At 35.9% G+C, this 144179-nt stretch overlaps 5 protein-coding genes across 6 annotated transcripts; 3 read left to right on the top strand and 2 right to left on the bottom strand.

The window, feature by feature from the left end:
- The first annotated feature begins 31616 nt into the window (after positions 1–31616).
- vri (nuclear factor interleukin-3-regulated vrille) lies at positions 31617–44254 on the top strand. Its single transcript, XM_073089648.1, has 2 exons — positions 31617–31896; positions 41823–44254. Exon 2 carries the CDS (start codon positions 41868–41870, stop codon positions 42963–42965), a length of 1098 nt encoding a protein of 365 aa, XP_072945749.1. The 5' UTR covers positions 31617–31896; positions 41823–41867; the 3' UTR covers positions 42966–44254.
- Positions 44255–52229: 7975 nt separating this feature from the next.
- LOC140754813 (protein THEM6) lies at positions 52230–58045 on the bottom strand. Of its 2 annotated transcripts, none has more exons than XM_073089927.1 (5): positions 57883–58045; positions 55116–55286; positions 54362–54576; positions 53422–53610; positions 52230–53211 (listed from the first exon to the last, which is right to left on the bottom strand). In XM_073089927.1, exons 2-5 carry the CDS (start codon positions 55279–55281, stop codon positions 53074–53076), a joined length of 708 nt encoding a protein of 235 aa, XP_072946028.1. In that variant the 5' UTR covers positions 55282–55286; positions 57883–58045; the 3' UTR covers positions 52230–53073. The 2 variants fall into 2 exon arrangements, with proteins under 2 accessions (XP_072946028.1, XP_072946027.1); XM_073089926.1 differs by having other exon boundaries at positions 52231–53211; positions 55116–55298.
- Positions 58046–58895: 850 nt separating this feature from the next.
- Positions 58896–61858, top strand: LOC140754679 (uncharacterized). The gene is made up of 2 exons (XM_073089719.1): positions 58896–59228; positions 61249–61858. The coding sequence occupies exons 1-2, from the start codon at positions 59042–59044 to the stop codon at positions 61770–61772; spliced, it is 711 nt and encodes a 236-aa protein (XP_072945820.1). The 5' UTR covers positions 58896–59041; the 3' UTR covers positions 61773–61858.
- Positions 61859–62488: 630 nt separating this feature from the next.
- On the bottom strand, positions 62489–97583 carry LOC140754678 (uncharacterized). Its single transcript, XM_073089718.1, has 17 exons — positions 97445–97583; positions 91851–92015; positions 91036–91291; positions 90449–90619; positions 89542–89681; positions 88710–88835; positions 87795–87983; positions 86616–86714; positions 86111–86296; positions 85228–85478; positions 84413–84579; positions 69291–83977; positions 68935–69102; positions 67215–67316; positions 66649–66775; positions 65535–65788; positions 62489–65197 (listed from the first exon to the last, which is right to left on the bottom strand). Exons 1-17 carry the CDS (start codon positions 97529–97531, stop codon positions 64403–64405), a joined length of 17970 nt encoding a protein of 5989 aa, XP_072945819.1. The 5' UTR covers positions 97532–97583; the 3' UTR covers positions 62489–64402.
- Positions 97584–99457: 1874 nt separating this feature from the next.
- RhoGAPp190 (Rho GTPase-activating protein 190) lies at positions 99458–138993 on the top strand. Its single transcript, XM_073089800.1, has 40 exons — positions 99458–99592; positions 100051–100193; positions 109711–109823; positions 113538–113682; positions 114231–114433; positions 114921–115163; positions 115531–115631; positions 116002–116089; positions 116332–116459; positions 116955–117117; positions 117864–117973; positions 118427–118613; positions 118874–118989; positions 119738–119887; positions 120384–120486; positions 121264–121417; positions 121857–121963; positions 122260–122354; positions 122700–122855; positions 123261–123405; positions 123820–123926; positions 124492–124676; positions 125108–125270; positions 126136–126254; positions 126729–126806; positions 127501–127545; positions 129177–129286; positions 129849–129947; positions 130771–130875; positions 131350–131440; positions 132021–132132; positions 132545–132657; positions 133133–133224; positions 133718–133825; positions 134728–134802; positions 135465–135600; positions 136467–136598; positions 137105–137243; positions 138119–138326; positions 138643–138993. Exons 2-39 carry the CDS (start codon positions 100130–100132, stop codon positions 138315–138317), a joined length of 4779 nt encoding a protein of 1592 aa, XP_072945901.1. The 5' UTR covers positions 99458–99592; positions 100051–100129; the 3' UTR covers positions 138318–138326; positions 138643–138993.
- Positions 138994–144179: the final 5186 nt, after the last annotated feature.

The following is a 144179-nucleotide window of genomic DNA, read 5'->3' as shown; positions in this document are numbered from 1 at the left end:
ACTGCTCGCATCTCTGGGCAGGGGCACCACAATACCAACTTAACCCACTTGACTCCGTACAGAAACGCGCGGTGCGAATCGTCGATGACCCAGTGATCTCTGATCGGTTAGAACCCTTAAGCCTTCGGAGGGACATAGGTTCCCTCTGCGTGTTCTACCGACTTTACAATGGTGAGTGTTCTGAGGAACTGTTTGATCTGGTGCCTACGTCGCCTTTCCTTCATCGCACCACTCGCCGAAGGATGAAGTTCCATCCACATCAACTGGACCCGTGGCGGTCCTCCACGGTTCGGTTTAATAGATCATTTTTGCCGCGTACGTGCAAAATGTGGAATGAACTTCCTCCTGAGGTATTCCCTCAGGACTATGACATGGGGCTCTTCAAGAGGGGTGTAAAAAGAGCTCTCCTTCAAAGCCGGCGATGCATTGGCGACTCCTCTGGTGTTGCAAATGTCCATAGGCGACGGTGACTGCTTTCCATCAGGCAGCCCGTCTGCCTTATCGTTAGGTTACATATAAAAAAAAAAAAAAAAAAAAAAAAAATAATGTGCTATCTGTTATTACATACTACGTGTATGTCATTGATAGTTGTGTATTTTCACCTAACTGCGTACTGCGTTTCGCTGGCAAGGTGTGGATGGCGGCTTACACTTGGGTATAATCTTTTTTTTATTATGTAGGAGTAGCAGACGAGCATGCAGTTCACCTGGTAAGTGGCTACTGCCGCCCATGGACATCTGTAATCAACCCCAGATAGGATTAGATATTCCTATCCGAGGTCGGCCACAGATGCGCCGCTACCCCTGAGGACTAAGCTGGAAGGTTTCGGAAAAGTATGTCTCCCTTACCACACCCTTCAAAACGGAACACAGCAGCGCCTAACACTGCTGTTATTAGGCAGAAATGGTTCTACCACCTTCAAATCCGCGTAAAACTGCTAGTCCGTCTGTAAATAGAAATGAATCGCGTCTTCACTTCGCGAACTTCAGGGCGGACTAGCAGCTTGGCGCGGACTATACTTACTTACTTTCATTAATGCATAATAATGGTAGAATAGTAGAATGTTTTGTGGTTCGATTCCGGAGGCACCACCTCTACACTTCTTTCTGCCTACTAACAGCGGTGTTAAGCACTGCTGTGTTCTGGTTTGAATGGTGTGTTGGAATAAGACAAGATTCCTTCCTGAGTTTATCCACAGATGCGACGCTACCCCTGAGGACTTCGCGGAAGTGTGCGCAAGTGTTCCCGCGTCTTCACCCCACAGTGATGTAGAGGTATACTGTCAGGTTTTTAGTCGGTTGGAGCCCGACATCACCTTCCGTCGGCCCCTATGGCGGAAGGCACTCGTGCCAAGTTTTCCTGACGATAAAAAAACCCCTGAGGGCTAAGTTGGAACGCTTCGGATGAGTATGTCTTCATAAACACGCTCTTCAAAGCAGAACACAGGAACACTTAACATTGTTGTTATTAGGCAAACATAGATATGCCGGTATTGCATCCAGAGTCTAACCACAAATGGTTCTACCAGCTTCAAAAAGAGCCAAGAGCTATACATACTCCCCCGGAATCCATGAGGATTTATCCGTCTTAAAAAACAGGCTATACCAGAAATTCTTTAGATTTTTCATGTTTATTTGTTTTTATGCGAAAATTTTGATATACAATTAATTTTGATATCTATATTGTATTTTTGGAGGTATGTCTCTAATCCACGACAAATAAATTACATCATCGAGGTAGAGCTTATCAAAACCGGTTCCGTCTTAAAAAACAGGCTATACCAGAAATTCTTTAGATTTTTCATGTTTATTTGTTTTTATGCGAAAATTTTGATATACAATTAATTTTTGATATCTATATTGTATTTTTGGAGGTATGTCTCTAATCCACGACAAATAAATTACATCATCGAGGTAGAGCTTATCAAAACCGGTTCCGCGAATGTGTGATAAAGATATTATTTTTAATTATTCGAAGTATTTTTCCTACTTAGTCTTTATACAATAATGTAAAATCGTAGAAAATAGTTTTAGCTTATTTATGATCCTCTTTCGTAAATAGTTATAAAAATTCTGGGTGGTCACGGTCAATGACGATCATTGCCGAATTTTGCATAACTAGATGACTACAAAAATAATTCATAGATTTTTTACGTACCATAATTTTTAGGGTTCCGTACCAAAAGGGTAAAAACGGAACCCTATTACTAAGACTTCGCTGTCTGTCCGTCTGTCCGTCTGTCACAGGGCTCTATCTCTGGAACCGTAATAGATAGACACTTGAAATTATTACAGAGGATGCATAACGGTGGCCGCTATAACAACAAATACTAAAAATAATATAACTTGAATACAAAAAGGGGTCCCCATACAACAATCTGCTATTCGATATTTTTTCAACTAACTTTTGAACCGATATAGGTAGACAGTTCAATTTTTCACAATGTGTGTGCTTCAATGGCTGCTATAATAATAAATACTACAAATTAAAGAAAAATAAAAATGTTGGTTCTACGGAACCCTTCAGGTGCGGGTTTGACTTGCACTTGGCCATTTTTCATTTTTCTTGTGCCATAGACATAAAGTTAAATATACAAACACCCAGACCCAGAAGAGAAATCTAAATTCATCATTAATATATTTGGCCGAGGATCGAACCCGAAACTTACTGCATGTCAAACCTGTATAAATATCATATTAGTCCCGTCATAGAATTACCAGTTTCAAAAATTATTTTTATATATTGTAAGAAGTAGCAAACGAGCATGCAGTCCACCTGATGGTAGGTGCAAATGACTGCCAAGGACATTCAGGTAGGAATTTCTAATCCTATCTGGGGTTCATTACAAATGTCCATGGGCGGCAGTAGCCACTTACCATCAGGTGGACTGCATGCTTGTCTGCTACTTCTATATTATATAAAAAAATGTTCTACGAGAGGTCGGCCACAGATTGCCTCATATTATGTATGTCTGTCAGTATGCACAACCTTACAGCAAATAGAAAGAAATCTGCTTCACGATAGAAATAGGAGAGATAGAACCAAAGATACTCCTAAGCATCTATCTATCGTATCTATAGGAATAGTCGACAATTCCTATGAATAATGGCAGGCAGTGACTTACCCACAAAAAATGTGAACTACATACCTCATAAAGAACCTATATAATAAAAAACTACAAAAATAAATATAAAAAGGTAACGATCACACACACCGTCAAAGCATTTCCGTAATCTACAGAACAAAATGGCGTCATATTTATTTGCACAGACTGTCTTATCACATAGGTATCAGAATTTCAGAATAATATCCTGCTTAGTAAACAAAGAGTTTTCACAATAACACTATTACGAAACATTCTTATCGGTTACACTTTGATAAGCATTTATATCGAATTAGTCATCCCCGTGCCTATTCATACGTTTTTTTGTAAGAAAGTTAGCGAGCATGCAGTCCAGCTGATGGTAAGAGACCACTGCCACCAACCATAGTCACCAACTCCATGCAGGACGGGTTTTGATGTGAAACATCTATAGCCGCACGTAAAACCGATTTCTGGCGTGGCGACGCATGCTGTGGCGTCGCCACGCTATACGATGGTATATATATACAGTCTATATGCAGTAGTGTGTACGGTGTGGCGACGCGTCGCCATGCGCAATCGACTGTGCGATAATTAAGTCACAATTTGAAATAAATTCGTAAATTTTTGTATTTAATGAAAATAAATGTTTATTCAATAAATAGTCATCGTTATCTGGAAAAAAATCGTAATATATTATTTTATCATTATGACATATTTAGTTCCTATCACAATATGTTCTTTTCTGCATATTACTTTTACAAAATAATGTCGATGTTTCACATCTGCCAGGCGTCCCGTGACGGCTCACTTTTTTTTCTTGAAGCCGACCACATATATTGCTACTATATATGTTCTCTATGTTGTATGTCTTCCATACTACAACCAGAATACAGTTTAACGCTGTTATTATATAGCAAAAAGGTGGTGCCTCCAGAGACAAACCTCAAATGGTTAAACCTTCGTCTGACAATAAGTAGTCACTGCTGCATGGACATCTCTAACCAACTCAACATCACCTTATCAATCCCTTCGGTTATTGTCCACGGGGACCAATAAAACAAGTGCCTTAGTATTTCTTGAAGCATTTGTTTTGTCAATCCACATAACACAATATGTCGCTTGGTATCAAACAAAGAACTTTACATTCAGTTTATATTTTTAAACATGTTTAAGATAATGTTTTGGTCACGAGCTCGGCTTAAATATTACATTGCGATCTTAAGGGCGTATTCACACGTACCACAACTACACATCACCAAACTTAAAGCTAAAAAGTGTTTTGGTGGAACGGTGTGGATGCTGGATGACTTAGATGTGAGGCAACCGTCTTAATCCTTCGAAATGGCAACGCATCTACGGTCGGCTTCAGATAGAACCTCTGTTATAAATTAATTTTGGTTAGGCATATCCATAGGCAACAGTAGTCACCTACCACAGGTGGACTGTGTGCTGGTTTGCTAGATATAATTAGATTCCTACCCGAGGCATCGATACTTCTGAGGACTAAGCTGGAATATAAAAAAACAAAATGATTCATTATAAATAGTACGGATTTTTGCAACAATATCGAATTTTATAAGTAAGCTTAAAATAATCAGTATTGCAATATTTTCTGTCTACCTGATAGCGGATCTTAGGGTATTTACCGGTGTTGAAAGAATATCGTGATATAAATAACAAATAATTATGATAAAAATAATCCCTTTACGAATATCTATGGTCTGTCGATATTTTTAATTCAGATATCGGATATTATCTTTTACGATCTTTAAGGCACAATGGTATGTCTGCGGAGGTACCACTGTCAGTCCTATTTTTGCCTGATGACGGCGTACGGCTTATACTGATACTGACGCCTGATACTTTTCCGAGGCGTTCTAACTTAGTCTTCAGGGGTTGAGGCCGACGTCAGGTAGGAATCTAACCTCATCGAGGATGATTACAGGTGTCCATAGGCGGCGATTTGGTGTTTTTGCACCACTTAACTGCACATGTCGGCATTGTTTCACGTAAATTACACCATGACAGCCATAAAATGGGTTCCTTCAATTATAAGGCGGTGAGATATCTATACTAGTCTATGTCGTATTATAAAAAAAATAAAAAATTTACTGCGGTTACACGAATTGAAAAAGAATTTCAATGAAATGAGACTTTTTTAATAATTTATGGCTCTCTAATTCACTAAACTAATATAACGTGTTAATATAAGAATGTTATTATCTAAGTTTAAGATTTTTAAGGTGTGTTTCCTCAATATGTTTTAACTACAATAAAATAGAGGACCATTTAAGTACTCGTATATAGCAGGAAGTATGAATCAAATTGCTTAAATATAACCACATGCACATGATCTCACATTAGGACCAGTTGCAATACCATACAGAGATCAATTAAAACGGAGGCTGTGACGTAATATTTTTAAACAGTAATATCATAGTAATCATAGACTACCTGCGTACGTACATAAAATAATGGGAAAGTACTATTCACAGATAATTAAATAAAATCCAACTAAACAAACCACAGATAAAATAAAAATTGAATGACGTCATAGACTGTATGAATCATACAAAATTTGGAAAAGTATAGATTTTATTGTAATGTACGTATTCGCGAATATTTAAGCCACTACGTAAAATAACACGTAAGAAACGTTTGATTCACGAAATGTCGCTTCCGTTTCTAGATATCTGTGATTCATACTCGACGCCATTTTCGCGCCATTTTTCGCTTAACTCGTTTACTCGTTATGTCATCGCAGATATTGTTGTTAGTATGCCTAAGTTCCACTTAACGAAATAGATGATAACCAAGCAATTATTTATCGTTATTGTTTTAGATTCCACTTGACAGTATTACGTTTGGCGACTATTTTTAACCCATTATTACTTGAATAATATGTAATCCTCTTCATTATTTTATGAATAACCTTTGTTCCCATTTTTTTTAAATCTCGGTATGTAGGCTCCACTCTCATTTCCTATACCGTTAAAGCAAGTGGTAATCCATTTCTGATGCGACACAATGCATGGGAATCGAACCTCAGACCCTAACAGGCGCAGTATCAAACCACCATGCCATATTTATTTATGACACGATCTTAAGTCTTACGGTTGAGAAAAAAACAATAAAAGCATCTGTCATTATCTGTCAAAGGATTTTGATATTCATTTACAGTTGTTTATTTATTTTGGTGTCAAAATACCGGAATCCTTTGGGAAATTCCAGAAATTTACTACGAAGTACCGGAATTATTTGGGAAACTCCAGAAATTTACTACGAAGTACCGGAATTATTTGGGAAACTCCAGAAATTTACTACGAAGTACCGGAATTATTTGGGAAACTCCAGAAATTTACTACGAAGTACCGGAATTATTTGGGAAACTCCAGAAATTTACTACGAAGTACCGGAATTATTTGGGAAACTCCAGAAATTTACTACGAAGTACCGGAATTATTTGGGAAACTCCAGAAATTTACTACACAGTCTGTAAACACGTTATTTCCATATTATTGTATTTTTTGTTTTAATTATGAGGAAATGGGATGCCATTTATATAATATAGATATATAATATAAATATTATAAATAACTAGCTGACCCGGCAAAGGATGTATTGCCATATAAATAAAAAAATGGTACGGTACTTAACTAACATTTTGACACGAGAATTTTATATGATTTGTTACATTTACAATAAACACCACAGATCAAAATACCTAGTTATCAAACAGAGTGAATACAAAATCCAAAAAATATCGAAATACTCAAATGAGTTGCCTCAGTAATATAAATTATTACGTAAAAAAACGTTAAAAAAATATTTATTCAGTTGTTGTATTGCTAATGAAAAATTACGTCAATCTAATTGCCATTGTATTCTTATAGTTATTACGTCAAGTTAATTATTAAAATGACGAATTCTGAAACACATGACCGCATAAAGAATATATTTTTTATAATATAAAAGTAGCAGACGAACATTCAGTCCGCCTGATAGTAAGTAGCTACTGACGCCCATGGACATCTGTAATCAACCCCAGATAGGATTAGATATTCCTACCTAAGGTCGGCCACACATGCGCCGCTACCCCTGAGGACTAAGCTGGAACGCCTCGGAAAAGTATGTCTCCTTTACCACACCCTTCAAACTAGAACAGTGCAGCGCTTAACACTGCTGTTATGAGGCAGAAATAGGTGTGGCGGTGATGACACCGGAGTCGAACCACAAAGGATTCAACCACCTTCAATATCTTGATAAAAGGGAATATTGTGCACTCATCAACGTCATATAAGTAACAATTATTGCCCCACTGCTGGGCAAGAATCTGCTCTTAGAGAGAGAAAAGGATTTAGGCTCTATACCACCATGCTAGCCAAGTGCAGATTTGTTGGATTTCACACACACATTTTACAATTATTTTAATTGGGATTCGAACTTCGGACCCCTGTATTATGAGGGTGAATTTCCAAACAACCGTTTTAGAAAAAAAACTATTACACCTACTTACTTGTCCCTGTAGCACTTTTAAAGTTTAATTGCTATTTTCATTAATAAATCATTATTCTAGTAATTTTCCTTTTCAATTAATTAAGCAGGTGGGCTTTGTTTTAAAAATAATTTATTAAAATTGCAACATCATACATTTACGTCACCTTCATTATGTATGTATGTCGTCAAATATATAAGGCCAATTTGGTCTATAATTTCAATTTTACGGTTTTCCCCCCGGGAAAGATATCCGGAGATATTGCCGCGGTTAATGATTTAAATACGACAGGAAACAGCTCCAAATAGAGTGGATTACCTGGTGACTAATTTGGAAATCATTAACGCACCATATTAAACATAGTTAACACACACTCCTTAGATATACCTTTTATTTGTTTACGAGGGGGAAACCTTCAAAAGGTACCCGACGCCGTGGGAGCGACGCCGGATCATGTGGGAGTTTTACCGCACTAAAACCCCCTCGGTGGCTGTCCTCGGCGTTTGGTGGAGAACTCCGGGATCTCCAACGGAACACAACCGGAGTCCTCCTAACGCGATGCCCTTCTATCAGGCTCTACCCTGGGGGGAGAAATTTACACTCCTCTCACATCCCTAGTGATTACAGCAATATGCGACCACATAAACCGCGGTCCTTCCCGGGGTTGCTTGCTGGACAGTTTGAGCCCCCACTCTCACCACCCGCAACTCCGGAAGCCCATTTTAGTCGCCTCTTACCACAGGCAGGGGATACCGTGGCCCTATTCTGATCCCGGGACTACTGGGACAATATTGAAATCAGAAACACATTCTACCACACTGCTTATGGATTGGATATACGTCGTACACTCGTCTGCCGTCAGGTTGTTCGACTCCTGCGGCACCACCGCCACACCTTCCTTCCTTATAACAACAATGTTATACGCTGCTGTGTTTTTTAAGTGTGGTAAAGGAGAAACGTATATACATGGCTTTCAGAGGCAATTTTCAGAGGCTATGCATCTGTGACTGACGTCAGGTAGGACTAATCTTATCTGGAGTTGATTATAGATGTCCATAGGCAGCAGTTGCCACTTATCACCGAGACTGCATGCTTGTTTGGTACTTCTATGATATAAAAAAGCCAACAATAATTCTTAATGTAAAATCTATAATCCTAGAAACAGTTTTATTTTTATTAAAAAATCAACGGGTTGCACTCCGGCCCTGACGGTATAAGTGAAAACTTTCGAAACCTAACCTGAATAAAAAAATATTATACGAGTAAATAAAAATTGAAACTGACACCCATTGACATATTTTATCTATGCTACCACCGGATGACATCTTGACATTGGCAGTTTACTATGCGGTCTTACGAATTTTCGATCAGGACACGTGATCCTGACGCGAGTCTAACATTTTTTACCCATCACAAAAAGTGCACAATGCTGCTAAAGAAGTTTTCATTCATTCATTTCAACAAGGACTTAGCAACACAAGTAACTATTACATTTTACATAGATTAAACTGTACAAAATATTTACACAACTAAACATTTGAGACAGTTGACGTGTCATTACGTAAGTTTGTGCAAATATGCGAATTTTTCAACGGTGTCGTCATTCTACGTCATTATCACGTGTAGTACTTAGTTACCGTAATTGTATCCTTATACGATATACGAGTATGTATATAGAAAATCTGATTTCGTATGTTTGTGTCTGTAAAAATCGAAAATTAATTGATTGATGGACTAACTTGAATTTTTTTATCACGCTTTTAGTAGCTTGCCCTGTGTGTATGTATGTAACGGAATCTTTGAAATAGATTTTTACCCACTTTGAAGGGTCTGATTCATTAAAAAAAATTAACAATTATCAAGAACCGATGACAATACACGATTTAAATAATTTCATCCCATTCTCCTCATCAGGATCGTCAGGAATCAGGAATAACGATTATCGTAATGCGATTTTAGCGTGGTTTTTAGTTATTAAACTATATTATTACTCTTACAGTTTTTCGCCTTAAACGGTTTTTTTATTATCCGATAGATATACAATTATAAATACAATGGACTTTGAATTTTTGAATTTGAATTTGAATTGAATTGACTTTACAAATACAAGGAATTTTAGATTCTAGAACACAAATTCAAAACTACATTTATGGTTAAAAAAGAGCGCAGCCTAGAGCAGCGCCTAACACTGCTGTTATTAGGTAGAAATTGGTGTGGCGGTGGTGCCGCCGGAGTCGAACCACAAAGGGTTCTACCACCTTTGAACCTCCCGTAAATCAGCCGGAATCCACACTCTTTCACCAAAGCGGTATAGTTTTACCTTAAAAATAGAGGCAGTGGTATCTCTCCGGTCAAACCATACTGGGGTTACCACATTTCATTCAAATTTTACCATAAATTGGAATAACGTACACAAAGGAGTGATAGGGAAATATCATTTGACGTCAGAGATTTTGGCAATACGCGGCGGACCGCGTTCTCATACTTATCGATACGTCACAATCCATCATACCATAAGTGGATAATTTTATGCGCTTATGATGTCAGGTTTCATCTATTTGTAAAAGGAAAAATAGCAATGCTGCGGTCTAGTTTGTACTATTGGAAAATTTCAAACAACAACCAATAAAATTATTATAGGTACTTAATTAACTTTATGTATATTAACTTATATATATTATACTTGATTAAATTATTATACTTAACAATCAATAAAAGTATTATAATACTCAATTATTTTTTTGCATGCCGTCTAACTGATGGTAAGTGGTCAGTGCAGTCTGAAGCACTGTACCCATGGTAGGTACCTCCAACATTTTATTATAATAAACCCAAAACCTGTAACATCTTGGCAAAGTTATTACCTATATCGATCTTTATCGTGTCATTTCGAAAATAAATGCTATTGTCGCTCCAAATTTTTTACTTTACCGATATCGTTAAGTAGAGTCGGTGACGATATATCGTGTCGGAGTTTGAACACCCTTATCATATTAAAAATCGGTACTTATAATTGTGATTTTGATGAGTAGCAGCCTGAGATCGATAAAAAAAAAACAAAATTATAAATATTATGAAATGTTTATTTAACAAAATCATTTATATTAAAATCAATACATAAATAAGTAAAGATTAGTTGGATTTCATACTACTTTTCTATATATTTTTATATTGAAGTTTAGCGTTCTCGTATATTATATTTTTACTTATAAGTTTATTTAATTATTTTCATAGTGTTTTTTTTATGATTAAGTAGATTAATTCTTTTTATTCATTAATGTATATACTGCCGTTCTAATTAATTCAGTAAATAAAAATAGATCAAAAACAGTAAAAAATAATAAAACAATATAAAACATACTCCATAATTTGTAACACACAAAATGGCGGTACATTCATATCAGTTACCAACAGTATTATATTACGCAACGATGTAATTAAGAAGTTTTGTTTTAGCAACACTTGATAAGAAGAGAATGCGATGTGTACGAATTGCAACAATTTTGCAACTGTACGATAAACCTTATCTTTACAAAGTATTTGACCCGTGAAAAAATATCTGGTTACTGATGTGTAACTGTGTAAAAAAAGCAGTGATACTAGTGGTTAAGAAACTCGGCCTCTCGATCGAGGGGTCCGAGGTTCAAATCCCAGGCTCTCTGATTTTTCAAAGTTATGTGCGTATTAGAAAATTAATTATCACTTGCTAAACGGTGAAGGAAAACATCGTGAGGAAACCTGCATACCTAAGAGATTAAAAAAAAAATCTCAAATGTATGTGAAGTCTACCAATACGCACTTGGCCAACGCGGTGGACTATGGCTTAATCCTTCTCATTATGAGAGGAGACCCGTGCAGTGGGGCAGTAATGGGTTGTTGATGATCATGTGTAACTTGCTAGATTGTGAATAACTTGGTTCAATATATTTTTTTTATTTTATTACCCGAGAGCGGAGGGTAATGTTTTCCACGCGTATGTACTCGTATGTCTAATTCTTCGGTACACTGTAAAATCCAAAAGGTTTAGGGGATTTTAACATATCTATGAGGTGTCGTGGGATTCGTCTAAATTGTGTGAGTGACATAGGCTATATTTTAAGTACTGGGATTTTTATTATCCTAATAAGTTCTAATGTTAAAAGAAGCAAACGACCATGCAGTCCGCCTGGTGGTAAGTGGTAACTGCTCCCCTTGGACATCTGAAATCAACCCCAAATATAATTAGACTCTTACCTGCTAACCTGCTATCCCTGAGAACTAAGTTGAAACGCCTTGGATAAGTAAGTCTCCCTTTGCACGCGAAAATCTGTTAAGCTCAAACTCTTAAAACATTATTTTCCGCATCAGTAAAAAGAAACTCAATTTCAATTCAGCCTATTTATAAATACATTATGCAGGGGAATTCCCCAAATATGAACATAAACAAACCATTAAAATTCAATGATTTAATAGGTGATAAGTGTCACGTACGCTGTTTACCATTTTATATCAAGGGCTCATATCTTCATTAACGGGAATCAGTTCACTTTACCACGTCAGACAGAATACCAGGTAAAGATAAAAGATGATGCAATGTTTGTTACAATATATTATTGTTCCGTGTGTCATATTTGTGTAGTCGTAATGTTTGGTATCTTTTAGGACTTTGGCTTTCAGTAATAAATAATACATATTATTTTTTGCTTAAACTATGAAAGACTAGTGGTAAACTCGGCCTTTCGATCAATCGATCTCGATCGATCCGATCTGAGGTTCGAAGTCCAAGCTACCTCTGATTTTTCAAAGTTATGTGCGTATTATAAATAAATTATCACTTGAGTTAGGCTTTCGTGAGGAAACGTGCGTACCTGAGAAATGTTTGAAAAAAAAGTTCTCAAAAGTATATGAAGCCTACCAATGCGCACTTGATCATCGCGGTGGGCATTGGCCTAATCCTTCTCTTTCTGAGAGGACCCCGTGCCCTGCAGTGGGTTGATGGGTTGAATATGACGACGAATTTTTGCCTGCTACAGTTCACAATTCGGCAAGTTAGTTTGCCAAAAAAATCAAATGTGTTTTTTTTTAATTGGTTATGATTCATTTATTAAGATATCTAAGAAACTAGCTTTGTCCACAGTTTGAGATACACAGTTTGTTGCATAAATTTGAAAAATAATGTTTAATGCGGTCAGACGGTCATCATGCGTCATTTTTTGCCTACAGGAAGGTAGATATAGATGAGGTCATCGTACCGCCTTAACAGACGTAAATGACATAACAAAAAATATTTAATTTTTATCCATAGATTATTAAAGGTACTTCGCCGCCTTGAAATTGAATGAAGCCACAAAAGGCTTATTTTAGTAAGTTCTTTTTTTGAATTATTGACAAATAATAACATTTTTAGAGAAAATTTACGAATAAATAACTATACCTGCGTAATTTACGTAATAAATAAATAATTATTTCAAATATTTTAGGGACATTTTAGCACGGAGACGTGGCAAAACTTTTTTACGCAACTATTTCAATTCTCAAAACTGGGTACATTTTCTTGTTAGGAGTGAGTAATCTCTACTAATCTATGTTTTTATCCAATAATTTACGAAAAAACTCGAACCACAAAATTATGTTCCACAACAATTATTTCGTAAACGTAATTATGCTGAAAAATTACCTACAAGGGGAATAACCATCATATCAAAGATAAGCCTTATTTTTGACATCATTATAATCTTAATTTACAATAATAATATATCTTTATATAATCTGACACCGCATCTGTAATGCACGTAGGAAATAGTCTAGACAAGCACAGTTGATTACGATATTCATTCGAGGATATCAGTTAAAAACAATTTTTATAATAAATATTATCCCATTTTGATAAATGAACTGTGCAATTTGGCACGATAAGGGGAAGCACCTTTCAGGCCTACATATGTATGTTATGTCATTCAATATTTCAGACACATTAGCCGTATCTAATCTTTAATCGATTTTTAAGCAGTTAATGCGTAACAGACGTCTAACATGTGTTGAGACTTGAAACCCTTTTCCTGTTACGCTCATTTGTCCACGTGCACATCTCACCTGCACGCGTGAATTAGATCGTGCATTCTCTCTGCGTCACGCGCGAATGTGGCATACATGACAGGAAAAGCATCTTTGATATTATACTATGCGAGTGCCACGCATGGGATGCAGATCTTTATAAAAATCTTTACAGCCTTTTTTCACTCGTATTTATGACCGCGTGCGTCTCACCTGCATTTCCCCGCGCGCTTGTGTCTTATGTGACAAGAAAGCATCTACGGGACGATAGGACGCATGCGAACAAGATAAGCAAGCGGGCACAAACACGCATGATGGGAAATGTTTCTGAATTAATACCTAGACGGACCCAGATGATATTAGATGTCTGTTCTGCTTTCTTTTGTCTTTCTACTTCTACGTATCCGAGGAACCTATAACTGATAATGAAACCTATTTGATGCTACTATTTTTTTATTTATGACGATTATACGAAGGCAAGAAATGTGGCGCGTAAATTTCTCCGATTACGAAGGCAAGAAATATGGCACGTAAATTACTCCGTTTTAGACGTGCCAAAAGAAATTATAATAAATTTCTTAGTTCATAAAATCAGTGGAGGCCTGAGCTTCGATCCTTGGACCGACAATTCGAAGTGCCAAATTTCAAATCACGAGCACAGTGTAACCATACAATTCCACAACCATTAATTTACAATGTACGTATAAATCTATTGTTGCTGTCGGGTCAAGATTTGAATAGACAAAGATGTTTTAGAAATAGCTACTAATTGTGTCAGATGTTTGCGAATACCGCCGTTTGTTTGTTGTGATTAGTTATATCTCCATTTGTTGCTGCCTTAGATTTACAATGTGATTGTTACGTGTCGAATTCCTACGAGTATTTTCCTAGTGGTACAAATTGGACCATAATGTTACTCGTACAATTTTATTATTAAGCTGACAAACAAAAAATAAAGAAAATTAAGAAACAAAAGATGAATCTGACGACCCGCGTGGCGGAGCGGCCACCATACCGGTCTGACGCGCAAAGGGTCCCGGGTTCGATCCCCGGCCAGACAGATATCTAAATGATGAATTTAGATTTCTGTTTCTGGGTCTGGGTGTTTGTGTATTTGTCTATGTGTGTGTCCATGGCAACCACGACACAGGGAATCCTAGTGTGGAAGTGTAGCTGTTAGTGTAGGAAGCGTTTAAGCGTTTATCTGGTTCTGATTTGTCCTGATTTTATTTAAGTTTTCTTTACTGACAATTACATATTAAGCTATAACCGACAAACTCTGTTAACCGGAGATCTAGACCCAGCAATGATCTCTCTGTACTCTCTCTCTCTGTCTCTTCCCTTTCATAAAAAGCGACTAAAAGGAGGGATCCGTGGTTGCGGGCGGCCCAAGCTTTGGGAAGGACGACAGTAAAGACAGTAAAACAACATCTTAAATCCTTGAAAAACCCGAAAGGACCTCTAAATGTTAATTAGCTAAATACAAATTAAAAACACTGATATAAGTTATCTAAGTGGAGCATTGTCAAATGTGTTGACAGAGAATTTTAATTAAACATTATGTATTTTGATAATTGATCGTGATAATAATCGTAAAATCTAAACGGAAATATTGTTTTATACTCGCATGCTCATAGAATAGATATATTATATTTTTAAGGTTCCGTACGTCAAAACGAAAAAAGAAACCTTTTAGGTACGTTATCTACCTTATACGATCATTCATGTGTCTGTCTGTTTGTCTGTCCGTACTATCAAATTCATCATCATCAACCCCTTACTGTCCCACTGCTGGGCACGGGTCTCCTCTCAGAATGAGAAGGATTAGGTCATAGTCCACCGTGCTGGCCAAGTGCGTATTGGTAGACTTCACATACCTTTAAGATGTTTTTTTTTTTTATATAAATCTCTCAGGTATGCAGGTTTCCTCACGATGTTTTCCTTCACCGTTTAAGCAAGTGATAATTAATTTCTAATACGCACATAAATTTGAAAAAATCAGAGGCGCGTGCCTGGGATTTGAACCTCGGACCCCTCGATCGAGAGGCCGCGTTTCTTAACCACTAGGCTATCACTGCTTACTATCAAACTACTCGTAGGCTATCACTGCCTTAATGTTCACTTGTTTACTTCCTCGGTCGATTTATGAACTTTTATATGAACTTTATACAGTAACTGAATTATACTACAAAATGTTAGGAGTTATAAAATCGTACCGTATTTTATAGGTTAAAGGTAGGTAATAAAATTTGGTCCAACAAAAAAGTCAACCAGTATCTATGGTTTGTTTGCTTGAGAATTAGTTTGGAAAATAAATTGGAAATAATCAAAAATTAACGCCGTAACGTAATATATCGTATCGTTATCAATACCCAAAAAATATTTGCAAAACTTGCAATATTTCTTACCCAGCTATATAGTCTCAATTTTTTATTTCTCGGTTTTGGAGAATATCTCTCATATTTTTACCAAACGCATAAAAAACTATAACTTCCAAAAATGTGGCAGCCCTATTTTTTTTTTCATATTTGTATTTCGATATAATGACGTCACACATCATATAGATATCATTGGATTATTTAATTGATAGCGTAACTAAAACTTATAACAACAACAATTTTCAAAATAAGAACAAAAACAGTGTTGAGGTCACATAGGTCACAGTTTTTTCAATAATCTATACTCGTTACAGATAATAAAAGATTAGATTCGTACTATAAATACAATATTTTTAAAACTGTTTACTAGATATTTTGTTATATGATATGTTTTTGATATTCAAAACACTGTTGTTTTCGTGCGATATCTACAAGGAAAAACAAATTACGTTTTAAAAAACAAGAAACCCGATTACGTAAATAAGTGACATATTCTGCGCACAAAAAAGAAATCAGCAATTTTATTTTGACTATCGAATATGACTCATACTATCAAGAAGAATCTAACTACTATTCTGCCTAATAACAGCAATGTTAAGCGCTGCTGTGTCCTAGTTTGAAGGGTGTGGTAAGGGAGACATCCTTTCCCGAGGCGTTCCAGCTTAGTCCTCGGGGATAGCGGCGCGTCTGTGGCCGACGTCAGGTAGGAATCTTATCTTATCTGGGGTTGATGGCAGATGTCCATGGACGGCAGTAGCCACTTACCATCAGGTGGACTGCATGCTCGTCTGATAATATTACTTTAAAATATTATTTCTGAATTCTTTACAAAATAATGTAGGATTTAAATCCAATGTTTAATTATTTTTTTATCATTTAAATATCTAATCATCAGAACCCGGAACCCTAAAGAAATAGAAGATTTTCAAAAGAAAACTAACATGTCTATCTTAATTAAAAAACCTCTATGAATATCAGTGAGCATCCTTATAAAACAGTGCAACCCTTTATAACCCTACAACCCTTAGTGTACTACACGCATTGTTTAGGAGCAAAAGTGTAATTACAGGTACAAGAGGTCCTGTCTAAGCCCTAAGGGTTACAACTTACAACCACAGATAATATACACTCATGAGTCCCTTTTATGATTCCTGTTCCTACCCTTAGGACTAATCCCCCTTCTATCCTCCCTCCCCCTTATAAGTCCAAAATTCTGTTCTTAACATCTCATCCAAATTACTGAAGCAATGTTCACTATGTTTACAAACAGAAGATAAAACATTTAAATTTTTATATTTAAAATACATAAATAAATATCTAATGAATATAACCACTAACGCTTACCGATATGACCATACTGACCACGCCCCAGGTTGCTTAACTTTATAGTTATATTGCTAAAGTTTTAAATCCTATCTTGGTACCTTTGTACCTTGATAGGATCATAGAACCTGAAATCGGTTACAAATAAGTTGCTCCCCTGACGACTTAATTGTATTAAGTATCCCCATACATCTTAAGTACCAAACAAAAACAGTTACGTTCGTCTCTATTTAAGTAAATATAGTTTCGTACTTCCACAACCTCTACAAGGTCGATTACATAACGCCAGTCAATTTAATACAGAATGAATTATGACAAAGGCTCACGTGTGTCTTAATGATTATACTCGTTATCCTCACGTGTACGATACCTCTGATAACTAACCTGTTTTGACGTATTTATTATGACTTTGTTATAAAAACTTTGAATTTTAATTTGTTTTCGCCGGATTGCAGACTTTGTCATAATCAAGTTTATTCAAAGTGGATTCGTGAAAATCGTTTGTCGTTGATTTTACTTGTTTTTGATAGTATGCACATTTAAATCCAATTGATCTTAATTCACATTTAAGTTATAAAGATCGTTAGAAACGTCGCTACGATATTGATTTAACGTATTTTCGACTGTTAACATTGTCAAATTCGAATGCACATGGTTTTTATTCAAATTGTATTTGTTAAATTCGTGTCAAACGTCCATTTGAGCTTCAAAAATACTTGTATGTCGTAAATTTTTAATTTTTCGATTTTAACAATTTGTAGATATTGTCAAATTTACATCAAATTGTATTAAATTTCTTTTGACAGTTTACAGACATTACAAAATTAAAATCCAAATGGTTTTTATTCAAACAGGATTCACGAAGATCATTTTGAATTATCCTTTCGTAACTACAAATAAAGTTGATCGTTAATCTAACTTAATTTCAGCAGTTTACAGACATTGTCAAATAGTATTCGAAGTGGATTCATAAGATTTTTGAACGGCTTCTAATTTCGATTTTCACCGGTCACCAAGCACTAAAGTCGACCGAAGCTTTAGCGACTTCGTCAAAAAGAAGTAATGCAAGTAACTCCAAATTAGGAAAAGTCAGTCATAATTTAGAGTGCTACAAAGCAGTAAAGATTGCTACATTGCTACAATGTGCCACAAAGCAGTAAAGGTTCGTTGTAATTTAACCCAGAATTGCTTTTGCTATTGTTATATATAGTTTAGGTATACCAAATATAAATAATTTCATAATGTCATAAAATTATGCAAGAATTATAACAAAGAAAATTAAATAAAATTTAAACAAATATTACTTGAAATTACGTTTAGCAATTTAAATTACATTTTTCATGAATGTTAAAAGTCCTTAGATTCTGTCCTCTTTTTGGTACCAATACATAGTAACTAAATCCGAAATAACCTTCGATATAGGTCATATGTAAAAAAAGTATTTTCGCGGTCGCATTATCATTCATGGAAATCATTTGTGGAAAATCTAGGAAATCGAATATTATGTTTTATGTATCAACTGGCACGCTTCTGGATTCAAATCTGACCTGTAAGCTTCATAAATAGATATTTATATGTTATCGAGGGAGCAAGCGACCATGTGGCAGCTGCAGCTCATGAACATTAATAATCTATCCCAGATAAGACTAGAGTACTACCTGCAGGCATAGACTGGGTACTAAGAGGGGTCACCTCGTATAGCCAAGCCTCATTTACCTCGCCCTCCAAAGTAGAACACAGCACCACTAACAACAGGAATATGTATAGGGATGGTGTCTACGGAATCGCCACCAAGTATTGCACCACTTTTGCGAAGTACTATACACTGTTACAGATTTCATAAAGTGCAAGAGTCCTACCTGTACCCTTACCATGAGTTTTACGTTTCGACAAATATGACTGTTTTGGTATTTGTTTACGTATTTGCCCATACGATTTCCAATCAGCACCCCTAGCGGATTGTATCAGAACTATAGTGTCAGTAACTTAATATTAAATGTCTAAATTGACAAAATGGCGCTTTATGTTTTGTTTCTCTTTTTTATGAACATGTGCAGTGATAGCCTAGTTGTTAAGAAACGCGGCCTCTCGATCGAGGGGTCCGAGGTTCAAATCCCAGGCACGCACCTCTGATTTTCAAATTTATGTGCGTATTAGAAATTAATTATCACTTGCTTAAACGGTGAAGGAAAACATCGTGAGGAAACCTGCATACCTGAGAGATTTATAAAAAAAAATCTTAAAGGTATGTGAAGTCTACCAATACGCACTTGACCAGCGCGGTGGACTATGGCCTAATCCTTCTCATTCTGAGAGGAGACCCGTGCCCAGCAGTTGGACAATAATGGGTTGATGATGATGATGATGAGTAAATTTCGGATTAGCAGACTCTCAGACAAAATGTTTCTTTCGATGAAAAGTATAAATAAAGTACCTAACTAATTTAATTTAGCTATAATCATTTGCTTAAACGGTGAAGGAAAACATCATGAGGAAACTTGTTTACCTGATAAATCTTAAAAAAAGCTATGTGAAGTCTACCGATTCGCACTTGGCTAGCGCAGTGGACTATGGCCTAATCTTTATCATTCTGAGAGGAGACCCGTGCCCAGCTGGGGGACAATAATGGATTGCTGATCATTCTAAGAAAGATATGAGAAATAAGGCTTTTAAAAGATGTATAAAAAGAGCTCTTCTCCAAAGCTAACTATGCATTTGCGACTTCTCTGGTGTTGCAAATGACCATAGGCGAAGATTCAACCATCAGGTAGGTCATCTGCCTCTTCGCAAGGTGTAACTATCAAAAAAGTCTAAGAATTCATATTTATTACAGTTTTTTTTTTATAAAACACATTATATTTAATTTTATAATTAAATATAAATAATATATTATAATTAGAAATAATAAAAAAAATCAAAATTTTTAATTGAGTAATATTTTTAATAATATATTTTTTCAGTAAGCATATAAGTACAGTATATTCAAAGTAATAAGATATATAGAACCTCACCTACCTTTGGAGGTAATTACCTTTGGACATTAAATGCGTAAATAAAATTGAATAAAATACCAAAAATAATTTTAAATAACTAAAAGTTATCGTCTATAGTAGTCTATACAAAAAGTACAACCATTCTTGAAGTCGTTTAAAATTGAACAGTATCTTTTTATGCCGTATTTTTCTCGAATTATTCCGATGGTTATGTCACTGCTCAAAAACAAATCATAAAATCATAACCTTTATGGAAAGACATAACAACAGCGTCGCTTGTTGCGTAACCAGGAAAAAACCGCGATACATATTAAAATTTGGTCTGACAACTGAAATATGACCAAGGTCCTTTTTCTTACATTATGTTATGTGCGTTACATAAAGGTACCTATAAGTTTTCAACACCTGAACGTCGTTTACAGGACTTGTTCGATCACTAGCGAGTAAACGGTAGCGAGACATTTAGTGCAAAATATACAAATAGGCTAAGATAAAATACAATAAGTTACCTACGATTTTTTTCTCTATAGTTTGTCAAGCGATTTTTTATTTGTTTTATGTTTGATGCTACCAATTGAAGAGTTTTAGTTTTATTTATAAAAAAGTCAATGACAATGTAAAATAAATACCTCTTTCAAATCCTGCAGTGCAGTGGGGATTCTTCTGTTTTTCCAGATGTCCATTGACCATAAAGGAAATAGCTTTATTTCAAGTAGCCCATCGGATAAGTTAATTCATAAAAACATTCAATATTCGTCTTTAATTAATTAACTAAACGCATGCTTTAATATCACAATGGATCCAAAGATATACTAACTTGAAGGTTTTTCAGGAAACCTGAAAACCGGAAACAGGAACTCACACTAGTGTGCATGTATAGTCCAAGTAAAACTGCTAGTCCGCTCTGAATATAGAAATGAATTGCCTCGCCATAGTAAATTATATGACTACACCTGCTCGCAACAACTTCAGAGCAGACTAGCAGTTTGGCGCGGACTATACACCCAACTAAGAACTTTTAGAAGACAATGCACCATACTAAGCAGACCAGTGCCAAAGCAGTGATAGCCTAGTGGTTAAGAAACTTGGCCTCTCGATCGAGGGGTCCGAGATTCAGAACCCAGGCATGCACCTCTGATTTTTCAAAATTATGTTCGTATTAGAAATTAACTATCATTTGCTTAAACGGTGAAGGAAAACAGCATGAGGAAATATGCATATATAAAAAAAATATCAAAGGTATGTGAAATCTACCAATACGCACTTGGCCAGCGCGGTAGACTATGTCCTAATCCTTCTCATTACGATCATTCATTTCATTTTTTTTTTCATCATTCTTTCTCCTTCTTATTATTCATCATTTACCCGTGCCCAGCAGTGGGACGATAATGGGTTCGTGATGATGATGATGAATCAAACCTAGTTCCAACTGTCCCTTGCATCTAAGAAATATATCTTTCCCAATCCTAAGTACATTGTTTTCAGCGAGAAAATCTTTCATCGCTTCTATCGCTCGTTTTCGGTCTAACATGGGGTCAATTTAGGTTATGAAAACAGATAAATCAAAATGTTTTATGCATGGACAAGCAGGCATCATGTAACCGAGTTTTTGCGGATCTTGGATGCAATATATTATTTTTTTGTTCGAAAATAATAACATAACCAAAGTCGGAAGGTGTAAAGGTGAATTCAAACTTGTTTATTTTTGGGAGCGGAAGATCTTGCAGTTCATCTAATGGTAAGTTTTAAATGCTAGGAGACATGAATAGCCTATAAATTGGAATCCTATCTGAGGACAACTACAGATGCATTGTTACCCATTAGTCGTCAGTAGAAACAAGTATTTCCCCCTACTATCTCTTTCCTTACTTTAGAAGTAATTTTCTTTTCTTAATTTAGAATTAGAAAACGAGTATGCCGTTCATCTATCAACCCCAAATGACTTATAATTCCTACCTGAAGTTTTACAATTTCCGTCCATACTTTTAGATTCTTCCTTTTGATATTTAAGAGATTCTTTAATAATAAATAATATATAATAGGAGTAGCAGACGAGCATGCGGTCTCCGTAATGGTAAGTGGCTACTGTCGATCATGGACATCTGTAATCAATCCCAGATAAGATTCCTACTTGGGGTCGGCCCAGATGCGCCGCTAGTTACTACCCCTGAGTAAGCTTGAATACCTCGGGAAAGTAAATGTCCTTACTACACTCTACAAACTACACCCTACAAACCAGAACACAAAAGCGCTTAACACTGCTGTTATTAGACAGAAATAGCTATGAAAAAGCAACCCACGAAATTTACACCATCATACACAGATGTGATTAGACTCCGGCGTAACCACCGCCACATCTCCACGTATTTCTCCACAAAACGCGCTATCATCATTATAAGACTTAGATTTTATCATCACCATCATTTCATCATGACACTACTTAATGATTAATCGCAAAATTTTACGAAAAATTTTCCTTACTTTTAATTTTCCTTTTATATCTTCAACACGTGGACGCGCGAATAACAACAAAATGTTACGTAACCACATAATCTACACTCGCCTTTAGATGGCGACTCGCGTCCCGACCTTGACAGTAAGGTATTCACGTGACATAAACATGTAGGTAAAAATGACCGTGACATTCGACAAGGAAACATGATGGTAAACAATGGTAAACACTTAGAGACTATTCACATTTACAACAACTGCCCTAGCGACAAAGTGTGTGTTTTGTGGGAATTAAAGGTATCTTTGTGTATGTGTTATGTGTTTAGCATTCAAACCTGTGGTTCGACTCCAAAGGCGCAACCCATTACTGCCCCACTGCTGGGCACAGGTCTCCTCTCATAATGAGAAGGATTAGGCCATAGTCCACCGCGCTGGACAAGTGCGTATTGGTAGACTTCACATACCTTTGAGATTTTTTTATATATATAAATAATCTAATCTAATAATAATAAATCTCTCAAGTATGCAGGTTTCCTCACGATGTTTTCCTCCACCGTTTTAGCAAGTGATAATTAATTTATAATACGCACATAACTTCGAAAAATCAGAGGTGCGTGCCTGGGATTTGAACCTCGGATTCCTCGATCGAGAGGCCGAGTTTCTTAATTTCACCGTCACGTATTTCTGCCTAATAACAGCTGCATTAAGTTCTGCTGTGTTCTGGTTTGAATGGTAAGGTAAAGGGCATATGTACAATAGGTGCTTATCTGTAATGAACCCCAGATAAAATAATATAGGAGTAGCAGACGAGCATGCAGTCCACCTGATGGTAAGAGCCTACTGCCGCCCATGAACATCTGTAATCAACCCCAGATAGGATTAGATATTCCTACCTGAGGTCGCCCACAGATGCGCCGCTACCCCTGAGGACTAAGCTAGAACGACTCGGAAAAATCTGTCTCCCGTACCACACCCTTCAAACCGGAACACAGCAGCGCCTAACGCTGCTTAGGTAGAAATAGGTGTGGCGGTGGTGCCGCCGGAGTCCACCCACAAAGGGTTCTACCACCTTCAAAATAAAGTAATATTACCTTAATAAAGTAATATAAAAAATTATATAATATATGTAGGAGTAGCAGACAACGTACATGTGAATAGACAGCTAACTTTTCGTGGTTACGTGGTTTTGTCGAATGGTATTATCTTTTTTGGTAAACAGTTTTGTTTAGAGGTGTGTATATATTCGTATTGTTGCCGTTTATGTAAGATATGTACCAGAATGTACCTATTGGTGGGGTTTGATATTATTCTAATAAGTTATATTATTTTCCTCGTCGTCAACCTATTACTATCCCTCTGCTGGGCACTGGTATCCTCTAGAGAAGTGTTCCGCAAACTTTTTCTGTTCAAGGTACACACACACGTACTAGGAAAACTAATTTTGTTGGAGGAAACAAATAAATAAATTGTTTTTAGGTAATATTAATCATCATTTATTGAAACCAAAATAAATAATAGTTAAAAAAAACTAAAAAATACGCTTTTATAAAAAAATCGACCAAAAAATGAAAAATAAATAATAGTTTAAAAAAACTAAAAAAATACACTTCTTATAGAAAATCCAACTAAAAAATAGAAAATATATATTTTTTTAATTTGAATTAAGAATAGTGTAAATAAGATAAAAATATTTTTTATTGTAAAAAAAGCGTGGGGTGCATGGTGTCAATAGTTATAAATATTTTATTGATAGATATTGAGTAGAAGGATTATCATTTTGATAATATCTTAAAAAGCACCCCGTCAGGTCAGGTCAGGTCAGGTCAGGTCAGGTCAGGTCAGGTCAGGTCAGGTCAGGTTAGGTTAGGTGATCGGCGCGCCTGGTAGATTCCTTTATTGGTCTTAACGCAGACCTTCCGGGTCTCAGGAAAACAAAAATCGCTGATCCTGATTATCCTAGTAAGGATAACGGGTCAGAATGTTTAAAATATTGAATTGTCATCGGTCCTTAATAAGTATGCCAAATTTCGAGTTAATCCGACGTTTTGAAGGGGGTTAAAATCATGTTCAAAGATTCCGTTACATACTAACATACCAACATACCAACATACATACGTCTGAAGCTAATAAAAGCGTATTAAAAACAGATGAACGAAACAAAACGCCTCGCTAGTGCGCTCGCGCTATTTGTATTTTACTTACCTACCCACTAAAATAATTTTATAAGATAACCTTATTTTTCCACGGCACACCAATTAATGATCACGTTAATATTAAAGGTGGTAGAACCCTTTGTGGTTCGACTCCGGCGGCACCACCGCCACACCTATTTCTGCCTAATAACAGCAGTGTTAGGCACTGCTGTGTTCCGTTTTGAAGGGTGTGGTAAGGGAGACATACTTTTCGAGGCGTTCCTAGCTTAGTCCTCAGGGGTAGCGGCGCATCTGTGGCCGACCTCAGGTAGGAATATCTAATCCTATCTGGGGTTGATTACAGATGTCCATGGGCGGCAGTAGCCACTTACCATCAGGTAGACTGCATGCTCGTCTGCTACTCCTATATTATAAAAAAAAAGTTACATCAGTGAGCCGCGGTACACACTGCGGAACACCGCTCTAGAGTAAGGTCCAGGCCGTTTATCCCCCAATTGACGATTGGAAGATTTCACACAAGAGAATCTTATTTTTAGGTGTGGTATTTTAGGCAATTAGGTATTTAAACCTGATCATGTTTTCGTTCAGGGTCTTAGAAAATGATAGAAGGCAGATAAACTGCGGTAAAACCCTCTGTGGTTTAGCATCGGCTGCACCACCGCCAAACCTATTTCTACCTAATAACGGCAGTTTTGGCTTGGAGTGACACATTCTTTTCTGAGGCATTCCAGCTAGTCCTCAGGATAGGCGGAGTATCCGAGACCAACCTCAAATGGGAATCTGGTCTTGTCAGGGGTGGATTACAGATGTCCATGGGCGGCAGTACCTACTTAACATCAAGTGCACTGCATGCTGCTACTTCTTTATCATATAGGTAGGTATAAAAAAATTAAATATGCACATAATTTTGCAAAATTAGAATCGGGGTTTCAAACCTCGGGCCCTCAGATTAAGTTACTCCATATAGGTGAATGTGGTATTACTTGAAAAATATTTATAGGCGCAATCAAAAACGGAACCCTATTACTCAGCCTCCGCTGTCTGTCACAGATCCGTAATGGAAAAACACTTGAAATGTTCACAGAATATGTATAATAATGGCCGCTATAATAATACCAACGAAAATGCAGTCCACCCGATGGGGAGTGGTCACGGACACGTGGCCATGGACATCCATAATTAATAATAATAAACGTTTATTGCCATAATAACACAGTTTACACAAAGAATAAATGTACATTTTACAGTAATATTAATATGACAAAAGGAATTCGGCTCAGCATTGCTGTCTCAGAATCAGAGATTCGAGTAGCGCTGTTTTTCAGCCGCTCCTATAATCCGTGTGGTGTAAGGTGGGATAAGAAGATAGTCAGCCGTGGGGCATCTCCTGGGTTTTAAAATCCAAGCGTGTGTGTGTGTGTGTGTGTGTGTGTGTGTGTGTGTGTGTGTGTGTGTGTGTGTGTGTGAGTGTGTATGTACGTATTTGGAGGTATGTACAATTACCTTATATTATTAGGTATGTACGTATTACTCTCATATACACGAAAAAATACTTAATAAAAATAGTATTAACACTTTTGAAATGTATGGATGGCCATTTATAGTCATAGGTAAATTAAGTAATATAAAGCAGCAATAGGTAATTTAATAATATTATGTAGTAATTGGTACCTATGTACCTACGTACCTATTACTACTTACAGAAACCACCAAATATTGTCCAAAAACAAAGTTGAATCATTAAATGACTCAGAGGATAAATATATTTCATTGATTTGTCAGTCGCATATTACAAACTTATTAATCTTTAGTTCATTTTTTTTGAGTCCTACTTGATTATGAGGACTAAGTTGAACACTGCTATTGTAAGACAGAAATAGCTGTGACAGTGGTGCCTCTGAAGATGAACCACAAAGGCTTGACCACCTTCGGGTAAGTACGTCATGCTCGTCTGCTACTCGTATATCATAAATATACGAGTAGCAGACGAGCATGCAGTCCACCTCATGGTAAGTGGCTACTGCCGCCCTTGGACATCTGTAATCAACCCCAGATATTATACCTGACGTAGAGAACCCCTGAGAGCTAAGCTGGAACCGCTCAGAAAAATACCTATGTCTTCTTAACTCACTCTTCAAATCGGAACACAGCAGCGTAATACGGTTGTTATTAGAGAGAAATAGGTGTGGTGGTGCCTACGGAGTCGAACTACAAAGGGTTGTACCACCTTCACTTTGTTACACTTATTACCAATGCGTAATACATAATAGATATAAGTTTTCCTCCACATATCTGGTCAATTACTAACATATAGTTAAAAAGTCCTAGAAAACAATTTGAAATATTAATATAATGAATACTATAAAGCATCATTAATGATAATATTTTATTACACATCCAATATTATTTACGTATTTAGATATAATTACGAATTTATCCTTACATTAAATAAAAGTGACGACACATTATATATGGTAACATCATGTACGCAATTGGACCTTGGACTTTTAATGACGTATTTTCTTCACAAATCGGCCACATTTGTATTGGTCTACGCACATAAAAGGGTCCAAACTCGAAATGACACTCATTTTATCTGCAATTAAAATTGATTTTGGAGTTAGTATTTCCCTAATTTGTGAACAACAAAATTTATTAAATACCAAAGGTTTAATTGGTACCTATATAAGCCTATACAGCAGGCATTGTCAAGATTTGAAGACAAAATCTTTCATTCGTGGTAAGAGAGACATACCTATTTTTCAGAGCATTCCGGCTTAGTCACCACACAAAATTATTAGTTTTTATTTTGTTGCCATCAGAGGTAGTGGCGCATCTGTAGCGGACCTCAGGTAAGGAATCTTAATTTTTCTGAGTTGGATTACAGATGTGGAATGCATACTCGTCTGCTTATCCCGTATTATAAAAAATCCTGGGTTACCTTACCTTGACATGACCTGACTGACCAACATAATGCCAATAGGTAATAACTAATGTATGACATTTTTCCACTCCACCCGGTCTTTTGCTACTAAGTCTTTGGCAGCAATTCTTTTAACGGCCCACGACTAGGCATACGTCTGTCCCCAGCCACAGAAAAAAAAAACAAAAATTGCAGGAAAACATTTTGAGGAAACCTGTACCTATGCCTGAGAGTTCTTTAAATAGTACATTACAATACGAGGACTTTTTCTGTTTTTGTTTTTCTGACTCGTGTGATTGCAGTCCTCGCCTGCGGCTCGGCCTGCAAACTCACACTTGTCAGAAAAAAAATTTTCGTCCGCGTGTTGTATAAAATTTTATATTACGGGGTCGGAAATGGGGGTTTTGCGCACGCGAAGCGTGCGTAAAACGTCCATTTACGCACGCCGTGATATAAAATAAATTTCTTAATGGTGTATGAAGTCTACCAATCCACACCGCCCCACGCGGTGGACTACGGTCTCCCCTTTCTGACAGTAGACTCGTGCCCAGCAGTGGGGCAGTTATGAGTTGATGACGAGGATCAAATATCTTAATTCCCCTGGCAACACCAATGGGAATTACATGGGTGAGATCAGATTTCTGAGGAATTTGAAACCCCAAATGCGGGGACGCCCCATGGCCAACTCATACTAATATACTATGACTTAACACAATCTGTAGTTTATATGACTAAAGTAAATGACCTTAGTACCAAGATAGTAGGGTGAGGTAATTTGTAAGCAATAAACAGTTATTTATAAACTTTTCCGCATTATTGTACCGATCCTTGATGTTACAAGTTCTTGTTCATACCTACATTTATACGGATAATTGTAAATCTGTCTATCATTTCAAATTTTATAAACTTACTAGCTTTTAACCCCGGGTTCGTTCGCAACCAAAGGTTTTTAGCTATCCTTCGGGACCGGTTCATTTTTCGGGATAAAAAGTACCTTATCGTCTTATGATGCATAAAAAAAACAAGAAGAAGATGTAACCTGTAAATGTGACTGTGTTTAGATCAACGATATTTTTTTTTGTAAATTAAGTAATTTACAGTAGCAAGAGGTACTTGTGGACTTACGAACCTACGTACCTATTACTACTTACAGAAAACCACCAGATTCTCCAACAACTACAACCTTTAGGTTTTCGGCATGGTGACGACCCGCGTGGCGGAGCGGTCACCATGCCGGTCTGACGCGCAAAGGGTCCCGGGTTCGATCCCCGGCCAGACAGATAACTAAATGATGAATTTAGATTTCTCTTCCTGGGTCTGGGTGTTTGTGTATTCGTCTATGTGTGTGTTCATGGCACCCACGACACAGGGAATCCTAGTGTGGGGCTGTGAGTGTAGAAAGCGTTTATAGTGTTTATTAAAGGTGGTAGAACCGTCTGTAGTTCGACTCCGGCTTCACCGCCACACCCATTTCTGGATAATAACGACAGTGTCCAGCGCTGCTGTCTTTGAAGGAAGTGATAAGGCATTCCATCTTAATCCTCAAAGGTAACGGCTCAACTGTATCCTATCTCAAGTAAGAATCTAATCCTCTTTGGAGTTGACTACAAATGTACATGGGCAGTAGTCACTTACGGTCAAGTGCCTGCATACTTACTACTTCTATATTATATACTAGCTGACCCGGATAACTTTGTACCGCCTCAAAATCTATTTATCAAATATATTTCATATAAAATATAGCCTATGTTACTCGTGGATAATATAGCTTTCGAATGGTGAAAGAATTAAAATGGGTCCAGTAGTTTTTGAGCCTATTCATTACAACCAAACAAAGAAACAGAGTTTTCCTCTTTATAATATTATAGTGGAGAAAAAAGTATTCTAATGATTCACCGAGACATAACACATTAAATATTATTATGGTAACATCATGTACGCAATAGATTTTTGGACCTATTATGACGAATTTTCGTCACAAATCCACCATATTTGCGTTGGACTACGCACCGACAAGGTACAAAGTCCAGATGACACTTATTTTACCTACACCTAACGTTTTCTTGTATGTCATGGTATTTCCCAAAATTGTGAATAATTAAATTAGCTAAAATATCTGCAACCAAAAAATAATTAGACTATAGAGCCGACACTGTCATAATTTTCAGAAAAAAAAAAAACATTTTTGATATGGGAGACATATTTTACTTAAATAATTAAAATTAATTTTATACATTTAATTTTAATTATTTAATTTTAATTTTACATTTAATTTTATACCTATTATCCTGATAATTTATTATTCCCATAAGAACAACGAGATAAAAATACAAAAACACTTTTATATTGATAATTCATCAATAATGATTCAATCCATCAATAATGATGATAATGATTTCAAGTTAATCCATCATTCTAGTATTTCAAGTTTACGAAAACGAAAATATGGAACCCACATATTATTACACTGCCGAAGAATAAAAAAGTACAAAATTAGCTACTTTTTTCATCAAAACTATTTATTTCATTATTTATAACCTCTGAAGAATTTTGAAAACTGAGTGTATACGGAACACGAATCACCTTGCCTGATTACACAACCACTGTGACGAAGCAATTATTATAATATTTATAGATCTTCTCACTTCGATAAATAAGATTACATTACATTTGGTTGTAACACATATTTACCTATTAAAATAACTATCCGTTGTAATATTATTAATGTGTAAGAATTATTTTCAACGCATTTATACTTTTTAATTATTTTATGTTAATAATAGTCAATTTAATTGCTGGCGATAAATTGGTTTAAACATTAATATTACAGCCGTTCTAAAATGTTTTATTATTTAAAATAGTTCTACAAGAATAATTAATGTACAATAGAAGTGGCGATTGATCATTTAATCCATCTGATAATATGCCACCTTTCTTGGTAAGATAAGATAAACGTCCTAACTGAGGTAAGCCACAGAATGCCGCTACCCTTAAGTACTAGATTGTCCTTACAGTAATTACTAATTACTCAACCCTTCAAATTATAACACAGCAGCTTACACATGTGATAATTAAATAATAGGAGTGACGGTGGTACCATAGCAATTGAATCCTGAAGAATTCTATCACCTTACACTTTATCACTTTTAGGGAACAATTGGAATGTCTGCAATTTACTTCGCCAAACTAACTAGGCGAAAATTAATTTATCAATGCTGAAACGTGACTACAAAACGTATTCTTAAAATTTACATAATCCCAAAAGTATTGAAATTATTGAATGACGTAGTTGTGACGTTTTTCCAATTCAAATTCATAAATTTAAATTCGTCCTAATTTACCTTCTGTGGTATCCGAATTTATATAATTTTACAATGACGTATACATAAAACCAATTAACGTATATCATTATCATATTACCTTATACTACATTATATTATATATGACGTCAGATCATAGACACCTAAAAATGAAACCAAAAAAACGCATATAAAAATAATTTATTACGCAATTATAAATTGCCCAAAGTAACGCTTATCAATCGATTACTGATTTCATAGAAGCGCAAAAACGAAACAAATACATGACTCAATAGCGAATTAACTAAAAAATCGGACACTACATTGAGTCAATAGCGCTGCCAGCCGAAGTGATTACACACAGTCAGGGTAAGTTACATAAATACGCACACTAGTGTAGAATGCACACTACTGTAATAACACACACGCGCGCAACTCGTCTATGTGTGCGCGCCGCAGACCGTGAGTCGAGTCGGCCGACCCCACTACAATTTAGTCGCACTCTAGACGTTACAGAGGTTAGACGAGTCCTAGTAGCTACTACTACGCACCTCGCAGTGTTTCATCATAACAACATTGTGATAGTGACAAAAATCTTTCTGGACGTGACAAGTGGAAGTGAAACATTATTGTTCCATTTCGAAGTACTATAAACTACCCCATAGACGGTTCTGTGTTTTTTGCTGTTTTGTGAAATTATGACATTGTTCCCATTATTTGGATAATTCCGGATAAGGAGTGGAGTATTGCCGCAAATATTTTCGTAAGTATTTTTAACTACCCCCCATTAATTTTGCTTATTTTTGTTGTTTTTTTCAAATATTACAAATTATTCGAAAAATATTTTTCAAGTTCTTTCAAACAATTTTCGCCAAAACCAATGTTGGCTGAAAAGTTTTCCGGGTTTAACCTGGATAACAAAATTTTTTAACTGTTTGTACCTAAATAATATTTTAAAAATGAATATTTGAGATTAATAGAAAAATAACAAAAAAGTTATATTTTCAGAAATACTAAAATTTTAGAAAAAATTTAATTATTTCTGAAAAAAATGCAGCAGAGAAAGGAAAAGTCGTGCCCGAATTTAAAAATTTTAAAATCAAATTTTATTTTCAAATATTGTCGAACGCCTATAATTTTCAACTTCCACATTGCTTCAATTAATTACAATAAATTACAATGACTAATAAATTAAGATGAGTCAGAGGCGAATACACCATGTACCAATTCCGTTCCGTAAAATTGTTTTTTCTTAATGTCAATGACTTCACTCGAATCTGTTTACTCATGCATCGTAGGCATTTGCCAAATATTCGTGGTATTATCATCACTCCATTTGCTTTGTGTCTAATTCTATTTAATATTCAACGAACTTCAAGCAATAATTTAAATACCCAATCAATTCTTAATCTAATTTTTAACTCATTTATTATCAATAAATTCTTATTATAATTTTAAGGGACGTGAAATTGTGATTTTAAAATTTTCTACATTCCAATTTTAACAGAAATAATTGGAATTTTATAAAACTAAATGCGTAGAAAAATTCTGTCATATTTTTCGATATTTTTGTAAAATTCCACGTCCAATGCTCTTGGCCGATTAAACCTAGTCTTTGTTTTCAATCTTTTGTTTTGCAACGACTTCCTCGGTTCTTGTCGTTATCTGTTTATATCTTTGAAATCGTACAAATTGTTTTGCTATCTCGGTATTACGTTTATTTTCGACACTTTATGCGAACTTTTATTAGGATTTTCCATTTGATAAATTTAAATCGTGTCAGGTTATCAGATTTTTATATCATTGTTACTATTGAGTCAGGCAGACAATTTTATCATGAATGATCTAGAAAAAAACTTACTTTTATTTCTAACGTTTTAATAATATTAGATAAAAAATATCTTTTTTATGAAAACTTGTATTAATTATTTTGAAAGAAAGGCCAAAATTGCGGCAATTTTCACAACAATGGATAAATATGCTAAAAACTAAAAATATGCATTATGAATTTCTCAATTTGTTTTTTCAAAACTAAAATTGTCATAAAAGTGTAATCGCAATTAAAATCAAATTTCGAGTTTGAACGGTAATTGCGATTGCGTTTAGTGGCAGTGTCGCAAGCGGTGCCAGGCGCTGTCGTAAGCCATTGTGGGCTTACACAACTGGTTCAAGGTTCCATTCCCGCGTGCGTTCGCTCGGATGTACGGAAACTAGATTTAGTAACGTATTTTTGATGTGGTAATTTTTATCAGTCTACGTCTTGAGATTTTTCGTTTCATTTGCATTTTGTGTCTCAAACAGTAAATACTTCACCATTGTTGAGTTTTCATAGTTTGATGACCGGAATACACCAAAAACATTTCTTTCCTCAAATTCAAACCACAAGCAAATCAAATCATAACGGAAACACAAAATACAACATACATTTTTCCTGAAACAAAATAAGCTTCCTAGAATTTGTCATCAGCATGATAACTTTTTCCTATTGAACTGCGGCCAAAACATTAATTTACATGTACAGCAAATACATTTGAGACACCTTGCACGTATGCGGCAATATCATAAAAATTTTGCAAGTATGCGGCAAATAAATAAATCATGGTTTGAACGCGACGATGTAACTAGCAATATTAGTGCACGTATGCGGCAAATGAATAAAAAAGTGGTTGGAAAACAAACAAATGTATCGTGCAATTCAATCGATCGTCGTGTAAAGGTCAGTTAGGTACGAACGCATGACGCAACGTCCCTAGGGCGTTATTGCGCAATACACTGCAAGACACACTACAATAGATAGACTATCCAGTAACTCACTTATGACTGTAGTTTAAACGTATCTATGCCCTAATCTTGCACGCTTATTATTGTCGCGATTTGAATTCGTTCCTTATTAAAACTACGAAATTCAAGTATGCAATATCGCTTTATTTTATGGCTAAAATCCGATTTTCATTAACTTCTTTCACAGCAGTAAAATCCGTTATTTTAGACGAATCAAAGTTGATTTGCTTTTATCTAACATAAAATGCTGTGTAGAGACGTAATATATTTACACTAAACTTGTAAACAGTTTATGTAAGTTATGCGCCCTGAGGTCACTCAAGCCAGTTCCGCTGTTCAACTAATTCTATTTATATTTACACCCGTACACAATGAAATGCAATAAACAGATAGCGTTACAATAAACGTTTTATCGGCACATGATGTAATACAGGAACTACAGCAAGGTTGTCCGGAAGGTACTATTAAACATAAGGTCATACCCGCATGCATTTAGTTAATCGTGCATCATGACTGGCATAGTTATGAATTCTTAAATCCCCTTACAACGTCATGTAAGGATTACGACGACCCTGGTTCATTTTATACACGCTCGTACAGAACACGCAAAACGATGAGATCATAGCTATAAGCTGCCTAAATAACAACATCGTGATTTTTCTGAATCGTATGCAATAATAAATCATAATGTAGTAATACGAACATTAAACAAAATGGTAGATGAAGCCGGTACTATCCAGCCCTGAAACACGATACGCACGTTACGCTAGACCAAGTATACTGATCCAACGACGATATTGAAATCAATGACATCATATACAATAATGTACATAATTACGATAAAGCATTACGTAACACGATTTTTCACGCGCAATACATACAAGCCGATAATTTCATCGGTGCGAGGACAAGCAAAGATAACTTGACCTATTTTTTTATCTCGCCCGCTCGCGTAACTCTAACCTACTTACGATGTGCACGTGAGTGTACACGACCAATTGCGACAAAGTAGATCAGAACGCGTGACGTATCTTATTTGAGGTCCTAAGCTTCCTACAGACTAAAATGGAACGCAATGACGCAACGGTAATGAGACAGAATTACCAAGAAACGCCGCATAACAAAGATATTGTAATCACCAAGGCTGCCCTGATAGCCGTTTAAATAGAGCTGGTCGCATTAATTGTATAATTAAAAATAATGTCCATTGCCGTAAATTAACCGATACTACACTGGGGAACTCCTAGCAAGCAATTGCAACTGAACTAGTTTACCTAACAGCTCCTGATCTAAAAAGATAATGATCAATACGCAATGAATCATTAGGGAAATACAACTCATTACAGATCAGCATGTAACGCTTCCTAGAATCCAAATAGTTTTACGTAACATCCTGAAGTGGTCGGTAGCTAAATTCGGAGAATCTAGCACACAGAAATAGGTTAAGTGTTTCTTAATAATACGGCAATTAGCTATAGGTTTGGAGCAAGGTCAGCGCAAAGTAGGTCTGTCTTTATTGAGTCTCGTCCAAACAATCATGTATTTGTAGAAGGATTAGTTTATCAGATAGGGAAATCCTACCGGAAAAGTTTGAGGTCCTTGACACAATTGTATTGGACGCCGCTTATCGAACCAGTTGTTATGAAACGCAACCTTGACACCAAAGCTTTATCGGCGCGACCCAGAGGCTACCCCGAAATAACCCTCCTTGCACAAAGGCCTCACACTAAAATGCGAATGGATATCGGTCAAGTATACGCAATTCTCATCAGAAAAATGCTTGAAACTCATCCAGAAATTGCGACCTTCCTCAAATCCTCGAGCTAACTTTATGCGTGATTTAACGCCAAGGATTTGCTTTAGCCGGTTGTGTGCAATACAAAGACATAACACGCTATCTAATGTTTAGAAAACATACCGTGGCCAGATACCATAAACTGTAATCAAATACATTGGCTACATGGCGCCAAACACGAAATGATTTAATACCGCGATCATAAAATTAAGTGGCTACCATTTTTGCAGTTATATCAAATTGTAATTTAACTGGCATAATGCTATAAAGCACCTTCGCATGACAGTAAAATGTCAGATCAAAGATGGCGGTCGGCCTACTTTTCCCGCGCAATAAGCGGCGAGCGTGTGGAAAGTTACCGCTGTACTACTTTCTCTACTTTTTCCAAGATGGTTGATATTGTCTATGAACGTTTAAAAGGAAGGTCAAGAGCGCAATTGTTTTCATCGAGCCTTTAAATAATATGTGCCAATTGCAATCGTATTTAATTGCAATGGCTATTAACTTGTAAATGCTTACTGCCTTGTACGTCAGAACTGTTGTGTATTCAAGAAAACATCGTTATACTTAATAAAATAGTACTATTGATAACAAATCCATTATTTATAAACGACAGTACGACCTAACCCAATCCAAGCGGACAGTCGAGAAATCAGGATCGCCGCTATAAATATCGACAAGCGTCGACTCGTTCTTTCGCTAGTGACGGTCAAGGGCGATTACGGTGATCGATAATTAGTTTTCACGTTCCGAGATCACGTTGTAGTTTATATAACGGTTTAGTGAGGAGCAAACGTGCTTCGCGTTGCGCAAACGTCAACGTGAGGGTTCAAGACCGGGCACGTGTAGGTTGCCGCGTGACCGCGCCGTGTTGCCCCCACACGTGCGCCGGTAGGACAATCACGCCGCCGTAAGGTCATGTGCCGATGTACCCTGGAACACGCGAGCGAATCTATGATTGTTCGAAGATCTGATGGCCTGGTACTTCTCACCTAGGACTTTGAAACATTTTCCAACTTCAGAGTTAAAACAACTACTTACTTTTTGTTTGTTTGTTCATGCATACATTATTGATAGTAGTATATATATTGAGGCCGTTTAAATTAAAACATCATTAAATATTATCGGGAATGATAATTATAATTAAAACGTTATTTTTAGAATCGCGTTCGTAAACCAAATATGAACTGGATTGATAATGGCTTCGCGTCTTAAATATAGCTGATGATTTACGGCAATGATTCAACGCATTGCTCAAGAGTACTTAGACAAATTCAATGATGATGGAGAATTCTAAAAATAAATGAACAATAATGCAAAGCACGCTAACTATGTGTGACGGATTCAAAACATTGTTATGTAAGAAGCGCGAAGAATTCAAGAAACCTCGTCACGTATCAAGTTCAGACAATATCACGTCTGATTGTTACTAGGAAATCTTTTTTGCGCTTTTTCCGTACTCTGACTTCTGTTCTTGAATCAGTTTACTGAAGGACTAATACGAATTTAACTCTTTTTAAAACGTTTTTATCTATCTTCATTCAATTTACCTTTCTTGCATCAACGAAAATAGTTTTGGTTTTTTCATCAATTCAAATTTAGCTTCAATAAGTGTTTGCGATATATTTATTGTACGTTCAATGTTGACACAATTTAAACTTTTGCGTAACAGTAAAAAAATGTGTTGCTCAAACGCATTGTTATCAGTTTGCGAAATAACTTCTTCTATGAGTCAGTAGCTAAACTTAAGAAATACGTTGATAAGAAACGTAAAAAATATCTGAATAAAATACTTATAACTACATTAAATACATAACTTTAATTTGAACGCTTTAACATAACTAAAATTTGAACGACAAATCGGTCAATATGGGCACATATAAGTCAAATTAAATTTGCAATTCTAACGAAAACCCACCACTAATTTCCTAATTATTCAGTCTAGACTATACGCGAATAAATTACTATTCGAACAATTTGAAAATCTACATAATTATGATCGCAATAAAACATTTGCAATTTAGAATCACTTAACAATTTAATTTAGTATTTAGTAAGTACTCGAATATTTAAATCTAACCAGGAGCTAAATCGTAAGTCTCCGCCCATAGTCAAGAAGCGACTAAGCCCTAATGCGTCAAAATGCAGCAAAAAAGGACATTTGGACGTGATGTTGACGTTAAAAATAACCTCAACCTAGCACAAGGGCATCCAGCACGCCCCTCGTGCCACACCACGAAACGTGAAACAACACGTTCCTAATGAATATAAACTAAGAATTGAGACATGGTAATGATTTAAAATAAAATTCTAGGAGTATTGGCCTGTAAGATTATTCAGTATGCCTGTGGTTGACTAAACTGAATAAATAGTATCGGTTAGAAAATATCAAAGTGTATAATGCAATTTACCCTCGTGGGCAAAAAATGATATGATATGATATATATGATATGATTAGAAATGGGTTAATGTGAGAAAAAAGTAAATAGATAAACAGAAAATGAAATAAAGGAGGCCTTGCAGATATCAATATACAGACAAGATCAAAATACACAACACTGAAATCATTATGATTTTGATCTAAACAAGAATAGAGATTTGCTAAGAATTTAAAGATAATCCGTTTCTAAATGCAACAAAAATGTGTATTAATAAAATTCCTGCGTGTTTAGCAAGAGACGTAAAATTAAAAACTCAACCGCAATTCTATGTACACTATCTGTGTCCCAAATAGATAGGGCATAGATAAACCAACGAGCTTAATAAGCCAACTAATGATCGGTTGGCGCAACATTGCCCAACCCAACCTTGAAACGCGGTGACGAAACACCAAATTGCCGTTTCATAACAGTATTACGAGTTTTAGAGACCAGATGAGCATAAAAAGCGGCGTGATACCGTACGGTCCCAGTTTTGGGTAACGGTGCCTTCGCGAGAAAGTACAAGATTAGTGATAGCTGTCGAAGTGCTAGAGTTGTGCTTGATTGTTATAAGGCACCGTTAGTGATGGCTATTGACAGAGCAATCAGTAAAATCAATTTAGGAATGATGAATATGAAAATTAAGGTTCCATTCCTAAATTAGAATGTTAGCAGAATTTGAGTCATCTTAAATATTGACATCAACTTCTGCTTAAGCTGATTATGTGTTTTAAAAATAACTTTGTTCTCATATTATCGTAGTGATATTGTATATTCATAAAATAATATGAAACATATGCTATATTTAGCTAATTCATTATCAAATGAATATAATTGAACAGTTTGTCTGTGATTTAAAAATAACTGTTCATATCTAGCACCATCTGCTTATTTATACGTTACGAACATAATACACACAAAATTCCATTAATCTGTCCAAGGTACTCTAGGATTTTCTAAATGATTTTACAGTATTTGGTATTGCCAACTCTTGCTTTACAAGCTTTAGATTTAATCCAAGTTAGATTCTGTTTTGACTTTAGGTTACTGTTACACATTATATTCGTATGTTTTAATACCATAGGTGCCAAAGGGACTCCTAGCGTGAGGCACGTGTAGACAGTAGAGTTTTTAAGTCGCTCCATAGCAGTTAACTTGTATTTAACTGTCCGTGTTCCGCCAACCGTCAACTTAACGGACAGTGCGCCTTTTTGCTCGCAAATGGAGCACACAGCGTTATTACCGCAACCTTTGCAATGAAACCACTTATTGTGTCAGTAATGTTATTGCAATCAAATGATGGGAGAATATAAGCTCATTTTAAGATTGCAAGATCTATTGAATTCATTTTAATAAATTATTTATCTAAACCGTTTGGTCTTAGTTTTTTTCTTTTCTTTTTTAAGTGTCACACAAGTACAAATATATAATTTCTTAACGAGTACAAAAAATATTCATGAAAATAAAGAAACCAATTTTTTTTGAACTGCAATTTGGAACTGTCGAAAAATTAAACCGTCGTTACTCAATTTAAACCAACTATTAAATTACGTAAACATTTGTTCAGTATAAATAATTAAATTGGGTAATAAATGTGTCCTCGTGTGATAAATATATAATGATAAATTAGATATTAATGATAAATGATAAATTGGTTATTGTTTTAGGAAATCACGAATTACCCAATTACGATAATGAGGCCACGATACTGGCTTCGATAACTACATAATAATTGAAATTGTCAAAAATAAACATATATTTAGTAACATAAATGAATATTAATCAAAAATAATAACGTATATTTTCAGAGCCAACGTGAATATTGATAAATTATTTTTATTGCCACAGATACTCGACATACTTTTTTTAAAACCGGCAAAGAACTTGAACCTATAAAACCAAAATCTATGCCAAGCGTTGTGACATGTCATTTAAATTCAATAGCGTGGCAAAGAAATATTCCCACGTAAACTATGACATTTAGTTCAACATAACAGAGTTTTACATTATCCGATACCTAGTAACACATCCAAATCGGTTAACCATCGTTGACATCCGACATGCACATTGCCATTATCATTTAATTTATACGATCCGATATCGTTCGCATAGTGTAAAAACGGTCTTAGTTGGTGCGATTAATCGTACAGTTAGTCGGTAACGGAGTCCACATCTGGGGCGGCCCACTGACACCGAATACAGTGGGGCGCGCATTCTTAACACCGTTCGATGCCGGATTTATCAGTACAGGTAAAAATATGACACAGAGTAACAAGTGACTTGACAGCACAGATAAGAAAAGTTAACAGACTTTAAACATGTTTTAAAAATATTTTTTTTTAGGTATCAATGTTTATTACTTTTAAATTATTGGTATTATTTGATTATGGGTAATTAAATGTTTAGTTCGCTGAGATTTTAGTTTTTTTGAAAAATTACCGATATTTCTGAGAAATTGCATTAAATATGCAAATATGCATTCTACAGATTTCTTGCATGGCACCGTTTTAACCGGTTGCATTTGATTACTGCGTTTTCTTTGCGGTTAATCTCACAACACTAACTGACACGAGAATTAATTTACAGAATAACTTGATTCTATAAGATCCGATTCACAAACGTCAGAGGAATTACCATTACAAAAGAGTCGAAATCACTGGGAGCTTATATAAAGATTTGAATGCAATGAGATAGCTTAAAAACATCTTAAAATTCTCTAGAACAGATCTAATGATCTTTTTCGAATTTCATAAGGAGTAAATTGTGAATAATTTCGTATAATACCGTAGGGGCACGTGTCTGGCTCAGCGACATAGTACAAATAGATGCAAATAGCTGTGGAAAAGCATAATTTCAGATAGAAAGGACTCTCACGTTGCGCGCCCGATTCTCGTGTCTTCACACGTGATATGGGAACTTTTTTCTACTGTGCCAGCCTGTACTATTAAAAAAATTAGCTTTATAGCTACTTTATAGCACAATGGGCGGTTACGATCAATTCACTCATTGTTTACAAGGATAATAAAACGATAGCTTTTCGTTTTCAATACTCGCTTCCTGTCGTAAATTCATAATCAACTCGTAAATTCGATACGTGGTCAGTTTATGTAATTAGATACTCGAATTGAGGGTGTTAGCAAAGGTTAACGACCAGCCAATCGATGGGAGATTGATATTGAATTGGCTGGCGTCAGCAATCGAAACACGCTGCTGCCAACGTGTTCGTTGCGAAATCTAAATATTATTGTTCGGAAACGGCTAATAAGTCCTAAGTGGTCGCGTGTGCGGCGGCATGCACTGCATTGTGAACCTCGTTGCATTAAAAAATTAGCTTTCTTTCAACGAAAAAATTAATAGCCACTAATTCTACCCATTTAAATAACATCCATTTCTTTGCTCACCGTCGCAGGAAGTAAATTTTGTAACGGAAGGTACCTTCGTAACCTTTGCGCACTCGCGGTAGGTAACACGAAAGGTTAGGAAATGCGATTTATTAACGAGCTCTGTTAACATGAAGGGGGCGAAAAAACGGTTAATGTGGCAACGCCGTTTCACAAAGGTGATCCACGTCTAACTCGCAACGCGGGATCTTGCGACAGAATTTTTGCAACCTCCACTCGACTGTATTTTGCAACGCGCATTTAGACGACTGCAACTTTTCTGTTACTAACGTAAGGTCGCTCTTTGTTACAGAACCAATTCGAGTTGCCGTGCGGACAAGGCGTCGTCCGCCGAAACATGGTCGCCGAGTTCATCCTGAACCAGCAACAGCTGCTGAGCGCGGGCGCGGGAGCCGGGCTGGGCCCCGCACCGCCGCCCGCCCGGGTGCCGCCGCCGCCGCGCGCGCGCCTCTCCGTCTCCCCGCACTTCCCGCTCGACCAGCAGCAGCTCTCCGTCGGCTCACCACCCGACTCCCATGACTACAACAACTCCTTCGACTTCAACAAGCGCAAGGACTACTTCGGCCAGCGCAAGCAGCGCGAGTTCATCCCCGACAACAAGAAGGACGACGGCTATTGGGACCGCCGTCGCCGCAACAACGAGGCCGCCAAGCGCTCTCGCGAAAAACGCCGCTTCAATGACATGGTCCTCGAGCAACGTGTTGTCGAGTTGTCCAAGGAGAACCACGTGCTCAAAGCACAGCTGGACGCCATCAAGGAGAAGTACGGGATCTGTGGCGAGACCCTCATCAGCATCGATCAAGTGCTGGCGACTCTGCCCACTTGTGATCAGGTGCTATGCGTAACGAAGAGAAGTAAACTGTCCGGAAGTGCCCTGTTCCCGCCCGCACCTCCGCCACCCGCTCCGGCACCACCGGCGTCGCCTCCATCGCCGCCACCCCAGCGAGCGCCAGAACCCTACCAGGAGAGGCTGCCGCCCCCAGAAGCGTACTACCCGCACCCCGCTCACTACGAACCACCTGGTTCAGTGCTCAACCTGTCCAGGACCCGCCGCGCTCCCTCGCCCTACGAGTTATCCTCGCTGTCCGGCTCCGGCGACGAAACGACCGAACAATACGCGCCAGAGAATAATTGCTTGCCCCTCAAGCTTCGCCACAAATCACACCTCGGGGACAAGGACGTCGCCAGCGCCCTGCTGTCCCTCCAGCATATTAAGCAAGAGCCCGGCCCCCGCTCGTCCCCGTCCTGGGACGGCGAGGGTTCGAGTGACGAAAGAGACTCCGGGATTTCGCTGGGTGCGGAGTATAGGCAGCAACGGACGGACGTCGAGGAGGAAGACGCTCACCTTAAGGCGGAGCTCGCACGACTCGCCACCGAGGTGGCCACGCTCAAAAACATGATGCACCAGAACAAGACGCGGATGCATGAGCACTGAGCGGCCGCCGGCCGTGACCCGCGCCCCGCGCGCCGCGCCTGAACCGCGCCGCACCGCCGCGCCGCACCGCCGCCGCGCCGCACCGATGCCGCGCCGCACCGCTGCCGCGCCGAGCCGCACCGCGCCGCGCCGGGCCGTTGCGGCGGCCCCGTTTCGCGATCACGTGTCGATCTTATTCGTACAAACTGTCTCAACCTACCCTCTCCCTAGTAGTCGAAGTTACCACGTTGTAAAGAGATGAAGATATATATTTGTATGATATTGTGCAGCTGTACGCGGCTAAGTCGCATCGCCTATTCGTAATCCTTCCTAGTAGTTGTATCGGTGTATCTGTATCGTTCCGTAGGGGAGGGTCCCGCGGGCGGGCGCGTCCGCGGTCCCTTCAATTTGATGAGACTAATTTCGTTCGGTTTACAGACTTTTCGAGCAGATAAAACTTATCTACTCAGTGATAGATTTAAAAAATGCATTTTTAGTGGTGAGCTATGTATAATGTATATGTAATATATAAGTAAGCGAAGTAGATCTGTTTCATCTATTCGAAGACTCGGTGGTGAAAATCGATGGCTAAAGACTACGTTTTGTAAGTTCTAGATTAAGTAGGTGTAAGTAATTAAGTCCATTGTAGATGGTTATTTATAAATTAAATGTATAGTCTTTCTCATTCGGAATGCCCGTTATGTTCCAAACCAAAAAAAAACTGTAAAATAAAAATAGATCCTCGGGAAAGCTGTCAAGTAATGGAAAAGTATTTTTAAGAGCAACAAATCCTATTGTAAATCAGATTGTAATCAGGATAAGGATACCAGTGCCTTTGACAATACATACCTACCTATAAAATAGCCTAAAGTAATATTTTTGTACATGTTTAGAAATAAATTGGCGGTTTGTTAGAATCGATCCGTAATGTAACCCGCACTCCCCAACCACGTGCTCAGTGCGATCTAATCGCGTGCAATGTTTTAATCCAACAAGCAATGGGCCAGCATGGGCCGCGATGGGCCAGCATGGGCCACGATGGGCCATTCAGAGCCACGGACGCTTGGCGTTTCTTTTATCTCCAAATTGCATCTCAGAACACATGGTCGGGAACGGTAATCCTAAAAGGTTATAGAAGTATTCGATTGTATTGTAAGTTATACTCCTATTTGCCCTAAGGGCATGTGATGGACTGAGGGAGTTACTACTAAGTATTTATTTATTCGGACCGCGAAAGAGGATTTTACAATTTATTATCTTTGTATAAGAAACTCTATACGATATGAATAAATTGTGTACATTACAACTAATATGAATTTTATTTTTTATCCGTACCTAAAAGACCTGAAGACCCCAAAACCTTATAAATAAAATATAAGTAAATAGCTAAGACTTTTTACACTTGTGGTTAGTGTAACAAAGTTCTTGAATGGAGAAGACAAGAAAAATAATACGAAATGTGTAGATGGACTGATGAACTGACAGACTGCAGGAAACTGATGGATTCACATGGCTTTAGTCCGGTCCCAGTGGCGAAAAATAGGCCTGTTTTGCAGTGGACTGCCTAAGCCTAATAGATAGATAAGACACACACACTTCATTATATGAACTTAAACATACATATAACTACATGAACACCCAAACTTAAAAGATATCTAAAGTATATTTGAAGGTGGCAGGACCCATTGTGATACTCAGCCTCAACTATAGCTAATCAAAGCAGTGTTAAGTGCTGTTTTCCGTTTTAAAAGGTGTGTTAAGGGTATATTTCTAGGCGTTCCAACGTAGTCCTCAAGTAACCATTCTTAGCAGTCCTCGCAGACCTAAGCAGAGATACTCTAGTCGCTAGAAACTCGGCTCCTCATTCAGAGGTCTGAAGTTCAAATCCCGGCACGTACCTCCGATTTGTCAAAGTTTGAAAGGTTACCGACGTAAGAAAAAATAAAACTTCAGCATTATTACTTAATAATGATGTTATGAATTTCAAAATAACTTCTTAATATAGACGAGATGAGAAATCCGCTGAAATTCACAAAGCTAAAACCATTTACACAGGTAACAAGTTAGGGGTGGCAAAACGTACAAATAATTCAAATTGCAATAAAATAATAAAATAAAATAACGCTTTTTACACTCATAGTGACGTGGGTACCGTGGACACGCAAGAACAAAAACAGAAACATCCAAACACGTAGGGGAATCTTTGATTCTTTGAAGGCGTTCCAGCGTAGTCGTTAGGGGTAGCGGCGCATCTGTGGCCGACCCCAGGTAGGAATATATAATCCTATCTGGAGTCGATAACAAATGTCCATGGGCGGCAGTAGCCACTTACCATCAGGTGGACTGCATGCCTGTCTGTTACTCCCATATTATAAAAAAATCTAAATTATTTTTTCACTAATCTGATTTCTACTATAGTATAATATAGAAAAAGAAATAGGATGTAGAGATCTTAAGTTAGATTAGAATAGATACGTGTTCATCGAAATAAGAGTATTTGTATTCGGGCTGTATGTTACCCCACCGTTGGTAAGAATATGCGTGAGGTACACGCAGGATATTAATAAATATGTGCGTACATTTGTCTTATTCTTTAGTACGCTGTACAGCCCAAACAGCTTGATTGACTTTATTTATTTATTTATTAAAATGTTTGCCAACATTCTTTACACCTTTACATTTTTTTTTTTTTTATAATATGAGAGTGGCAGACAAGCATGCAGTCCACCTGATGGTAAGTGGCTACTGCCGCCCATGGACATCTGTAATCAACCCCAGATAGGATTAAATATTCCTACCTGAGGTCGGCCACAGATGCGCTGCAACCCCTGAGGACTAGGCTGGAACGCCTCGGAAAAGTCTGTCTCCCTTACCACACCCTTCAAACCGGAACACAGCAGCGCCTAACACTGCTGTTATTAGGTAGAAATAGGTGAGGCGGTGGTGCCGAAACTAAACAATACACAAATTAAACAATACACATATTTAACAATATACAATAATTTTGTGTATTGTTTAAATTAAACAATACAAAAAAGTCCAAGGTAAGTGCTAGAATAATTATAGGCAACGACAGCATGAAAACGAGACATCAAATTACAGAAAAATAAAGTTAAATTAAATTATATTAACATAAAATTAGATTAAAATAAATGACAAATATAGATTGTATATAACAGTCGAACAGAAATTACTTTAACATGTAAGCTGTCATAACATTCGTCTAAATTAGAGTGAAAAACGATACATTTTTAAGTAATCGGATATATTGTTTGAATACTGAGTAATTCTCTAGTTATTATCAATAATTTGAAACTTAATTGTATATCGTGTTTTTAGTTTTTATTATTTTTACTCGACTACGGAGGGTAATGTTTTTCGAGCGCAGATCAGTACCCTTAGTATGAGTTTTTACGTTTTTACAAAATTGACTGTTTTTGTATTTGTTTACGTATTTACCAATACATTTCTAATCAGCCTAGCGGACTGTATCAGAAGTGATTGGAAATGTATGGGAAATACGTAAACAAATACAAAAACAGTACTTTTTGTAAAAACGTAAAAACCCATACTAAGGGTTACCTATGTCATATTCTTTGGCACGCCCTACACCCTTCGACTTCACAGATTTTAACATATTATGAATTTCCGTTGGATCATGGGAGTAACATAGGCTACATCTCTTCCCTTTTTTTATATATATATTTCTTTCAATGTATTTCCCTTTCAATATATTTCGTTGGATACTAATATGAGCGCCGACTTCAGAAATATGTACTATACCAACATTTATTTCAATTATTTTTTACTTTGTAGTGACATAGAAGTCGGTTGTATTTTTTTGTTAAAAATCTTTTAAATCGCATTTTTCGTCGTATCATTCGCAGTCGTTTCTGTTTTCATAATATTTATTTCCGTCTTATTTTGATCATTTTCGACATATTTACCTGAATTCACGAAATTTGTAGCAGCCCTGTCAGGTTCGGACTGACGCGTGTATTTCTGTCAAGTGACCCGGTTAACGATTACGTAGCCGAGTTGTTTCTAGTTTTTGCTAATGTAAGTTAAACTGCGGTTGAACCTTTGTTACCGGCCCCGTGTGTATTATGCACAATTGCACATACAGCGTGTTAAAATAACATTATGATAACAGCATTTTGAATATCGCTATATTACGATGTTATTTACCATGTACCATTAGGTTAGGTGCCATTGTATAAAACACTAGCTGACCCGGCAAACTTTGTACCGCCTCAAAATCTATTTATCAGATATATTTCATATAAAATATAGCCTATGTTACTCATGAATAATGTAGCTTTCGGGTGGTGATAGAATTTTTAAAATCGGTCCAGTACTTTTTGAGCCTATTCATTACAATCAAACAAACAAACAAAGTTTTCCTCTTTATAATATTAGTATACATTTATTTAAAAAAAAAACATGTGTGTTAAAGAGCTTCTTTCGCCGCTTCTTCTCCATAAAGACACCTTGTGAAGGGGTGGTAGTGGTATTGACATTCAAAAAGTGCTTTGTAAAGAACTTATTTTGAATAAAATGATTTATTAAGAGAAGCATTTTGTATATCCTTTATTTAACTCCAGAGACAGTGAATTAAAAAAGAAATACACTGCCTTTTTTCTTTGGGAGAGCCTCTTTTAGTGTTTTTTTTCCTATGGAACTTACGGCGTAGCACACTATAAGATGCCTTTACTCTTGCTGTTCACCTGTATTGGACAAGTGAGCATGATATATAATTATGAAAATCTCGCAAAAATGCAGATTATTGACTCATTGATTTAAACTATGTTTTGTATGTTTGTCATTGTTAGATTTTTATTAAGTAGGTAACATAATTAAAAAAGTGGATTAAGACTTTGTAAAACTGCAGGCGGGTTTCTGCACCCTACAACTATAAAAATAAGTGGACCTGCCACCTATGGACTGCACTGCCAACCTATGGACTGCCACCCAGTGCTCCATAATGCCTTACTTAGTGATCATATTTCTACGTTGCCTACAACGCCCGTTTTTTTTTTCTGTTGACGAGGGTGAAACCTTCAAAAGGTACCCGACGCCATGGGAGTGACGCCGTGTTATGTGGGATTTTTACCGCACTAACCCCCGGTGGCCGTCCTCAGCGTTTCGTGGAGAACTCCGGGATCTCCAACGGAACACAACCGGAGTCCTCCTAACGCGATGCCCTTCTATCGGGCTCTGCCCTGGGGGAGCAATTTACGCTCCTCTCACATCCCCTGGTGATTACAGCGATATGCGACCACACAAAACCGCTGTCCTTCCCGGGGTCGCTTGCTGGACGGTTTGAGCTCCCACTCTTGCCGCCCGCAACCCCGGAAGCCCGTACAACGCCCTACGAAGTCCTAACTTCGTCGGACAGATTTGGCGTTTCAACAGTCTTCAGGGGCAGCTAAGTATTCGTCTTTAAAATAATAGAAATAAAAGAAAAAGTACATTTTACATTTTATTAGCATTATATCATAGTCGTTTATATACAGTAGTCATTAAATAAGTATTATTCGAGTTAGTACATTTAGCAGTTTATATAATTACAAACAAAAAAATTATTCTTCACCATCAAAATGAAACCTTGAGGCACATGCATTTTACCGGCAGACGCCACAATGCATCAGATTGCAATTCTCAATCTATCCTCATTATATACCGGGACACAATACCTACTTATGGCTCCTTAATAGTTAAAATGAACGTAATAATTTTAAGAACTTGTCGATATAGTAATATATTAATACACAATACATATTTCTCAGTTATTCACGATGCGTTTTAAATAGTACCTGACAAATTAAATAGTAACAGACTTACCAATTTTAACGCTAGAGAAGACTGTATGTATGTCCACTTCGAATAATTTTACAATGACAGAACTTATGAAACTGAGATATTTACTTATTTATTAAATAGACGTCATTTCGTAGTGTGCCTTATTGTAATTTATGATAGAATATAGATATACGATATATGAAAACAATTCAGACAATTTTTTTGCAATAGGTACCTTGCGATATGAAGCGGCGCGCCCAAATGTGAGCTTAACTTTAAATACGTTAGTACGAATAATTAAGTTATGTTTATAAATATAATTCATAATTAAATAAAACGTATAAAATACATGAATAATATTTTTAACGAAAAGCCTATTATAATTTCAAACCATCTTATTTGGAAAGTTAGTTACAAGGTTTTATAGGGCTTACTAAACGATACGATGTGATGTACACAAACCCAAAAAACTGAACAAGTTTTAATTTAAGCAAGTTCTAATATTTTCATGATACCTATATTAGATTACCGTTTTACCGGGAATAGAATACCCTTGAATGATTAAAAATGAAAAATATGTAACTTTGTAAGAATCAAAATAATATAAGTTATAATTCATTTACGTTTTATTTTTTCTTAAAAATCCTGATTAAGAAACTTTTCCAAAATACTAAAAAAATGTCGGAAACATCTACATACCAAACAATCCGATTTTCAAGCTGATTGTAATGCCTTATATTAATAAACCTATCCATTGTTTCCTATCAAAGATCGACATTTGAACATTTTACTTAATAGAAACTGTAATATTTAGATCTTTGGTGAACAGTAACTAGATGGATTGATTATAAATAACTGGCATTAATCAATCTCACAACATCAACATCAAAATAGAAGATTGCCGCACGGCAAGCAAACTTCAAAATTAAGTAAAACAAACTCTGAAGCTCATACATGATCCATTAAGTATTAAAAACTACAATAAAATATTGCTATGTGTAAGGCAGTTACTTTTCACATTTTTAAGCAAATAATTATATATCTACTCCATCGAATACATTGGTTATATGATACTTAAACATTAAATTTTATATATCAATCACCGAATTGATATAATTCTTAAATCTTCTTTAATTTTCATTTTTATCGAATCGTATGAATTCGACTTTAAAGACACCATTACAACATCTATTTCTGCCTCATAATAACAATGTTATTATTAACAGAGTTATCAACTTATTCCTCAGTGGTGACAACGTATCTGTGACCATTATAACAAATATTTGAACAAAGACTTTGCTCACACATTTAAACACTTATTTATTTCAATTTTTAACCTGTCACTCATGTCATGGTCTCCTGCCAACTGGACTTTGCACATGTGTAGCAGGCTCTACACATACTTTAAGTATAGACGTTTTGATGTGCGCTCGAAAAACTGCCACCAAATGGCAAAGTGCAAATATTTGTACCAAGCTTTGAACAAATAGGTACTCAAATACCAGTGCTTCACTGTGTTCAAAAATGTGTTCAAATGTTTGTGCTATGTGTGGCACGGGCCTAAGTAGCGATATATAGGCTGTTGTTCAAAAAATGATTGTAATAACATTATAATATCTTATAAAATATGACTTTATAATAATCAAAAACAGAAGGTAGTCGTATAAACAACAAACAGAATTATATAGCGAACAGAGTGTATCGATAAATATTTTTTACAATAATTTTTGCAATTTTTTACACTTAAATCTGGCAATGCCGCAATCCCTGATGGTACCAACTTTGCAACAGTAGAGGTCGCTACCATCACTTGCATATAGATTCTCTATTCGAATTATCAGAGAACCCCATATTACTACTTAATAGTATTAATACACCAATTTAATTGCTACAAATATTTAAAAGCATATTTCATACGCTTTGCTTCAAATTCCTGTTTATTTCTTCATTCGCGTTTTTATTAATACATCTTAACTTTAAGGAATTTTCTTTATAATTACTCGAAATTCAATAGTATAACTTGTTTAAATAAATAATGCAATCTCAAATGTTTGGTTTGATTCTGGAGGCACCACCGCCACAGTTATTTCTGCCTTATGAGAGCAGTGTTAAGCGCTGCTGTTTTCTACTTTGAAAGCTCTTATTCGAGGCATTTCGACTTATTCCTCAGAGGTAGCAAACATCCTATAGATAGGACTCAGATAGGACTCTAATCCTATCTGAGGTTGATTTTAGATGTCCATGAACAGTTGCTTCTTGCAATCACTTAAACTGCATGCTCGTTTACTATTAGTATCACATAAAAAATGTCGGCCGGCAACAATATAGAGAATGTCCAAAAAAATATACAAGTACTTGAAATGTCGTCATTTTAGATTACCATCTTTATTGAAACAAGTTACACACATTTTCTATAAATATAACATCTAGACACCCAATTGAAGAAAACATCAAATTTTACAATAAAATATGGATTTTATAATACTTAACATCTAACAAGCTATTAGATAAAATGATATAATATTTATTTATTATTGAGTATCATTTATAATGTAATATGAACGTAAATATACGATAACTTGTTATTTATCTACGTTAAGTGCGATTCTGTGTTACAGTTAATTTGGAATACATGTTTTCAATGATAGTAATGGAGAACATATGTAATATTTTATAAAATACATTAGCATAGGTCGTAGATTTTTAAAATTATAACATATGTATGTGGGTTTGAAAATTATAACAACTGTAGGTAATAGTACCTACTTATTTATACCTTAAAAACCGAGGACCTTTATAGTACTTTATAAAGCAAGTATCATCCATAGCTTATTACCAAATAGTAATAAATAGTTCTAACGTACGACAAACGTTAATTAATTAGAGATGTTGTCAGTGAGATTCAGGATGAAAGATTTTGTACGAAAATTAAACCCCGTAAAAGAAATTATTATTAATCGGTATATTTAATCAAACAATATTGGACACCTTTAAATAACAAGGAAAAACTCAACTCTATCGTCAATTCTTTATCTGAAAAAATCTCTCCCTGTAATTTTGTCCAGCAAATGTGAGAATCAGAATAATTATTCAAATTATTTTTCAAAACTCCATATCCAAAATCCAAAATCCTAAACCACATGACAAGATTGTACTAATATGAAATAATGGATTATTTATAATAATTATTAGTACATGTAAATAATATATTTTTCAATAATATGTTTGGCTCTATCATATCTTTTTTAAATTACACTTGCACTTGCAAATTTAAGTAAATGTTAAGTTGATACAATATACAAAAGCTCCCAATAGCTTTAAAAGCTTTTCTTTAGCCTATTATCCAACACTTTGTTGCTTGATAAATTAGTAAAAATGGAAGATGGTCTCATGGTAAATGATATAGATTTTTAATAACGTGTATAGTTCTTCTGTCTCACGAAGTCCGCCCGAGCCCCGCGCCTGACGGGATTATAATAATAATAATACTAAATAATTAATGTATATTAGTTTATAGGGATATTATCTAATAAATGACTTATTTTGTTTTTGTATCAGAGACAAAGTATGATAGCTAGTGTTTATCACGAAGCTTAGCTAGCGTTTAATTTACGAAGACATCGATGGAGCCCGAACGGACTTCGTGAGACAGAAGAACTATATAATAGTTAATATATTTAAATATAATCGTAATGCTTGTGCGTCAACATCAAAATTACTCTCTATTAATACCTATATCTTATTTTAAATATACATTTTAGATTCACGAAATCCATCCGTAAATCACAGAAATACGCGAAGATTATTTTGATTTCAAGACATAAACGACCGTTTGCATAAAATTATGTCACATTATTCAAAATGTTCTCTACGTACATACAGTTTTTACTATCTACAAAGTTTAAGTTATTCTGACTTCATTCAAAGTGACTTTAGCACTTTCAGAAACATGTTCCTAAAATATCCTAGATTTTATAAACTTTGAAACACCATTAACTCATAAGAGTACATCTCACTTCAAAATACCAGTACGTTAATATTGTAAATAGCAGCGTTTAGTATAACATCATAAACTCTATTAACCAATCAAATAATTTAAACTCTTTCCCAGATATAACGATTAATATTATTTTATCACCAATTAACTTTACCTATTTTGACGTTGACACAATTCACTACACGTCCGTGTTCCGCGACGGTCGCGCGTCGACTGATAATTTATTTCACTGCTCGAACGTGCACTCCTATATCTGTCTCGCTTACTCCCATATTACCTGGCTAGGTGCGTACGAGACCGCAAATTGGTGTTCGAACAGTGAGGTAAATTTCACTCCGTCGCTGGAGTTGGGATGATTTCCCCACAGCTCATGTTGTCTACGACCCCCGCTTGGAGTGTAGGAAGAGGCGCATTCGGTGCTCGCAATTTAGCTGAACTTAACTCGTTGCTCTGCACCCAAAGTTCCAACTGTAAATGATAATATGATATATACATATCAACCATATATCACCAACACAAGTTAGCACTAAATACTAAATTTAAACTTTTCATTCTGCCAAAAACAAGTCGGGAAGTAAATTGGCAGTCGTATAAAAAATTCAAAAGTTTAACAGCAAGTTCATTGAACAACTTGGACCAATACCCGAAAAACATTATCAAAAGTATAGTGTGGCATACCTCAGGGGGCATTTTCCCGGGTGGTGGCTTACAGGTGCCCGTGCAGTGCAGCTGTAGCAGCAACTCCGCGATGGCCGCAGCTGATGTGTCGATGACGCGCTGCCGACACACCGCTACAGCGTGGACGAAGCCGCCGGGACCCACGAACTCGTGCTCCATGAACACTGTCTTGTCGTCCCAGTAGATGGCCTGGAGAGATTGAATGTCTTTTATGAATGTGGCAAACAAGTATGCAGTTCACTTGATGGAAAGTTTGCCGGCTATCAATCCGGGATCAATCACAGATGGCATTAGGGTTCTATTCAAGCTCGGTCAGAAATGCATTGCTTCCGTTGAAGACTAAATTACAATGCAATACAGCAGCTTCTGGTTCTGCAAGGGTATAGCAGAACAATGATAGAAGTGATAAAGTGTTAGGGTGGAGTTATATGGAGCATTGTAAATTAGTCCTCATCATGTCATTTTTAATAAGTTACAAACGGTACGAACATGCTTACACAATTAAACTGCAAATATATTAGATTCTAAGTCGGTTTAAAAATGTTATAACTTTCCTGTGTCTACTAAGGACTAAGTTAAAACACCTAACATACCCATAAAGTTCAGTGCACAAAATGTAGACCTACAACGAATACCTATACATCATCCAAAGAAAAGGTAAGAACTCTACATAGTAAAAGTAGTAGTAGTACTTTAAAGGTGGTAGAACCCTTTGTGATTCAACTCCGGCGGCACCATCGCCACACCTATTTCTGCCTATTACCTAGTGTCAAGCGCTGCGTTCTGGTTTGTCAGGTAAGAATATCAATTCTGTCTGGTGTTGATTGCATATGTCCATGGGCGGCAGTAACAAGTTACTATCAGGTGGACTGCATGCTCGTCTGATACTCCTATATTATAAGAAAACAATAGTAGACCAATCATCAAAACAAAGACCAACCTTAGAAGTAATAGTAAACTTCGTGAACGGCTTCAAGTACCGCCGGTATCGTATAGTCGCCGCAGCTTGCACCACAGCGCCCCCTGCCGCCTTGATGTTCGCATAGAGGCCAGTGCGCTCGTAGAAGTCCGCTCTGGCGAAGTCCAGCTCGCGGAGGTAGCGCGCGTTGTTCATGTGGTAGAGTAAGGTGTCGATGTCGTTTATGAGGCACCATGCTGGAAGTGAAAAGTAATTATGAGGAACAGGAACATATTGATGTGTTTTGATTTTAAAGGAGATACACCTAAGCTAAGTTCTTTAATTATGTCATCAAAAGAAGCATTGCATTTATCGCCCACCTTTGGTACTTGGTTTCTAAGGAGGAAGATTCAGGCCGTAGTCCACCACACTGATCAAGTGTGGATTGGTAGACTTTACGAAAATATGTTTATTTTTTTTTACAAAATAATCAGGAATGTTGGTTTTTTCACTGCGTTTTGTTCACCATGAATAAAAGTGTTAATTAATTTCTAACACCTACCTACAAATAGGTACCTGCATATAACTTCGAAAAATCAGAAATATATTCTTGAGAAGAGGCCGAATTTTCTAAAATTACTATACTGTCACTGCCGTTTATTAAGAATTTTCTAAAATAAATTCTTTTTTATAAGATTGAATGGACTCTACCTATAGCTGGTCACAGTGTCTATGCCAGTCCTGAGGACTAAGATGATTGCTTATTAAATCAGTCAGCAATTCTTATAAAACTCACCCTGAACCTCAGTAGTCTCCAAGATGCAGGCCTTCTTCCTGAAGTACCTGGCCTTGGCTACAGTGTACATCATCCTCGCGAAGTACGCCACGTCGAGGGTGCTGTAAAGTAGCAGGGTGCCCGCCACCATCGCGGCACCCCATCCTGGCACGCAGATCGACCACATCGCTCCTGAAAATTAGTCTGCATAGATTTTAGCTCTCGATGCCGAAAAAATTATAAATTACATGCTTCGTACGTATTTTTGTATTTTGATCGTTATTACTTTATTCAATTTTAGTTTAAGTCTCGAATTTTATGCAGTTCCGTAATCATAACGGAATCTATACAATATCCGAAAAAACAACCGAATCCGATATAAAAGTTTCGATTAATTTCGTATAAGGGAAATGTCTAATAAAACATTATAGTTTTGGCCCGACTAAATCAGTTTAATTACTTTACTAATAAAATAAAAATCGTTACTTATTTGTATTTCCTTCGCTTTTAAAATTCTTTAAAAATATAGTAACTGTACCGAAATCGGAACAGTCTTATATTAAATTTTATAATTCACGCGCGAAGAAGCCCATCAATACACTAGAATCATGTCTCTATTGTTTTCTTTACACTTACATACGAAAACAATTTAATACTGTTACATAATAATATTATACGCTCAATTGCGTTCAAAGGTATTTATAACTTGGTTCCATAAAGATTGTAGTGACAAATGGTGGCTTTTGTATATTTATCGCTCACACATCACAGACAAACCATGAGGTTACTAGAAAGTCCGACATTATGGATTACAGCATTTATTGGAAGAAGTAACCTTACACTACGCTTTCCTTATTTTAAAAATTGTAGGAGTAGAAAATGAGAAGGATTATATTGATAAAATAAGCAAAGCAAATATTAAACAAACACAAGTAATAAAGTAGTAAATAGGTTAAGGAATTCATTAATACTTGGCAATGAAATTGCTATATTATTTAAGCAGGCGCTTAGTCAAGTGAATTAACCGTTTCTTGAATCTCACAATAGATAGATATTTATCGAGAGACAGTCTGACACGCAATAGACATTTAGATACTAGTCCAAAAAATATATGTACTACTTATTAAGACGAATTTTAAAATTGGATTTACCTAAGCATTACTGGTCACTGCGCCACACTGACATGTTTAACGAATTTCATATAAAACAGGAGTTCCACCTGTAGCCGATAACAAATAGCGACTACCTGCTGAGGACTAAAATGATCTACTCGTAATGTAACTCGGCCGGCTCATCCGTAAAACCTGGGAATATTAGCTCATCAAGGTATGAGCTAATATGCTAATATGTAGATATAAAAATTGCCCGGTCCTCAGTTAAACTCACTGATCAATACGGATAGGTGAATGGTCAATTAGGCTAAGCTTAGGGTGCCTTTCCACTAAAGACGTGCGATGTAGCTAAGCAGTGTGCGAGATCGAAACTAAAGTTACGTAGCTAAGCTAAGCGAGTAAGATGTTATAAAAATACTTAGATTGCGATTTTCGAATTTTAGCTCGTGTCCCTTATACAAAACACATAGCTTAGCATTGGAAGTTAAATAATTGCAAATGAAATAATCATATTGGTGAATTTGATACACATCCGTACCTTAGATATTTAACCTACATAACTACTTAGTACCTACATATCTGGTGGAAATGCCTATTTACGCATTCAACGTATATGAGTGTTCGCATCGTAAAAATCGGAAATATACAGATATTATAAGTACTCGTAACCCTGAGAATTCTGAGATTTACCTAATCTATTACTGGCGTAACCCTAAAAGCTGTTGGCCAGGGAACGCCTTTATTCCAAATCACGAAAATTATGCAATATGTATTTTTATTTCAGGAATATTTATACTTAAGAACATTTTTTTTTCGCACTATATTACCTATATATTAATATAAAAACAACTAGATACTAACTTAGATTTATAGTCATAGCAATAATGAGTCGAAAATGACTGCGAATTTATGCATTTTATTTACATGCTTGCCGCCTCATTATTCTCATTAAAATAGCGAAGTCATTAACGCTTTCATAACGACTTACCGCCTTTCCATATGTGTATACAGAGGTTACAACGATAATATATTTTATTTAATATAGGGATAGCAGACGAGCATGCAGTCCATCTAATTGTAAGTGGCAATTACATTGACATTACATTACCCCCATTGACATCTGTAATCAACCCCAGATAGTATTAGATATTCCTACCTGAAGTCGGCACAGATGCGCCGCTACCCCTGAGGATTCAGCTGAAATACCTTGGAAAATTGTATCTCATTTAGTACACCCTTCAAACCAGAACACAGCAGCGCGTAACACTGCTGTTATGAGACAGAAATAGGTCGAACCACAGAAGATTTTACCACCTTCAAGACTAAACTAAACTACATATTAACTTCAGCGTATATATTCCAAATTTACAAGGTTAGTTAGGTAATTTCGAGTTACCAGTCGACTCTAAATAATTTTAGAGAACATGTTCTAAATTTTAATTTAATGTACTGTTTTTTTATATTTGATCGAAAGTAAGCACTTTGCACATTTGACTAGGAAAACTACTAAGTAATTATTTTAAAGGGCTTTATTTTTTTTACTAAATTCGTAGCTACTACTACTATTTTAGTAAACCACTGGATAAGTATTCTGCGCGAAAATAGACTAAACATTATCTTGAATGTGTAAAAAAAGGCAATAATATAACATTTTAGGATTCATTCGCTAAACTTACCTTCAAAGCCTTATCGATGAGATCAATACCATTAAGATAACATGATATAACAAAAAATAAATTCACAAACTCTAGACACGATAAATATTATTTATAAGTGAAAGAAAATAATAAAAAATAAAATTATGTTAGTATAACCTGAGAAGCAGTGTCATGTACGACTTTTCCGACAAAATAGAGTTGACATTTCCATAGTGCGCGCGCACCACGATCGATAGGGCACTAGGGTGAAATTGGTGGAAAGGTTAAGCGATTTTACACCTTATGACCTAAGGTTAGGCAGCTGACATAGAAAGTCGAGGACATTCTTATGTCTACTCCTCATTTACTAAGAAGGTGTTATGTGAAGGAAATTAATATTACACATACAAACAGATCATCTCATATTATCATAATGTTAATTGCTATATAAAATAAGTCTAAATTACAATGAATTCGTATTAAAAGTCTTACTGAGGTTGGAACACAAGGCATTATGAGGTCAAATCCGTATTCAGCTGTTATACAATCGAAATAGTTGTATCAGTGGACGTTCAACGAAGGAAGAAATAGTAATATAGCTTATTAACGCCTATTAAATTTATTATAGCAACAAATGCAATACGAAAAAATATAAAAATCTCAGGTATATTCACATCCACAGTTCACAACCCTATTTAAACAAATATTATTTTGATCACGCTGATTGGGTTTAGAGATCTCAATTAATAATAAATTAAATATTAAAGCACATGACATTCATGCTTATCAAAGACTTATTTTAATTTATAGATCCAGTTACGGCTTTATACATTTGTAACAATCGATGATGTGATTAATTTTTCCAAATTATTTAAGTTACATGTCACTCTATATTCCGCGACTACATCAAAGTGACAACATCTCTTAAAATAATATGTTTCGGTTGTTTGTAAGAAGTTATATTATGAATATGTCGTAGTACCATGATAGTGACGGGTACAAGTCCGCACGACATCCATGTCGGTGACCTCAGTTATTTCTATCTCAGTCTGCCGCGTGCCGTGTGAGAGGGATACACAATGTCGTCCGATCCGACATTTTGCCGTCACGCGCAGTTACATGACAGACGGGGGAGTGAAAACAGTGTCTTGTTTTGTTTTGATTGTGTTATTTCGTTGAATATCTATACTGATTGATAATGCCGAAAGAGTTTAAGTACGATGTTGTGCAACTTATTAGAAATGTTAGGGAACGTTCGTGCCTATGGGATAAATCGTTAGAGAGTTACAAAGATCGTGTCGAAAGGAGGACGGCCTGGGAAGAAGTGTTTAACATTCTCGAGCCACGATACGAGGAAATGTCGTTGGCGGAGAAAAAGATAACAGGTACGTCTTATAGAGTGACGTAAGGTTATACAGCAAACATATTCAACCTACATATCTAATCTCTTTGTTATAAATATAGGTACCGTTTTATATCTGATATTTGGATAAATAATTCATATTATTCTAAATACTTAAGCACATATTTGATTAACGCAATGGACAAATATTCATTAATTATGTTTCAGTGTTTTTTTTATCAAACTTTACAACATATTATTTGGAAAGGGAACAAATATTTTTGGGGAAAGGGAAGTATAAATAATTATTTTGAATTCTTTCCAAAAAATAAATATATTGTTTGGAAAGAATTCAAAATAATTATCGTCATCTCCAAGTAGTCCCACTCCTGGGCACGGGTCTCCTACTCTTATCTGAGAGTGAAAGAGTCTAGTCGACCGTTGGCCAGCTTGAGCTGTGCTTTTCATCTTTGATAGTTCGAATGCCATTGAGAACGAATAGAATAGTTTTTTCCCTTGGTTAAAATTGCGTTCCAAGTAAAATTAATTTTATTTTCTGGTAGTTATCTCAATAAAATGTTCTTGATTTGGGGTCGTTCAAGTATTACGTAACGCAATTTAGGGGGGAGGGGGGGTCTTGTGAAACGTTACGATGCGTTACAGGGGCGGGAGGGGGTCTTCCGTAATACACGTTACGTAACATTTTTTAATAAAAAAATAGGGAATTAAACCTCCTAAATTGGCAACCCTTTTCATTTACGTTTTACGGGAAATCCCTTGAATGAGCTGGTTCAGCCGAACTAAGTCCTGAGTATTCTGAGTTAGACTAAGTATAGTACAGTATAGCAGTATGTATGCTTTGACTATACTTAAACTAACTTAGAATACTCAGGAGACCTAGTTCGGCTGAACACGCTCTTTGTATAGTCTGGTTGTCATTTTTAATTTGTTCTCGCAAGTTGGCAAATCTTTTCGTTCATATTTCACGGGGAATCCTTAGATTGTATTGTACGTGATTTAATGTTGTTTTCATTGTCAGTAATCGTTCGAAGTGTTTATAGACAAGTAGAGATGGGTTGTACTAGGTAAATTTGGGACTAGGTATGCCTGTTCCTAGTATTTAAAAATACGTGATTCAGAAACCTGTTCCACCTAGTCCCATAAAGTCTCATTAGTTAGTACAATTTGGTGTGGACTAGGTACTTATTCTTGGACTAAGAAGCTAGTTCGTTCATGCTTTGCATCAATACGTAAGGGCGGTAAGATTTGCACGCGCACTCACTAGTAATAATGAATTGTAATCTTTCCTTCATACTTTATACAAGCTTAGGACTATCGACGTTAGATTTATCGAAATAGTAGTTTGATTTATCATTAAAGGTTTCGTGAGCCGGCGCGGCGTCCACCTAAATGACATTCGTATAGGTTTGGAATAGATGCACGACTGAACAATTCCGAATTTTCACACATTTGACACATCATACTCAATTCGCATCGAGTATCTGTTTGATCCGACAGCGACTAGGTGTAGTTAAAAAGGACAAGTATATTTTTGCCTGCCCATGAGTTGATGTTTTATTAGTTTTTACTCTTATTCGCATTAAAAATCTCTTGTTCTATTTCTTAGTATTATAAAGTAAATATGTAAGTAAAAGTATCCCAAGGATAAAAACTATAACATAACTTTTTAGCGAGTTTAGGGTAAAAATTGACACTTGAGTGTTACGTAACGTTAGGGGGGGGGGGTATAGAAAAACGTTACGGTGCGTTACAAGGGGGGGAGGGGGGGTCAAAAATCTTCAAAAATTGCGTTACGTAATACTTGAACGGCCCCTTTGGGGAAATACATTATTTTACATTGTGTGTGTGCATGTACATGTGTGTTGGTGACCAAGTGCATCATAACATCATATTTTTTTTCTGAAAGCGAATTCTATCATTCGCATCATTGGCGCGAAAAAATCACGACACTATGTCGTGCGGTGACACGAAATCACAACCATGCAACGCTCTCGTAATTAATCTCATCGAGCTTTAAGTAATCCCAGTGTAATATTTTACAGGCGAAAACATTTTGAACAAATGGACGAACATACGCGACACTTTCGTGAAGACACTGAAGACCAAGTTTGGCAAACCTAAGCGCAAATACATCTTGTATAACCAACTCGAGTTCCTAATCAAAGTCGTGCCGGACAACAGCAAAAGCGACGACGCAGACTACAGCAGCACTGAATGTGCTGACGATCCAATAATACTCAACCCCTTACCACTAAAATATGAAAAGGACAGTGAGAAAGAAACCAGTCCGGTTACTTACAACACTAGAAAGCGTCCTAAGAAACGAGATTCCGTAGAGGAAATAAAGGAGCCGAAATCTAAAGAGTATGAGTATAAGAGCAGTGATTTGGATTTCGTTGAAGTGGAAGAAGCGAATGACCCGAGGATCATGAATGAGGATGAAGCGTTCTTCGCGTCGCTCCTGCCATCAGTAGTCAGGTACACTGAGGATGAACGACTGGAGTTCAGGATAGAAGTGCTGGCGCTCATGCGAAGGATTAAGGATAATAGGAAATGGGCTTCATAATGTGAAAGTTGGGAACAGACAATAAAATAAATACAATAAGCTATGAAAATGTTTTTCGTGAACATATTTATAAATTGTATGTTTAATAGGGGGAGTTATTTATCCCCATATCCCATGTATTACATGCATGAGAGTGCATGAGAGACGTGGTCACCAATGGTATAAAGTACCATCACAAAAGTATTTAGGATAACAATTATAACACCTTCAGCAAGATCCTGTATATTCGTATAAAAGTTCTATCAAATGCGGCTCAGTCGTATCTAAGATTAAATTGTACACATACAAAATGAAAATAAAATACAGATATTGTGTTGATAACATGCGAAGAAAATTATTTTGATATAAATATTTAATTTTATTAGGAACATAATTTAATTAGATATTTCCTTTAAGTTTATTCTCATAGAGTAGCTCAATGTTCAATACAATAACTAATTGAAAAAATGATTATTTTTACTGTGTTAGTATACTTGTATGTAGTATTTGTATGTCCCGTCATTCAAAAGAGATTCAATGTATACTATAATAATATAGGAATACGTTAAAATTATATGTGTACTGTAAGTAGGTATATAAGTTAGTATTATTTAATTATAAAATGTTTATAGAAAATACTTTTAAGACTGAATAAATGTATATAATATTATGACGTCATCATTTGTAATTCGTTATACCATAAACCTAAAGGATGATTTATAAAAGAAAACTCCACATAATGTTTAATAGATAAGTTTTAATGATCATTTTTCTGTAGCACTTTTAAAAATAATGTTTACATAATCACAAAAACACATTAGGATGAATAAAAAATAATGACGAAACCTTCTAACATTAATCATTAGTATCATTTACCGTAATAAATTTAAACTCCTAAGTGAAAAATATAACAAAAAAACGCATTTGCAATACTGTAAGTCTCATCGCAGGTGTCCTACCCAAAAATTCGAACAATAACAAGATATTGAATTATAATTATAAAAAAATCTTACCGTGAAACTTCTGAAAAGTTGCCTTTACATTTTTCAAGATAAAGAAAATACATAAGTTTTCAAAAAACTTCCGAAAAATCGCGCTTCAGTTGAATATCTATATAACATATAATCCATGCCTTTAAGTCGACGAATTAGCTAAATCATTAAGTAATATCCATTTAGCATAATTACTATTTTGCCGACATAAAAACACGCACGAGAATGTATACCGTAAACTTTACCTAATACTTCTAACTTACACCTACTGAAGTAACTTTCTGAACTATGTTTTATATCGAAATGGACTCTTGCGAGCGCGGAAAATGTATAGTTACGTTTTACTAAGTGACCGTCGACTTGCGCGTTCGCTAAATTCACTAATTTAAACCCCTGTCTATATACAATACGCGAAACGCTGCATCGAAACAATTCAATACAAACCCGGCTAATACGAACGGGTTGACCGTTTCGCTTTTTATATACATAAGCGGTAGAATACTGTGTAAGATACTAGCGGCTCAGAGCCAAGTCGGGGCGGGCCCTACACCGCGTTGAATCTATGAAATAAGATATACGATATAATATTACGAACGGTACAGTAGTGACTAGACCGGCCCCTAAGCTATTAGCGGGGACACATATTTACACGTTTTACACTATCCATATAGAATTCATACTAGCTAACACGTTACTACGTACGCGTTACCGTCGCCGAACGGAGTAGCGTGTGTCGTTCCATCATTCAATCATTCAGTTAAGTATATGATGGTTATACGTTTGTTTAAAAAGTAACAGCGCTACATTACAGAAGAGTATGCCCACAGGGAACGTAAACACAAGCGCACGCGACGCCAATGGCTCGTTGGCACCGAAATTTGTAATTCAATAAACAAAATCTCAAAAATAAATCGCGTCGGCCCGTTAAAGCTCACATCGTCTTTTCAAAATTATCGATTTGTGCAGTTCACATGGAAGTTGATTAGTGTTAAAACTACGCGTATATTATAATACAGTATCCAAAACGAAAGTACAAAATATTGGCTTCGAATTAAACTGGCAACAGGCGAGGAAAAACATTCCAACATCAGTCTAACGTTATTAAGAAGGGCTATTTTATATTAAAAGATACATCTACAACGCTAAGAGACAATTTCACATTTTGAGTATGGCCTGTATTCACTAACGGAAACGCTTACATCTAGAGAAGAGGTAACCTATCGTAAGTTTTATACAGTTATATATTACCGATACATTATGTATATTATAATGGATATATTACAAGTAAAGTTTAACAATCAAACACAAAACGCTTTCATAAAATCAATCTTACAATAAATGTAAAGCTTTGAAATTCAAAGCTCAAAAAAAATAAAACATTTGAACTGGTTGGTGACAGGTTGCAAATTAAAATTATCCATAACACCTAAAAGGAACAGCTAAACTTAGTTACAAAGAAAACAGTAACAAAAAGCGCGTAAAACATTGAACGCAAGCTACCAGTATATTATATACAAAACAATTTCAACAATATATTTATTTTATTATCACTAATAATATATCTAGAAAAGTGTAACCTCTCGTTTGGAGATAGCATTCAGTCTGGCGAGGCAGACGCAACATCATTGCCTTTGCCGGGAAATGTCAATTAATCACAATTCAGTTGAAGTCCAAAGTCGGTTTTCTTTGTCGCGGCTTCTTGGGTTTCGGGGGAGCGGGTGAACCGTTGCAACAATGACAACCGCGTTTCACCACTCCTCGATTAGAAGCGCGACGTCTCCCTTCCGAGCTGTCTGAGAATCTATCGTCGGGTTTACTCCTCGACCTGTCGTGGGTATCGTGGTGTCGTCCCGAATGGCTCCTATCGTGTATATCATGGTACGTTCTTTTCGGCGGGTACGTCCGTAGCGGCGGTACGTTGCCGTCATCGACGTTATCGCCGCCGATTCCCCTTGCGTCTTTAATGACAGAGTCGAGTCTCATGTGTGCGCTGATGCCGCTCGAATCCGTCGAGTTGTTCTCGTCGTACGGACTCTTGCAACACTTGTCGCTGTCGCTGCTGAAGTTGTCCGATCTGGTTGTCGTGTGCGACTCCCAGAACAGTTCTGACCGTTCTGGAGAGGAGCGATCGTCGTCGCCGTCGCCTATCGAGTCGAGTGTCGCGCTACTGTCGTCGCCCATCTTCGAGTCGCTGCCGATCAAGTGATCAGTGTCGTCGAGGAGATATCTCGGGGTTCGGTCTCTCCGCTCGCCGTAGCGTAGGCGGCGGATGACGTGTGAGTTGCTTGTAGGGGTTGAATGTGGGGATGGCCTATCCACCCCACCTCCAGGCGTGGCTTGTGATATAACGGTCTGCGGAGCCGATACGAGCACTGTGGCGGGCGCACGGCTCGCGTGGAATATCGTCGATGTTATGTGGCGGGCTTTCAAATCGTCTATCGTTACCGCTTGGATCTGAAAAAAATTGAAGTTCCTCCTTACATAACAACTTAAATAAATGGGCCTCCAAATATATTGTAATTCTTTACTGTACTAAATCTGAAACTAAAAGTCTAAATCTATTTGGTTAATAGATTCGAGACAGTGCAGTCGAGTTACAGTAGTAGTCAGTGTAGTCTAGACTAATCAGTTTGCAAATCTTTATTCACTATTCCTCAGAACATTCACGATGTATTTTAGCAATAAATTTAATTGCTTCATCAAAAGTTTGCTTACTTCATTCTCTTTCAAATAGGTTTTAGTCATCAATAAATAATATTTATTAGACGGTACAGTTCATAAAACCCCTCACCTCTCCATCATCAGTTGGCTCACTATGGAACGTCGTATTCGGATGTGAGCGCACAAACTCCTCGTGGTCCAGCGATATGGTCGCCCGACCATCCTCGCTGACGGTCACGATGCCCACGTCCTCGAGCCCAAGGTCTATCTCAGTGTGGGACTCTTGGGCTTCGTTGTCTTCGGTTATGAGTTGGTCGGACGCGACTTGGTCGTCCACGTCCGGTTGGGGGACGGTCGTGCTCTGGTTCAGTATCACCGGTTGAGCTGGAATAAAATAGTGAATAAAGTATTTTGAGGAATAAAATAAGAGCAGGATGAGGAGAAATAAATGAAGTACTCCGTGGTCTATTATGCGTTTTAGAGCTCTATTTTGAAGCATATAGTGAGAACAGGATAAGAAGAAATAAATTACGTGTGAGGTCGTGTCTACTAGGCATTTCAGAGTTCGTGTTCTGGGCTTGAGTCTGTGTGCTTGTGTACTCGTATGCTTATCCCCATGGCACCCTTAACAATCTTACTATCGGTTGACGAGGAAAGTTAAAATTTATTTTCATATCATAATTAATGTAGGAAGTAGTTGTTAAATGATGATAAAACGCACTACGCTAATTTTAACTTATAACAATAGTATTTTAAAACAAGCTATAACATTTAAAGGGGGGCGCTAAGAATATACTAATATTATTTTCTACCTTGGTCTTTGGAGACCTCTGGTAGGACAACCGTCTTATTTTGAGTCAGTTTCAAGAGTGTTTGAGGAACATCAATAATACATGCGCACTTGTAATTTTCGTTAAACAGAATAGGAGGACCTACAATAATATCTGCCTTATTCTTATTTCTGCCTAATAACAGCAGTGTTAGGCGCTGTTGTGTTCCGTTTTGAAGGGAGTAAAGAAGAAGTAAGAGAGACACACTTTTCCGAGGCGTTCAAGCTTAGTCCTTAGGGGTAACGGCGCATCTGTGGCCGACCTCAGGTAGGTATATCTAATCCTATCTGGGATTCATTACAGAAGTCCATGGGCGGCAGTAGCCACTAACCATCAGGTGGACTGCATGCTCGTCTGCTACTCCTAAATTATAAAAAAATAATAATAATACAATTGCAATATGTTTGTACTTACGGGTGTGTGACTGTTGGGTAGGTTCATGTGCCGGCGACGACGAGAACAGCAGCTCCGCTTCGGGGAATAGTTCTGATGCCGACGGCGAGTCCACGCCCAGGTCTTCGCATTCCTCTGACAGCGACTTCTGTATTAACGAAAACATAAATATATTACATATTTGTTTATTATAAGAGGTAACAATCGTGTAGTTCATCTAATAGCAATTAGTCACATGACTGTACTGTCATCAACCCCCAATTAGGATTGGAGTTCTACATGAGATCCCCCACGGATGAGTAACTAACCCTGAGGGCTAAATTGGAACTTTTCATGTAAGGTAGTAGAAACATTTGTCATTCAATTGCCAAGGCAGATGTGCTATTTCTGCTTTAAACACAATAAGCTGCCGTGATCTATTTCGACGAATATGATGATGTAGTTATGCTAAAGACACACATACCGCTATATACAGATGTAGTTATGCTAAAGACACATATATTGCCGCTAAATTGACAGCTAATTGACAGCACAATGCTTGTTTTTTATTTATTTCAAATAAAAGGAAATATGTTAAAACATCTCACCTGCAATCTCAACTCATCTTCCATTAGGGCGAACTTCTGCCTCAAAGTTGCCGCTGACACAAGCCTGTGTCTGTTAGTCACGCCATCTCGCCGTTGCACCACCTATGTGCATCACAAGTCGATGTCAGTACCAGACAATTTTTTTATACATTCTCGTTCCCTTGTAGTATTCAACCCTAACCAAAACGTATATTCCCTAAGCAATACGTACGAAATAGTGACTATGGAAATTCAAACATAATTTTAAAAAGTGTAATGACCGCGCCTCATTAAATATACGATTCTAAAAGTTATTTATATTTTGTTTGTAAAATTATCGTCCCTTCATTACTCATAGAATGATTTCTTTTTAATCATAGTTTTGTTACGACGATAGTGTGATGTTGAATTAACTATTGTTGAGATTCTATCAGTCAGTATACAATTATTAAGTTGAAATAAAATAATCACGCGTATCGGTACATTTTCTATTATATTGTTTTTAGCTCACGATTTCTGAGCGCACATCCATAGCCTATTGATTGTCAATTAATAGGAAATAATGAGTAAATTTTCAATTACATAAGGTACATATTCTAAAGTATATTTCGAAATATTGTTTAGTTACATGAACAATTTTTTAAATACGTACAAAGCAGAAATTAAAAGACGTATAGGACACAACATTGGCAATAGGTAGTGATGTCTCGAGTACTTAAAAGAATTTCAATATTGACATTAACTTCATTCTTATATAATGCACAATGACACTACTTTGTTATTTGATTTAATGGGTATCAATGAGATGATGGTACTTCAAAATTCAAGCAAGAAGCTTTTCATTTAACAATCAGTTAAGCTCATAACTTAATAAACCCAACGATGAAGAGAAGCTAACGCATTTAACATCACAATGAATGCAAAGCTTAACATAGATTTAGATGTCAAGTTTAAAATGTTAAATTGTATTTTATCCAGCATTACCGTTTTTTATTCATATTTAATTTAATTTATTTATTATTTATCCTTAAGACTAATGACCATAGAACCAGAAAAATAATTTTAATGATTCATGCATAAGATGCAGTACTCGAGACGAGAGAAGAGTCCGACTGAGTTCGTTCCGTTGAACATGCAAAAATTAAATCACTTGACAGATAAGTTTATCTAATGAAATCTGAAGAAAATTGGAAAGCTTTTCAACATAATTCGTAACCCAGTAACGTAAGAAGTGATAATAAGAAATAAAAAACAGATACTATTATACGACGGGACGAAACACTGACTATATAAGAATCAATACACAATTATTACAATAGTTTTTCTTCGTTACAAGTGGAGGTGCCATAATTTCACGTAGAAGCGACATAATTCAAAATTAACATTCATGACTATAACTCGAGTCAACGAATCTTTTATTCGATCGCAATCGTTTTGTATAAAAAATATTTAAATCGGGTGTTAAGACAGATTATCTTATTCCAAATTTAACAAAAATTAAATTTGTTAAATATTAAATTACATTAACATTATTTTTTTGCAACATTGTAAAATTGCTTTTTATTTTAATATGAATCAAGAAGTATTCGTTTCAAAGACGATATGTCGCATCTATTATTCGTATTATCGGCAGACCAACACCAAAACGAGGAGAAAGCGGAGAAAATAAATCGAGGCGTGCGGGTCTACATAAGAGGCGTTCTAAGATTGAGGGGTCAGCGTCATTCTACGATATGATCACCTGATGGTAGGCCTTATCGTCGCAATCTGACGCATCAATATCATAAGGGCAACGCGGAGAATCATCTTGAGACTCGACAATGTAATCTTTTTTCGATTCGACGTCAAACATCTTATCTAATATCCGTTGCGCCTCCATATCGGGACTGTATCGATCTGGGATCGCATCCTGAAGTTGCAAAATGTGTTATAAACGAATCACGCACTCGAAGATTTGTATGGAACCATAAACAATTGATTATTCTATCCAATTGTTGGACAAAATAATGACACACAAGAATATCAATTAATGAGTGAAACTCAAGTTACAGGTTACAGTTCCATAGTAAAGGAAAATTAACATAAAATAACACTTACAAGTACAGTTCGGTCCATCTCAGTTCGTACGGTTTCTTCATATGAGTAATCTTGAGGGACATTCCAAGGTTCTGGCTCTGGCTCTGGTTCTGGCTCTGGCTCAGGTTCCGGATTATCTGGACTGGTATCTTCTACCGGTTTGGCTTCCTCCGTCTCTGGGGCCGTCCACGGCGAGCGTGGGGTATTCGTGTCAATTAAATCCGGCGGCGTGGTTGCTGGTGCCGGTGACGCAGCACTGTCGGCTGCTTGCGTATTTGTAGCAGTGGTTAAGTTGAAAGCTTGCAAATTGTGGAACGCCGCTGTTGGCAACCGAACGTGACGGACACCCGGACGAGCCAGCATGGGTTTCAAACCCGCAGGACCGATAAGACGTTGCAAAAGAAGAGCATTAGTCGCTCCATTCTCTCCACCGCCCACTGTAAGTATTTTGGGGCCGCGATTCGTGACAATCGCGATCTGTTGACCACTTTTTACCATCGATACAGGTAGAATATAATTAGCCGGCATGAGTACAGCCGTTGCCGGTTTCCCGGGTGCTCCTCGAGTAACAGCAAGCGTTGGACCGTCGGTTACTAAGACATTCCGTGGCACTTGTGGTCTCTGTTGTGTTACAGATGGATCTTGATCAAATGACAGTTTTTTGGCTACTTTTCGTGGACTACCCTGGGGAGAATGCGTTTCAAGACAGGTTTCACTGCAATCCCCTTGGGACGTGCCACAACTGCTGTCTTCGGATCCCATTGTTCGACAATTATCATCTAAGGGACTGGAATCACGCCCACTACGACGTGACCCGCTCTTCTTACGTTTTGAACCCCCAGGGGGTGCTGCCTGTAAATTTGTTCTTCTACGCGGCGCCGGTTTATCCTTATCCGGTGAATTCTCTACCTGCTCCTTATATTCTGCTAATATATAAAGTATTCTTTGAGTAGTTTGTTCATCTTCCATAGGCTTTTGGTTAGAAGGCTTTGGAGGAACAGGATTGATTTTAAATTGTGGATGATGTGATTTTGGTCTGGACTTCGATTTAGAGCTCACTTTAATCGGTTTATGATGACTTTGTGGAGTGTGAGTTTCATTTGTTGTTTCCGAGGTGACGGTATGTGACACATGCGCGGTAGGTACATGTGACGATGATGTCGGCGATTCTACGATACCCGATGAGTCTGGCGAACGTGCAAATGAAGTCGTCGCTGTTGATGAAACCACAGTTGACTTTCTGTTTATGTATGCTACATTTACTGACTGGTTATTTCCAATAGAATAGAGCACTTGTTGCGTTGTCTCTGGAGTTGTAGAACTTGATGCATTATCGGTAGTATCTGTTGACGTAGACGGAGTGTGCGACCTTGGGAATTCACTGGGCGGAGCAGCGTTAGGTTGCACAGTGCTTCTTTCTTTTACCTGTTCTAGAACCATGTCAAATTCTCGAAGTTGTTCAAGTGTAGATGAACTCATTTGAGATTCAGGAGACGTTTGGGTGTCAGTGCCAACCTTCATTTCTCGATTAGTTTGCGTCTGAGGAAGTCTAATCGGCTGTTGTCCAAGCGTCGGAGCAGCAGTAAGAACTAATTGCTGGTACACGGGCTGATTCGCACCACCTATGACGTTACGTTGTATCTGGAAGAACGACGGCCGAACTACCCTACCACCAGTGACCATTTGTGTATTTTTACTTAACATTGGCAACTTAATACGCATTTGCGTTAACATTGGTGGTGGTTGTGAGTTTTGACCGGATTCACTTGAAACTCCAGCAGAATTATTACTTTCATCCGTTGCTATTTCCGCATTTGAACCAACTGGACTCTGTGGTACAATTTTTATAATAGATTGTTCTATTTCACTGCGACTTCCAAATTTTACATCAGACTTTTGCTTTTGAACAGAATCGTCTACCCGATCAGTATTAGGTACAGTTATTAAGTTTATGGTTTGACCACCGCCTAGATTAACCGGGATTTGACGCGTATATATTACTCCACCGTGCATGGTTTGGATGTTCATAGGTGTAATAGCCTGCTTTATTTGCTGAACAAGGTTTTGTTGCGCTTGCGATGTTTGATTAGCCGTTTTACGCAACAATAAAGGTGGACTACCAAGTGTACGAACATTATCGCCAATTTGTAGAGAATGATCAGGCTGACAATCATTCTCTATACTGGTTTCCACGGATGATAAATGCGTATTTTCAACAATTTCGTTAGTTTTTTGATTTTCTTCTTGAAATACAGGCTTACCAAATGCTTGGTTAAACTTAGGAAGGCTTGTAGACTTTTCTATATTTATTTTACTAGAATTTTGTATGAATTTCGCATAGTTTTCTTCATAAACCGAGCGGGACTTAATTTCCGGAGGTAGAACAGGAGGCTCTTTTACAGGAGGCTCTCTGTTTATATTTTGATCTTGACATTCAGGTTTTGTTGGTGCCGATGTGGTTGGTTCAATCGGATGTAACCTTACCACCATGCTTCTTTGATGGGTATTTAATTGAATTCCCTTGGCATCAGTAGATTTACAGACAAATTGTACCATTTTTTGCTCATTTGATCCTTGAACATTTGCGAGATTCGTTAATAGGTTTACTCTCTTCAGTAACTGAGTCGTATTATTTACCTTTTGATTACCAGTATTAACAATATGTAACAATTGATTGCCTCCCTGTGACAAACCAGCGTCAACTAAAGATAAGTTATTGTAAGAGTTCGGGTTATGTACTGGTGAACCATTGGAAGTCGATGTAACCGATCCACTTTTGCTTTGTACTATGTGCAGAACTGGGGTTGGATTAGGAGGGTTAACCATCGATGGTTGCGTATTGTCAGGCGATGAGAGCTGATTTATAGTACTATTCTTATCATGGACAATATGTAAAATTTGCGATGCAACTGAAACTGGCGGATTGTTTTCAGTTTCTGCAGATTGATTTAAAGACTGAGGTAAAATTTGAGCTAACGCCTGTTGTAGCGCCAAAGCAGTTATGGTAGATCTTTGATAACTATTATCGTCTGTATTTGAACATACACTGCGAGGGAGTGTATTAGACAAGTCAATAGCTGTATCTGACATTGACTCCGACGTGGTTGTAATACCCGCGGCATTCATTGCATGAGCAAGTTGATCGGGTTTTTCATGTACGCCATTTTGTTGATGGTGTTGCGGAAGTGGATATGAGTCAGCCGGTTCACTATTATCCAGATCGTTGCCTAATGGCTCAAAAACTATTTTCACATCGGGCTCGTCCTTAACCGGTTCTTCTAAGTTATTTTCATCATATGTATATTCATTTTCATTCGAAATTTGTTCTGACTGAAATTCCGTATAATCTCTATTATCATAATAGCTTTGTTCATCCATGTTGTCTTCAGGCACTTCATCTAATACTTCAATTTTGACCTCCGTTTCAATAGTAATATTATCATTACTAATTGGTGAATTAGAAATCTGGGATCCTGATAAAAGGGCTTGATGATTGTCATAGTCCGGCATCAAAGGTAATGATATATCGGCCGTTGTTAATTCTGTGTATTCAGCCTTAGAACCAGGTTGCATATCGTCATTTGAAGCATTATCTACCGAACATTGTGCAGGACTGGCATCAGAAACTTGAGTGACACGAGGATCGCAGGTCACGGGGTTTTGTGCTGCAGCGCTTACAGGCAATTGCCCCACTTGTACAACCTGAACAATACTTTCTGTAAATGGAGGTTCAAAAAAGTTTGTACTATTGATATCACAAAGAAAATCTACCATGCTGTCGTAAAAATTATTTGGATTTGACTCAATTTTATCAGACTTAACATAATTATTCATCAAACTGTTTCTCAATTTCTCCGTAGTTTCTCTAAAAAAAGTTTTAACCTTATTCCTAAGTCTGATATACGAATAGCATCTGTCTATTTTTTGTAATTCATCGTGTCTTGAAGATAATATTTCGTGCAAATCGCAAGTTTGCTTATTTACGGACAGTAAAAACGGCTGAGATTGTTTTACGTCCGACAGAGTCGCAGCCGAAAATTTTGTACTTTCTCCGCCATCTTTCCAATTTTGAATGACTCTGCCGGACCCCTCACCAAAACCCATACTGAAATTTGTTTCATTAATTTCTTCGACCGAAGCTTCCTCTTCCTCATAATTGGCTGAAATTTCTTCAGCTAAAGTTTGTCTCGCTGGATCTGGTAACATTTTCGGCAATTTGTCCATAAATAAGTTGGTATCAGTGTCTGTTATTTTGATTGTAGGTAAATGAGACTGTTTTATAGGCCAATTTTCTAACATCGTATGCACATCCTCAATCTGTATCAAATGATAATCTTTTGAGTATGAAAATTTAATCGAACTGCAATAACTAGAAAGTTTTTGAAATTCTTTACTGTAAGCACAATCACACATAGCAGCCACAGTAATTTTAGGGTAATCGATGTTTTTCCCCTTTCGGTACTTTTTCTGGTTTATTTTCCCGTCTAGACCTTCAATTTTTCGTTTTAAGCATTTTCTTGCTTTATCAGTGAAACTTTCTTTTGGTAAGTAATTTACTTCGAAACCTGTTTTAGAATATGTGGCTTTGGGTTTAGTAACAAGAAGATCTATATTTTCTACTAATTTAGTTGTTACTTGTGATACTAAAGATTGGTTTTGAGTATCGTAAATATTTGGGCTTGTGTTATCCTCAACGTTCTCACTGTTATCCTTTTTAATTGGAGTAAACATCTCAGAATTTATTATCGGAAACACGTAACAAGTTCCGACAATTGGGTCTTCTATAATAGAACCCTTTAATACAATATTAGAATCATTCTCGTATAAAAGTGTTATATTTTTAGGACCGGAAGAGTCCTCAAAGTTCATATCTTTTTGGTCATCTTTGGTCGCGCATTTTACCACACTAGTCAAGTAATTGCATTCATGATCTTCAAACCCACCACTTTCATCATCCATTTCTTTTTGTTTTTCTGTATGGTGAGTTATTTTACGTTCCTTAAAATCAAAGTTTGTCGTGATTTTGTTCAAATTCTCTTCACTGTTATTTTGTGGTATAACTATTTTTTCATTATCAATGTACTCTTTAGTAATACGATTCTTAGGTTGGTCATAACCAGAGCCATTGCTACTCTCACCGCAACTTAGAAGTTCGCTCTTGGTGTTATCTTTACTAAAGTCTGATAAATCATTATTCTTATCACAATTATTTTCCAAGAGTTGTTGTTTTACTGTATCACAATTTTCATGTTGCTCTTCGTCCGGATCTACAGACTTGTGTGATCTTAGAATGGAATTTTCTACGTCAATACTCTTATTATCGATTGTATCATTGGATGTCGCAGTACAGGGGTAGTCCTTATTTTGATCAAAACCAATTGTTTCACCCATGTCTCTTTTACAGACGTCTAAATCATTATTTTGAACCTCGTGAACTTGTTTTTCTGTACTAGGACAAATCTTATCCTCTTGAGCAACGAAATCCGTAATAGTTTCGTTGGAAAATTTCACATAGTTTGGAGTTAAAATTACATTGTCATTATTAGACGGCATATTACAGGTTTTATCTCGGCTCTTATCGCAACTGGACATATTGTTTAAGATATTACTTTCGCCATGTTCATGTGTATCATTATGTATGTTACAATCGTTTTCCAGATTTTGTATTTCAGTATCGGGAATTGTTTCATGTCTTTCGTCAAAATTGTCGATTTCGACCAAATATTTTTCGCAGTTTTTGCCAATGCTCTTACTCCTAGAGTCTGTTATTTTCAGTACAATATTATCGTCAATGGGGGAATTGTCTTCATCACAATCCTGCTCATTTAGGTCATCAGAACTGAGAATTGAACATTCGGGTCCAGATTTTTCTGAATCTACAATAGGATTTATAGGCACAGTTTCAGTTTTATCAATATCTCGTATTTCATTACTGTCGACATTTATGTATTGTTGAACAGGTAATGTTTCATCAATATATCTGGTACTAGTTATATTATCATCTGATTTCAAAACAGGTTCCATTTGTTGTTCTAAACCGTCTTGTTCAGATTTCGAGTCCAAAGCCACACTAGTTACAGGCAAACAGTCATCATCATTTTCAACGAAATTGCTCTTCATTTGTGTACAATTTAGGTCATCCGTTCCCATGTCTTTACAAAACAAATTATCTTGAGCGACAGGCTTTAATATTGTGTTACCCACGTCCATTACGGCCTTATCTGAATAAGCATGAATGTTACTATGATTTTCGGAGTTTGTATCCATATGTCTGTCCAATCCACTGTCTTCGTCCTGTGAATTACGATTTAAACAAATAAGGTCATCTGTATATATCATATCAGATGTCTGTGTGTCATCACTCTTTGGCAATTTATTTTGATGTGAACCTAGTATTTCATTGCACGACTCAGAATCTAAGTTATGTATTTGATCCTCATCATTCATACGATCAGTTATAATTGTATACGAATAATTACCTTGCTTTACTACTATTTCTTCATTATGTCCAGAAGAATCATGGTCTAACACACAATCTGTTTCTTTACATATCTCTTCAGGTTCATTTATGGAATCATTACTGATGCGGACAGACTGAGAGATCATATCTTGTTCAATGGTATTTTCATTACACGTTTTGGTAACATAGTTTTCAATATACTGTCTATCATTTTCTCTAAGATTCAAATCGACTAAATTATCATCTTGCATCCTGTTCTTTTCAATATTTAAGTCAATATCTTTCTCTATATTTAGACTATAATCTTCTTCACCAATTATCTCTTCTCTCTTCTCTTCATCTTGTTTCAAAACTTCCTCTCTGTCGACATCTTGTACATCTCCATTTTTCATCTCAGATAATTCCGATGTATCAGGATTGATTTCCTGATTAGAATCTAGGGTACTAAACAAATATTTTTCATTATTATCACAACTCTTTATATTCGAAATTGAAGAGTTTATATGAGTTTCCTGATTAAAATTTTGGTGTGATTCTATACTATCACTAGCTTCATTAGAGCATTCAGTGTGATTCAATTTTAGAATTTTCCTCTCATTCGGTGTATCTTCAGATGTACTATTGGATTTCCTTTTAAGATTATTAATGAAGGTTACATTCATATTGTTCGAATTTCTCAATTTGTTAGACTTTACATGTTTTAAGTCAATAGTATTTTCTAAGTAATCTAAAGTTAAATTAAGAAGACTAGGCACCAAATGAATATTTTGTTTTTCTGATACTTCTGTAGTCTTGTCGTCAACCAAACAATCGGTAATACTCTTGTCAAGGTCACTTTCACAGTCCGTTGAAACGTCATCAGAAACGATATTGTCGCATTCTGACCTCGTCAAACAATGAAGTTCTAATTTTGTCATATACCAATCCGAATGACATTTTTCAAAATCTTTATAATTTCCATAATCCTCCTTTTCAGAAGTTTCACATTTACCCTCGATTATTTTACTGTTAATAATGCAACCTTTGGATTGTAGCGGTTTAACAGAATGATCTTCCAGACTGAAATCATTCAGAATGGAAAATGACGAACTGCGTTTTAAATTAGACGGAGAAATATCATTTTCCGTAACAACTGTACTTTTAACTTCGTCACCATTGATTCTTTTAATATCTTCAACATTTTCACTTTCCAATTCAGATAAGACTTCCGCTTGTTTCGTTCGAGACTTCGCTTGTATTAGTCCGTCACATCTTTTTAAGGATACAAAACATCCTTTACTTATCTGTAAAAGCTGGTACTTCTTTACTAAATCGTCGCATTTTTTTATTTTGAGTTGACATTTTTTGGTCGATGGTTCTTTATGTTTTAATTCTGATTCATTTTTACATTCAGTTCCGTTGCTATTAGTGTCAGTACTTTTTTGAGATTCGTGATCTAAATTCTTATCATCATCATCATCATCATTACTACACGGTTCTTTCGATATAATGTCTTTGCTGATATTATCCGACGATTCATTATAAGCTTCGTCGACAGACAATAATGTTTCTGTCATATCAACGTCATCCTTCTCATCGACGCACAAATCTTTTAGTAAAGTTTCTTTTAATTCTTTAATGTTCTTTTTAATTTCATTAGATATTATGTCTTCGTGTATTGTCTTAGCAGTATCTAAAGAATCATTAGAAGAATCATCGATTTCTATAATTTCTTCATTTTTATCTACAGATAACGCACATGATTGAAATGAGTCTTGTTCTTTCAATATTATGTGTTCGCTAGTACACGTGTTACCTGTGCTATCTTTTATGTCGTTTTTATTTTCCATCTCCGCGGAAGAGTTACTTTCTGAGATTTGGCATCTTTGTAATTTCACAACACATTTTTGGGAAAACTTGTATTGATGTCTATTGAATATGTCCTCTTTCATAGTTCCTATTTTATATTTGCCGAACTCAGTTTTAAACGCTTGTGATTCAGTGTCTTCTTCGTCGTCACTAATCAAATTAATAGTTCCAAGGTATTTTCTTTGCGGGTAAATTAATTGTGTTCTAATATTATTAGCAGCTTTAGTACCAACTTGATTAATGTTTAATACACAACAAGCATCACCAGGTATATTATTTATTAGTCTGGACCATATTAACGGATCTTCAAATAACACGTCAATATCGATGTCTAACTTCCCCGAGATGGTAACTTTGAAAGAATTTCCATTTGGTAATCTAATACTCACGTACTTTTTCGATGGATCGTCACCTGCCTTTGGCTGCACCTCCATAATCTTAACGTTACTTTTGATATATTCATTTAGTTTATGTTTATCTAACATCTCAAGCGGTGAGTTCTTTGCATGTTGTCTTGATGATATACATTTATTGTTATCTCCAACAAACGTAGTTATATTATAATATGTTTTCTTCTTAGGGTTTAACGGTTCACTTCCCTGTGAACTTTTTGTAATATTCTGATTATCATTATCTTCACTAACACTTGGGGAGACATCGTTTAAAAAGATAACGTCCTCGTTCATATTATCGGTAGTTTTAGAAGGTATTGTATTAGAAACTACTTTATCATTTTGCAAGTTTTCTGTTTTCTTTTGCAATGTTGTTTGTACTTCATCTGAAGTTTTAATTTTACGATTTACATTAGGACAAGCCTTCGTAATTATTTCATTGATATTATTTAAAATATTATCTTGATTACTAGCACAGTCGTTTTTGTTATTAGATATAATAGAGTTATTTTTAATTTGGAAATCCATTGCTTTTCCTCTAAATACATTGCAATGATAGTCGTCTTTCTTAATTTCATCTTGAATATCAGATGTTTTTAAATTATCAATGAAAAGAGAACTGCTTTTAGGTATTATTGATCCTAGAATTTGTTCTTCTATATCGAGATTGAGTTTAAACTCAGGTGTAGTGTTTTCTAGTACATTCGGATATTCCTTTACTTGAGCTACTACATCTTTATTTGTCAGTTTATTCATTTTCGATTTTTTCTTCTTCGTCAAGCGTTTTTTAATTTTACTTAACGTTTTTTCTTTCTTCTTATTTTTACTTTTCTTTATTTTTAGCCTGACCTTGGTTTTAACAATTTTTTTGCCAATAGTTTGGATTTCTTGGGGTAATTCTGAGTTACCTCTAAACTTATTAAGTGATCGTAGTTTAATACGTTCACACTCTGTTGTATCGGTTACGCTGTTCTGTTTTAAACCATCGTTAATGTTATTCTCATTCAACCCATCATTGCATAATGCTTGCACATCTTTATTTTCTTTCTGGTCGTCGTTTTTGTTGATAGCATTCATCGCAATGTCTTTTGTTTGATTATATTCAATGGAACTTGATTTAAAATCCAAAGCAATTACTTCTGATATAGAATCTTTTGTGGTGCTCTCATTTAAACCACCGTCTTTATTTGTCTCATTCGGAGTCTTGATGAGTATCTTCTGGATTTTTTTATTTTTTTTCTGATCTATTAAAGTGTAATTCGTTGTGATATCTTCTGCGGGACGACATGGGATCGAACTTGATTTTACACCCAATGTTATTATTGCTTCTGGTTTGGTATTACTCGTGTGGTTCTCTTGTAAACCATCGCATATTTTTCTCTCCTTTGAATTAATGATGTGCTCAGATTGCAAATTTGTATCTTTTAAGTTGTGGTTGAATATTAACAAATCATTAATTTTATTACCAATATCCACTGTAATATTATTTGGAGGTTGTTTTACATTCATTGGCGATTTCAAGCCGATAGCTGTTATAGCTTGTGATTTAGAATGTGGATGTGTTACGCTCGCGTCTGGTACAATCTGTTTTTCTTTAGTTTCTGGGACTATCTTAATAACATGTATTGGAGTATAAGTTAATGGAATCGGTTTAGTGTGACTGAATACATGAACTTGCCTATTCAGTATGGCTGTTCTTTTCTTGTTTATAAACTCTTCTCTAGTTTTCAAGAAATCTTTTTTTATTTCATCTTCACTTGCAATTCTTAGGCCGGATTTTTTGGAATTTAGTTTTTCTGATGAGTTTATTGTATGTTTCTCTTGAACCTCAGATAGTACTTTCCTTTCAGAATTCTTATTTGAAGAACTCACGTTTATCTTTACATCCATCTTAGGATTAGGATTATGGTCCACAACGTTCTTTACAGCAGGTTCTTGATTTATGGAATGTGACTGCATGTTCGTAATTGTATTATTAATTTTATTCTGTTCTAATTCATTATTATGAGGTCTACATTCTGCAGAACTAGGTTTTTCAAAAGTCGGATTGCTGGTGAAGCTTGCATTGACGGTCGTAGCGAGCTGAGGCGCATTGTTACAAGAGTTACTAACTGGCATTGCAGTATTCTGAGTAACTGGAATAGTTATGGTGTTACCAACAATAAGTGGGTTGATAATAGGAGCAGCAAACTGGGTGCCGTACAAAGATATATTAGGCGCAGCGTTGACAGCTACGTATGCACTCGAATTTACACTACACATAGTGGGGTTCATACTTTGTGGTATTTGATGAACTTGCACTGTTGGTACTTGCTCATAAATAATTTCTGGGCGGATCAGGACCACGTTCTGTACAGCTGGTTGTTGCGTGATTGTAGTGTAAACATTTCCAGTATTTTGATTTATTGTCGTTGGCGGGCAAAATCTGTTGTTTATAATGTTCTGATTGCAATTCATATTATTTTGCTGAACATAGCTTGGCATATGAATATTATTAGACGTTCTCGAAGAATCCACGGTTGCAAGTTGAGGTTTTGCTTGATTTAAATGATCATTTGCTGACGTCATAACATTTGCGGCATGGTGAGATATATTAGACTTTGTCTGCTGCATTCTGACTTGAGTTTTTCTATTATCCGGAGTGTACATAGTATTATGTAGCGGTTTATTCTTTATGATGTTCTTAGTCTCAAAACTAGTCGGAACGGATGCTGCGAGCGGTCCGTTTGCGTGTAATAATTTATTATCCATAACATTCGCATTTTCATAACTATTTGGAACTGGTGCTACAATTGTCGATTGCATTTGCAACAACGGAATCGTTTGTTTATTTGACTTGTTCTCATTTTGAGAACCATTCAAAACATGTGATGAATCGAAAAGCCGAGTTGCCTCGTTAGGTGTTGATTTGCTCACATTAGTTTTTTCTTTACTTGCTTTTGGCACAATATCAGGCGAGGCAAAGTTTTCTTCATCTGAAGATAATTCTCCGATCTCTTGCCTTAAGTCATCGTCCATTAATTCCTCTAAAACATCATAATCTGAGGATGGTATATTAGATGCTTGCTGCACAATACTATTCAATTCTCTATCCAATGCTTCTATGGACAATTTTGATTCTGGAAGCTTGAGTCTTTTTATAATTACAGGTTGATTGACTTTTTTTGCTGAACTTTGATCATTTTTACATAATGGTTTGTCTATCACAGATGAGGTATTATTGACTGTAGTTGACAGATTGTTTCTTAAAAGTGTGACGTTGTTGACTGCCGATGAAGAGTTACTATTCAATACAACAGTGTTACTAAGTTTTCGCTGGTTAACATGTAAATTATGTTTTTCACTATTCCCATTGTTTCCTGGATTTTCACGTTTTCGGTTTATAGTGTTGGGTATAGTAATGTTGGATTGTAGATTTCTGCTTGACTCAACATTACGTAGTCTTTGCTCCCGTAAACTGTTACTTGATGTTTGATTTGAATTTTTCTTGAGCACCATATCAAGCGCATTTTGACCCCGACTTGGGGTTTTATGAGATAACAGAGCATTCAGTACTTTTTCCCAATCTTGTGGTTCAGAGTTATTTTCATCTTTTGGATTTTGTGGAAATTCTTTGGTATTTCCGGCGCTATTTTTATGCCGGATATTAGATGTCGCAGGTTTTTCAGTCGTCTGTACGATATTTGGGGTCCGTGGCTGGGGAGCGGCTACATTTTGTATCGGAACTTGTAGATCCTGATTTGGTCGATTATATATTGGACAACCCTGTAAATTATTATGAATGTCCTCAACACTTCGTTGGCCTTGGGTTTGTAGAGATACAGGAGAAGACGTACTACCGCCATAACCTTTAGGCAGGTTTGCAGCACCTTTATTGATGACTCCTTCAGACCTTATTTGGGGCCTTGATATATTCAATTTATTTTGCTGCCGTAATAAAAGTCTGAGTTGGTCTTGATCGCTCTCTGTTAGCATTGTGGTTCTTGGTGGCGAAATATTGTTAGTCGGTTGTGTCGTCATCGTATTTGGTTGTACAAGTTTGTCTTCGGCTTGTTCTGTTTTCTTTATAACACTTTGATTAGAGTTTAACATTCTTGTAAGATGCGGATTGTTATTCGCAGAATATACCTTCCTTTGCGGCGTTTTTTCTACCTTCCTTATTGTGGTGTTTTCAAAGCGAGATAACAATGGATCAATTTTGTAGTTTATATAACATTTGTCGCCTACAAATTGAGCATTAGAAGACTTTTGCGATTTGTTTTGCGTTACTTGATCGTAGTTTTGTTTGGCAACGCTTTCTCCTTGTTTATTTTTATGCATATAATTAAGACGAGCAAAAGTATTAGGTGCATTTTCGACTTTCTTGGGTTGTTTTATCTGTTTGGAACAATAATTTACAGGGGTGGAAGGTGGCACATATTTCTGAATTTTAAGTCCAGTTACTTCCTTGCTCACGCCTGCATTTATTGAGCGATGCAATTCCTTCAAAAAGTCATGTAAATTACTTTGATCTGTATTTGCAGCATTTTGCCAAGGAGGGTTTGGCTTCATGTTAGATTGGTGAACTAGTTTTGATGTTATGTCATTATTAGTAACTTTCACGGATTCACTCTGATTAGGTGCTGTAAAAATTTTATTGTCAACTTTATTCAAATGTGTATTTACAGGTCTAATTAATTTAACGGATTTTGTATTTGACACTTCGTTATTCAGTCCTGTTTCTGATTTCTTCATAGGATTTTTCATCGGGAATGACTCCAATCCTACGTTGGTACTTTTATTCAATAAATTATCAACGCCACTTTTTAAAATGTTTAATTGCTCGCTTTGTTCTTTATTTATGTATATTTTCGGAATGCTTGGAACTGATATGGCCTTTGGACACCCAGATTGAATCGATCGTGATCCGCTTTCTGTGCTATTGGGCAATTCATATTTATTTGGCATTTTCTTGTTCAAGATGCTGCGATTATATTGTGGTTGTACAGCCATCTTCGTTGTGCTCGTTAGATCAGTCGCGCTCTTTTGCTTCCTAAATTCTATGAGCCGTTTAATACTTAGCTTTACTTTACTCTGGGGCAAGCTTAGACTAGCCCGAGAAGGGGAGCGCGAAACATCACTGATATTTCGCATTGATAATGGAGTAGCTGATAACGGTCGTGTCTGTTCATGAATGTTTGTATTGCTTCTATTAGGTTTGACTGTGTAATTGGAAGCATGTACAGCATTTTGATTTAAACCTCTATTTGAAAAGGTTGCTTTGTCTAATCCAAACGCGTTCGTTTGTTCGCTAGTTTTAGGCGTGTACTTTTCAGGCGACTTAATTTCATCCATAGAGAAGAGACCGTCGAATAATACATCGGGATCATTGCCATCTGTATGCATGGACGCTATCGACGACTTTCCTTGACTATCGTAATCACTGTCAGTTATAAATAATTGATTATTGAATTCAGTCTCCACATCCACTCTCGTTTGCTCTTGAGTATTCAGGGCAGGTCGCCTTATAACCTTTTTGCCTATCAGGCGCGATAACGCACTCGACGTTGGTATTTTCTTTTGCGGATCCTTTTTTTTTTTTTTCTTTCGTTCTTTCTTTTGTTTAGTTTGTGGTTTGTCAGGATCTATTGTAAGAGGATCACAGTCTTCACTAACTTTTAGTTTTTCTTTATCTTTCCTAACTCTCGCCTTGCTCGTGCTCCGTTCTCTCGGCTGTTTCTCCTTTTTCTTTCGTTCCTTGCTACCATCTTTCCTTCGCTCTTTGGACCTTTCCTTACTGCCTTCACTGCTATGAGATCGAGGCTTTGGCTTAGGTACGCTCTGGCTAAGCGGATCTGTTTCTTCATCTCCAGAAGTATCTGACAGTCGCCTTACTTTCTTCTTTCGTCTTGGTATGGGAATTAAAGCTTCATCATCAGTAGTATAACAGCTTTCAGTTCTCTCCAAATCTGTGGGTGCATCTTCCCATATCTCTTCCGGATCTTGTAATTCCACCAAATGTTCGTATCCTGTTCAGAAATCATTCTTTTGTACATTTTAAATGAATTATATTGAAGAGTGAATAAATTAATTTTGGTGTTATATTTAAAGATAGCTTTCAATTTTAGTATTTTTTTTTATAATATAGGAGTAGCAGACGAGCATGCAGTCCACCTGATGGTAAATGGCTACTGCCGCCCGCGGACATCTGTAATCAACCCCAGATAGGATTAGATATACCAACCTGAGGTCGGCCACAGATGCGCCGCTACCCCTTAGGACTAAGCTGGAACGCCTCGGAAAAGTATGTCTCCCTTACCACATCCTTCATAACGGAACACAGCAGCACCTAACACTGCTGTTATTAAGCAGAAATAGGTGTGGCGGTGGTGGTGCCGGAGTCGAAACACAAAGGGTTCTACCACCTTCAAATTCTGTTTCCAATTGCACTTAATTGCACTTACCTTTTTCAATACCATAGTAGATGTCGCCTTCTTCTTGGTCTTCCTCTTCAGGCAAATGCAGGAAGGAATCCGGATGAAGGTTGAGATACTTCAGTTCAGTGGTGAGGGCTTTGGTGCCACCGTGAGTCCGCTCCATGTATGATCGACAATTTTCTATCAGGATCTCTCTGCAAATATATTAATAACAATGATTGCAAATGCATCACAATATTTTTTAAGAAAATGGTTCAGGTAGGTATAGTCCGCGCCAAACTGCTAGCCCGCTCTGAAGTTATTGCGAGCAGGTGTAGTCATACAATTTACTATGGCGACGCAATCCATTTCTATATTCAGAGCGGATTAGCAATTGTACGCGGACTATACTTAAATAAAATTTATTGTATTTAGTCATAAAAGTTTGTATATTTACTATACCTTGTTTAAAACAAAGGTCTGTCATTGGATTGTTAATAATGAAAGATTACTTTTCTTATTTGACGATTCATTGCATGAAAAATATTAAATTTAAACAAGAATTGCTATTGAAACATTTAGTTTAACGTTTGTTAGAATAGAGTTTCAAAATACATATTTCGGGCCTCTTTTCACAATGTGTGAATAAAGTTTATCACCAGACTAATTATTTGGGAAATTATTCACCAGCTAAATTGGCTTAAAATTCATTTATCGTTTAGGTTTAGCATTGACACATGTATTCAGTATGTAATCTCGCAACTAAGTTATACTTCTATGACGTATGTATTCAGTATGTAATCTCCAACTAACTTATATGAGACTTTATTCAGACATCCTGAAACGGGCCTTTAATGACTTACTTATCCATATCCCATGAAAGCGTCTTGACGCGAGGTCCGGAGAGCAATACTATGAGATCTTGGCACAGCTCTGGACTGAGACCGAGCGTCTCTCCCTCGTTCAGCACTGCAGTGGACAGCACGTTGGAGTGCTGTTGTGTCTTCTTCAGGTTTAGTGTCTCCGATGTCTTCACAAAGTTGGTCTGGGAACGGCTGTCGGTTGCCCAACTGCCATACTCGGAGTTCGTTTCCGTTTCCGGTTCTTGAACATCCTGGAAACATGAAAGTATAAAAATTAGTTTTTTTTTAAAATTAAAGGAGTATCAGACGAGCATGGAGTGCATCTGATGATAAGCGGCTACTGCCGACCTTGGACAACTGTAATCAACCCCAGATAGAATTATATTCCTACCAGAGCTTGGCCACAGATACACCGTTAACCTTCAGGACTAAGCTGGAACGCCTCAGATAAGTATGTCTCCCTTACCACTTCTTCAAACCAGAACAGTGCAGCGCCTAACACTGCTATGAGGCAGAAATAGGTGTGGCGGTGGTGCCGCCGGAGTCAAACCACAAAGGGTTCTACCACCTTCAAACGTTTATTATTATTACGTTAGTTTATTGAGACTCTTTAATCTAATCATTAATTAATTTTAACTAAAACCTTGTGCATAGCGGAACGCTTTCAGGGCGCACTCTCATGCCAAACGGGCACTGCCGCCCAGTAGCGAGCCGTACTGCGTGAACCATGTAGAGTTCGCGCAAACATATAATTCACTCTGAATATAGAAACGAGTCGCGTCGCCCCCGGCACCCTTCGCTACCCGCTCTCGCCCACGGGTACGCAACAACTTCAGAGCGGACTCCAAGTTTGGCGCGCACTATAATTCGGTGTACACCATACCTTGTGCGCGGGGTGCGGCTGCAGCTGCGGCGCGGCGCGGATCAGCTCGTACATCGTGGCGGACGGGTGCAGCGAGAACGCCGTGAGAGCGCACTCGTACGCCAGGCGCGCACTGCCGCCCAGTAGCGAGCCGAGCTGAGTGAACCACGAGCCGAGCAGCTGTTCTGCCGCACGGGCGTCTTCCTCCTGAACAAATATTCAGTTTTAATTTGTACTAAGTTGAAATATATCACAATTAAAAGATTGAATGAAGAATGAGCAATACAGAAGTCAATTAAGATGATTTTTGACTGGACAAAAACCAAATGTTAAAGAAGGAAAACAAATGCTACATAATTTAATAAACTTTCAATGTATGTTACTATAGCCCTTTACATGGAATCCGCAGATTACATACTGACAGTAAAATACTTAAAATTTATTTGAGGATTGATGCAAAATGCTATGCGCTACAATAAAACAAGCTGCTTGTTACTTCTACCGTAAAATAAAATTCTTATTATACCTTGTCTTTATTAAGTTTTAGTCTCTCCAATTCATTCATTCCAGCAGTGATGGCACGAATGTACAGTTCACACACAAAGGGCTTCCGTTCATTCTTGCACTGAAAATTTAAATTTATTATGTTATACATTTTATAATAATAGGTAGAACGCGAACATAATAAAAAAACATAGTATTCTTTATGATATCTACATTTTAGAATCGACAATATTGTAGATGATGTCCGTTTAAAAAATAATCCATTAAATTATAAATAATAAGTAAATAGTAACGAAGTTATTAAAAGTGCACTCTTGCGGCACCCTTTGTCGCACGCTTTGCGACGCGATGCCGCGGCGTTCAACATTCTGCTGCGCGTTTATGTAATTTGTGCACAGTTATGCACAGCGACAGCGAACATATGCAGTTTTGTGAACAACTCTGTTACACTAGGGACCACCATGCTACGCTAGCGGCGGGTACCACCTGCGCGTGCACGGCGACGGCGGGCGTGTGCAGGTGGCGCGCGGTGGCGGCGGGCGCGGGACTCACACGAACGGCTCTATTCCACTAGAGACCACCATGCTACGCTAGCGGCGGGTACTACCTGCGCGTGCACGGCGACGGCGAGCGTGTGCAGGTGGCGCGCGGTGGCGGCCGGCGCGGGACTCCACGAACGACTCTATTACACTAGAGATCACCATGCTGCGCTAGCGGCGGGTGCTACCTGCGCGTGCACGGCGACGGCGAGCGTGTGCAGGTGGCGCGCGGTGGCGGCGGGCGCGGCACTCACACGAACGACTCTATTACACTAGAGACCACCATGCTGCGCTAGCGGCGGGTGCTACCTGCGCGTGCACGGCGACGGCGAGCGTGTGCAGGTGGCGCGCGGTGGCGGCGGGCGCGGCACTCACACGAACGACTCTATTACACTAGAGACCACCATGCTGCGCTAGCGGCGGGTGCTACCTGCGCGTGCACGGCGACGGCGAGCGTGTGCAGGTGGCGGCGGGCGCAGGACTCACACGAACGGCTCTATTACACTAGGGACCATCATGCTACGCTAGCAGCGGGTGCTACCTGCGCGTGCACGGCGACGGCGAGCGTGTGCAGGTGGCGCGCGGTGGCGGCGGGCGCGGCACTCACACGAACGGCTCTATTACACTAGGGACCATCATGCTACGCTAGCAGCGGGTGCTACCTGCGCGTGCACGGCGACGGCGAGCGTGTGCAGGTGGCGCGCGGTGGCGGCGGGCGCGGCGAGCGCGGCCATGGCGGCGGGCAGGCGCTCGGCCGGCAGCAGGCGCACCAGCGACCGCGAGCAGAAGTACAGCGTCGAACGAGCAGTGCCCGTACATGAGGGGACCACCATGCAACGGGCCAGCATCACCTGCATGATCTCGTGGTTAGTTTAAACGAGCTTGTACAAGTGCTTTTTAAAAGTTACACATAAGACTATAAAAACTATATTTGCACCTTATAATTTTTTTTAATATATCTCGTAATTGCATTACTTCTGTTTTTACAATAATTTCGTAAGAATTGTTATGAAATAGTTTGAAATAATATTTAACTATAATAATCTTTATATATATATTTCTTATGGGCGTGTGTATGTCACTGAACTTCTTCTAAACGACTGGACTGATTTTGATGAAATTTGTTGTGTGTGTTCAAGGGGACTTGAGAATGGTTGAGATTCACAATTTAGTCTGTGGGAAAAGGTTTTTTTAATTAATTTTTAATTCGTAAGTAGTAATAGAATCGAAAACTATGCATTTGATCAAGTGATGATCTTTAGCAAAGTGGTTGTCCAAGAGCCCACGAGGGTTTGGGAGTTGGTAAGACCAATTTTCGACAGATGGCACCACTATCATTCCAATGCAGGTACAAATTTTCCGTTTTATGTATGTCATATTATTTCTTTTAAATGCGGGCGAAGCCGCGGGTACCACTAGTAATAATATAATAATAATATTTCACTATAGAAAAGGTTATGTCCGGTTTAAAAAATACATTTTTAGTAATTAATATTTTCTGTACAATAATTTACTATTGTTTAATCGACTATACCTGTGCAATGTACAATAATTTACTATTGTTTAATCGACTATACCTGTGCAATAAGGATGGCAACATCTTTGGAATTCTTCCATAGCCTTTTCTCCCGAGGCGACAGCTCGAGTCTACTGTTAAGCCTCTCCACTAGTTGATAGCCAATACCGAGCCCAGTTTGTTTTGCCTGTAGGAAGAACATTACATGCTATAGAATATGTATATTGCTTTATTAATAATCGATCTATCCAATACCTTGCACAAAAATATCGAAATTTAATGCTTCTGCCTACAACAAATCTTCAGTTCTATCATAGCTAGGTAGAAATTGTAGAAATTGTAATGATCTTTAAATTTCTAATGACACTTAACACAATAAAATAAAATGTGTGTGAAATGCTTCAATATGCACTTACTGAACCTGGTTGATTATCACATGGACCTAAATCCTTCTCCATCTGACAGAAGACCATCGGATTCAGCAGTGAGAATTGGATGATGATAATAATGAGAAACTCGTTAAAATACTTTGTTTGTCCATTTGTTCAAATATATTATCATTTAAGATTTTGTACAAACTTTGTACACTATCTATATTTAATACATCATCATCATCATCATCATCAATCCATTATTGTCCCACTGCTGGGCACGGGTCTCCTCTCAGAATGAGAAGGATTAGGCCATAGTCTACTGTGCTGGCCAAGTGCGTATTTTTGGACTTCACATACCTTTGAGATTTTTTTTTATAAATCTATCAGATATGCAGGTTTCCTCACGATGTTTTCCGTCACCGTTAAGAAAGTGATAATTATTTTTTACTTAATACAGTCATATATAATTATATACAATTTTACTTGTACTACAAATATATGATATAAATAGATACATACCACAGCGATACACTTCGACCGGTCCTTATACAACAGGACAAACTCGATGTCAGTGATCAGCTCCCAAACGTCGGTCGTGAAACCGGCCTCCACGCTCAACACATCCGTAAATGTTGGTGCCTTTGGGGTTGTGTCTTGATCTGCGAACAACCAGACATATTAGGTTTGTGCTTTTCTTTTACTTATATACTGAATATTAGAAGGCCAAATAGGCAATCATCTGATACCTTTACTGAAGATATCATTGCTTCCTAAGAACATTGTTATTGAATTAAAATTGATAGTAGGAAGAAATTGATAAGAACACTCTCACAAGGTCAAAAAGAACACCTGAGTGATCTGGCAAGCAAAAATACTAGGGCCCTGAGATTTGTGTCAAGCATAAGTAAGAGCACGTTATCCGTATGTGAATATAGAAATGAATGCGTCACCATAGTAAATTGTATGACTACAGCTGCTCGCATCAACTTTAGAGTGACTAGCAGTTTGGCGCGGACTATACATGGCATAGGCGGGTCTTGAGGTTTGTCTTTGCACTTCGACGTGCTCAGCTGACGGAGCTGCATCACAAACAGCGCTTTACATATGGTTTAGTACACAACTTTTGTTATAATAACAATTTTACAGCAAATTTAGTAGCAGCCGCATGCAGTCCACCTGATAGTAAGTGGCTACTGTCGCCCATGGACATCTGTAATTAACCCCAGATAGGATTAGATATTCCTACCCGAGGTCCACCACAGATGCACTGCTACCTCTGAGGACTAAGCTGGAACGCTTCGAAAAAGTATGTCTCCCTTACCATACCCTTCAAACCAGAACACAGCAGCGCTTAACACTGCTGTAGGTGCGGTGGTGCTGCCGGAGTCGAAGCACAGTGCGTTCTACCACTTTCAAAACAACATACCGGGTTGCTGGGGTGTGGTCTCAGTGTCGGCGACGGGCTCGGCGCACGCGCGCGCCCGCTCCATCACGGCGGAGGCGAGCTTCAGCGCGAGGTCGTTGCACTTCGACGTGCCCAGCTGCCGGAGCCGAGTCACGAAGAACACGCCGCGCTCCTCCCGTAGCCATTGTATTACTGAAGGGTTTCATTTGATTAGATAAGATGAACTAATAATTATTTAACTATCGATGGATTTAGTAAACAAGTTTACGAAAGTAATTTAAAAGTCTCTTTAGATGTCAAAATAAAACATAGGTTGCCATTGTTCAACATCATAAAAACAATCACCACATCTATTTCTACCTAATAAAAACAGTGTTTAAGAGCTGAACGAGAATACAGCAACATCCTCGATTGAAAGATGTATTCAGGAAGGAGCACTTATATTAAGCTTATGTAAGCCACTTCTAATTTCGACTTAAAAGGCAGCCACGAATTCAAGGCGTCTCAAATTTGACCTCAATCCTATTTTACACAAGAGAGTAAACTCCCACGAGGACTATAAAAAATTATATATATATTTAAGATTATGTAAAACAAACAAATCTTACTTTCATGATCTGTCGGACTGCCCGCCGCGCCCGGGCTCGCATCTGGAAGCCCCAGTAGCGCCTTGAGCACCGCATTCCCCCAGGGGTCCGGGATGACCGACTTGAACCATTGTGCTCGTTGCAGCAGTTGCACCTCCCAGTCCGGGGCCGCGCCATGTCGACTGGCGGTCGCCTTGTGGCACTCCGCGAGAAACACGTCGATGGCCGCGTCCAAGGTCTGGTGCTTGTCTTGGTTCTTTGGGAGCCGCCATTCACTCTGTTCAGGAATTGTTGCTTTATTTAATTTTTAAAACTTACAAATAAAATTAAATTTTATTTCAAACTGATTGTTATTTCAAAATGGCTGATTTTCTAATTATATGCCTCAGTCCAACATAGAATGTACAAGATTCAGTTATTAGCAAATCAAATGAAATAAAAATCTAGTGGCCAAGGATGTTGAAATATAATAATGTAAGAAATAACTTTATATTCTGTTGTTTATGTACAAAAATGAATTGTTAAATATTCTCGCAACAAGGGCTTTGTCATTAATTGTATTTTTATTTACATAATAGCTAATTCGTATTGGAACAGCATGGTGGAGTGTACTCCTGACTTTGAAAGGCTTGTTGGTCAGCTGGATTTTTTTAATAAGTTGCAAACGAACTCGCATACCACCTAATGGTAAGTGGTCACTGCTGCCAATGGACAACCAACTTGATATAGGAAAGGGGTTCAACCATAGATGCATTACAACTCTTCAGGAGTTTAATGGTTGCCACATAAGTAGTGGCATGTATTGCAGGTAATCAACTGATATCCTTGCGCCTCACCTGTAGAAGAGTGTGAGCGGTGTGCCGCTTCAGCCAGCTGATGAGGTGCGGGTGCGTGGTCGGCGCGGAGTGCTGACACAGGCAGTGCACTCGCCGCCATGCCTCGCACAGGTGGCTTACACGCGCTTCGAGATCTGATTCCGCGCTCAGGCGCGCTTCCAGGTTCTGAAATTAACAGACTCAATAATAACACACCCTACGCTAGTTTTTTTATAAGTATAACGCCCCTTTGTAAGCCGTAGACCTACAAGGTCGGCAACGAACCCTGTGATCGAGGGGGCGATGGTTGACTTATTTCTCAAATCTTAACTAAGGTCATAGCCTACACACATAATGCCCTGTTAGATTGTAAAAAAATCAGTTTAAATTTTAGCTTATAAATAACTGAGTTACAAAGTGGGTACTTATAGAGAAAGTTTGAGTATTTTTGTTTTATATTTCATTGGTTTGTGTAATGGGCACCCCCAAAGACACAGAACAAAAATCTAAATCCTTTATGAATTTTGATGTCTTTCTTGTCCCACAAGATAAGTACAATTGATTCAGATATATTTAAAAAAATAAGCGAATGTTATAGTCATGACTCATGAATCAATAAGTTATACAAACATAATCAATAGAAATGTTATCAGAGAATTCTCATACTCAACATTTCTTTAAAGTACTGATAAAATATTGTATACAATTATATTGCCTTTGTACCAGCATATAAATTGCCTTGTTACTTACTAAGACTATTAGTAATGTATTAGTTAAAAAAAGTCATACAATTATGCCTAATATAGCATATCGAATACATATTAATTTAATGAATTTCATATCATATAAATTCATGCATTGATCATTGGTTAAAAGAATTAGTGATGAATCCACAAATATTATTGATAGTCATGGGTATGGACACTGGAAAGGCTATATTCAAACACCCAAAAGGGCCATTTGGTTGTTACAATTTTAATTTCTATCAACAAGCATAATTCCATACTTAAGTCCCTTAGTGTATAAAAATCTAATGTTTTGTGTAAAATTTCATGCTTACAGAACACATCAGTTTAAACTCTAAATGTCTGTCAATGACCATGACTTGAAATTTTATAAAATAATATGGATGATTCATACAGATTTTTGTTCTACTACAATGTTTTGCTATTTTAGTCTCCACACAATTGAACTTTAACCCTGCACAACAGATAACAAATGTAATGAGGTATCTGGTTTTAAGGATGACTCAGAGGATAATTATGTTTAAAGTAGTTTTATATTTCAAGACATCAAGATCACTATAACATCTTAATAACCTGATGCTGCCACTTAATATAATCAATCATAACCTTTGTTATTATAAAGATAAAATACATGATAATATGCAATTTAGTGTTAGAAAAATATATACAATCAAAATAGATTAGTAAAGCTACTTCGCCGCCTTGAAATTGAATGAAGCCACAAACGGCTTAATTAGTAAGTTCTTTTTTTGAATTCTTGACAAATAAAAACATTTTTAGAGAAAATTTACGAATAAATAACTAATACTGCGTAATTTACATAATAAATAAATAATTAATTCAAATATTTTAGGGACATTTTAGCACGGAGACTTGGTTTTGAGAATTAAAATAGTTGCGTAAAAACTTTTTTATGCAACTATTTTAATTCTCAAAACTACCCAGTTTCATTTTCTTGTTAGGAGGGAGTAATTTTTACTTATCTATGACAATCAAATATAATATCTCACTTTAAAGACACTCAGTAAAAAATACAGTATTCAACATTGTAATTGTAATAATTTTATCGCTTAGATTTAGTTATAAAAGAAAACAAAAGTATCAAGTTTCAAATACAAGTGCCATATTGGTGCAAACAATACATTAGAACACTTAAAAATATCTTACATAAGTTAATATGAGATAACAACTGTAAATGATAATATGATTGTGAAATAAACACAAGTAGGTACATTTCAAATCAAAGCAAGTCTTCATTGATGTGTTTTATCTTAATAAAAATCAATAATGTATACTTTATATAAGTGTTGTGTTTATCTATAAAGGGAAAAATATTATAAAAATAAACTTTAAAAACTGGGCTGAACCAAATAAACTAAGAATATATTTATTTCCTCTAAGAAAGAACAATGGAATGACCAGTGTGATTAAACTATACTAACAGGCCAATGAAAAAATTAGGCCACACCTGCATTTTTTTCTTTATATTTAGATTTTGCCTTGTGCCAATAAATAATGCTGTGTTACTTAAAGATGCATAATTGACAGTTGACTTAGTAGATGGCCTAATTATCTGTTTGCTAGTATACTTAAATCTACAAAATATTTTTAGAATTACAATAATGTTAAAAGATGAATAATGCATCTCATTACTAAAATTGATCAAATCAATATGTTCCACACCACAAACTGAATGTTGTCACAGCAAAAACAAGATGGATTGATTATTAAAAATGGGCATAAATAAACAGATTGTTAACCATATATAGCACTATCTCTATTGGCTCAATGTATATATTATTTGCATTCCTGGACACTTCTAAATAAGAATATTACAATGCAACCCTACAACATACATACAAATAAATACAGTTCATGTGTCTACTTTTAATATGATACAAGTTACAAAACTTTAGTTTCATTGGTCTGTAGCTTATATCGATATCTACAAGAATGTTTTGGATTGGTTCAACTCTTAATGATAAATTATAAATACACAGCAAAAAGCAGCTACAGTTGGCTATGAACATGTATAATCAACCCCAGATTGAATTACAGTTCTATGTGCCACAGAGGATATTGCATCATATATGAACCAATACCTTCATACTATCATATATGATGCAATACCTATAGGAAGAAACTATGTGGGATTATAATCCACACCTATCAATCCAGAACACAGCAGAGCTTAACATATAAGGCAGAAATATGTAAGGTGGTGGGGCCTTCAAAGTTTAGCCACTAAAGGTTTAAAAACCACTTGTGAAGGTTAAAATAGACAAGATTTTATTAGTGCATCTGCACGCATCCTTTGTGAGGAGGGTGGTACATACTGAATGGTTTAAAATATATACCATCCTACATATTTGTAGCAGATTGTTGCGAAGTAGTTTTAATCTTAACTTAACTAGATTTCCGATACAATTACATTTTTACTGATACAATTAACTAATAAAATCTAAAGATTGATAATGTATGTGACAGACTGCCCACAATTGCTTGTATGTATAAACATGAATTTTAATTATAACTTGTGCTTATCACAACAGAACAATGGTAATGCCGACAAAGCAACAGTGCCTTCAACAATCTGTACCCTGAGAAAAATTTATTAATGCAGTTACCAAATTGTCAACTCATCTGAAATTGAGTCTTCAGAATGGTCTTCAGTTACATCTATTAGTACTTTGTAAATATTATTTACATCAGCAAGATGTATGGTTCTATTTTGGTCTAAAGGTTGAAGGTTAAGATAAGTAAGAGAAGAGATTTCTACAAAGTTTACAATGTTTTTTGAGGTTTTTTGATCCACTTTGTCAGAAAAATTGTAATACACACATGTAAAATATGATACCTAATTTATTTAAACTTTTATATACCTTAGGTAACGGAAACCTTAAATGGTATATGGACTTAATCATATTCATATGAAACCATCAACAGATAACTCAAAGCATATGAAATGAACAAATGAAACTTTACATTATTATAATGTATTTTTTAATAACATATGGGAGTGGTTTGCTCTCCTGTACAGTTTGAAATTTGTACTTTATACAATGTAAGCTATAAATAAGTAAACAACATAAGGCAAAAATCCTGTCATTAGGCAAAATGTTACTGAAACAATCAATTTCTATATCCATTGCAAATGTTAGGATTCCATTTTAAGTGGTTTTTTTTTTAATTATATGAAAGAAACAAAAGAATATGATGACCACCTGATGGTATGCGGTTACTACTACCCATGGATAACTGTAACAAACCCCAGATAAGATAAAGAGTGCTACCTGGTGCCAACCAAAGATGTGGTGTCTTGTCCTGGAATAGGGACAAGTTGTAACACCCTGATAAGTATCTCATCCTTAGCACAACCAAGCCAAAACATAGCAGCTTCACTATACTGTTATAAGGCAAAAATAGTTATGGGGCAGTACCAACTCCTGTCTGTATTGTTTAGATTCTAAACGAGTCATATCTAAAAAATCAAATGCGAAACATTTTTTTATATTATAAGAAGTTCCTTGTAATAAGTAATTCAAAAGTCTTCAAATAAGAGACTCGCTGAAAGATTCGCTGTATAACTAGTTATCGGGCATAGGTCACTTCTCCAAGTGGGAGAGCTTTAGGGCATAGTCTACGACTTACCATGTATGCATTAGTAGACTTTGCACACCTTGCAGTAGTTTTTTTAAGAACTTTTATTCATGTAAGTTTCCTCACAATGTTTTCCTTTGCACCATTATAGAATGTGAAAATTAATTTTGAATATACACTTAACAAAGAAAAATCAGTAGACTTCACATAATGCTATAACTACTTTTCATGCTATATATCGCTGGTTAGAAATATCAACAGTTTTTATTTTGAAATAAAGAGTCTTTTGAATTTTTAGTCATATATCATAAACGATCTATACGAAGAGACAATAATATAGTTGAAATTATATATTTCTTGTATCCACATACCACCAACAAATTTTCAGATTTACAAATTTACCGCAAATATTTTTGTTATGATGGAATCATTCTAAAATTACATTTAATATAGACTGTTTTAAATTATCTCATACATAATATTGCTTAATTAAAAATCTAAAAATACATACCATTCAGCCCAGGATGTGATCTGTTTTCATTACGAGGAATGTATAATTACGAGGAAATCAAAGAAACAATGAGGAAAGATAAATTTAGATAATATGCTGATTAATACAAACAATTAATCAGTTTACATAATCAAATCATCACTTTTACAATGTTTCATTCTCAATACATAGCATACAATAGTACATGAAATATAAATATAATCTAATGAAACTGTAATGAGAGTCAAACAGTAGTGTGAAAAATGATAATGTATAACAATAACACGGTGACACATCACATGTGTTTATGTATAGTATACCGACTCTGTAGGCTTGATACGTGACTTCGTGATGGTGAAGTATGGCTGTCATGTATCATCACACTAGGATCTTAACAAGTAATCCAACTATATATTAGCACATCGTAAGCATCTATGAGTGTTAACAATACCGTACATAGCAATGTTAATATAATCAAAAGCAAATATCAAGCATTATTTATAAAATCCAAGAATTTTTACAAATACCTACAGGCGATTGTTCATCACGTAGAACAGAAGACGCCGACATAAGAACTAAATCCACACAATTATCCCTTCGCAGGATTTATTTAACACTCAATCGCACGCACTTTTCACTTATCTTGAGGTAATATCGCACAAAATACACGAAAACAAGAGTTCAAGGGAGACAAAAATGGCGGACGTAAAGTGAACTTTACGACCACAACGGCGTCACATTATCTACGACGTCTCCACAAAAATAATAACTACACTCACCTTATAAAGTTCAATGTAATATGTTTTGGCTTTTTGTACACCTATTTGATTACTTTTCACGTCTTTTCCATCATTTGTAGAAGTCATTTCTCAGGAAAATATCGCGGAGAGACATTTATGCGCTTGTGTTTTCCTAATGGTGCTGTCAAACCTGTCAGTGTTGCCGAGTCTGTCGTCGTGATCGTAAAATAATATTATTTCGAATGGAATTACCACACCATTAATGCACTTCCGCACTATGTATTTTAACGAGTACTAAATAGTGCAACCTGAGACTTTTGTTTCAACTGGACTTTCAACAAATAACATACTGTTGACCAAATAGAACCAGCACATAATTTAAGTTATTATATTCTAAAGTTAGTTTGATTATTTACTTGTTTGCTATACTTTTATACCTTAAGCATAGTTCGCGCCAAACTGCTAGTCCGCTCTGAAGTTTTTGCGAACAAATATTATAGTCATAATTTTTTTATATTCAGAGTGGACTAGCATTTTTACGCGGACTATACCAACCCTATTGTCATGAAATTTTATAGATACAAAAGGATAGGTATAAAAGGATATTGTATAAAATTTATCGACCTCTAACCATTAGTCAAGCTGCGGTTAAAAGCTAGTACTATCATCATCAACAACCCATTGCTGTCCCACTGCTGGGCACTAGTTTCCTCTCATAATAGATTAGGCCATAGTCCACCGCGCGGGCCAAGTGCGTATTGGTAGACTTCACATACCTTTGAGATTTTTTTTATTAATCTCTAAGGGTATGCAGGTTTCCTCACGATGTTTTCCTTCACCGTTTAAAGCAAGTGATAATTAATTTCTAATAACTTTGAAAAATCAATGGTGCGTGCCTGGAATTTGAATCTCGGACCCCTCGATCGAGAGGCAGAGTTTCTTAACCACTAAGCTATCACTGCTTAAAGCTAATATACTCCGTGTAAAACTACTAGTCCGCTCTGAATATAGAAATGAATCGGGTTGAGCAAATTGTATGACTACAACAACAAGTTCAGAGTGGACTTAGCAGTTTGGCGCAGACTATACCTTAATAAATGTATGAATATAATGGCTTTTGTATTTTAAAATTATATTTTGGCAAGATATAGAATAGTGTGGTTCACAATTTATAGTTCCCCATTATTATATTATTTCGAATTGTATCATGTCATCCAAGGATAAGTGCAATATATATTTAGCCATAAACAGAGTTATTGATAAATTCCTGTGCAGTCCGTGAGCTGTATCATGGTGCGGGTGACAGTTGTCAATAATATCTTAAAAATTTTACAACCCGAGAGATAAACATATGTTTATCTCTCGGGTTTATCTATTGTGTGACGTCATGAAACAGATAATCTATAGACTGTCATGTTTTCATCGGTTCAATATACGTGATATAGGAGTATAAGACTTGTTTAAAAAAAGTCTTAACTAGCCTATGGCGAGCCTGATTATAACTATAAAGGTTTTTAAGGTTAATAATTACTTTAACTCATACTCGAATATACACTTACCATTTACAATAGGTGGGTTACACGATGTGACTTTATCGTTAACAAAAGCCTAACCACCTTTTTATCTACGGTTATGCAATTCATTGATCACATCTTTCGGTCGGTTAAAGTAATTGTTTTTGTCAACTTGCATATTTGTCAATGACGACCAAAAATCGTGGTGACAATAATGAAATTGACGTTAATAATAAATATGTTATGAACATGATGATGATGAAACATGATGATGATCAATCATGAATCATCATGATGATGGTGAAAAATGATAAGTTATTACTTGATGCAACGAAGAATTGTTAGATTCATTTGATATTGTCAAAGTTGTTATTGCAGTTAATTTTAACAATAAATTAATTAATAGTATTATACAATTATTTTAAATAGATTCTAGGGTTTATCATCTGTGTAAGTTGAATAAATATGAAATCGAAATATGTCTTTAATCATAGACAGGTCCTACCATCGCGAAAAAAGTTATGCGACACTATGGTAAGGAATTCAATGTTGGCTGTTCTGCTCGTACAAAGCAACGCGAGTTGTGTCAATCAGAATTGCGTTTTTCATTTAGAAAATTAATCTCATTAATGTAGAAAATGTAAATTAAAACCATTTGCTAGACGTTAAATCCGTAAGTGATGCGTAAGAGTAATATTTGCAAGCACTGCTTGATTATGTTCGAGGTGGTCCCGATAATATAATCCAATGTGTCAAAGTGTTGGGCTCTAGGCAAGAATACAGTAAATTATGTCTTTATGACATCTATTTGGGAATATTACAAGATTTAATTGTTGTTTATAGCTTTAACTGGCTGCGAACAGTGATCTTTAACGATATTATTAAGGTTCAAAGCGAAAGCGCGTGCCGTATCCTTACATCTGTCTCGCATTCAATCCAACATTTCTCTTCCGTTTTCGTTCACTTTTTCTCATTGTTCACACTAGATTTTCTGTATAAATCCCTTATTTTTCCTCCAAGACTAACTTATTAATTTTGTGTTCTCGAAACAATTATCTTAATTCTATCGGCTTTACATATTTACATTCTACATCTTTTGAGTAAATTATCAGTTGTTTGTTTTACGTACAGTCTGGTGTTGTGATGTGTGAACCAAGTGATATTTATGTTATATTATACAATATTCCACTGAAGTGATAAAACTGTGACAATGGCCAAAAAGTCTGAGAATATTGGTGGGAAACTTGTTACAATATCTGTGGTTGGACTATCTGGTAAGTGATATCTTTATGTAATGCAATTAGCCAATGTGTATTTAAATTTAGTTTCGGTTATTAATTACCAGCAGAGTATAGCTCTGCTATTATATTTTTTAATAATATAACTGACTAACCTTCTATTTTTGAAATTAAAAAAAATACACTTAAAGATATACAATAAATTATTATTCTTAGATATTGTATAAACAGATATACAACTAAATAGAATCTACCATTCTATCTTATATTAATAAATATATCATTATTCCTTATTATATTTATAGGCATCTGTTTTGTGTTCCAACTTTCATTGCTATTAACCACATACTTACAAGTACATTGAATTGGCTCCATTCTTGATGCCACCTGTCTTTTAAGTTATCCACCTCTTCTTCTGTTACCTTCATTTAACATTTTGGCTATGAAATAACATTGACATGAAGTACAAATGTTAAAAACAGAAAGAACTATTTAGGGAGTGCTATATAACTCAATTTTCATATTGGCCAAGGTTTTGGTGTAGGACACTATAATACCTCTACTAAAAATAATGTTGTTAATATGGTCACTTTCACTCTAACATATCCATTTCTACAAAAATAGGATATAATACTACACAAGAGGAATAGCAATGGTACAGTTGTCATGGTCACTACAGTAAACTTATTGGGACATTATATATAACATCAAAGCCCAATATTGCAGTATGCTCTAATTCTCATTGTATTTCCAAACACAAGACAAATGCAGGTTTATTGGCATTTACTTATTTAAAACCTGTGTTTAATTATTATATGATTATGAAGAAGATTTCAGTTTTCTTTTTACAAGCTTTTATTTTATAATATGCTGGCCAGTTGTATACACACTTTGCTTATTCATGTCTTAGATACAGATACTATAACACTCTTTAAATTTTTTCATATTTCATTGTTTTTATGCCCCTAAAATTAATGAATAATTTGCATGTGTACACCAAAATCATAAATACTAGTAAATTTAATAAATTGACTTCGCCAATTTAAATGCCTAAATAATTAATTATCAACAGTTTTTATATTGCCTGAAATACATAAGGTGCCCATAAACATCAAATTTAATTTCAAAAGTTATTTTTATACCAATTGACGAGCATTTGGTAGTAATAATAAAAAAGTAATTTTAGTAATCTTGGTACTAGGCAATCATGAATCATAGTAAATTAAATAAATGGCCATTCCCAATTCAAAATGCCTCTATCATCAATTGTCAACAGTTCATTCATCTATTGTTGTGTTATCTCTTCTTGTACTTCCTCTTATATAATTCATTTCCTTTAAATTGTACCCGGGGTGTCAATAAGGAGATAACGGTGTTAGAATTATCTACTGATTTATTTATTTAAACTTTCCATTCATGTCTCCTCACATGACCACCCTGATGCAATTACAAATATTAGTTAGTATATCAAATCAAATAATTTATTTGCTAGAACATAGTATTAAAAGGAACTTAAATATAGAGTTTGTAACATGCGTAATTGTAATTACAATAATTGATTGCCATAAATATTAACAAAAAGTATTAGGAAATACATTGGGTAGGTACAATATCTGGTTGATTTCAATGCATGGATGGCAAAAATAATGCAATGTAAAGTGTGAAACATTATCGCATTTGCAAATGTTGCAATTATCAATTGCAAAATTGCAAATTCCAATATGTAAATTTAATATGGTGCAGGACCTTTATAAATTTTTATACAATTTCAGGATAATAAGTGATCTTTTCCTCTCTTGCTTTCCTCCTTGTCTGTAACTTCTGTTATCTACATACATCAACAGAAAATTTGATCAATTCTTTTGAAAATATCATTGTACACACAGACTGACTGACAAAAATTTGAAAACTGTGTTATCTTTATATTTTACCCTTATATATCTATATACCTGTAGAAAAATTCTACACATTTTTTATTATCTTATACATAAAGTTCTCATGTAACAATATTAGTTACCGTACTCCTCTGAAACAACTTTACCGATTTTCACCAAATTTTATATGCATATTCAGTAGGTCTGAGAATCGGCTACAATCTATTTTTCATACCCCTAAGTGATAAGGGTTGTTCACCCTTAACATTTTTTTATTTATATGTATACCGTATACAGTATATATATTACAGTTTTATTAATCTGAACTATTCTTGGTCACAAACACTTGTATGTCATTCAATACTTATTTGCTTTGTTGTTCATTTATAATGTAGCTATTGTGTCAATCCAATTTATAAATACCAATGCAGCATTGATATGTAGAGAATTAGGTTTGTTTACAGTTACAATTCAAACACTAGTTTTAAACAAATAATGTTTGAATTGACACTGGACTGCAGTAAATATTTGAACTACTATTCTATTAAAATTACATATACTATGAATGCTTTAAAATTATATCAATGTTTTTAGGTTCAGTTGAAAACAGTATGTAAACATGAAAGTATAGAAAGAACTATGTGGTAATTTAAATTGTTATAATCAAATCAATTGCAACGTGAAGTCATTTTGTTCCATACTTTTTCCGATCAATAGGACATGTTTATATATTATATCAGGAACGAAAGTACTGTCTGAGGCATGGGAATGCTTATGAAATTTAATCAGTAATAGACACTTAGTGGAAAACACAACACTTTTTTTTTAATCTATCCATACATCCATTATTCTAATAATTCTATAGAAGGATGTATACAATACTAGAAAGTATAAGGTTTTCAGAATTTACTATGTTAGATTTTAGCTCATTATTGTTTATCCTAATACTGTTAGATAATCAAGTTATACAAAGTTAGATTATATTTTACCTTTTATTCATCTTTTGCAAATCCCACCTTTTATTTTAATGAGTATTATTGAAAATTATAAACAGCAAGAATCTTCATGTTTAACAAGATAAAAGTGACATAAAAATGTGAGTTTTAAAAAAATGTTACAGAAAGTCAGTTATTAAAATAACTGCGTCCCACTTAAAGGTTAAAACCTTTAAGTGGGACGCAGGCATGTTGCACCTGTCATAGCCAGCCTTTATGGAACAAATGCATTCAGAAGTATAACAACTTTCTTGCAAGTGCCTTTCTATATTATATATACTCTTTGAATATTTATTGTTATTAAAATATCCACATGTATTAATTAATATTCCATAGCAGTTAAGATATCTTAAGTTTGTTTGTATGAATTGAAACAGGTGGAAATTCTTTTAAAATAAGTAAGTAATTTATTTTTTGTATACATACAAAATAAAATAAGCCACCTTGTTTTGAAAGTTGGTTAAAAGTAAATATGTTTTTTCTTTGTCTTGGTTGATTTTAGGCACTATTTAAGAGTACATCATGTTTAAAGTATCTCTTACTTAGTATTCAATAATAGAGCAAAAAGAAACATAAAGACAATTTTCAAACTTTACTTTTGTAAGAATTATGGGTACCTTTATTTTTCTTTAAATTAATTTTCATTGATTTTTTATAACATACTATCACTACTACTACTACTACACAAATCAATATACTTAACTAACATAATATCTTTATTATTCTCAACGGATAAATATAAGTATATTTGGTTACTTCATAATGTCTCAGCTAGACACAAGGTTATATAGTTCATCTATCTTTCCTACTGACCTACTTTTGTTATACTTGAACCCATCCCTTGATCTTGATTGTGATCTAACCGCATATTAATGTGTTAGACCCCCTTTTATTGTCTATTTATAGGTCTTAGAAGAGTTATGTCTTGAGCTTAATGTATTTTGAAATATTTATATTTTTTTATTTATTTATTTATTAAATAATATCACTTACATATTATACATACAAACTGTAACTTAAGATATAACATTGCTTAATATTTATGTTATGTTATATAATAATATATTTTATAATAATTCGAGTAATTATAAGAACAGTGAACCAGCAAGTACAGCACTAAGGTAATTAGAATTACACTAGGTAACATCAAAACAATCTATAAGAACGTCTTAGCGAATCTATACGGAATTTGTCTGGATTTTAATTCGAATATTAAGTATAACTACTTGATTTTTAACTGAATTTAGGCTTATTCTTAACTAAATAATACTGTCTATACTACATAAGTATAGATTTTCAGTTTGATAATAGTTGTTACAGCAATGTCAACAATATTTACGTGTCTTAAATTATTAATAGTAAGATATGAAGTGTACAATAACAGAATCAATTAACACTACCCTCCGTACTAGTGATAACTGTATGACGGTCGGATAGCATTCCTCAACTCCGCACGGTTTAAATACCCTCTTGTTTCGTGTTTACTACATAGTATAAGAAAAAACTTCCGATTACTTGCACTATTACTATTATCTTAATAATTAAAGTTAAAATAATAATAAAAAAAACAACAAATGTAAAACAATTAAGTAGAAAAAAATAAAATACGTAAGTAAAATATAACTTTAAAAAGAAAAGAAAAGAAAAAAGAAACACAAACACTGAAAATACCAATAGTGACTTATAAATAAAATAAGAAAAAGAAAAAACACAATATTTTCATAACCCAGCTGTACGATTGTTATTTTTGGGCTTTATAATGTTAATGTGTAGCGTGTATGGATATATGCATCTATTTTCGTGTGTGTGTAGGTGAGGGTGTGTATGTTTGGGTGTGCGTGCATATGTGTTTGAGTGTGTGTTAGTGTGCGTGTATGTGTGTATGTGTATGTGTATTTGTGTGTGTATGCGTGTATATGTGTGTGTGTGTGTGTGTAAAATTTTCTCTTCATAGTTGCCGTTGAATCAGATTTTCAGTTGTAGCGTACGACAATGTTTTTAAGTATTGATGAAGAATTTTATTCAACTTATATATGGTTAAATCTTTGAGCGTTACGATCTTTGAAATTTTGTTATACAGATATGGTCCCAAGTGTGAAGCAAATGTCTGTGCAAAAGATGTTCTGCAGGGAGGTACGTCATATATTTTGTCTTTGCGTCGTTTATCAACATGGGTTTTAATAGGATAACGGTGTTGCGCAATGATTATATTTTTTATATATAGCTGTCTTACTGATAATATTGGCAGTTCATTGTACAATATTGATGTGGAATATAAAAACGGTTTAAATGTCATTACTTTGAGTATTGCTCTTTGCGCTCTTTCTATAATCATTAACGTTGTTCTGTTTGCTCCGCCCCAAACAGTCAAACCGTATAATATCAATGATTGGCAATATGCATAGTAAATAGAGAGCAGTAGTTTTAAATCGCACACATATCTGAGATTTTTAAATACATAAATAGTAATCTTCTTATTCGTCCGGCTGTTACAGTAATATGCTCCCTCCAATTAAGATTATTATCCACTACAACGCCTAAATAACGAATACTTTTAGTTTCCTGTAGGTATCGACATTGACAATTTAATTTATCTTCCGTTACTTTACAATAATGAGCTCTTACTTTTATATTAGGTACATTTACATTAGGTACAATATTGTATATACTAAAATTTATATATTTAGTCTTGGACAAATTAAGCGTCAATAAATTGCTATCCAGCCATTGTGTTATCAACGAAAAATCATATTCAATCGCTTCATTTACATTACTTAAAGATTTTCCGCTTGTAAGCAAAACTGTGTCATCTGCAAATGCAATAATTTTGCTATTTTTCACATTTAAAAGACAAAGATCGTTAATGTAAATTAAAAAGAGGGTTGGGCCGATAACACTGCCCTGTGGTACGCCGTATTTAATATCTGATTCAGTACTAGTCATTTCACCGACCCTCAAACATTGTGTCCTATCAGTCATGTAGTCACATAGAAGTTGAAGTTGGAGTCCGCGTACTCCTATGTTTTCCAATTTGGTGAGAAGTAAAGGGACAGAAACCGTATCAAAAGCTTTTGCAAGATCTAGGAATACTCCTACACATTTATTACCTTTATCTAGATTTTGGACTATTACAGATGTTAAATGCTTAATCGCATCCGAAGTACATTTTTTGTTTCTAAAACCGTATTGATTGGGTGCCAGCAAATTAAATTTTTCAAGATATGACTTTAGTCTAACATTAATGCACTTTTCTAAAATTTTCGAGATTGTCGGTAGCAAAGATATGGGTCTATAATTCGTTATACGGTCTCTGTCCCCTGATTTATGTATTGGAATGACCACAGATTTTTTGAGTGCTTTAGGAAATAATCCTTGCTCAAAAGAAAGATTACAGATGATTGCAATTGGCTTGCAAACCGCCTCTATAGCGACTTTAAGAAATGCAGACGTAATGCCATCCCATCCACATGCGCTACTATTTTTCAGAGACTTAATGATCATTCTTATTTCAGTTTCATTAGTTTGGAATAAGGCAAAAGAGTTACAAATATTTGGTTTATTATCATTTTGTTTATACCGACTTATATCATGTCTTTTTATTATATCATTAGCCAACTCTTTTCCTATATTAGCGAAATAATCATTTGCCCAATTCAGTGAGTCCTGTGAATTTATTTTTAGGTTTAACAGTTCTTTCGGCGTTTCTTTAGGTCTATCCATATGGCAGATTTTTTTAATAAGATTCCATTGTAGTCTTGTGTCTTGTCTTTTCCTAATTAATTCATTTCTATAATAGGTGTTTTTCAAATTTGTTAATATTTTTCTGCAAGTATTACGATACCTTAGATAGCTTATCTTTAAGATTACATTGTTTGGATCTTTTCTCAATTTTTTATGAAGACGGTCTCTGTGCCTTATACATCTTATAAGCCCCTGTGTGATCCAAGGTTTAATATTTTGTTTTTTACGAGATACTTTGATTTTAGTTGAATAATTATTTATTGTATCATTAATTACTTTAATAAGTTTATCAGTCGCAGTATTAACATTTTGATTTAACAGTAATTTATCCCAATCTATATGTAGCAAATGTGATATTACAGCGTTATAGTTTGTTTTTATTATGATTTTATGATCTTTTTTAGCTAGGGATTTTTTGCGACTTAGTGCCACAAGAACACAAGAATGATCGGTTAATGAAGAATGACATATTATTGTATTTATTGGAAGTTTTGTTTTAACAAAGCAATGGTCCAAACAGCTTTTATCTGTGGTTAGAAAATTATGTGTTGACTGGAAATCATGAGTTGCTAAAAGATCCAGGTAATCATTTACTTTGCTATCAGTGTTTCCAGGTTTAATGTCGATATTGATGTCACCCATCATTATTATGTTAGTGTTTTTACATGTGTTAAGAATGGCATCTAATGATCTCAAAAAAGGTTCTATATTAGTAAATTCCGGGGGCCTGTAAATTCCAATTATTGTAACATCATTTAGTTGACCAATTAGGCAAGAAAAATCTTGGGCATGAGCAGGTTCCCATATTTTTAAATCTAGGGATTCCTTTACGTAGAACACTACTCCATCATTTTGATTATGATTTTTTCTGGTTGAAAAAGAACGATAGTGAGGTAGTGTTGGTAACTGATTCACTTTGGATAACCAGCATTCGGTGAGAATTAAGATATCTTGTTTAAAGCCTATTCTTTCCAAAAATACTACCAATGAATCAAAGTTTCTGTTTATACTTCTTATATTCTGTGTGAGTATCTCAAGAGCATTATTATTACGCAAGGCAAATTTGAAATCCTCTAAGTCCTCTATTTCTTTTGCATTACCAATTGTTGCATTATTATCAATTTCCCTTTGTAAAGTTATTATATCTGCCATTATTAAACGGTTGATTAATAATAAAACGTAAAAATATTTTAATAATACAGGGATAATTTGCTAAATATTCTTTACAAAAATGAAACCTAGGCAACAAGAGATTTGATGAGAGATATAATAGCATATGTAATATGTTGCATGTTTGCCTGAGTTTAGAATGTATGTATATGTGTATGTAAATGAATGAGAACAATAAATTTATAATATAAACCCTACTTACGCTCTAAACTACAAGTAATTTAGCTAGGCTATTGGACTTCTATGACAGTACTCTCTGCTGGGTCATCAATCTTCAAACTCTCAATTTGGTGTTCCGAATCAATACGAATTACTGGAGCACCTTCAGCTTTGCGCAAATAAACTCTTCCTTTCTTTGTCCAGCAGAATTTATAGTTGTAATTCTTCTGTAGTCCTCTTGCTAGAAAGTGCAGTCTCCTCGCGTTTGTCGTTAACGACTCAGTTACGTATACTGGTTCTTCTTTCCAATTCTTGTTAAGAATATTGCTATTGTAACGATTATTAGTTTTGTTATACGTTTTCATAGCCTGCATTACCACATTACGACACTGAATGGTGTGATATTGTACAACAATTGGCTTCTTCTTATTAGCATTGACCCGGTATATTTGACTTACGTCTTTTTCTGTGATATTTGTGTCCAGAGAATTATGTAACTTATTTATTATTTCCTGTAAGTTTTCGTTGTCTTGTTTAGGTATGTTTATGATTTCTATAGTTGTAGCTAACTGCTTTCTTTGTACTTCTTCTAAATTTAATTCTAGCTGATTAATCTTCTGTAAAGCTTCGGTATGTTCAACAGTAATTTTCTGTACAGATTTTTTCAAGTCTTCGTAAAGGTTTGTGGTATTTTCTAAGATTTTCTCAATTTTGTTGTTTGTGTCAAGCATATCCTTTCTATAACTTTTCATCTCCTGTATAGTCTCATTTATGACGTTAAACTTTCTTTCCTGATCCAATTTAAGCTCTTCAAAAATTTTTATTACATCTTCACGGAGTGCAGCAATTTCTTGCGAATCAGGATTTTGTTTACGTTTTCTAAATTTGTTGAGCTGAGTGAGGTCTGGATCCGAATAACACTTAAGGTTTCCTTGTACTAACTTGCGATCCATGTATATGATTTGTCTGATCTTCTTGCTTATACTATGTAAGTTATCGTTGCACCTTACACTGATTTTTTATTACGGTGTAGCTCTTGCAAATTAATATCGACCTTGTAATTAGTACCGCACGGATGCTATTAGCTCACATTAGTTTTTAAGATCTTTCCTATTGTAAAAATACGTGTCTGCTTTGTACGACAGTCGGGCGAGGAATGATATAGGAGGAATATGCTTATGTAATGTATTTTCCTAAATTATGCTTTACGCCCTATAAAGGTGCTTTGTATTTTTTACAACATTTAAACTAATTATTTTTTACTGAAGTGTCGGACAATCGTATCGCTATCAACGTTTTGCGATTTATTCTTATTCGGCTAATTCAAAAATATGGTAAAATACGAACGTGGATTTCGTTGGGACTGCCGGTAGAGCGTATTATATTAAAAATCATAATGTTGGGTTTATAAGCCAAAGTCTACTGAAGATATGACACCACATGCAATTACTACATTTACTTATCACATCCTTAACGGCAGAAAAATGTAACAGAAACTCTCCTTCTATAAAAAGTCTCCTTCTGTAAAACTCTCCTTCTGTAAAACTCTCCTTCTGTAAAATAGTGCCGTCGCAATAGGACTACGAAACTTAAAAAAATATCATTTTGTTACAGGTACTGAAAAAGATAAAGGGCAGCTAGGTGTCGGCAAGTCTTGCATCTGCAACAGATTCGTCCGGACAGACGCCGACGACTACAACGTCGATCACATCTCCGTGTTGAGTCAGGTAATAAAAAAAAAAGTATTTATCACAAAATGTAATTGGACACCAATAACAAGACATAACCAATTTAATATTATAGAAGTGCCCAGTTCTTACAACGCGGGCATGTGTCCGCGCTCGGATGTGGTCCGCATGCTTACCAGTTGCATCTTATTGTTTCATACATGCTTCACCTATCTTGTTAAAGCTATACAAACGCGGGACGATTAATGCAGTCTGCATAAGATTAATTCACGCGTGCGGGCGTACCGCGTGACAGGAAAGAGGCCCGAACTCCTAGCTGAAATCGGTGACACTGCGTTGCCACTGAACATTGAGATTGAATTTGTCTTAAGAGTAACAACGGTTTTGGGGCATTTCATTACGAGATATATACTATCATAATATAGTCTTCTATGCCAATGTTCTTACAGTATTTACTTAGTAAATTACATTTTCATTCTATACTTATCTGCTGAACAGCACTCCTCACTCGTGTACACTTGAGTCTGAAACGGGAAAACGAAAAAAGATAACAAAAACAACGTCGTTTGCGGCCGAAACGCTGAATAAATGATTTTAATACTCGCCTCGGTTGAACCACGCGTGTTTATTTTTACAAACTTGATTATGAGGGTTTCTGTTTTAGTCTTACGGTCGTGTATGTCCATTTTGAAGGGATGTGTCGCGAAATGCCTTAAAATTTCGAGTGATTTATGGACGAGGGGATATACTGAGAGTTGAGAATAACCGGCTAAAGGCAGATGTCTCTTGCATGGATTGAAATCTTGCGAGAACATTTTTTTCATTTTTGATTAGTATTCTGTAGCTGTAGTTGTAATAACGTATTAATGTAAGCCTATGTTGTGCATTTATACATGTATTTGATTATATAGTCTTAAGTAGTCGACACGATGTGCAATAGCATTGACTAAAATAACCAGCCACTGCCTAGTTATCCTCTAGGACAGGTGTGGTCAATCTACTATTTGGTCATGACTGTGCGATCTATTAATTGTAAATCTATTTCGCTTCTCGTCTAAGATTTTTTGATGGCGACAAAGAAACGTAATTGTCCAAAAAAAGAGTGAATTATTTTTTCTTTGACTTGCCATGATCGTCTGGTCTAGAGTAGAAGTTGACTTCTACTCTAGGATTGTATACATATATTTTCACGTATCTCACCAGTAATGTAATGACTTCGTTATGAGTAAAGAGCTATAATCAGAACTATTATAGCTCTTTAACGATACGACAGACTGACGGACAAGCGTAGGCTGCGTAGGTTTAATAATGTAGTTCCTTTCTGTACGTAAAATATAATGCAATAATAAAGAGGAGTCATTTGATTCAATAGTCTGCACTGTACATTGGCCACATAATATCAGGTGGACTGCATGCACGTTAAATGCACTTAAAAACTGGCGAAGTGCGAGTCGGACTTGCGTGTTTCGTAGCCGAAAAAAAGGTTCATGTTATATATAACATTCTCGTGTCACTATGTTAGTTGCCGTACTCCTCCGAAACCGCTTTACCGATTTTCAACCAATTTTATATGCATATTCAGTAGGTCTGAGAATCAGCTACTATCTATTTTTCATACCCCTAAGTGATAAGGGTTGTTCGCCCTTAAATATTTTTTTTTATTCACATGGCAACAACGTTTGCCGGGTCGGCTAGTAATATATGAAATGCATGCAATGTGAAAATTGAAACCTATTATGACGGAATAGGTAAACCGAAAACACCAAAAATTAACGGTTTCTTGTATGGGGAGTGGGGACATTACTTTATTTTTAACTATTATTTGTTCTTATTGCGACCATAGTAATGCACATTAAAAATTCGAGTGTCCATCTATTAAGGTTAAAAGAATAGAGCTCTATAACAGACATCATTAGGGCATCGAACTCTGAAAAGAGAGTAGTCTAAAAATAATATAAATCATTAAATAAACAAATAATTATTACAATAAACGGTGTACATAGACATACTGTAATTGGCACAAGTCGGTACAATCGAGACTTGCGGTCGTTTGATGCGGTTAAGCCCTTTGCAACGTGACACACATGCAACTGTCTGCGTGATATTTATATAAAGATCGCACAATTTACTTTATTCTTCAATGAAGCTAATGCGTTTTTCTTTTTTAACCGACTTCGTTAAATATATCATGGTAGATTTGAGTTAACTGTAGTGATGAAAATATGGAAAATATGGTTATCAAAAGTAATTAACGTATGGACCCTTAATGAAAACTCTCTACTCTCTAGATGCAAATTGTTAGGTCTTTGGTTAAAAGTACATAATAGTATTTAGTATTGTAGACATATTATAAGTTTTGTAAATAATCGTATAATTAAATTTGTAAATAATGTAGTTTTTCTTTGACACTGTAGTCTTAAATACTGCATTCAAATTTTACTAATGCTACGTTTTACCCCACAGATGGAAGGGAAAGTAAAGTATAAGCGCGCATTCACATAGAGTTGCGTGTAAATATTATAATTATTTTTATTCGAAAAATAAATAAAATCTTTCGATAACAATCAAAACTTTTATCGGGTCACCCAAAAATGTTTTCAACAGCCTATTCACTCAATAGTTGTCTATAAAATGTGGATTGCATAAAAAGCTCTCGTTTAGCGAGCGCAAACTAGCTGAGCACCGTTTTTAGTCACGGTCCATGCTTTTTGTACAAAGATACCTTTGTCCATTAAAGGAACAGTTAGGTCTTACTGCGGACCACGTAGCGATCTGGAGTGACCTAGTCTTAACATTGGAGATTAAGTAATATTACGACTGCGAATGAGTAGATTTTTACTGCGTGTTATGACTATTACAATTTTGTTTTTGTTTAGTCCATTGAAATGTTACATTTTAAGGACCGAATATAGCATTTTTTAGAGGACGCAATTTTATTTTTGAGACACGTGTGGGGGTCAATAGAAGCTTTACCTCAAGTTTGTGGGGTCGCCATCTTGAAACAAACTCTTATTTTGAAACTATGCGTCTTACAAAAATTTGCTAAGACATAATTTCTAGCAAATATTTTTGCCTACAAATATATTTATATAACGTTTTGCCTTAATTAAAAATTAAAGAAGTTATATGCAAAAAAGTGTTTTTTTTAAAACGGTCGTATCACATGTGAGACCACCATCTTAGCCTTCAGGAGTAGAAACACATCTGTGATTGATTGGAACGTAGAACCCCTGTTCTATATGGTGTTTGTTATACATGGGCGGTTAATCCCACTTAATCCCACGTTGCTTCAATTGTATAACAAAAAATATATTGCTCAATCGCGAAACGGATATCTTCTTAGGAATAGGCAAATATATACCTAAGCAACCTTAGACTGTCATTGATCCAACTGGCGCGATCGAGGCTAAGTGTAAGAGTATCTTACTTACATAAATGGGTACGTAGCCATATGAGACATTAAATATGTCTACAATGCGGCTTAATTAATTAAAAAATGTACTCAAAACTAAAAGCAATGATCCTTTTCATTCTGAGAGGAGACCCGTGCTCAGCAGTGAGACAGTAATGGTTTGATGATAATATTACAGAGATATAATCTCTGATCAGAGATATTATCGCTGGTCGGTCCTGGTTCGTCTTGGAAAGCAACTATTAGGCTTTTTCGGAGGCCTTGGCGTCAGTTTGTAAACGTCCGACCCGGGATGGCCACAAACATGATTTTATCAAGCTAACCGGTTCTCTTGCTTGCAGTCGGACTTCAGCGGGCGCGTGGTGAACAACGACCACTTCCTCTACTGGGGCAATGTACAGAAGGAGCAGGATGAGCAGGAGTACAGGTTCGAGGTGGTCGAGCAGACCGAGTTCGTGGACGATGCGTGCTTCCAGCCGTTTAAAGGTAACTAACTAACCAAATATATTTTTAGTAATTGTAAATATATAGAGTACCCGATTTAACGGTACGGTATACATTAAAATGTAACTTACATAAAAAAATGGGTCATTTGTCTATTATCGACAAAAAAAGCAAATATTTATAGGTATTCTTTCAAAACCTGACGGTTATGTTAGGTTTTTAGCAGTTGTGCAATTATTTGATGTTTTATGTAAATAAGCAGTTTAAAAGAGATTTAAAATATCGTTTAGTACTATATTAAAAATAATATAACTGAATAAGTTATATGATTGTATGTCTCCCGTAAGACCAATTTAATTAAGAATTGTTTTTATTTTATATCAATTTGGTTGGTTAAACATTATTTAAATTTAGGGAATGGTAACGGAAAGGTTCAATTTTTAGAAGAATATAAATATTAAGAAAATTTTATACATATTTTGAAGTCGTTTAATGGTGACAATATCTATGAATGTATGTTTCTTTTTATGTGTGTATGAGTTAGTTTATGTAGCGACTTATTAATTTGAATGCACTTTTTATATTTCCAGTTGGCAAAACCGAGGCGTATGTGAAACGCTGTGTGGCCACGAAACTCCAATCGGCGGAGAAGTTGATGTACGTTTGTAAGAACCAACTGGGTATCGAGAAGGAGTATGAGCAGAAGTTGATGCCGGACGGCAAGCTGAGTGTGGACGGCTTTCTCTGTATCTACGATGTTAGCCTTGTGCCTGGGAGGAGCTGGGAGAAACAGGTGGGGTTTGAGTCTTATTAATAGTTAATTAATTGTATATTAGCAATGTGGCAATACTGAGCACATCTTTCATAATATTTGAGTAAAACTCTAGAAGTTATTCCTCTTCGGGCGCGTTTGGGAAATTTTGATAAGAATGAATTATCATAACATAAAATCAACACCATGAAGTTGGCTAGTAAATACTGTAGGGTTTGCAGAAAAGTATATTTTTTTAGGCATGTTACGACATGAAACGATACGATACACAGTGATACAGGGGCTCTTTTTGATTTTTTTTTTTATTAAATACGCCAAAGAAGTATTAACTTCTTACATGCGTGAATAATTAAAGACTGTTAAATTACCATTTATTTGTGTTATTTGAAGATTTTAAATTAATTAGTTAGCACCTCTCTCTCATAACTAAGTTTCCGCTTATTTCAGGGCCATATCTACGCACACTGGTATATTCAGTTAATAAAAAACATTATATCTTCTTTTTCAGAATGAAATCCTAGCAGCGATACTCCAGAACATCCTAAAGCTCAAGAAACCAGTGGTCCTCGTAACATCGAAGAACGATGAAGCATGCGAGCAAGGCGTGAGGGAGGCGGAGCGCTTGGTGCAACGCAAGGAGTTCAAGGGCAACATTCCGATAGTGGAGACGTCGAGCCATGAGAACGTTAATGTGGATCAGGCGTTCTTCCTCTTGGCGCAGATGATTGATAAGTCCAAGGCTAGGATAAAGGTCAGTTTGGAAGTACTTGATATTTTAAATATGATGATAAATTAAGAATTAGAAAGGAGGGTCTTATAACTCGGTATAAGAAAGAATATTACATGTAACAATAGGGAATATACAAGAGAAAGTGTGAAGATAACTGCTGAAGTAAATACATGATTCAATTTGTGAATCAGTTGCTATATTTTAATTCTCTTATTGTGCTTAGCAATATAGTAGTTTGATGCAATTGTTGTGTGCTTTGCAAATTAATATGCAGAATTCTTAGTCCTCAAGGATAGCAAAGCACCTGTGATCAACTTTAGTCACAATTGTCTCTGAACTTTTTTATTGTATTTTAACAAATTTTAATGATGTTTCTTAACGCTTACAGGTGGCCAATTACGCTGAAGCTCAACGAATAAGAAGAGAGGCATTAGACTTCGTAACGGAGGCTTTCACTCAGCTAATCAGAATACATGTTCAAGATCATAAGTGAGTATTTCGTTCATCATAATATAAACATTATACCTTTTCAAAGCATGTATGTACATTGTACATATATTACCGACTACCGTGCCTTGTAGTAGTAAAATATGTACCGATTTATAAAATTCTGTAATACAAAATTACGAAGTTTGTATCACAGGAACTGCATAATTTTCTATTTGGTATTGTAGTAGTATTTTGGTATTGTGGTAGTGGTTTTTTGTTTGACTTTGGGTAATGTTTTTCCTTTTTGGATAATGTTTCCTTCTTGGGCATGCCTTCTAGCTCAAACGGTTTCGGCATATTCTAACAGTCGGATTGTTTTTTTTAATGTATTGATTTAATTTTAATGAATTTTTGTTGCTTTTTTTTTCAGAGAAATGTGGTCAGCAGTGAGTAAAAGGTTGTGCCACTATCCGGAATGGATTAAGTTTGTACAACAGTTTGGAAATGATGGTACCCAGGTGTGTATGCTATTTAATATGTTATTTATAATTAAAACTAAATGTTTAACATTTAACATATAATACATAGCTTAAACTAGTGGGCCTAGGTCTATAACATTTGTGTAGAAAATTCGTGCACCAAAAGGGCTCTAGTAGAGACAAAAGGTTTTTTAAAAATAATTAGATATATTTGTATTAATATTTATGAGGCGTGTTATTACTAGTACGTATATTTTTCTAATACCATATTAATATTTTAGGTTGTCTTCCGTCGTCATATAAGAAGGTTGAAAGAAGAGCGTTCAGCCAAGAAGCTTCGTAAGCAGCTAGCGAAACTACCTCAAGTTCTGTCTCGTATGCAGCTACCTACTGAGGAGTTGCAGGAGAAGTAAGTACTTGTTTCATATATATATTAAAAAAAAGGTTCTAAAGCTTATGTGAAGTTTACCAATACACAATTGGCCAACGCAGTGGACTATAACCTAATCCTTCTCATACTGAGAAAAGTGAAATGTTGAGTTAATGTAAAAGTTTCAGTAAGTAATGCTTTGAAACAGTTCATTCAGTTTAGTGCTTATGACACCTTTTGTAAACACTAAAAACACTGATAGTATTTCTAATTATGAAAATTTGAAAGCAGCAGAAAGCTTATAAATATGTCAAAAGTTATATATAGAGTGATATATAGTTCTCAAAATGCTAATATTTTATATTAGAATTTTACCTAGTGATTCCCAAACAGTTTTGCATTTGAATTGTTTTATTCAGCCATTTAAGTCAAATCTATATTTCCTGCATATTGTAGGTATAATTGCCTGACCTACTTGTATTTGTCTAATAATAAAACATGTGCAACACATAACCCATTCTATTTTACTTGCAGTGATTGGTCAATGGTGGTCCGACAGCTGCGCTCTCACCGCGACTTCTCGGTGTACTTCAGTTGCGCACGCACACACTCGTCCGGTTCCGGTTCCGGTTCGGAACCGCCCAGTCCGCGCGCGTCCGATACTACGCTACGCGTTGGCGAACGTGCGCGATGCCAGGTATGGTGACGTCATATGACGTGACGTAATGGGCAGGTGACTTATTTGGCTTCAGTTTCGGGGCGCCACGTCTACGTGAGTCTGATACCACACTGCGCGTTGGCGAACGTGTGCGATGTCAGGTAAACTGGTGACGTCACATGACGGACGTTATAGGTAGGTAACACGTCGGTAAAAATCAAAAAGCTCGTTCGGCCTCAGTTTGGAGACGCCCAACCTACGTGAGTCTGATATTAAGTTGTGGTGGCGAACGTGCGCGATGTCAGTGGTGATGAGGTCACGTGACGTCATGCAGATGGACTGACGGCTACTCACGCGCACACTTTCAACACCGACCCCAGCTGCGCGTTGCCAGGGTGACAACGTTATGTAACATTACGGTAAGTGATTCAGGCCAATGACCGCGCGCAAGCTCGTCTGACTAGCGCCTTCGATGCCGCGTGAGTGTGGTGGAGGTGACGTCACGTGACGTCACTGGGGAGTGAATACTGACGTCGATGACCGCGTACGAATGTAGTCATACTAGGGACAGGTGACTAACGTCAATAGCAGACGTGATGTGACGTCAGGGAAAAAAATGATTGTAGGGAAAGATGACCGGAGTAGTGACGTCAATTCATCCTCATATTTAATAAACATTTGAGGAAATTGTTGAATAAATGTTTATATGTTACGTTATTAAGACATTCTTATATTAGTCATAATTATGTGAGTGTGCTTTTATGTAATATATATTTTTGTTACAGACTTTAGGTCAATCTCAGAAGATTCCGTATGAAATATTAGAGACGAATGAAGCAGCTTCCGTTTTCAAAACATTCCTGCACGAAGCACAAGAGGAGCAGAGAAATTATGAGTGAGTTAAATTAAATAAAATAATATCAAGGCTCTGTTCAATGTGACACAAATGTTGTTAAACCAAAATAACTGAATTTGTAAATCGAACTAAAAAAAAATAATATGATTGTAAAATACTTTAGAAATGTAGATCTATCCAAATATAAAAAGATTTTAAAACTATAATAATTAAAGTTTAACTTAAAAGAGAATAAGATTTATTTGTTAATATAAAAACGTTTTAAAACAATAATTATGAAAGTTTAACTTAATAGACAATAAGATTCGTTTTGTTTACCTTATTGGTTTTCTTTTGCGTTTATTTCTTTTTGTTTCTTAAATACTTTCCAAAAATAAAAGAGCTACAATGTGTAAAATTACCATTAAAATTTGATATGGCTACGTTGCTACGATAGTTGGCCAGAGAAATTGGTTTGAAAAATAAAATACTAACATATAACCATTATTTTAGATGGTGCCAGCAGTTCAAGCGTCTTCTCGAAGAAACCGGCTACGTGACTCCCGGCAAACAGTTGTCCGAAGTGAGAGTGTTGCTGATGGGCAGGGAGTGCTACGAAGCTCTGTCCGAAGAACAGCAGCAAAGAGTGTACGATCAGCATCAGCGGCAGATACAGCGCCGGGCGAAGCATAATCTGCAGGTGCGTTTGTAGAGTTGTCGGTTTTTAGGTGTGGGGTATAAACGGGCCTGTCGTTGATTGGAGGTGATGTGATGCAGTAGTCTGAAGAGTGGAAATACTAGATGTATGATAGCTGAATGTATGACACCAGTGCGAGTCAGTTTATAGGCTTCCAAGCGCAGGGTTTAAACGGACCTATTATTGAGATAGGTCTGTTGAAAGCTATTTCGTACTAAAACTTTGCAATGAAAATTGACAATCCATGTTATATTTTTTTTCAGGAGTTACTTCTAGAGCACGCGGACTTGTTCTATCACTTCAAAAGCATATCTCCCACCGGAACAATCACCCAAGAAGACATCAAGGAAATCACTGATGTATTACAGGATGATTTTCGGTAAGTTAGATTTTTGAAGGTGGTAGAACCCTTTGTGGTTCGACTCCAGCGGCACCACCGCCAGACCTATTTCTACCTAACAACAGCAGAGTTAGGCGCTGCTGTGTTCCGGTTTGAAGGGTGTGGTAAGGGAGACAGACTTTTCCGGGGCGTTCCAGCTTAGTCCTCAGGGGTAGCGGCGCATCTGTGCCCGACCACAGGTAGGAATATCTAATCCTATCTGGGGTTGATTACAGATGTCCATGGGCGGCAGTAGCCACTTACCATCAGGTGGACTGCATGCTCGTCTGCTACTCCTATATTATAAAAAAAAAAAGTTTTGTACATTTATCAAGCCTACTCAAGGTTTCATTAAAATATATGGCATTAATGTATGAATAATAATTATTGTAACGAAATTTGCATAGTTCTTCTATTACCGATTATCTTATTTTTACGCACACATATACTAATTTTCACACATAAATAGCTACAGACGCACACACGCGATCACACCACACTGACACACACACAAACACACGTATATACACACTACATGTATGCACATAGATTTTTAGGCTTCAATACAGATTACCAGCGTTTCAGGTGACCACATTTCCTGTAACATGAAAAATAATTATTTTTAACTTAACAGTATAGCTAACTAAATATATTTTTATATTTCTTTATGTTTGAAGAATAAACTATGTTTCTTTAGTTCAAAACGAAATATAATAATGGGGTAACAATTTGAGACGATTTTTCACAGTTACAAAATGCTAGACCGCATGGAGCAAGACCGCAAGCTTATGTTATTCCAACATTTGGGCTTCGTGCACTGCCCGATGCGGGAGCACTGCCCGGCCGGCTCCAACTGCCTCGATGCCACTCTGCCCGTCATATTGAACACTAGAGTTGGGTGAGTGAGTTGTTTTAACGTTTTCGATTTTCTATTGAAGTTTTCTATAATTTACTTAAATTTAAGGTAATGTGATTTGGTTTCCAGTTTTATGGATTTTTTTGTTAGTATGTTTGTATTTTTCCCACATATTTTTTCCTTATTTTCTATTAATCCTAGTTTTGGTAATCTTCTTTTGACCTTCCATCCGTCCGTCTTAATCTTCCATCCGTTCCCTTTATTTGTTTCTATTTCCTTTCTTCTCAACAACTTTCTTAACTTCCTGTTCATTAATTTTCTTTTGTTTCACTCATTACCCTATTAACGTCCTTTTCGTTAGCGAAAAATTTTCTCATTCTTTTTTTTAGCAAAAATACTGAATCCTCCCTTAATTTTATTATCTCTCATTACTTATTACATATTTTTCGTTCTTCTCTCTTAATATATTTTAGGATAAATTAGCTATTATAGTGTGCAATATTACCATTATTAATCAGTTAATGTGTTCGTTTGTCAGGTCTTTAACGTCCACGGGCGAGTCGCAATGTCACGCGGGCCCTCCGGCCGCTCCCTGGGCGCTTACTACTGACTCTAATCAGATCAACGTCATCATACTGGGGGTGAGTGGAAAATATATAATGACATTTGTGTTGTAAACTTGAAACCGTCAGTTCTGTAGTTAATCTCCGAAAATATCTATGTACCGGATTATTTAATTTTGTTTCAAAGTTTATGATAAGCTTTTGTTTCATCCATAAAAATACTCTTAAATTTTGCAATATGTACTATGGATGAACTTTGACCACAACGTGAAAACTAGTTATAAAATGTTATTCTTCGTGTGATGGCGGAAGGTACAGTATACGAGTTCGATACGCATTTAGTTTATGAATTTAATTAATATTTCAAATATTTTTAAAGTTTATTTCGTAGTTTGCCCTTTTCCTACTTTGTCTAATAATAATATTTTCTATTATATTTTGGTCATAAGTTTAGTACAGTAACATTGCTGTTCTGTAATCTTCTAAATTCGATTCAATTCTTTTTTTTTTTTTTTTTTTTTTTTTTTTTTTATAATATGGAGTAGCAGACGAGCATGCAGTCCACCTGATGGTAAGTGGCTACTGCCGCCCATGGGCATCTGTAATCAACCCCCAGATAGGATTACATATTCCTACCTGAGGTCGGCCACAGATGCGCCGCTACCCCTGAGGATTAAGATGGAACGCCTCATAAAAGTCTGTCTCCCTTACCACACCCTTCAAAACGGAACACAGCAGCGCCTAACACTGCTGTTATTATGTAGAAATAGGTGTGGCGGTGGTGCCGCCAGAGTCGAACCACAAAGTGTTATACCACCTTCAAACTATATAAAATATCATTGCTCAATTAACCAGGTGGAAGGTATAGCGGGGGAGTTCGGCAAGCGTCTGATAGCGGGCTGCGACAGCGAGCGTCGTGTGCTGGTGCAGGGGCACTCGTGGCGGGTGGAGCAACGGCTGCGCACTGACGACTTCGCCGCCGACCCACCAAGGGACTTCGCGCCTAACGGTAGCAATACAGTATTGTTTAATTTTTTGAAAGCGTTATGGAGTAAGAAGCTTAAAAAGTGCAGCTTAAAAGTGCGGTAATATACATTAACGACTTCTTTCCCCCTTAATGTACTTGTAATCTTTATTATGGTCTTATTATGTATGGTTCTTACTTCGTTTACTGTATAAATATAACAACGAAATAGGATGTATGTTGAAATTATATGTTATGTTTTTTTTAACAGTTTGATTACTTCAAGAAAGACATTACTTAGACATATTCAGTTTTTTTTTAAAGAATTTGTTCCATACATGTCTAATTTTGTGAAACATACGATATACAAAAGATATATTCATAGATCACGTACGTTTTCAGTGAAAACCTGTAGATACAGTTGCTATATAACGAATATTTTATTTTTAATTATTTGGGTATAACAATTTTAAATATGTTTTAGGTTACTTCTGCGTGTTTCAAGATCAGGAGTCATTTGAATACATAAGAGGTTGTGCTGAGAAAACGCTTCTGTCCAGCCTCGAACAGGAGGATAAATTGCCTTTCCAGGTATGTTTATAAAATGAATAACTCGAGATGATCTTTAGATCGAGAATCGAGATTAGTGATCTTTGTAAATAGATTTCAATATATTATGAAGCTATAGAGTTACAGAAATTTTAAATTTGTATAGGACTAATTTATTTTATTTTAATGGCATAACGTCAGAAAATGTGTGCTTTACATCAAAATATCATCATTAAATAGTACTTTGTTTGTATTGTTTCTAACTTAATAAGTACAATAAAATTAATGTAGATAGTTAAAGTATAGTTATAAATTAGAATATTTTCCTTTTGTTTTAGGGCTTACCATTGGTTGTGATGTTCGTCCAAGATGAGGGTATGGATAAGAAGGAGCTCGCAAGACTGCAAGAGGAGGGCCAGAACTTAGCTGATAAGTATGTACTTTGACTTTATTTTATATTGGCCAATTTTTATTTAAATGAATGAAACTGATTTTTGGTCCAGGAAGCGTACTCTAAACCTTTTGTCTGATAGTGCCTTGAATCAAATCAATTATAAAAATTTGCAATTTAGCACAATAACTGTACCTTTCTATTCATTGTAGGTATTCGATTTTACCATAGACACACAAGTTCATACACACGTTCTTTTAGGGCTGGCTTTTGTGCATCTGTATTTGTTCAATCTTGGTTGATTTAAGGAGCACCTTACGGAAGGAATAGTGCACGTAAATCGTTCATTTTTAATTAAATTTTCATTCACTTATTCATTCTTTACAGCCTGCACTGTTCGTACATGGAGGCTTCAGTGGGTGAATTAGGTACCGAGGCGTTGACAGCTGACGCTATACAAGAACTGATCCGGGCGAATAGGGACAAGGCGAGCTATGCGCATCTGTACAGAGATCTCATTGTCTGCTTCGATTCTGATATACGGTGAGTAGTTTGCTGTGAAATTTTGTAGGAATTGAGTTTCTAGTCTGTATTGCAGTGTTAGGTAGCAAACTATGCGTTTATACAGCGGTAGTAACGATAACAATATTAAACAGTGTGTGGTTTCTATCCTCTCTTGTAAGGACATCTTAGTTTATTTAAGATTTTTTCTACTAAGAGTCTAAACAGATTTATTTGGGGTGGATATGATATGGGGGGACTTTTTTACTAGACAAGGGCTACGACGAAACGATAGTTATTTGGCCACTCTTCACTAGATGGATATCACACTAATTTAATTTTTCAATTTTCGAATAACTCGACGATATATTTAAGTTGTTATATATTATAACGTCACAGAAAAATAGATAAAATTACATATAAATTATCAATTTTATGTACTTACAGGATAATGGTGTGCATGTTCTGCGACGATCCCTACTCACCGGAAAGGGTGCTCAGCCCTCTACTATTGCACCGCGCTTGTTTCTTGACTGGTGACCGGTCGATAGTTATAGAGACCTTCCTCGGAGATTCTAAGAGGAAGGTTGAGGTGAGTTTTTCATATTTATACAATACATTTGTGTGTACGTGCGCTTGTGTAAATGGTGCTAAGGATGTAAGAACTTATAGCAGCAATTTAGCGTTGTTTTTGACCTGTTCTTTTATGATTTAGCATTTTTAGTTATGAGATTCTGTGTATAACTTTAAAACTAGGAATCCGTTTCTTTCGGATTTTATGAGATTTGTCAGTTAATTAACCGTTTCTTTTTCACATTAATATGAATACGATAAATGTAATTTAATGTTTCTTATTTAATTTTTCGTCAATGGACATAATATGTCAGGGGATGATAGCCTGTAAGATAAAGTAAGAAATACTTTAAAGAATTACATAAAGATTTTCTGCTAATGTTAAAAATAAAAAACAATAAAAATGAGGGTTTTAATTACAATTTCTTCACAGGTAATAATCTCGAGCTTCCATGGTGCCTCTCAGTTCAGAGAGGAGTTGATCCACGGTTTTATACTTATTTACTCGGCGAAGAGAAAAGCTAGCTTAGCGACACTCAAGTGAGTTTATTAGTTCTATATTTTTTTAAGTTCATTAGACTTTCCATTAAGATATTATATTCTTGATCAATTTAAAGAAAAATAATCTTTCTTTTAGTTTGTTATTTATGGCTACTCTTCAGTATTCGGTCTATATAAACGACAATATTGGAAGGCCTAGTAATATATGGTGGTTTCATAAAATGAAATGTAATCGTGTATACTTTTAGCCTTCACGGGCTTTCTTGTGTAATGTAAAATTTCCAATTAGATAAATGGCGCTGTTATAGATATCATTTTTAGGGTTCCGTACCCAAAAATGGAGCCTTATTACTAAGCCTCCGCTGCTTGTCCGTCTGTCACAGGGCTCTATCTCCTGACCCGTAATAGATAGACACTTGACATACTCATATAACAACAACTACTACTAAAAAAAAAAATGTCTAAAATAAATCCCTACGGGAACTCTCCGGGTTCGACTTTCAATCAATTCGTTCCTATGATAGGTATAGGATATTCCTGTAGGTCAATTATTTTCTATGATATTTTCCCAAGTCCACTTGTCTAATATTATATTGTTCCCCAGCGCATTCTCAATGAACATCCCGAATCTACCAATACAAATGGTAGCGGTGACGGACGGCGGCGGTTCGGCGGCGAGTGCGTTCTTCGGCACGGACGTCGGTCACGCGCTCATCACTGAGGGGAACGCCACAGCTGATCGACTTGCGGCGCACTTCACTACGTACACGTGTAGCCAGGAGACTAAGTGTGAGTAGAATAAGACCGAGAAGACATTACATAAACAAAAAAAAAAGTGTGAGTAGAAATGGTCTACTGCTGGGCACCTTGCACATTTTTCAGAGTAAAGAGAGGAGAGATATTTGTTACCCTTTTTTCATAATATAGGAGTAGCAGACGAGCATGCCCCTGATTGTAAGTGGCCATTACTGCCCATGGACATCTGTAGTCAACCTTACATAGGATAAGATATTTCTACCTGAGGTCGGCAACAGATGCGCCACTACCCCTGAGGAGTAAGTTGGAACGCCTTGGATAAGTATGTCTCCCTAACCACACTCTTCAAATCAGAACATAGTAGCGCTTAAAACTGTCGTTATTAGACAGAAATAGGTGGTGCCGCTGGAGTCAAACCACAAAAAATTCTACCACCTTCTAACCACCTGTTTTTGTGATTGCAGCGGCGTTCTACACGCCATTCTTCAAGGAGGTCTGGGAACGCAAGGGCGAGATCGAGCGCGCGTTCCGGCTGGAGCAGCCCGCCGCCGCGCACAACCTGCCCGACGTGGCCGCGGCCCGCCCCGCGCCGCCGCCCCGCAACCACTCCTACCACCTCAACCACAAGTATGTAGCGCGGGGGTCGAGCGGGGCCCGGCCGGAGCAGATTGACTGACTGATTCGTCATCGCAGCGTCCCCTGCTCCGCCGTTACGGAATCACTCCTACCATCTCATCCATAAGTATCTTGTGTACGTTGCGCGGTGTGGGCGCAAGGGGAGAGCGAGCGCGCGTTCCGGCTGGAGCTGACTGACGTCATCGCAGCGCGCCCCGCCCCGCCACTCAGGGGGTTACTACCATCTCTTAAAATAATATTATTTTAATCATACTTTTACTTTATTTTTGCAGGAAATTTAACTTTTTAAGCAAAATATGACAATTTTAGTTGGTTTTATACAATGGATAAGCGACAAATTAATAAGGGTTTAAGTTTGTTCAACTGTGTATGACGGAATATTTTACTATTTTAAGGAGGAAATAAAACTTTCCTGAACTATGATGGTTTTTAAAAGATGGTGGTAGGCCCCCTGGAACCAATCCTGTCATCTCAACCATAAGTAATTAGCACACGCCGCGTGAACGGCGAGGGGTTCGAGTGCGGCCCAGCTAGCGTCCTATCAACTGAGCGATTAATTAACAGATTAAATGGGATGGTCTTAAGTAGCTCCAGGTCTACATGTTCCATTAGATTAAGTTTATATGTACATAACAATTGTTTTTTTTAAAAAATGCGTATTATGGCCACTTCATCTCCATAACGAAACATTACGAAGTGTCGCTCAGTTTCTGTTAGTTCAAATATTACTTTATATCTCAATTGATTTATATTTAAAACGTCGCCTATTATAACATATTAGTTTTAATAATTCCGTAACGTAACGTAAATTCCTTTTTGTATTTCTATCTATAACTTTGTTGTTTTTTTACTCTAGAATGGAACATAAGTTAACCAACTCCCTGGATTTACTCATCGGGCCTGATTCTCGGGCAGACATCGACTCTGAATACAGCGATACAATGAACAATTCCAAAAATAGAGGATTCCTCAAAGGTAATAATACATTTTAGTAATTATCATATTTTAAAATTGATATACAATTCATTTTTCACTTCAACTTCAACTTCAAGAATACAAAATACAATGTATGCCAATACTTTGAGTCATACCGTTGTGATTTTCTAATTCAAATTAAAAATTACAATTACATTATATCATTTATTGGTTCCTTATTTCTGTATTACTTAAAAATAGTCAGATTGATTAAACTTTCTGCATTAACTAATTGTTATTTAAATTAAAATGTTATCTATTCAATATTTTGCCTCCCAAAGATGCACATTTGACACTGTTTTCATACTGGACGTTGTCGATATTCAGTCTTTATTACGTAAAAATGGATAGATTGATTATTAAGGCGTACATTTCCTCCTTATTCTTGTGACAACTTGTGCAATAGATGTTTCTCTCTTAATTTTGGTTATACAACAAAAAAATATACAAACCCCCTGTTGATATTTACAATAGGGTTCAGCGTATATCCTCCGCCCAGCACGCCCCCAGAACCGGCGCCTCCCGATCACAGAATGCATGCCGATTTGTCCCGTGAGTTTATTTAACACATTTTTAATCTGTTTCCTACTTTTTTATTGTATTTTATCTGTGTTTAAGTGTTGGTAATGTTTGTAGTCCTGTGATCTTAATTCTGATCTGTGATAATTATAATAGGCATTATGAAAAAGAGTAAAAAATTAAATAAAACAATGTGACTTTAAAGAAGAATGTAAAAGATATTCGGTTATCATATAGACTTTGAGATTACAATAAAATACTGGTGTCAGCTATGTTAATTAAAAAAATCAACCAGGGAGAAAGACGTCATACCTCAGTACAATAGCATACAATATCTTGTTGATTTTCTTCTTAGAGCGTAGGCACAATGCAAAGGCGTGACGTCACCAGCACGCCATAAAAACTGCGAGGGTATTTAAAATAGATAGAAATGAATACAATAATTTCAGTTTAATATATGGTTCACATAATTTTATTTTTGAATATTATAGACTTACCTATGACGTGATTCAAGATTTGTCATCATGCCTATTTTCAATGCAAATTTTTTAATGGTTAAATTGTGATATGTTTTAAATGCAATATATTCTTGCTTCGTTAATGCTCTATTTTGTATTGTACATTACCTAATTAAAACTACCTCCTTTTTATATATAAAAATTGTGAATAAAATCATTTAAATGTGTGTATTAAAAATAATATTAAGCAAAATAATGTTACAACGCAGCGGATCTCAACTGTTCGGAGGATTCCCTCAGCACCCACGAGTCAGGTGATTGCATGACAAGCGAGTATCTTAGTCGGGGTGGTTCCATACGTGTGTAGATAGTGCTGTCTTGTTATAGATTTGTCTTCACAACATTTGGTTAAAGAATGCCTATATTTTTATTGAGAATCTTTGATTGTCATAGATTTTTCACATTTGTAACGGTACATTTATAGCTACAGACATTGGACGTGTCGTGTCGGACTAAATTATATTTTTCTGTAAAATATTTTGGCATTCACGAAATGTGTTTGCGCGTTCATTAGGAAATATATAAATTCATTCTTACAATATATTACATATCGATAACTCCACTTTTTTTCATAATGTTTTTTTTATTTATTTTGTTAGTAAATGGCGTTGAACGAAATCAAAATAAATAAAAAAAAAACATTTTGAAAAAAATTGGAGTTGGCTGATATATAGAATGATTTTAGAGACCATTCAATAATTAACGGTCCCTTAGGATTCAATAATTAAGGAGGAGGGGGTTTGTAAAAATATCTATATTACTCCTTTTGGATGTCAAACACATTTTTACGCAGTTGTCGTTATTTTTTGTCAAGTGGCAGGGATCATATTTCTTTCGCGTCTGGAAATTAAAATAACGTATTAGGATAAGCTGTTTCGCAAAGTAAAAAAATCATTATATTTCGTGAAACTGGGAGTTTTAATGTAAGTGATCCTCTTCTAACAACATATTATAATTCGGGAAAATGAAACGTTTACGACCGTCTGATACGTACCAAGTTTGTAAATATAAATGTGCCATACTTCAAAAATGCTTTTATTTTAAAGGATTTTATTTTTATTTTGTTGATGTTTTTGCATGATCTTTTGTGTCGGTAGATAGATAATACTTTGTTTGTCGCGCGGTTTCAGTAGTGAAATAAAAAAGATTTTTTAAATATGTAATATTACCAAAAAAATTTAGATATATTGTACGCATGCATATTTATGTACCATTGTTAGGGTTTTCAAACAAATTATTAAATTAAAATTATTAAATGTAACACTTTTTATGTTGAGGTATTGTTATATATTTCATTGTTAATAAATTAATAATTTGTTGTTATAAGTAATTAATTTATTAAATTGATTTATGTATTCGATATTTTTTATAATTTTTAAGCATGTTGATTTCTTAGCGAATATTTTATAATGTTTTTATAAAATTTATTTATTTTTCTTATATGTGTATTTAATAATAATAGACTTGAAGTATCTTTTATCATAACACACAACTTTTTTATAAGCTTTTTTTAGTTGTTTGTAAGCAAATACAAAATCAATTCACTTATTGCAATCACATTATTAAGTTTACGTTTAGAAATAGTTATAGTATAATAATAATGTAAGTTTATTATGTAATTCTATTTAATGTAAGCTCCGTCATTAAGACCTATTTGTTTGTAGATATATATTCTGTACGTTATTCACGAGAAAATGTCATATTTATGGAAGTTATAACACCTCTATCATTTTTATTTTTTATGAGCCACAATGCCACAAACATGCACATATATTTAACATAACACCCCTCTTTTGTGTAGCTAGCTCCACACAGGAGAGGGGTTAAAATATAATGTCCGAATTAGCCTCAGAGTAATTATTATAATAGTTCATGAAATACATAGATGGAGGTGGTATGTGGCAGCCAGCGGGTTACGGACATCGTGCCTTTACAACGGGTAGAGCGAGGCCACAGCCGCCGCCGCAAAGACCCCGACATAGTCAAACGCTAAAGGTATAAATCAATATTTTGAAAATATAGTTTTGGAGTAATACGTCTTTTGATGTTTTGGGAAGGATGATAAGAGTGATTTTATACAAAAACCGACAAATTAAAATTTATATATATTTTAAAATATAAATAAAAAAAAATATATGAATTGAAATTTATATATAAATTGAAATTTATATATATTTTTATCGTCGTATCGTATCATTTTGTGATATTTTTTAATAGCACTCCTGGCGCGTGTCCGTTAAATTAGAACAGTGTTATTCTAATATATCTTGTTGTGTTAATGCGATCAAAGTATTTAGTAGTTATTAAGAACGATCAAATATTACTAAATTTCTTAAAAAAGGGATTCCACGGCCTATCCACTTGATTATAGTTATGTTATATAGGGTGTATATATACTATTATTTTACACAATATTAAAATATAAATGTTTTTTTTTCAATTGCACAACATTTTTTTCAATTAACATGATTTTAGTGCTTTCGAACATGAACCTAAATCGGAATGTTAACAATGAAAGCGTGCCACTATTATTTCATAACTCGGGTAGTATTTACAGCAACCCGGCAAACTGGACATGAACAACTACACGATGGTGAGCGACGCCTTGCAACACATCACAATCGGACCACCGCACTCCGCTACTAGGGATAGAAAGGTATCAATTTTTACTTTTTACACGCTTTTTATTAGCTTCACCTGTATGTTTGTTTGTAACCGACTTCTTTGGGCGCGATTTTGACCCACTTTAAACGGCCAGATTTCGTTCAAACTTTGCAGATTTATTTTTGGGCACATTTATGAATATTTTGTTGGAAAGAAGTTGTTTTGTACTGCTCAGAAAATTGTGTATTACGATGTAAAAAGTAGGGTTTAGTTTGAGGGAGACATTTTTTATTCTTTCTCGATTGATAAAGGTCGAAATATATGACAATTTAAATTATATATGAATACAATACACAACGTACATTTTATTTATTTCTGATTATAATGTGTGATTTAACTGTAAGTTATATTAGTGATCATATTTTTTTAAATCAACGCTAGGTATTTTGATTAAATTATAATACGAAGTGTAACTATAGAAATTGTGGTAAAGGAACCTTTTCCTTTAACCCTTTTTGGTAGAACCGTTTGTGGTTCGACTCCGGCGGCAGTGTTAGGAGCTGCTGTGTTCCGGTTTGAAGGATGTGGTAAGGGAGACAGACTTTTCCGAGGCGTTCCAGCTTAGTCCTCAGGGGTAGTGGCGCATCTGTGGCCGACCTCAGGTAGGAATATCTCATCTTATCTGGGGTTGATTACAGATGTCCATGGGCGGCAGTAGCCACTTACCTTCAGGTGGACTGAATGCCTGTCTGCTACCCTTACATTACAAAAATAAAAAATAAAATGTATACCCAATTTATACATCAATACATCAAAAAAAGGTTTTCGTGAACAATAGATTAACAAAGTATAAAATTTCTGTATTTTTGAAACAGTCTCAGCGGTCAGGCTGGTCGCATTCGAGCAATCAACAAGGTGGTCACCATCACCACCCTTCAGGAGTCAGCTCGGAGACTGAATTGGATGCTCAGTACGCACAGGTATGTATAAATAAATTGAGGGAAATATGCTGCAAGACATCTCGTTATTCCGATTAAAAAAATGTTTTAAAATGCAATTGTCTATTTTTTCACAAATAAAACACTACTAGTGCTAGCCAAAACAAACCATGTAAAAGTTTATTCAACATATTTTTGTAGAAAATATGATGGTGGGTATAGTCCGCGGAAAACTGCTAGTCCGAATATAGAAATGAATCGCGTCACCATAGCTAATTGTATGACTACACCTGCTCGCAACAACTTCAGAGCGGACCTGCAGTTTGGCGCGGACTATACATTGTCTTCGGTTTCATTTTTCTACAAGTTTTAGTCTCAAATATAAAGTTTTGCATGCATTTATTTTCGTCCACAATATATTTTAAGTAAAAATAGTTTGTAAAGTTTAAGTAGAGGTAAAAATAATGGGAACGTATGGAATCAGTAGAAAAATCATTCATTTTTTTTAAATTTCAGATAAAAGAAACGAACGAATACATGGAAGCGCCGTCAATGACGAGGCTACGACGACACAGGAGGCACGAGAAAACACCATTACATCAACCATGTAAGATTTTAAACGTTTAGTTCAGTAATTAATCTATTTATGCAAAGGGTGCGTTAAGATAGATATATTAATGTATCGTTTTAATTTAGTCTTCAGGTAAATCAACGCAATTGTGGTTGGTTAAAATAGGATTGTGAAATAAATTGATGTGACCGTAAGTACAAAATGAGTGCCAGTTAATATATCATATTCATTTTAATAATGTCAAAATGAAATAAATATGTAATATAATAATATGTACTATTATGAACTACTATTTGATACTTTTTTTTTATTGATGAGTTTACAGTTTACTCGTTACTCTTAATAACAATTTGAGTAAAACTTAAGAACACCAGCGAAATCGTTAAGTGAAAAACAAATGCTGAACGATAAACTCTTACGGACATTTGCTATTTTTTGTGGGTTCAATTGTTGTTAATCCATTCATAGGCCGCATTTATACCCATGTCGTATGAATGTGACGATTTTTTGTGATATAAAAGATTGACCAACTAATGATTTATACCACGTTTTCATAATAAAACCATAAACAAAATCGTATCCGCTAAAGTGTAAAGCACCGTGTACATTGTCGCAGCGTTCTCGGAGACGGACAGTTCGGGTTCGAGCGAGGCGTCGGGAGGTGCCGCGCGCTTGCACGCCAGACGGCGACATAACGCACATCACGCTCCACGACACTATAAGAAACGGTCAGTGTACATGCTCTCCTAATAATCATACTAATAATAATAAAAGTTGGTAGCACCCTGTGGATCGACTTCGGCGGCACCACCGCAACACCTATTTCTGATTCATAATAAGTGTTAAGCGCTGGTGTTGGTTACGGATCTGGGATTGATTACTGTGTCCATGGGCGGCAGTAGCCACTTAGCCACCAATAGGTGGACTATATGCTCGTCTGCTACTCTTATATTACAAAACAGCATATCAATCATGTTGATGGTCATTGCTATTATAATAATAGTCTTTGTAAAGATATTCCAATTAATCCTCATCACCAAATGAATACCTATTGCTTGCTATATTCATAAATATTTTATCAAATTTAATACATTATTTACTGTTAATATTATATTATTAAGATTATTTTGTACCTTACAGGTCGTTAGGGAATCTCGTGGCGGTACAGAGTCCGAGGGTGCCTAAACTGGGAATGTTTGTCGGTCCGCCAGAATTGCCCACTGGGTATCGAGCGCGGACACAAGAAGATAAAGGTATTCGTATAAATATTTATAAACTTATATATAAATATTGGCAAAAAAGAAATTAAAAGACGTGTATCGTGAGTACCCGTTAAATCAAAAAATGTTCAATAATTCTCATGTTACAATAAATTCTATTTATGTTAGATAACAAAATGTAACATTACAATAAATTATATTTATTATATTTATTGTAATATAATATATAATAATTGTGTTAGGCGCTGCTGTTTTGTTGTTTGAAGGTGAAGTAAGAGAGACGCCCTTATCCAAAGAATGCCTAAAATAATAATTTATTAATTGTGCGAAAGTAATAGAACATCTTAATTTTTAATATGTAACTGGTACTCACGATACGCGGTATTTAAATTTGTTTTACGATAAAATTCGCGTATCGTGACTGCCCGTTATCATAGTCTCAAATCTGCGATATTAGTTTAAGTAATTTCTTACTTTTAATTCGGTAATAATCCCATGTTTGATACAGGTGCGAGCGAGTCCAGTGACGGCAGTTCCGACGGTGAAACGCGACGTACGCGGCCTCTACCGCCGCCGCCGCACCATGAACCACAACACAAGGTTAAAAAAAATTAATATCTATAGGTTTTTCTGTATTTTTATAGCAGTAATAAAGGCTACTGTGTTCTGGTTTGAAGGGTGTAACTTACACGAGGCAGTGCAACTTACGCCATTTATTAATAATGTATCTATTTTTTCACTACATAATATCGAAAATTGTCAATTTTTGTCTACTAGAAATTAAATAACGAGCGATTCTTAGGGCTAACAACATTTATTTAATATTGTAATGAACAGTGTGTAGGCTTTGGGCTATTTTAATTCTGGTTACAACGTAAAAATAATAAAACTCGAACTCTTTTTTTTTACTAACATACCGCTACTCTAACAATAAGATTGCATTTCAGTATTCCCTATTTGTATTTGTTGTATTTGTGTGTATTCCCTATTTTTGTTCGCCTCACATATGTTTATTTTGGTTCTTATGAGTTATATTTGAATTTCTTTTTTTTCCACGCCATTCTAGATTCAAAACCAGACAATGTTTAACCAGATGATGGGCGGAGACTATCCGTCGTCAGCGCAAGACAACTCGTCCTCGAGCGCCGCGGACTCCAGGAGACGGGGGCAGCCCTTCGGCAAACATGATAGGCGGCATAAGGTAGCGAATATATCTATCTTTCTGTCTATGTGTTTGTTTTTTTGTCTGTAAATTAGTCATATTTTGCGTCGGGATGCAGCAGCCGGGATACAGATAGACCATATTATGTACTTATTATATATGTCTTTAATCCAAACCGAATGTTACAAATTTGGAATTAAATTTAACCAAAATTATAACTACCTAACCTAAGTGATTCGCTAGGGCGATGTTAGCACCCAGAGTGAATTCCCACGTCCGGTACTATGTGGTAGCGGCGTAGGTGCGGAGTCAGCGTTCCCACGGCACGGCGGTACAGGATCGGGTGTCTTCCACATAATTTTGTTTAAGGCGAATGCCTAACTATGTACGTTTAGGCCAATATATAACAAGTTGTGTGTGTATCTGTTGATTTATTTTTAGTTTGTCTATTACTAGCTGACCCGGCAAACTTTGTACCGCCTCAAAATCTATTTATCAAATATATTTCATATAAAATATATCCTATGTTACTCGTGGGTAATGTAGCTTTTGAATGATGAAAGAATTTTTAAAATCGGTGCAGTAGTTTTTGTGCCTATTCATTACAACCAAACAAACAATGTTTTCCTCTTTATAATATTAGTGCAGATTATAGGTATGCTAATTGAAATTAGTACGGATTTTTCGAAATGTTTATGTAATGACTGGCATTGTCTAAACAGTACATGTATGATATGAGAAAATAAAAATCGTTTTAATGTTTTTTTATCTATCACATGTAGTTGCTATGAGCTATAGTGAGCTATTTTGTAAGTAGCTTTATTAATTTTGAGTGGACTTCGACGCGAAGAGAAAAATGACAATAACATGTTCTTCAATACGTAATTATAACAGTATCAAACACTATTTTGATCACTAATAATTTTATTATTTATTTGCAGGAATTCAAAAGTAAAGACAAGAAGAATTCATCGCACGCAACAAATGCGACGGTAATACAAAATTGGGGACCGCAGGTATGAAACAGTTATTTTAAGATTACACAAGAATTTTACTACTAAATTGAAGGGGAGATGAGTTTCTTAGGTTTTCTATGAGTTTCTAGGGTTGTCTGCTACTTTAATTTATTAATCAGGAGTAGTTTATAACGTAGTTCCCAGCTCTTACAAGTCGTATTCATTTATTTCGGCAAAAATGTTTTATTACAATTTTAGAAAAAAAAAAAGGGAAGTATGTTAGACGTCTTTGAGCGTAGATCTTATGTATTTGTCTTGAGCAGACTCCCATGGGGCAAATTGAAAATCAGCGCTATGACTCAGCTTCCCTGCCCGTGGGCCAAGCTGAGTTTGTCCTTTTTCACGATCGTTGCAACATAGTATAATAATAATTAAGTGTGTATTTTTATTTCTCTTTTGTTGTATGCTTATGGTGTCATGTTTTTTTCTGTTATTTGATTTGTTGGCAACCCAACAAAAGTGTTAACGTAGCAATTATGTGGCAACACGGAGCGCCTCGCTCGCCACCATTACTACCTGTACGTGTAATAGTTAAATAAAGTAAGTTTCTGCCTCCAAAGCATTCATCTTTCATTAATACAGTCCGCGACAAACCCCCAACAGATTTGTGTTGCGATTAGTCGGAAAAAAATATTTGTTTATTTCTATTTGCGACCCCCCAGGGCCCGCACGGCGTGCCGTTGTTCGTGGAGAAGTGCGTGCAGTTCATCGAGCGCGAGGGGCTGGCGTCGGAGGGGCTGTACCGCGTGCCCGGCAACCGCGCGCACGTCGACATGCTCTTCACCAAGTTCTACGAGGGTAATGTGATGACCCCCCGACCCCCCGTCCCCCCGACCCCCCAGGGCCCGCACGGCGTGCCGCTGTTCGTGGCTAGTCGCGTCGCAATAGCAAATTGTAGATATTAGCGGGACGAAGACAGCGCGTGCTCTACCCCGGCACCCTCCGCTGCCCGCTCTCGCCCTTACGTTAGGGCGCTTTTCCTATCGTGCGTTTCTACGCCCGCACGCGTGTGCCACACGGACACATGAATAACCTCGCAACAGTGCCTTCGCGACCCGTATGCTTGTGTGTATGACACAATAGGATGCAAGTAGCATGTGTGCGGGTGTAACGCGCGTGCGTGCGTAAACACGCGCGACAGGACAAGTGCCCTTACGGAGTATATGTTAACTAAACCTGCGCGCAACAACTTCAGAGCGGATTAGAAGTTTGGCGTGGACTATACTGGGTTCGACACCATGCTGGACCACTACTGGGCGTGTGTTCCATCAGAAGAAGTGTTTGGGATATGATATGGTTTCCTAGACTTAATGTACTTTAAAGAAGTGTACATTGTATATATGTAGTATAACCTAGTATGAATATATTGACTTAGGTGTAGGTGATAACTATAGTTGTGTGCTTTAAGAATATTATACAAAAATCTCAGAAATATTAGCTTTCCTAGCTATGTTTCACTTTTTAAATAAGTGACAGTTGCCGATATGCACGTATCATCGAAAAATTAAAAGTCACTTTAGAATGTGAATCTTGAATCTCAGCTTAAAAGGTTAAAATGTAGACTTTGGTATCGCGCAAAATTGATTTAATTTTGAAGAGAAATGTGTTATTTGTGTTTAAAGTTACTAAGACCATAAAATATTAAAACCATCTTTATATTTCAGATCCCAACATAGATCTAGATTCGTTAGATATTCCAGTGAACGCGGTGGCGACTGCGCTCAAAGATTTCTTCTCGAAGAAACTACCGCCGCTACTGGACGAGGCTAGTATGGCGCAGCTGGAAGATATAGCGGGTAAGTTTAGTTACTTATATAAAGAATATTATTAAGAAGATTTGCTATAGTTAATAGATAAACAATATAACTATTTTACGATCAGTTAATGTGCAAACGACCATGTAACAATTAAGTTCACTAATCAATATATCAATTCTAACTTTGACGTGACAACAAAATTGGCTCCTAACAAATTTCTGTACCTCTGTACAACAATGCGTAGGTGCTCATACCTCAACATTCCTTAACCTTCAACATTGACGTAGCAATAAAATAGACTCAACAATATTAGCGCGCGGTTGCAAAGCTTTACTTGCGAACGTTCACGTTACAACAAAAATACCCCTAACAATAATCGTACGCGGTTGCAAAGCGTCACGACTAACATAAATGTAGCAACAGAATAGACTCCTAATATAGTTATGCACATCGATGCGCGGCTGCAACACTTTGCAACGTGACGCTTCACGTGCGAACGTTAACGTAGCAACCAAACAGGCTCCTAACATTAGTTGTGTGCACAGCGATGCGCGGCTGCATAGCGGGCGGCGTGGAGCTGAAGGACCGCAGCTGGCGGCTGCTGGCGCTGCGCGCGCTGCTCAACTCCGCGCTCACGCCGCCCGCGCGCGCCACGCTCGACTACCTGCTGCACCACTTCGCCAGGTAACTGACAGCTTCATCTATCACAATTGGACGTAGTTATACAAAATGGATCCAATCTACAAAAACCGTTTTTTTTAGTTACTATCACAAATGGCATCTCCATTTTCGTATTTTCGCCTATTGCATACAATTAACTAAAATAATTGTGTACTATTGTTATGTTCTATTGAAGTGTGCAATAAAGAATATCTATCTATCTATCTATCTATATGCAAAAAAATATTCAAGCTTCATGGTAATTTTTTTCTTAGCTAGTTTTTGTAGTTGGATCTATTTTGCATAACTACGTCCAATTGTAATCATCGTCAGTGTAGAGGCGGCGACGTGGAGCTGACGTGCGCCTCCGTCGGCAACCTGCTGCACCACTCCGCCAGGTAACTGTGAGCCGTGCGCCAAACTTCTAGTCCGCTCTGAATATAGGAACGAGTCGCGTCACAACAGCAAATTGTAGATTTTAGCGAGACGAAGACAGCGCGGGATTTCCCTTGCACCCTCCGCTGCCCGCTCTAGCTCGCCGGTACACAGCTGCTATGAATATATGCTTGTAATTGTGTTCGACTGGATTGGTATGTATCATCTGCAAGTTATAACTTGCGTCATACACAGTTATAGCATGAACGTATTACGTATAGTGAATAACTATTCGATCAATAGTTATCAAGTGATAACAAGATAAAATAGTAAAAAGTGATTTAAAGCAGAAAAAAGATATAGTATAGGAAAAACACTAAATTTATTGTTAAAACATTTGATTTGGTCACATTGAGTTGCTCGCACACGATACGCCACTACGCTGGCGCGTCAGCGCGATATGATGCTCGCCTCGCTACACGAATCATCAAATTATTCATACGAGTACACTTTTCAATCCTCAGGGTGGCGGATAACGCCAAGCTGAACTCCATGGACAGCAAGAATCTGGCGATATGCTGGTGGCCGACTCTCCTACCGGTACAGTTCTCGGACATGGGCCGCTTCGAGATGACGCGGCCGTACCTCGAGGACGTCGTGCAGACCATGATCGACCAGCATCCCTTCCTGTTCCGCGGGCAGGAGGCCTTCGTCATGGTGTGAGGGCAGCGGGTGAGTGCTAACCAAAGAGCTTACCGAAATTATCGGATATGCGAAATAAAAAAATATATAGGTTGCATAAGGGGCTATTGCAACTATAGGGTATAGGCAACTAATTGAATTATGTAACTTTTAACAGATATTCGCAAACAAAAGAAAAGAACACTTAAAAAGTTAATTTTTTCAAATTAAAATATAGATGTTGCTAATTAAACAAATTTTATGGCGCGGAAAGCATTTAGTTTCTTTTGTTTTGCAGTCTAAATGACGTACTATTATGAAAACAATGTATTTTAAAATACATTATTATTAAACGTACTCATTCCAGGAACCCACAATGCACGTTGCATTTGTGATGGACGGCGTGTGACGTCACGCGCGCGGTGACGTCACCGAGTGAGAGCGTTCCGCGACGCCACATGGACACTGCCAGTGAGGTTTATACGTTTCGTATCATTATATAAAATGATAATAATTATAGTGTCACTGCCCCCCGTGCTGTACGCACGCGATTATAGGCTTTATCGGTAATTGTATGTGTCTATATGTTGAGCATTATGCGAATGCTCCTTATACATGTACAATGTTATGTATGTACATAGTGTCCGCATAGTGCTTGCGTCGTGTATCGCAAGCTATTGTTGTTCTAACGTAGGTTTGTTACGAAACGGCGTTCGGTCACGTGGCCAATCGATTTATTTTTACAATACGTGTCATATCATAATGTGCTTAGTAATAATAATGATAATTAACAAAAAAATAAATAAAACCGCGAATGATAACCGATGCTTGCATTTTTTGATGTTTAACGCTTTACGTTCTTAAAATTAAGGTTTGTATTCGACTGTGAATTGGATTATACCAAAACGATTATGGACTAATTCGAACAGTATTTTAAATGTTAGTCGGTAATCAAATTATATCGCATCTCGTACGTATGTAAGGACGATTCGTGCACAAAAAACTATTTAATTAACGGGAGAATTGTAAACGTAAACGTAAGTATTATTGGTATATTTAAACGTATATTCGTGTAATAGACATCACGTTTGAGGCACATTCCGTTCATTTAATTTAATCGTCGGGTTAATGATTAATTAATGGTAAATGATAATTAAATAGGCGATGTATTTACGCGTAATATATGTTCTTGTCGTTGCGTATGATAATGTGAATGTATGGTATAGGCTTGTATGTAATCAAATTTGTATATTTTTTTAATATTTTTTTGGAGTTTTTTTTTTATTTTGTATGCCAGCATGTATTTTATCTGTTGCTTTTATTAATTGGTTTATATATATATATTTTTTTAATTTCTCAATAAATTTTGCGTGATAAAATGTTATCTTATATACAAATAATTATCGTAAGAAATTTCGATGAAAATAATATTTGAGAAAATTCCAGATAAAAAATATTATTTGAAAAAAAAACACTAATATATTATTATATTTGCAGGAAACGAATATAATTAAATAGTTATTGACTATGAAAATATAACTGAATTTTGTTTAAAATTTTTGTTTAAATAATATTAACTTTTTCGCGTAATTTTTTTACTAATCGTGTAAATCAAATTCTTGTCCAATTACCGTATTGCCATTAAATAAAATTAATGTGTAATAATTAGTGCCGAATCAGTTTTGCCAGTCAAATTTATTAGCGTGTGTACTTAATGAGAGAATTTGGCGGTAATTCTTGCAATGAAGGGAGAGACCACTAAAACTCTACTTTAAGAAATGTACCACGTTGATTTGAGGCTCATTTATATTTATTATTGCTAATTATTTTAATGTTCCAAAAACACATATCAGTAATTGAATTTTAATTTTTATTATAATATATGCAGAACTTATTTTGTTTTATGGATACTTACAACCACAATTTGACACAAAATTTTGGGATAACTATAAAAATCTTATGATTTAATTTCAATTACTAGACACTGTAAATAAATCTTTAAAAAGTAACGGCAATTTTAAAAATAACACTCTATTAATATTTTATTTATATATATTTTAATACGCTTTAATAATAATAAAATGGTATTACAAGTACACACGCATCTATCTTGATATTATATTGAGACTGATTTATCTTTTCTTTGCTATTAATTTATTCTTTTTCCTTATTTATGTCGCAGCTATTTTTTACTTATCAATTTAAATATTATCAAAACAATATATCACAAGAGGAAATTTGAAACATCACATTTTTTAAATATTTTTTATATTATTTTAAAATAAATTATTAAAATTTTTATTAATTGAAATAATGCGGAGGTATACCTCACGTATGGCTTTGGCCTATTTTGTATATTAAGTATTTATGGATAGACTGATGTAGAGTATTGTTTTTCCATGTAATATTTAGCTTTAGTACGTAATTTTGTGTTAACAGCCATCACTATGCCATTGGCGTCTATTCGCATCTGCACGTGTATTGGGGCAATATGGAGCAACGTGGCCCACGCTGCCCCAATGCGAATAAACGCCACTATTTTATATAAATGTATAAGGACGTCAGCTTTGTACCAATTATAACATATTATACATACATATATTAATGTAATATCGGTGTTAGTATTTATATTGTAATGTAAAAACGTAACTTTTTCGTATTTTTTTTCACATAAATGTACCATGTCCGTGTTATGCTTAGCTGAATGTCATTTTTAAGCCACAAATCGATCAGTATACTATATATGCGTACACATTGATGTAGGAATAAAATAGACTCCTAGAGGTGTAAAAGTCTTACACTATATGGTAGTACCCCACTTAAATACTTAAAAATACTAAATTCATATTCCTGTGTGAAAAATCAATTGGAATATTGAGTCACATTAGACTTTAAAATTATGAAAATATTCAAATTTCCTAATGAATTGGAAAAAAAAAACATTTTAATTAAGAACTACATTTAAAGAGTAGGCGGTTTCGGTATTACGCTTAGATGACAAAGTTCACATTTTGAAAACTGTTACCTATTAGGAGTATATTTTATTACTTCGTCTAAACACGTATATAAGCTATTAATACACTAGTTAAGTGATTGACAATTGTAATAAAATTGATGTAAAGATTGATCGATCGTCAATCATTGCTCAATAAGTTAAAGATTCTAATTTTACAAATTGTGTTCAGATTGAGAGACATCGACATAAGGCATTCCAATTTAGTCATCAAGGGTAGCAACGCATCTGTAACCGACTTTAGATAGAACTTTAATCCTATCTGAGGTTGATTATAGATGTCCATAGGTGGTAGTAACCACTTACTATTAGGTTTACGTTTGCTACTTTGATTGAATAAATCAATCATTCACATATTGTCAATCATGATTGATCAAGGCAGCTTCCAAGACTTATTATTCATAGATATATTTATGTTTTATTTTCTTTTTTTCTTCATAATCGAAAACGTTTTATATCATACGCTACTTCCATCCAATTTCATGATGGCGTAATTTAGTTGTTACGGTAAATATTATTAAATTTGTAACATTTTATTTATTTTAAGCTAATTAATCGAAATTCAACTCATTACAACGTGCAATATGATCAAATTGTATTTTCTTCTCGTAATATTTATTTCGCGATTTTTGTCTTAAAAGCGTTCATTGTGAAATGCAATTTCAGTGGATTTACGTTCGCGCGTTAACAAGGAATCATTGTAAACTATTTTTAAGTATAATATTTAATATATTTAGACGACTCCAGTAAGCCTAGTTAAGGTGTATCTACGTAATTTTTTATCGATATAATAAATTGTCATTGTGTGTGTAACGTATTGTTTACGTGCGGACACGCACACATTTGTACGCTCGTACGTACACAGTACGCACACCGTCATGTCCACTAGGGGAATGATGCGAGGGATTTTTTTATATTTTACTATTGATACGAAAAAGACATAGAGCCTCTTTTTAGTTGATTTTTTTTTTTATTTTTCTAGAAATTTTCGCTTCACTCACAGATCTCACGACACGGGAATGAGGAGTGGTTTTTTGTTTACATTTTTTTCGAATTTTGTATTTTTTTTTATTTTAAAACGTACCCTTCCCTGCTAATCTTCGAAAATGCAATTTTCTATATAAATAATATTCGATGTGTAAATATTGTACATTGATTGATTTATTATTATTATTTTATTTTTCGTAACTTATTTATTGATTGAGATATTTTTTTATGAAAGAGTTTTTTAAAAGCCATTTTATATTTGTTATTACTCTATGCGATATAATTTTAGGGTGTTTTTTTTTTGTTTAATTTTATCCTGATACTTCCTTCACACAGCACAAGTAGCTTCGTTTAATTTGAACTATGTGCCATTATTATTACTTGTTTTTTTTTAAACGTACGGTGATTTTGGTGATTCCTAAAGTGTATCGTATTTCGAAGTGTTGTGTTTGCGTCCAAAAAGTTCTTTCCTGTAGTTCTCGAATGTTCTAAAGTAGAATCAATGTATGCTTCGCCGACTGCAGTGCCTACTCACATGTAGTGAAGACCACTAAACTTAGATAAGAGGTATTGTGTCACCTCATGTAATTTTCATTCGTTCTTGAATGTACGAATATTGTCGGTCTTCTGAGTGGGTAAGTGAGAAAAACATCATAATAATTAATAATAAAATTTGTACATGTCATATATCGTATCCCATGAGTATTTGCATTTGTTAAATTATGTTTTCATCCATTTAAAAATATATTTCAAATGAATTCATCATATTTACCATCGTGTGGTATTTTAACATGTTCTTAAAAGTTTTCGCCACAGTTGTTTCTCATCTATAAGATACGGAGCAATATACGGTCTCCTAATTTAAATCGATTTAATGAACGGCTAGTCTAAATCTACATCGAGCGTGTGGTTTCCAACCACATCAATGAATCAATTGCAACAATCGATGAATGTTTGACTAATTAATGGTCGATTACCCAAGTTAGTAACATAAAGACTGTAAATACGTGTATTACTGTGAAAACAGCTGATTAACTTCTTTTTTATGAAAAACTTTAAAGTAAAAGTTTTATAAATCGTACAATTTTCATTTTAGTTTCACATTATATATCTATGACATGAAATCTTGAAGTTCGAATATTATTAGGTCGTCATACCTATAAGACACCATTTATATTTACAGACATTGAAAGTGTTAGATGGGACGTTGCAGATAAAAATATATTTTTCCATACAATATTTTGATTGACACAGTCCATTTTTGCAACTGTGTTACGATAGATATAAATACGTCAACACATATTGTATAGGAAAACACTATTATGCCTGCTACGGCACGCTTCTGACGCCCTCTATGTCTGTAGTTGTAAATTAAACTATGAAATGATGAATAAATCACTCATACTTACTATCAGTCATATCTGTGACAGACTTAAAGTTTATGGTCATATCATCGTAACAAAAGGTTACTTAGATGTCGCTAGTGGCTACATATTAAGAAATTCAGACATATTAGGTGACGCATACTAGTAATAATTATCCATTTTAACCAATTTTTTGCCTATGAAAGTCCGGAATTTCACATATTTAGATTTTTTTTTAAAACTTAAATTGGAACTCCGATAGGAAAATTGAACTCCGATAGGCAAAAATTGGTTAAGATTGATAATTACTTATGAACGTAAATCAATGATATAAAATTTAATTGTCATGTAAAAATTTTCATAATGTAAGTAATTTTCATACATTTTTGATACGTTAAAATAAATGTGGTAGGCACAAGTCAGTCGGTAAATCAATTGCTATGCGTTTCAATTGACTGTAACGCAGTTCAAAGAATGTGTCATATTTTATAATAAATAACCATCTATGTAACTGGTCATTTTATTTATTATCCCTGAATA

This window comes from Epargyreus clarus, unplaced genomic scaffold, assembly GCF_041222505.1.
Source record: "Epargyreus clarus isolate Ecla_fem2 unplaced genomic scaffold, WU_Ecla_fem_2.2 ptg000031l, whole genome shotgun sequence".
Classification (NCBI taxonomy): domain Eukaryota; kingdom Metazoa; phylum Arthropoda; class Insecta; order Lepidoptera; family Hesperiidae; genus Epargyreus; species Epargyreus clarus.
This window is presented reverse-complemented; position numbering and strand designations above follow the sequence as displayed.

Bases quoted from the DNA above. Each gene is read 5' to 3' on its own strand.
- vri (XM_073089648.1), top strand. From the start codon at position 41,868: ATGGTCGCCGAGTTCATCCTGAACCAGCAACAGCTGCTGAGCGCGGGC.
- LOC140754813 (XM_073089927.1), bottom strand. From the start codon at position 55,281: ATGTGGTCGATCTGCGTGCCAGGATGGGGTGCCGCGATGGTGGCGGGC. The intron at 54,577-55,115 runs GTGAGTTTTATA...TTTCACTTCCAG, and splicing joins GGAGACTACTGAGGTTCAGG to CATGGTGCCTCATAAACGAC. The intron at 53,611-54,361 runs GTTGGTCTTTGT...CAATCTCTCCAG, and splicing joins AGTTTACTATTACTTCTAAG to GCCATCTACTGGGACGACAA.
- LOC140754679 (XM_073089719.1), top strand. From the start codon at position 59,042: ATGCCGAAAGAGTTTAAGTACGATGTTGTGCAACTTATTAGAAATGTT. The intron at 59,229-61,248 runs GTACGTCTTATA...AATATTTTACAG, and splicing joins GGCGGAGAAAAAGATAACAG to GCGAAAACATTTTGAACAAA.
- LOC140754678 (XM_073089718.1), bottom strand. From the start codon at position 97,531: ATGACTTCTACAAATGATGGAAAAGACGTGAAAAGTAATCAAATAGGT. The intron at 91,292-91,850 runs GTGAGGCGCAAG...ATTCCTGAACAG, and splicing joins CCGCTCACACTCTTCTACAG to AGTGAATGGCGGCTCCCAAA. The intron at 67,317-68,934 runs GTGATCATATCG...TGATGCACATAG, and splicing joins ACGATAAGGCCTACCATCAG to GTGGTGCAACGGCGAGATGG.
- RhoGAPp190 (XM_073089800.1), top strand. From the start codon at position 100,130: ATGGCCAAAAAGTCTGAGAATATTGGTGGGAAACTTGTTACAATATCT. The intron at 113,683-114,230 runs GTAACTAACTAA...TTATATTTCCAG, and splicing joins GTGCTTCCAGCCGTTTAAAG to TTGGCAAAACCGAGGCGTAT. The intron at 121,418-121,856 runs GTAGCAATACAG...AATATGTTTTAG, and splicing joins AAGGGACTTCGCGCCTAACG to GTTACTTCTGCGTGTTTCAA.